This window comes from Salvia splendens, chromosome 13 (genome assembly GCF_004379255.2).
Source record: "Salvia splendens isolate huo1 chromosome 13, SspV2, whole genome shotgun sequence".
Lineage (NCBI taxonomy): Eukaryota > Viridiplantae > Streptophyta > Magnoliopsida > Lamiales > Lamiaceae > Salvia > Salvia splendens.
In genome coordinates, this window is record NC_056044.1 from 34,388,293 (window position 1) to 34,529,801 (window position 141,509).

The window sequence follows — 141,509 nt, forward strand, 5'->3', positions numbered from 1 at the left end:
GTCGCAACGGAGAACGGCCGCGACCCGCGGTGATTCGGGTATCACAAGCGGAAAAGGCTGAACGAGGCCGTCTGGGTTTGTGTTACTATTGCCCCGAGAAGTGGATTATAGGGCATGTGTGCAAGCAGAGATTGCTCTGCTACGCTGATGAGGATGAGGAGAATATTGATGACGATAATCTAGTTGAGGATGTTCCCGACAGCGTTGTTCACAATGGGGGTGCTAATCTTGTTGTACCATCTGCTTGGTAAGCAATCATTCCGTGCAAGAATATAAAGGGAGACATTCCGTTGTTCGATACGTGTTTGATCCAGGAGTAGACGCCTTGCTAAAGCTTTTGCTTTCAACTCTCGTCAATGGTTCGTGGTTCCCACCTTGAGGACAAGGTGGATTTTAACCGTTGAGGAGTTGATACGAACCTCCATTATTATTATTTAGTTTAGATATTGTAGGGATTTAGCATATCTTTTTCTATATATTTGTTTTCTTGTTAATTAAGTCAGTAGTATTATAAATAGTATAGACTGTTATCTTTTTTATTCATTCAATCAATTAATGAAATATTTTCTCTCCCAAAGATAACGTATTTTTTCCAATCCTAATTTTGGATTCCCTTCGCCGATCCTATGAAGATTAGCAGGAAAAAGGGCAGTATTGCTGGTGCAGTTGCTCTAATTATTGGGACAAGCATTGGCACTGGCATTCTTGCTCTTCCAAAGAAGACTTCCCCTGCAGTAACCCTCTCCCTCTCTCTCTCTCTAGATTTGCTTAGAAATGAAACAAGATTATATGTGGAATTGAAGTCATTAACTGTTCTATGATGAAAGTTGGGGTGTGAAAAAGATTCAATTTTGTGCATATAATTCTTGCAATTCCACTTTTTATTATTAATGTAGAATGTGTTTCTTCTTCTATTTTCTCGAGCTTTAATACGTTATCACGTTGGCATTGATGATGTCTTTTTATACACGTCGAATGAAATAATAATTTAAGAAGAATGACTGGAGAAAAAAAGGTGAGTTTTGCTTCAAGATGTGTTAAAAGAAAAAGAAAAGTTGAAACAAACAATTTATTGGGTTATGACCAAAATGAGTTTTCTTGAGAATGAAATTAATAGACTTTGTTAGAGATAGATTTTCTGAGAAATATATTAAATATAGTTCTAATAGCTAGCTAAATATTGCTTGCTTGCTTCTGATCTAATTTTTGTAGGGGATAGTTCCAAGTTCAATAACAATGACTTTGTGTTGGGCATTTCTGTTGATAGAAGCCCTCTTGCTAGTCGAGATCAACGTTGCTTTACAGAGGAAGAAGAAGGGAAAAGCACAAAGTGATGAGCTCGAGGCGATGTCTATCCGAACCATGGCTCAAGAGACTCTAGGAGAATGGGGTGGAGCTCTAGCCTCTTTGCTGTATATGTTCTTAGGCTACACTTACGTGGTAGCTAATTGTTCAAAATCGGGCGAGATCCTTCATCAGCTAACTGATTTCCCAGTGTCGTTTTGTGGATTCCTCTTCACTTTCTCGTTCACCATTCTCGTTTGCGTGGGAGGCACTCGAGCCACAGATCAAGTTAACCAGTGGCTCACTGCATCCATGATAGGTTTCTTTCGGAACTAGTACTATTGTTTGATCCTAATTGGGTGTGGTCCCCACGTTAGGGCGTTCTCACGGTAGACCACCTCTCGGTGTTGAGGCTAATCATGTTTGATTTTGTTTTTTGTTGATGTTGATATTTGCAATTGGGAAAAATAGGCCTTCTTGTGGCAATAGAGGCTTTTGCTCTTCTGTTTGGAGGGTGGTCTGGATTTAAAGCCGGGGGCGGAGATTGGGGGAAAGTTCCGGCCACTCTTCCAGTCATGGTGTTTGCTTTAGTTTACCATGACATAACTCCGGGTGGGTAATGCTCGGGGTTCCGATATCTTTTTGGCACATTATAAGATGATGATTTCTGAGTAAACTCTGTTCTTGTTTACTTTGTTTGTTTACAGTTCTATGTGCTTATCTCGAAGGGGATCTTGCACGCATCCGTGCTTCAGTCGTTCTAGGCAGCGTGGTACCATTGCTGACATTGCTCGTTTGGGATGCTATCGCGCTAGGCCTCTCCAACGGGGCAGACAACGTGTCTGATCCCGTTGAATTGCTTCTAAGGTTAGCTAATCGTTTCGTCTTCCTCTGCTTGTTCACCACTTCTATTAAAATTATCTCATCTCCAAAACAATCTACTGCATTGCATCGACTGAAACTTAACGTACCGAATTCATCCAGAGGGCTTTCGAGACTGAACTTAACAATGAATACCTCAATGAGTCTAGAATTCAATGCAAAAAGATTCACTCAAAAATTCCTAGTGGTTTGTGAGATGTACACATTTTCTCACAGTCTATCAAAACTTGACAGTTTGAGAAAGTTTGTTTCAAACAATTTGATACATATAGCAAAGGACTTCCTTAAATCCTCAAAAAATTACAGAAGGTTTATAGACTTATCATAGTTGTTTTTAAAATTGTTCTGTTTTTTACTCTGTGTTTCAATTTCTATTACAGTGTGAGATGGGAAGGAGTCCCATATATGGTCGAGGCGTTCGCTCTTCTAGCTGTCGGAACTTCCCAAATCGGCACCCTTCTGAGCTTCTCAGAGTTCTTCAAGGAGCAGTTAAACAATCTAGCCTCAGATTTTCCTCCTAAACAGCTTGTAGTTGTAGAGGTAGCCTCCATCTTCGTAGTCTAGACGTTTTCAATTCGAGGTAACTAATTCACTAACTGAGTGATTATGTGTAGAAACCGAGCTCGTTGTACTCCATTAATGGCTGGTGGGAGAAGAACAAGACAAGCATCACTGCGACAGCAATGGTAGTTGCGCCTTCACTTCTCGTGTCGAATGCACTCCCGGATGCGTTTTCTGCAGCCACAGATTTCGCTGTAAGTCTATAAAGGGTAAAATGCTTAAAAATATACGAACGTTCAAATTTTTCCTGAAAATACGCGAAGTTTACAACTTCCCCAATTTTTCCATGATTTATTTGAAATTACCTGAAACGAAACTGGCTGTCATATGCAACTATCTTTCGGCTAAAAAATTAAATGTCGCTTTATGAATACAGTACGATGCTGTTTAAACAATCGTATTGTATTCACAAAGCTACACCAAATTATTTCCAGATGCCAAGTAACGATTTGGAGAAATTCAAAGAAACTATAGAAAAATTAGATAACTTGTAAAATTTATAGTATCATTTTTGTTGGCAAATGAAATACACAAATGACTCACAACGATGTAAGGAGAGAACCGAAATCACTATATAAGTTTCATGGACTACTCTACTTATCAAATATAATAAAGGAGCTAAGTATGCAATTCTCCATAAAAAAAGTTGGGTTTCGGATTTTTTTCGAGTGAGTAGTGCTGAGCATGAGGTTGAACAGGGTGGATATTGCATGACGGTGTTGTATGGAGTTCTGCCTCCGGCAATGGCATGGGCGATGAAGCAGAAGAAACAAGGTGAGGAGACTGAGCAAACATCATTGTCTAAATCATATCCTGCCATTTTTGGTGTGGGATTGTTTTCTTGTGGGGTTGTGCTGCAACAGATCCTTCAAGATTTCTCATTTGTGCAACCGTGATACGCGCTATTTGTGGCTGTGTACAAGGTATCTCGATCTGTTCTTTTAGATGTCCGACCGAACATGAGATCTCGACTTATAAGGAGTTGGTAAGATTTATCTGTTGTTTGGTATGAATATGATATGTAGGAAGTTAGGGATTTCATGAATATGATATGTAAGAAGTTAGGGAGAGGATGATTTTAGGAATTTGATTGTGTAAATGTGTAATGTATAGTGTATAATGTATTTGGTATATGATGTAAATCTAAGTTCATATATGTAATGTGCTATTCTCTCCATAACACCTTAGTTAAGCGTTTCTTTTTAATACAAAGATTAATGTAATCTAATCACCAATTGACATATTCTAATCGAAAATCAGATGTGTCAAACTTTTCCACAATAATCTTTCCATCAATCCTCATCGTGATTTCTTTCTCTCAGACTCTAGTCTCTTGATACCAATTAATGGGCATAACACACACACAAAAGAGATGAACACAACTACATCAGAACTATTTACTCAGTTCGATAAAAAAACACACAAATAATCACAAATACAAAAGAGATGAACACAAGAATTTTCTACTCAATTCGATATGATGTGTACTACTTACGTCTCAAATTAAAGTTTTTGACTATAATATCAGGTCGGAGCTGTAGAAATCATGGTATTAAATATGCCCGGTCAATGGATTTTGACCAAATAATAAATGTGACGAGACATTTAATTTTGTGAAATTAAATGACATAGCGTCGATCTACATTTTACGTAGATAAATGTAGTATATTCACTTTCTCAAATCCGATTTCCGGTGAGTGAGAAATAGTGGATTAAAGTTGGGCATAATTAGCTTTTATTAAAGCTTGGAGTTGGAGCTTAGGGAATAATTAACTAGTGTTAATTATCCCACATTGGAGGATTAACACATCTTTTAATGTGTATAAATTAAGTGACTTTATGTTACTTAATAATTATAGTGGACCAAGATGGGTGAAAGAGCCCACACGAGCGCACAGGCGCGCGCCGCCGCCCGCCCGAGCCTGAGCCCGTGCACGCGCTCGCGGTCGCGGGCCTCGGGCCCGATCCCGATCTTGGACTTGTACTTGGATCTTGGCAATTGGTCTTTGGGCTTGGGGCTTGGCCCAAACTATTCTTTTTGGACCACCGCCGAGTCAGCAATCCAAGTGGCTTGACACGTCGTCAAGCGAGGCACAGTCACGGATGCCACGTGAGAAATCCACACGCTCCACACACGGATGGCACACTCCTGCCACACGCTCGTAACCATCGGCGGTTACAAATCTGCCATGATGAGCCTTCATGGCTGTTGACCCACAGCAGTGGACTGAGCCTATAAATAGCCACTCCATGCATTACACTACATCATTCACAAGCATTACAGCATAAGCTCTCTCCCTCTCTGCATTGTCTTTCTGTCGAAGCTCTGCCCTCTCCTACATCCAGTTCGCTGGAGCTCTACTGATTGCGGTGCTGCATCAATAGAGACGTAGCCGTTTTACCTTTGGGGACGACACGCCAAACCGAAGAGCACTACCGGGGCGTATCTCGTCTTGCGAGAAGAGGCCTCCTCGACTCGGCTCAAACATTATTCACGGTTACTGTTTCGTTTTTACATTTGTAATCTCATTCTAGTTCAGTTTCCTCTTTTGTATTCCTTCTTTTGGGTTGTATTACACCCGGCTTTTATCTCTTGTAATCCTCAGAAACCAACAGGAGCTAGGTGGAGTCGGCCGACCCCACCATCGGCTCCGAAGAGTCTCCGGGAAACGCCCTCAATCGGCTGCCGTTCTCAATATCAAGCTCTTGGCGGCGTGCAGAGAAGAAAGAAGGGTTTATAGTGTATAAAGTTAGGTGAGACACAAAAAAGCAAACCGCAGAAGGCCACTATACTCAGTGCCAGCACATAATATGTATCACAAAATTTGAAATGATGATGTTAAGATCTTGCCTTTATACGAAAATAATTGCAATTTTTGTTTACTAGTATTTGTTTTGGCGATTTTGACTGTGTCACAGCTATATCCACTTATAGAATATGCAATTAATATGCATGAGAAAAGGACTCTGAACACACTAGCTCTCTGTAAAACACACAATACCCATTTCCGTATAACAGCATAGCATACTGATACACACTCAAACATGTGAATTTACTTTGGTATGTAGGAATATAGTAAAAAACAAAGAAAGAAAGAAATTATGCACCCTCTGCCTATATTTTCAACTAACACCAAAAAGGAGTAACTATTGTATCAAAGTTCGAGAGTATGGAGTAACTATTTTCAACTAACAGTTTTTTACTTCTTATATGTGTAATGAACATGTATGGAAAATGATCAATACAAAAATAGATTTCAATACAAAATCCAGACCAAATCCTGATCATGAGATTTGACAATTTAATGGTCAATAATTAAATAAAAACACGGAGGGTCATTATAAAGTAGTTTTATGTTATATTATAAAATTCAGGTTTGAGGTCATGTTAAGATAATTTTATGTCATCATTACTATAATGACGTAAAAATAAGCTTATGATGACTTAAAAATGACATTTGTATGCTTGGTTCTGCATTTTTGTATTAAGAATGAGCTTTTCATAGATCAAAACCCGAACATGTATTGTGTATAGATTTTTTTATTTCTTTTCTTTTAAGTTTTGTAGGACAAGAAAATTGCTTAATAAAAGAGCAATAAAGTTTCGTAAATCGTAATCAGTGTATCACCAAGATGTCACGAGAGCATCCGTCAAATATAATTTTCACATCCTATTTAAATCAATACTCGCTAATTATAGGGTTGAAATTAATACCATATAGTTATATGCATGAATTTATGTCATTATTTTGTTTTTTTCCTAGGGTAAGCATATAAAAAGTTTTAGCCATATAGTATATCAATAAAATAGAATACCATAAAATAGACATTTTCATTACATACATTTCGCAATACTATTTTATGGCCTTGGCATGATAATGGCACTCAAAATAAAGCTAATGATTGGTTTAATCCAAACCCATGAAAAGGCCCATCTTTTGGGTATTACCAAAGTTTAGTTCGGTTATATTTTGATATACATGTGATGTGATATTTTTAATACTATTGAAGAAGATATACATTCGATTTTTTTTTCTAGAATATATTCGTAGCTATGATATTTCATCAAGTTCTCGTTCTAAACAAATTTCTAGTTCTAGCCTTCTAGGTACTTCAAAAATTAAAAAAAATAAAGGTATAAAAACTCATGATATGCCATACTTAATGTCCCTCCTTGTTTTCAAAACAACAAAATATAATCAAAGTGTAAATACATCAACTTTTCTGTACCTTTAAAACCATTGTTAACAAGTCTGAAATTTGAATTCGTCGCCTTGTCTCAAGCCTATCAATTTCAGAAAAGAGAGCTTCTCTCTCTCTCTCCCCCCACTCCGCCATTAATCTCCCTCAATGGCAGATGCAAGATTTTTATAGTGGGGAGTCCAAACTACGGTTAATAATTGTTGCATATTTATAGTGTCAACGTCAGCGGAAACAATTCCGATACGAACAATATAACATACTTCCTCCGTCCGCGAATAGAAGTCTCATTTATTTCTGCCACGGGTTTTAAGAAAAATGTTATGAAAAGTGGAAAATTAGTGGAATAAGGGTCCCACTTGTATAACTCACAATCCACTATAAAAACTAAGTACTATATAAAAAATTAGCCACACATTCCACTAACTTTCTCTTCTTACTTTTTTTCCACAAAGTCAAACAATTTTTTAAAACTTGTACCGAGTCAAAATGACTCTTTAAATGTTGGAGAAAGAGAGTATTAGAAAACAAAAACTTAAAATCTCATCCAAGCACTCCATAGGTAATATTCTGGAATTGGTCTGCACCCTGTGAGAAAAAAATTGTTAGTTTTATGCTGAAAATGAAGGTGGAGTAGTATTTTGTATATATGCACTATTATATTATTTTATTTTATTTTATTATTATGTTTAAAATGTCATTAATTTTGTATTGAATTCGTTGGGCCGTGTTTAAAGGTAGGTACAAAAAGATGAGAGTAGTGGGCTTGATTTTTATTTATGAAGCCCAACCTGTGGCTTGGAATATGGAGTAGTAGGAGTATAAATTAGAGAGACTTGAATGAAACAGTTGTATCAATCCATGGCCTGAGAGTTGAGTGGAAAATTATATCAAAATTCACCAACTACCTAGACAAAGACAATATCAATATGAACTAACTATTTCTGACTTTCCTTTCAAATTCAACCCAATGTATCTTCATCATTCAAATACTTGCGTCGTCGTTTCAAAGCCTTTTTTAAAACCCTCATGAAAACCGCGAAAGAATCGATCAGTGATTGTAAGATCTGGATGCTGAAGTTTCAGTGTCTTCCACTTAGAGTACGAACGCATTATAATAACCAAGACGAGTACGAACACAAAGATGCCTCCGAACCCAGCGGATACAACAGCAATAATTTGGCCAACTCTTTGTGTTTCCGCAGGATTTGTAATGGCTACGGAAGCACCATAACTCACTCCAATAGATGCCATCGCCACCAGCGTTGCATACCATATGACCACAACGAATATTTCTGCACTATTTATCGCATTTATGGTGTTGAGAAAGATTACCAAGAGAGATGAAACGAAAGCAGTGGTGTTAGCACGAGAGAAGAGTTTGTATAGTTTGGGATGAGATGATGCCATCACTGCTTTGCCGGCTCTGTGTGATGACGTGTCATCCTGCCACAAGCCGCCGGGGGGGCTGACCACCGCGCTGAATGCCATCGCAGCTATCAGGCCCACCACTACCATGGTCACGCCGCTTATCTCTTTGGCCACCGTTAAATCAAATAGCTGGATTGTGCCGTTTCCAATCAAATATTTTGTCATCTGAGATTTGATGCAATAATTCAAGCAACTAAATAGAGTTAATGTTATGAAATTGTACCATACAATATGGATGGTATAAATTAAATGTTAGTCACCGACTTATAATTTCAGAAAATTCTAAGCCAATTACCCCTAACCCTAACCATGGTTGCGTCGTTTTTTTTTGAATGTGCTATAACTTCTTTTGTAAAAAGTAACCCATTTTACCCTCCATCCACCATTAAATGTCCCATTTTTTCTTTTTGTCCGTCCGTCAATAAATATTTCATTTCATTTTTACTATATTTGGTAGGTGGACCCTACATTTCACTCATATTTTATTATAAAACAAATATATATATTTCACTAACTTTTCTATTCACTTTCCTACATAAAGTCAAACAATTTCTTAAAATCCGTGCCGGTCAAATATGTGATGTTTAATAATGGACGGATGGAGTATATGAAAAAGAATCATGGGTACCACATCCACCAAAATTAATCTTAGCTTGAAACTAACGAGTTTATACAATTTTACCCTTTACTTTTTCAAAAGAATTCAACTTCTCCATATTAATATTTTGTAAGAGAAAAGGGAATTCGAGTAAATTAGTATGTGTTTATATGTATATTAGTACAATCTACTATATCAACCAAGCAACTTTTTTTTGCCTCGATTCAATTTTTACCTATAAACCAGCCATAATATTGTCAAAACAAATGAACAAACACCTATGTGGATTGATTGTCGTTGCAACTCAAGTTGAAATGCATGACTAAAGTATTCAGAAAAAGCAAAAAAAATGGTTAGCTAATTCATGGAACTAATTAAACCATGAACTCAAACAAAAAAGAGATGGTACTTACTTCAACTTGATCGCATCTAACAGCCAAATTGTAGAGTGTCTCCCCATCATCATCCTTCACTGGTACAAGAAGTTCTAATTTCTCCACCACAAACTTCAGCGTCTGAACCTGACCATGTTTTGCGCACAAGTGCAACACAGTCTGACCGCGATGCAGTCTCTCCATAGCAGGAGATAAGTCATGTTCAAGCAGAACCTCCAAGACCCCAACATGCCCTCTCATGGCTGCAATATGAACCGGGTTCATGCCTTGATCATCGAGCCACCAACACATCTCAGGGGCTACAAAAAACAATTTATTGGCAATCTCAACGTGCCCTTGTTCAGCTGCAATGTGAAGAGATGACGACTTTTTGGAGTCGACATCTCGAGCTAGCTTTGAGTTTATCCTCAACAACTCTTCCACGATGCCCACTTGTCCGGCTATTGTTGCTATATGCAGGAGATTTCTTGAACGAGCGAATGAAACTTGATCAACAAGAAATGGATCTTGTTGCACAAGTGTTTGGAAGGTTGCTACATCGCCCATTGTTGCAGCATCATATAGTTTCTGTGTAACTGCTTCTGCTGCCATTGTTTCAGCCAAATCTATTTTCGCCTCTCTTTTTTTTACATAACAAACCTTGAAAGTTGCTAACTCATGATGTATATATAATATGACTGCCAACTTAATTTATAATCTTAATACTTCTTTAGTTAACAATTAAAATTGTCTTATTTTATCATTTTGTTACAGGAATTTTGGCCAGTATGGTTGTTACAGGAATTTCGGCACAACATTTTTGGTATTACAGGAATTTTGGCATACTTTAGTATGGTTGTTACAGGAATTTTAGTATGGTTGTTACAGGAATTAACATTTTTGGTGTTAGAAAAGTATGCACATGATCAACAGTATGAAACCATAAAAAAATGATTTAACGTCGTCAAAGATCATAGCTGGAGCCTGGAAATGTGTTTTACCGTTTCAAAAACCATAAAAATGATTTACAGTATGTATAAATACTTTAGCAGCTATAATCTTAATACTTCTTTAGTTTCCAATTAAAATTGTCTTATCTTATCATTTTGTTCCGTCTAAAAAAATTAATTTATTTTTACTTTTAAATTTTTGAAAATTTTGGTCACATTAACCATAATCCGAAGACACTACTATATCAATTACTCTTTTCTAATCCTACCCCACTTTATGAAATTTGCCTATGTTCACACTCAGAGTAGGTGAGAATTGTTTGGACCCTTTCAATGTTTAAAAAAACCCTCTAAAACAGGTTGACCTAGAGAAATGAAGAAAGAACACACTAATCTAGTTAAATATGTCAGTCTCTCTGTTACAGCTGGAAAAACTTGAGATAGACATTATAGAATTTAAAGATGACCATTAAATATAGTAATTGTTAGATGTTTTGTGCCACTACGTATATAACAAGTTCTCATTAGTAGTGGGTGCACCAAATTAAGTAAATACATTTAAAATTTTAGATAGAATAAATTATGGTTGTTACAGGAATCTAATCTAGTGCAACCTTTTAGACTGTAGTGTCTCCGTGCCAATTTATTTTATTATATGTATGTTCACACACACCTTTACATAGTAGGTGACAGCCTGAAAATATTTAACAAAGACCTGCATTAAGGTGTTGACCCATAAAAGAAGATTAACTTAGTTCAATGATTTAAATTATGAGGAATGAAAGGAAAAAAAAGCTTTTTGAATTTCCCAGCTAGGATTTCTTTATTCTACCCGTCCGATCCCCCTTTTGTGAATTTCCAACTGACTCTTTCTCACTGGCCTACAATTAGAGATGCCCAAGATTTTCGGTTCGAACTGTTAACCGTGGAACCGTAATCGACGGTTCTGGTTTCGAACCGGAATCGTGAGATTTAAATCGAACCGAAACAGTCACTTTTGGAACCGTGGTTCGGTTTATGTTCTAAAATTCCGGAACCGAAACCGTGCCGGAACCGTGAAAAACCGCCGGAAAACCGTGAAACCGAGAGCATAGTACTGAAAAGAAATAAGTCATTACAAGAGCACACTTAAGATCGTGGTTACATTTTGTTAATTTATTATAGAAAATTTGGATTTTTAAATGACATAGTTCATTTTGTAATTGTTTAGTTTTAATTTTAGTATTCAAACTTCCTATAATGAATTAAAAAAGAAGTAATATGAACTTAGAAGTCTTCTTATAATAACCTATTTTATTTGGCTTTGCGTTATGCATTTAAAAGTATCCACGATGGCGGCTAGCCGATCTCCGGCACTCGCCGGTTCGCTCGCCGAACCATTGTAACCGGCTAGCGCAATTTCGGCGAAAAATCAGCGAGCGCACGCCGATTCGCGAGCGCTGGCCGATGCGCTCGGCGGTCCGCTCGCCGCCATTGCAGGCTCCTGACCGACGAGTGAACGGCCAGCGATTTTTTTTCTTTCGAAACACTATATATACGCGCTTTGCACGTCATTTTCATTCGCACCACTTGTTTTAACAAGTAATCTCTCTATCTTAATTTCTGTACAAGATCAACAACGGGAAATGGAGAACAACAACGAAGGTACTCCAATGACGAGCGGGTCTCAAACTCCCCCGGTACCCGTGGGAGGTGGATGGGGTCCGATGCCCGGGTACTACAACATGTACCCGTGGCAGCAGATGATGCCAGGGGGGCAGCCGAGGGGAGTATGCCGGGGGGGGGTTACAGGCAATGCCGTGGTGGGCACCCGGGATGCAGATGATGCCGGGGGTACCGGCGATGTAGGGGACGCCGGGGGGGTACCGGCAACGCAAGGGACGCCGGGGGGAAAACGTCTATCGCCCCAGTTTTGATTTTTTGACTGCTTCTTCGCACACATCGACCCCAACGGAGGCGTAGTTCACGCAATATGAGACCTTCTCCTTAGAGGAGTTGAGGTTTGATCTTCTTGGTGTTCCGAAAACTCCCGTTCAAACGGGGGAGTAGGGCAGGGTTGGGCCCCCCCAAAGAAGAAGGGCAAGAGGGTCGGTGAGTCATCACAGCTGGGTGAGGACGACTGCTCGGTACGGAGGAAGTGGACGGATGCGGAGAACGTCGCACTGTCCAAGGCGTGGGTGAGTGTTTCCGATGATCCCCTCACTTCGAACAATCAGAGGATCATCAACATGTGGGCCAAAATAGTGGTAGCCTACAAGGCATTTTCCCCGGAGGGGAGGCCGCGCAACGGGGAGGAGTGCCGGAAGAGGTGGGACCGAATCAGGGTTGGGGTCTCCCGATTTTCGGGCTTGTACGCCAACGCCCTCCGCATGCAGAGCAGTGGCCAAACGGAGGATGACTGCAGGAGGATAGCGGAGAAAGCCTTCCCCAGCCCGGGTTGTATAAGGAGTTCACCTACTTAAATTGCTATAGGGTGTTGAACGACTCTTAGAAGTTCCGGGCAGGTGTCGACGCTGGCTGGCCGAAGAAGCAACGACTGAACCATACCGGTGATTACAGCGGCAGCAACGGCGGTTCCCACGACCTCCCCGAGGGTGCTCAGGAGCTCCCGTCCGCTCCATCGTTCGCTCGCCGAACTCGCCCGGTTGGTCAAAAGCGGGCGCAACGGGAGGCGAGGGGAGCGCCGGGGGGTCCCAGGAGGTCCAGTCGGCATCCCCCCTTGGCCAGTCGACAGAGGATCTCAAATTCTTCGCGCGTCAACAAATTCGTGCTCAGATGGTCAAGATCTTAGCCGATTGGAAGGCGGCAGAGGACCCCGAGGAGAAGACCTTTCTTCACGCATTGCTCGAGAGCATGCGTGACGATTTGTAGGCCACCGCGGCATGGGGGGTACCGGCGGCGACGGGGGCGACGGAGACGAAGAGTGAGGCGGATGTGTCATAAATTTAATTCCGTATTTTGTGTGATTGTCAATTATTTGTTTTATATAATTAGGAGTGATGTGGCTAGGCTATTACTGGGCTATTTGCTTGTCCAGGAGATGTGGCAGGATGATTTTTAGTGCTGATGATGTGGCAGGAGGAGTTTGTGGCTGGCTGGGCGAAAACCATTGTGGATGCTCTAAGAGATGTTCTGCCTTTAACGCGACCCATTAAATATCTACATATGTACAAAATTTGTAACAATAAAATTTAACATATTTAAAAACTAGAATAATATATTAGCCAAACATAAAACAAATTAACAAAACCAGAAACTATGAACTTACGTTCATGGAGGACACTTTTTTGCTCTTATTTACTTTTCATTTCTCAATTTAACATTTTCTTCTTCATTTCTTAAACAAATCTTTTAGAAATACTTCATTTCTTTCCCTAATGCCCAGCCCTTCCTAATCCTCGAATCTTTTACAATTTGGTATTCATCATGAATGCACGACTAAAGTATTAAGAAAAGACAAAAAATGAATGGCTACTGTTAAGAGCCTCCTGCTCGTAACGGTGAATTCCGTCCGAATTCACAACTATAACACCACAATTCCGGCGCCCTCGTTTAAGGGTCGGCGGACAAACGATATGGCTGGCGCGGAGGAGTCTCCGTCGGCAGCGTTGAGAGTTTAAATCCGTTGATTAATCCGGCGCCCAAGTCTTGGGTCGGCGGTGATCTCCGGAGATAGAGCTGGGCGCAAGAACGAATCTTGTCGGCAGCGATAGATAATTTTGGATGCTTGATACTCCACAAGTGGGCAAACGATAATGATTTTATTAATTGATTGAATAAAAAAGATAACAGTCTATCCTATTTATAATGCTACTGACTTAATGAACAAGAAAACAAAGATATAGAAAAAGATATGCTAAATCCCTATAATATCTAAACTAAATAATAATAATAGAGGTTCGTATCAATTCCCCCACGGTTAAAATCCACCTTGTCCTCAAGGTGGGAACCATGAAGCAAAAATGAGAGTTGAAAGCAGAAGCTTCGGCGAGGCAACTCCTCCTGGATCAAACACACACCGAACAGATGAACGTCTCCCTTCTTCACTTCCATAAAAAATCAACAAAGGAGACCCAACTTTGTCGGAAAAATTCCTTGCCAAATCGAAAAGCTTGTCCATGCCTCCCAGAATGCCCAAGCATGGCATGTCATTACTCGGAGGGATCAACCTTGCATCTTTGTCGAGCGATGTTGATCGATGATTCATACTTGGAACATCACCGACATTCAAATCCACATAGACACAAGCAATTACGTGCAAATCGGTGTAAGCACCATCTCCTTTCTTGCCCCAACAATTTCCAACAACATTTTTGGATGACACTTGAACAACATTGAGTGAGGCGACCATCTTCTCCACTTCACCAATAGAACTATCCTCCTCTTTATCTTCTAGCAATGTCTCCTCCTTTTCACCAATCTTCTCATCATATACCCCAACGAGCACTTGCGGTGGCTCACTGTCGTTATTGACAATCCCTTCGTTCTTGAAGAACTCTCCAGGGGACTCGTTGTTTTGAACATCAAGAGGAGCGCCATCATTGTGAACATCAGTAATGTCATGGGGAACATCATCACCGAATACTATCGTGGGAGTATTATCAGTTTTCTCTTCGGTTAAATTCTCATCTTGAATGTTCTCCTCAAACTCCTCCCCATCATCCGCATAACAGAGAATGCGTTGTTGACACACATGTCCCATCACCCATTTCTCGGGACAGTGCCAGCAGAGACCTAACCTGGACCGTTCTGACTTCTCTGCCTGGGAGACTCGTATTAGCGGCAGGCGTGGCTGCTCCGGAGTTTGACTGGTCACACGTGCGGGCTGACTGTATAGGTCCCGCGTTGGCTTTTCGGTGGAGTAGCGGGGCTGGTGGGAGGCGGGCTGGATTCGCGCTCTCACCTCCTCCCGAGGGCGAGGTCGGTCCCAGCACGTCTCCGAGCGTCGGGGACGGTCAACGGTCATGTAGCCGCGGTCCTGTTGTTGCGCCGGTGGGTCCCAGCACGTTGGGCGGTGCCGCTGCGTTGCGGTTGTCGGGTAGCGATCAAACCCTAATTAGGTCTGATGATCTCCGCTATCAGATAGGTGGCCACCCCTCTCGATGTAGCCACCGCGGTGTCGGGGCCAAGCGTCTTGCACGCGATCGAGGTACCTGATGGGCTGGTATCTCGGCCGTGGGTGACGATCAGGTGGATCCAAGTGGTGTGAGACGTAGGGTGATTCTGGATCAGGCCACGACGGCGGACGGAGTACTTCCACCCGGCTGCTCGGAGGGTCCCAACTGGTTACACGACGAGGTTGGGCCGGCTGGTAGGGACGGAATGGCTGTGTGGCCTGAGGGAAGTCGTATTGACGACGGTGATAGCTGACGTAGTCGTATGACATGTCGACGGACTGAGGCGTGACTGTGGTGGTTGATGATCGTCTGACTTCGACGCGGCAGGCGAGAATCCTTCCCGTCGGGCGTTGCAGAAGTAGTGTTGTCCTGCGGCTAGAGCTCGGCGGACAGGCGGGCCTCGACAACCAAAGCAGTTGCTGTGCGCGGAATGTTTTCCGTCGGGCAGCGGTGTAGCTTCAGTTCGAGATGGTGGGAGGGTCAACTCTCAATGAGAGCACCAGTTGTTAAGAGCCTCCTGCTCCTAACGGTGAATTCCGTCCGAATTCACAACTATAACACCACAATTCCGGCGCCCTCGTTTAAGGGTCGGCGGACAAACGATATGGCTGGCGCGGAGGAGTCTCCGTCGGCAGCGTTGAGAGTTTAAATCCGTTGATTAATCCGGCGCCCAAGTCTTGGGTCGGCGGTGATCTCCGGAGATAGAGCTGGGCGCAAGAACGAATCTTGTCGGCAGCGATAGATAATTTTGGATGCTTGATACTCCACAAGTGGGCAAACGATAATGATTTTATTAATTGATTGAATAAAAAAGATAACAGTCTATCCTATTTATAATGCTACTGACTTAATGAACAAGAAAACAAAGATATAGAAAAAGATATGCTAAATCCCTATAATATCTAAACTAAATAATAATAATAGAGGTTCGTATCAATTCCCCCACGGTTAAAATCCACCTTGTCCTCAAGGTGGGAACCATGAAGCAAAAATGAGAGTTGAAAGCAGAAGCTTCGGCGAGGCAACTCCTCCTGGATCAAACACACACCGAACAGATGAACGTCTCCCTTCTTCACTTCCATAAAAAATCAACAAAGGAGACCCAACTTTGTCGGAAAAATTCCTTGCCAAATCGAAAAGCTTGTCCATGCCTCCCAGAATGCCCAAGCATGGCATGTCATTACTCGGAGGGATCAACCTTGCATCTTTGTCGAGCGATGTTGATCGATGATTCATACTTGGAACATCACCGACATTCAAATCCACATAGACACAAGCAATTACGTGCAAATCGGTGTAAGCACCATCTCCTTTCTTGCCCCAACAATTTCCAACAACATTTTTGGATGACACTTGAACAACATTGAGTGAGGCGACCATCTTCTCCACTTCACCAATAGAACTATCCTCCTCTTTATCTTCTAGCAATGTCTCCTCCTTTTCACCAATCTTCTCATCATATACCCCAACGAGCACTTGCGGTGGCTCACTGTCGTTATTGACAATCCCTTCGTTCTTGAAGAACTCTCCAGGGGACTCGTTGTTTTGAACATCAAGAGGAGCGCCATCATTGTGAACATCAGTAATGTCATGGGGAACATCATCACCGAATACTATCGTGGGAGTATTATCAGTTTTCTCTTCGGTTAAATTCTCATCTTGAATGTTCTCCTCAAACTCCTCCCCATCATCCGCATAACAGAGAATGCGTTGTTGACACACATGTCCCATCACCCATTTCTCGGGACAGTGCCAGCAGAGACCTAACCTGGACCGTTCTGACTTCTCTGCCTGGGAGACTCGTATTAGCGGCAGGCGTGGCTGCTCCGGAGTTTGACTGGTCACACGTGCGGGCTGACTGTATAGGTCCCGCGTTGGCTTTTCGGTGGAGTAGCGGGGCTGGTGGGAGGCGGGCTGGATTCGCGCTCTCACCTCCTCCCGAGGGCGAGGTCGGTCCCAGCACGTCTCCGAGCGTCGGGGACGGTCAACGGTCATGTAGCCGCGGTCCTGTTGTTGCGCCGGTGGGTCCCAGCACGTTGGGCGGTGCCGCTGCGTTGCGGTTGTCGGGTAGCGATCAAACCCTAATTAGGTCTGATGATCTCCGCTATCAGATAGGTGGCCACCCCTCTCGATGTAGCCACCGCGGTGTCGGGGCCAAGCGTCTTGCACGCGATCGAGGTACCTGATGGGCTGGTATCTCGGCCGTGGGTGACGATCAGGTGGATCCAAGTGGTGTGAGACGTAGGGTGATTCTGGATCAGGCCACGACGGCGGACGGAGTACTTCCACCCGGCTGCTCGGAGGGTCCCAACTGGTTACACGACGAGGTTGGGCCGGCTGGTAGGGACGGAATGGCTGTGTGGCCTGAGGGAAGTCGTATTGACGACGGTGATAGCTGACGTAGTCGTATGACATGTCGACGGACTGAGGCGTGACTGTGGTGGTTGATGATCGTCTGACTTCGACGCGGCAGGCGAGAATCCTTCCCGTCGGGCGTTGCAGAAGTAGTGTTGTCCTGCGGCTAGAGCTCGGCGGACAGGCGGGCCTCGACAACCAAAGCAGTTGCTGTGCGCGGAATGTTTTCCGTCGGGCAGCGGTGTAGCTTCAGTTCGAGATGGTGGGAGGGTCAACTCTCAATGAGAGCACCAGTTGTTAAGAGCCTCCTGCTCCTAACGGTGAATTCCGTCCGAATTCACAACTATAACACCACAATTCCGGCGCCCTCGTTTAAGGGTCGGCGGACAAACGATATGGCTGGCGCGGAGGAGTCTCCGTCGGCAGCGTTGAGAGTTTAAATCCGTTGATTAATCCGGCGCCCAAGTCTTGGGTCGGCGGTGATCTCCGGAGATAGAGCTGGGCGCAAGAACGAATCTTGTCGGCAGCGATAGATAATTTTGGATGCTTGATACTCCACAAGTGGGCAAACGATAATGATTTTATTAATTGATTGAATAAAAAAGATAACAGTCTATCCTATTTATAATGCTACTGACTTAATGAACAAGAAAACAAAGATATAGAAAAAGATATGCTAAATCCCTATAATATCTAAACTAAATAATAATAATAGAGGTTCGTATCAATTCCCCCACGGTTAAAATCCACCTTGTCCTCAAGGTGGGAACCATGAAGCAAAAATGAGAGTTGAAAGCAGAAGCTTCGGCGAGGCAACTCCTCCTGGATCAAACACACACCGAACAGATGAACGTCTCCCTTCTTCACTTCCATAAAAAATCAACAAAGGAGACCCAACTTTGTCGGAAAAATTCCTTGCCAAATCGAAAAGCTTGTCCATGCCTCCCAGAATGCCCAAGCATGGCATGTCATTACTCGGAGGGATCAACCTTGCATCTTTGTCGAGCGATGTTGATCGATGATTCATACTTGGAACATCACCGACATTCAAATCCACATAGACACAAGCAATTACGTGCAAATCGGTGTAAGCACCATCTCCTTTCTTGCCCCAACAATTTCCAACAACATTTTTGGATGACACTTGAACAACATTGAGTGAGGCGACCATCTTCTCCACTTCACCAATAGAACTATCCTCCTCTTTATCTTCTAGCAATGTCTCCTCCTTTTCACCAATCTTCTCATCATATACCCCAACGAGCACTTGCGGTGGCTCACTGTCGTTATTGACAATCCCTTCGTTCTTGAAGAACTCTCCAGGGGACTCGTTGTTTTGAACATCAAGAGGAGCGCCATCATTGTGAACATCAGTAATGTCATGGGGAACATCATCACCGAATACTATCGTGGGAGTATTATCAGTTTTCTCTTCGGTTAAATTCTCATCTTGAATGTTCTCCTCAAACTCCTCCCCATCATCCGCATAACAGAGAATGCGTTGTTGACACACATGTCCCATCACCCATTTCTCGGGACAGTGCCAGCAGAGACCTAACCTGGACCGTTCTGACTTCTCTGCCTGGGAGACTCGTATTAGCGGCAGGCGTGGCTGCTCCGGAGTTTGACTGGTCACACGTGCGGGCTGACTGTATAGGTCCCGCGTTGGCTTTTCGGTGGAGTAGCGGGGCTGGTGGGAGGCGGGCTGGATTCGCGCTCTCACCTCCTCCCGAGGGCGAGGTCGGTCCCAGCACGTCTCCGAGCGTCGGGGACGGTCAACGGTCATGTAGCCGCGGTCCTGTTGTTGCGCCGGTGGGTCCCAGCACGTTGGGCGGTGCCGCTGCGTTGCGGTTGTCGGGTAGCGATCAAACCCTAATTAGGTCTGATGATCTCCGCTATCAGATAGGTGGCCACCCCTCTCGATGTAGCCACCGCGGTGTCGGGGCCAAGCGTCTTGCACGCGATCGAGGTACCTGATGGGCTGGTATCTCGGCCGTGGGTGACGATCAGGTGGATCCAAGTGGTGTGAGACGTAGGGTGATTCTGGATCAGGCCACGACGGCGGACGGAGTACTTCCACCCGGCTGCTCGGAGGGTCCCAACTGGTTACACGACGAGGTTGGGCCGGCTGGTAGGGACGGAATGGCTGTGTGGCCTGAGGGAAGTCGTATTGACGACGGTGATAGCTGACGTAGTCGTATGACATGTCGACGGACTGAGGCGTGACTGTGGTGGTTGATGATCGTCTGACTTCGACGCGGCAGGCGAGAATCCTTCCCGTCGGGCGTTGCAGAAGTAGTGTTGTCCTGCGGCTAGAGCTCGGCGGACAGGCGGGCCTCGACAACCAAAGCAGTTGCTGTGCGCGGAATGTTTTCCGTCGGGCAGCGGTGTAGCTTCAGTTCGAGATGGTGGGAGGGTCAACTCTCAATGAGAGCACCAGTTGTTAAGAGCCTCCTGCTCCTAACGGTGAATTCCGTCCGAATTCACAACTATAACACCACAATTCCGGCGCCCTCGTTTAAGGGTCGGCGGACAAACGATATGGCTGGCGCGGAGGAGTCTCCGTCGGCAGCGTTGAGAGTTTAAATCCGTTGATTAATCCGGCGCCCAAGTCTTGGGTCGGCGGTGATCTCCGGAGATAGAGCCGGGCACAAGAATGAATCTTGTCGGCAGCGATAGATAATTTTGGATGCTTGATACTCCACAAGTGGGCAAACGATAATGATTTTATTAATTGATTGAATGAATAAAAAAGATAACAGTCTATCCTATTTATAATGCTACTGACTTAATGAACAAGAAAACAAAGATATAGAAAAAGATATGCTAAATCCCTATAATATCTAAATTAAATAATAATAATAGAGGTTCGTATAAGCTACCTAATCCATCATGATGCAACCTATAACTTTTTTTTTGTTTATTTATGCATAAAAATAGAGTTGGTAGTTACCTCAAATGATTGCACCTAACATCTAAATGCAAGATTATCTCCCCATCATCATCCTTCACACACACACAAGATCACCCATTTTCTCCGCCAAAAACCTCAACGCATGTAGAATTATTGAAATATTGTTAAGGGAGAATGTAATCCATCGCATTAAAAAGAAAAAATTATCAAAAATAAAAGAAATTATTATTATAAGATAGACTAAAAATGAAAATAATATCTTTTTTTATGGGGTAAGGAAGTTAGTATTTTTCATGTATACTTTTAAAATATAGAGAGACGGTAGATGAGAGTTGTCAAATGACATGCAGTAAATGTTGACCTAGAAAAGACATCCATATGCAGACGGATGTTTATTTAATTTATTTTCAACCGCAACAGTAATAATTCTATTGAGTCAAATTAATATCGTCATCAGGTATTTTGGTCATATTAATAATTAATTTGGGCCCGATTTTAAATAATTTCGGTTATTCGATTTTTTCAGTTATGAATTGGGCACCCACTACTAATGAGAACTTGTTATATAAGTAGTAGTCTCGAAGATCTTCCACCGCTCAACTCTATCTCGATCAACTACAATAAATCATAAACCTGCATCATCACAAATCTACCTCAATTCATTACTAGTCCTAAACAGTATGGAGTATTCAGTTATGGCTGGCCAATCCATTGTAGATACTATTTATTTAATTATCTCATTTAATGCTCAAATATTTTTACATTACTACCCTTTCTTTTTTTTAAAGCAAACGTTTTTGTTTAAGTTCGAAATTTATTATGTTCTTTATCTTTTAATAATAAATTTTTTCATTGATTTATTTTTATTTGTTTCGCATTGTATAATTTCAGCAACAATTTATATAATTAAAGTGTGAGAATATAGATAAGAATGAAATATAATACTCCCTCCGTCCCGTGTTACTTGCACTTATTTCCTTTCTGAGCGTCCCAAGTTATTTGCACTCTTTCCATTTTTAGTAAAAATTATCACCTACAGCCGCAATTGTTGACTTTGCTATACACTCATTCCTTAATCTCCGTGCCGAAAAGCAAACGTGCGAGTAGCACGGGACGGAGGGAGTACTAGTTATTATCTCAATTTTTAAACAAACTGATTCAACATTCACTTTTTCATACTTAATAAATACTACTCCCTCCATCCGCAATTAGAAGTCTCATTACTTAGCGGCATGAGTTTTAAGAAATGTTAAGAAAAGTGAGTGGAAAAAAGTTAGTGGAATAAAGGTCCTACTTGTATATATTAGTTTTAAATGAAATGAGAGTGGAATGAGTTAGTGGAAGGTGAGACCCTATTACAATTTAAGGTAAAAGTGAACCGGGACTCCTATTCGCGGACGGACTAAAATGGAAAAACGGGATTCTGTAGGGATCGGACTACTTTGGATTCACTATTTACCGAGACCTCTTTGGTCTTGTACAAGATAGCTCAGTCAAACTATCAACCAAGTGACTGATATTACAAAGAAATACAAGCTATTACAACAGTAACTAGCTAAGATCTCGAACACAACACTCCTGGACCAGAAGCTCCAAGAACCACCGAGAATCCTGCACACTAGAAACCCTAGTTAGTAGCAAAATACAAGATCCTCTCGGATCTAAACCAAAAAATGCAGGAAAAAGAGAGAAATCAAAGGAATCGCATAGATCTTGTAGCTATGGTTCAGCCACCCGCTAATAGTACAGATCTATTCACCAAAACCACGATCCAAGGGAGCAACGTTGAATCCACCGTGAAAACACTTCACAAACCACAGATTCCAACCTCAAACCACTCCACTACACTTGATCTATTTACTCTCAGAACCTCACTTCACAAGAAACCTCTCAACAAGAAACCCTAACTTCTCTGGAACCCAAGCAATCGAAGCAGTTGTTTATCTCCCACCCACACACACGTTTAATCACTCAAACACTCGTGATAAACCATCGTGTAACACTCAGTGAATCATCAGAGAAGAAAAACACCAGGGAAACTAAATCGCCAGAAAGCGAAGAAAGAGAGAGAGAAGTGAGAGACAGAAGATGAGGCGGTGGAGGGGAGAGAGAAGTGTATATCATCCAAGTAAACAGGCTAGGGCAAAATAGAAGCCCAAACAATCTGGGCCAGAAATAATCCCAGGCCCAAATAATAGTCCACCAACATAACAGCCCATTTAATCAACATACTCCACCTTGGACATTATTTTGGGAAACCGATTGCACTATTAGCTAACGTTTTAACACTATTAGCTAAGGTTTTAATTCATCATTGCCTACAAGGCAGTCCCCACAGCTCCAAAGAACCAAGTTCACTTGCTTAGGGAAACCACCAGGTTTGCCTACTAGGCTCCAGAGGGGCTGACACCCATTAGCCTATAGGACTTAGTGCCTCCAGCCACCACACACCCTTACCACAGTAGTAAGGTGGCTGGAGGCACTAAGTCACCTTACCACATGCAGCTATCCTAGATCAAAATGAAAATACTTAATGCAGAAAAGAAGTTTTTCAAGTGATAAGCATATAGTCCCCATGTCAGCTGGGTTTTTATCAGTGTGCACTTTCAAAAGAGAAACCTCATTCTTTTCTACAATGTCCCTAATGTAATGGAATCTCACATCAATATGCTTAGTTCTATCATGGAAAACTGGATTTTTGCACAATTGAATGGCAGACTGTGAATCTGAAAACACAACAGGAGGAGTTTTCACAAAATTGAGTTTAGAAAGTACTTCGTTTAACCATACAGCTTCTTTCATTGCCTCAGTAATGACAATGTACTCAGATTCAGTAGTGGACAGAGCCACAATATGCTGCAGCTGTGATTTCCAACTTATGCAAGATCTGCATACAGTAAAGACATAGGAAGTGGTGGACTTCCTCTTATCTCTATCATTAACATAATTCGAATCAACATAACCAGTCAATTTGACACCATATTCACATCTAAAATAACATAATCCATACTTAGAAGTATTTTTCAGATATCTCAGCAACCATATCAAGGCTTCCCAATGAACAGGACCAGGATTAGACATGTATCTACTCAAGCAAGACACAACATATGCAATATCAGGCCTAGTGCTAACCATCAAATACATCACAGATCCAATAGCATTAGCATAGGGAACCTTTTTCATGGCATTGATATCATATTCAGATTTAGGACACAAGTCTTTAATCAACATAAAATGAGCAGCTATCCAAGCCTCCTAGCTCAACTGGTTGAGAAGGGAGGCAAGGATACCGCCCATCCAGGAGGTCTTGAGTTCGAATCCTGGATGGTGCAACCTGGGATTAATTTCCCCTGTGGGCCTTTACAAGGCTTGTTGCCTTGGGGCTTGGCAAGCTGATGGGCCTTGACCCGTCCGGGACAGCGCTGGTCTACGGGCCGAACCCGTCGGAGGATGGCTGGTCTACGAGCCTGACCAAGGCTAGTTCACGAGATCGAATCTGGCTGGAGGGAGGCTAGTTCACGAGCCACGAGGGTTGGGAAGGGCTAGTTAACTTGCCAAATGTATCACGAACTCCGATGTATGTGTGTGTATGAAAAAAAAAACATAAAATGAGCAGCTAAGGGCACTGAAGCAGGCTTAGCATCAAACATGTTAAATTTGTTCAAAATTTTGTGCACATAGGGTTCTTGATGCAAAACAAGCACACACTCTTTTCTATTTCTGAAAATATTAATCCCTAATATTTTCTGAGAATCCCCTAAGTCTTTCATGTCAAAATTCTCACTCAAAGCAGTTTGCACAACAGTTATAGTATTCAAACAGGGACCCATAATAAGCATATCATCCACATATAACTGTAGGAAGACAAACACAGTGTTCAGGTTCTTCACATACAAGCATGCATCAAATGTACTTCTAACAAAGCCTAACTTATGCATACAAGTATTAAACTTAATGTTCAACTGCCTAGGTATCTGTTTCAAACCATACGAAGCCTTTTTAAGCAAACATACATGATTGGGAAACTTATGATCAACAAAGCCTTCAGGCTGTTTCATATAAATTGGTTTATCCAAATCACCATGCAAGAAAACAGTTTTGACATCCATTTGTTTCAATTCCCAATCAAAATGAGCACATAAAGTAAGCATTAATCTCACAGTAGTAAATTTAACAACAGAAGCAAAGATTTCAGTATAATCTACCCCTCTTGTTGAGTAAATCCCCTGGCTACTAATCTGACCTTGTACCTTAAACCCTCCACCTCATTTTTTAGCTTGTATAACCGCCTGCAGTCTACAACAGAAGCACCCAGGGGCAGAGGTACAAGTATCCAGGTAAGGTTTATTTTCAGAGAGTTCATTTCCTCTAACATAACTTTATGCCATTCATTCCAGAATTTAGACTTAGTAGCCTGCTTATAAGTTATTCAAAGCCTATTTGACTATCTCCGAAGATCCCGAGGTTGGCACGAACCAAAGTGGGGATAGGTTTTGGTGGCGCGTCTCTAGTCGGTACAATGAAAACCGACCGGATGGAACCATGTTTTGCAATGAGAGTGTGGTGCGCAATGCCATAATCAGAGCCAACGACGAAATCCAAAAATTCTAGGGGTATTACCTCTAGGAAGAGGGTCGGCGGGGAGCGGCAAGAGCAAGCTCGACATCATCAGTGCCGCTTTGGCGGCCTACCAATCCCTGAATTACAAACCGTTCAAGTACCTCTGCTGCTAGCAGGAGGTGCGCCATCATAAGAAGTATAAGGGAGGATTAATATCCTCCTCTAGCAAACGGTCGAGGTCGGTAGCCCTATCCGACGACACCTTCGATGAGGTGTGATAAGGCCTATTTCATGCATCGGTTTAGGGGTAAAATGTTATCTACTTGGTCAGTTATCGCGCAAAACAAGTGTTAATTGTGCTGGAATGCTGCTTGACCAAGGCATCAAGGCCAAGCTGATTAAGTTGGTACAAAAAGCGAAAAAGGCCAAAAAATCGGGTGAACTGATCAAAGGGGGTGATCAAGCAGTTAGGCAGGGACCACTGGTTACTAGAAGAAGGACACATGAGGCTAATGAGCTGGATGGTGATCATCATTCTGTTATCAAGGACGACGTTCTAGAAGGGGACACGTGCTGATACATAAGACGCAAGGACGAAACTGAATCACCATTCTGTTACGGAGGAACGACGTCTTTCTAGAAGGAAGACACATATCAATATGTAAGAAGTTGGGGAGAGGATGATTTTAGGAATTTGATAGTGTAAATGTGTAATGTATAGTGTCTAATGTATTTGGTATATGATGTAAATCTAAGTTCATATATGTAATGTACTATTCTCTCCACAACACCTTAGTTAAGCAATTCTTTTTAATACAAAGATTAATGTAATCTAATCACCAATTGACATCTTCTAATCGAAAATCAGACGTGTCAAACTTTTCCACAATAATTTTTCCATCAATCCTCATCGTGATTTCTTTCTCTCAAACTCTAGGCTCTTGATACCAATTAATGGGCATAAGTCATAACACACACACATAAGAGATGAACACAACTACATAAGAACTATTTACTCAGTTCGATAAAAAACACAAATAATCACAAATACAAAAGAGATGAACACAAGAATTTCCTACTCAATTCGATACGATGTGTACTTACGTCTCAAATTAAAGTTTTTGACTATAATATCAGGTCGGAGCTAGGTGGAGTCGGCCGACCCCACCATCGGCTCCGAAGAGTCGCCGGGAAACGCCCTCAATCGGCTGCCGTTCTCAATATCAAGCTCTTGACGGCGTGCAGAGAAGAAAGAAGGGTTTATAGTGTATAAAGTTAGGTGAGACACAAAAAAGCAACCCGCAGAAGGCCACTATACTCAGTGCCAGCACATAATATGTATCACAAAATTTGAAATGATGATGTTAAGATCTTGCCTTTATACGAAAATAATTGCAATTTTTGTTTACTAGTATTTGTTTTGGCGATTTTGACTGTGTCACAGCTATATCCACTTATAGAATATGCAATTAATATGCATGAGAAAAGGACTCTGAACACACTAGCTCTCTGTAAAACACACAATACCCATTTCCGTATAACAGCATAGCATACTGATACACACTCAAACATGTGAATTTACTTTGGTATGTAGGAATATAGTAAAAAACAAATAAAGAAAGAAATTATGCACCCTCTGCCTATATTTTCAACTAACACCAAAAAGGAGTAACTATTTGTATCAAAGTTCGAGAGTATGGAGTATGGAGTAACTATTTTCAACTAACAGTTTTTTACTTCTTATATGTGTAATGAACATGTATGGAAAATGATCAATACAAAAATGGATTTCAATACAAAATCCAGACCAAATCCTGATCATGAGATTTGACAATTTAATGGTCAATAATTAAATAACAACAGGGAGGGTCATTATAAAGTAGTTTTAGGTTATATTATAAAATTCGGGTTTGAGGTCATGTTAAGATAATTTTATGTCATCATTACTTATAATGTTATGAATTAGCATAGGGATCATTAACTAATATCTATATCTGTATCAATTGTTTCTTTACTTGTACGTTTCTATATCTATGATCCAACATAGTTCGAGGATTTAATGATGTGAACGTAAATAATCCTTGCTGATAATTGATACGTATTAAATTAATGAAGGATAATACGTTCTAAGCAATAGCCTTGATCTTTTCAATCTAACTTTGGTCAGACCAATATCACCATTTTAATTATTCCCCAAAATAAAAACCAAGTCATCTGCAGTACCTTGTGTATAACACTGTTTGACCTTGCTCCAATATCATATTTTTTTTGCCAGCAAGAGCTTTAACAAGTCATGTGTCTCTAACAGCAAGCTTCATGCCTTTATTATTTTTCTTTAATTTTTAATCCAAGCTATCGAAAACTACGTTTTGAATATAAAATTGATAGAAATCCGTGGGTGGTTCCATCCTAAAACCAATTGGTTATAGGAGGAGGGGCCCTTGAGACTTATATACTAGTTTCAGTTTTATTTTGACACCGATGTAGGACAGTTATATGTTATATTTTTAGTTTCAATTGCCAACACCCTCCCTCAAACCCTTCAAGGTGAACCTTGGAGGGGTTGGACTTTTTTCTAATCGATTGGACAATCGGCCCAATTTTTTTTCGATCGGTTGGACCACTTGGCCCAAATTTTTAAGTCCAGATATACTGTTGGGTCAGTCATTTTTTCGGTTTCAGCCCAGATATACTGCTGGGTCAGTTAAATTTGACCCATAGTCGGCGACCCGCTCTGATACCATGATAGAAATCCGTGGGTTCTATCCTATCACCAATCTGGCTACCTTGACACAAATCCCCGCAGCCTTATCCCTTCCACCCAAAATTTTTGGTTGCATCGTCTACGTACACATTCCAAAATAAGAAAGAACCAAATTTTCTCCGTGTGCGATTAAGTGTGTATTTATGGGGTATGGGATCACTCAGAAGGGCTATCGATGCTACGACCCTAAAACCAAGAAAATTATCGTTACTATGAATTGCAACTTCCTCGAAACAGAATTCTTTTACCACCTTGGGACTCAGGGGGAGAGTGAGAGACAGGGGAGACCCAAGAGAGCGACTCCCTTCGGTGGCATGTGCTAAGTCACTTTGATATGGGCCCACCAGAGCAAGTTGGTACCATCCATGAGACGAATTTGTCTACAGAAACAAGCCCTTCAGCGCTTCCGCCACGTTCGTCTAATCCAACCGTACCAGAATCCGAGGTAATCTCTGACACACCTTCTGAAGATACGACTGTTATTTCTAATCCCCCTGATACAGAGGAAGATACCACTATTGATCAAGACACAGGACAGTATGTACTTCCGCCACGCAGTACAAGGGGAATTCCTCCCAAGAGATATTCACCAGAGAGGATAGGAAGGAGAAATAGATACTCAATAGCAAGCTTTGCTGAAGCTAATATCTCCAAAATGGCTAGGGCATTCCAGACTGCACTATACGAGGAGGAGATACCTCGAACGTTTGAAGAAGCCATAAAAATCAAGCATTGGAAGGAAGCAATGCTGGTTGAGATGAAAGTCTTGCAGAGAAATCACACATGGGAGATCAGCCCACTACCCGAAGGGAAGCATACCGTAGGGTGCAGATGGGTCTTCACCATCAAGAGGAGACCAGATGGAAGTATTGAACGGTATAAAGCTCAATTGGTGGCGAAAGGGTACACTCAAACTCAAGGTATTGACTATTCTGAGACTTTCTCTCCAGTTGCCAAAATGAACACTGTAAGAGTACTTCTATCTATAGTGGCAAATAAAGACTGACCTCTCCATCAGTATGATGTCACTAATGCTTTCCTTCATGGAGAATTGAAAGACCCAATTTACATGGAGGCCCCACCAGGTTTTTCAGAGGAGTTCGGGCGAGAGATGGTATGTAAGTTGAAGAAAACCCTATACGGGTTAAAACAATCCCCAAGAGCATGGTTCGGCAGATTCACGGAAGTAATGAAGAAGTATGGGTATCAACAAAGCAGCTCTAACCACACACTCTTCATCAAACGAGAAGGTGAGAAAATCACTTGCTTGATAATTTATGTGGATGATATGATTATCACAGGGGATAATGAAGCCGAGATAGAACGACTAAAGGGACATCTGGCAGCGGAATTTGAAATGAAGAATCTGGGTGACCTCAAGTACTTTCTCGGGATTGAAGTACTTAGGTCTGGAAAAGGGATCTTTATTAGTCAACGCAAGTACATACTGGACCTCTTGGCAGAGATAGGAATGTTGGACTGTAGGCCCGCAGACACTCTTATAGTTCAGAATCATGGGCTCCAAATCACAAAAGGTGCGAACTCTACGGATCGAGGAAGATACCAGAGACTCGTTGGGAAACTCATCTACTTATCCCATACGAGACCAGACATTGCCTATGCTTTAGGAGTCCTCAGTCAATTTATACACAGTCCTCAAGAAGAGCATTGGGAGGCAGCGCTTAGGGTGGTACGATACTTGAAAGGAACTGCCGGACATGGAGTGCTATTTCGGAAAAATGGGCACCTAGACATCCACGGATATACTGATGCAAACTGGGCAGGGAACTTGATGGACATACGATCCACTGGAGGATACTTCACATTTGTTGGTGGAAACTTGGTAACGTGGAGAAGTAAAAAGCAAAAGGTAGTGGCACTCTCAAGCGCCGAAGCTGAATTTCGAGGTATTCGAAGTGGCTTAACCGAAATACTGTGGCTTAGAAGATTGATGAGAGAGTTGGACTTGGAGTCACAGAAGACTTGCAAGCTGCTATGCGATAATAAAGCTGCAATCAGCATTTCAGAGAATCCAGTGCAGCATGACAGAACAAAACACGTCGAAATTGATCGACATTTCATAAAGGAAAATCTTGAAGAGAAGATAGTGGAGATCCCGTACGTGAAATCTGAAGACCAGCTAGCCGACATCTTGACTAAGGCCGTCTCCGCAAAGAATTTCCAAGAAGTACTGGGCAAGTTAAGTTTTGGAGATCCCGTCACTTAACTTGAGGGGGAGTGTTGGAAGGAGATCCGGAGCACCTACAAAATCAAGGAGAATATTATGCATTGAATGAGAAGATTACGGAGTATCTCTACCGCTAATTAGGAAGATTTAATTAGGGCAATATCTTAGCTTGTATAGACATATTCTAGCCTATATATCTTGTACTATACCATTGTGAATAATTAAGAGATACAATTACCGATTTTTAACAAAAATATCTGGTGTGGCTGCTCTGACATTGAGATTGAATTTTATAAAACCATACTTGCAATCTATATCTACTGATTCTGAAACTCTCGTTCCTTGTTCGATGTTAACTAGGAATAATATTTTAAGTATCAATAGTGTGTTATAAATAGTGTGTTATTCTTTATTGAGATGGGAAGTTTTGTATGATTTCATATTACGTACTGAATGAGAGAACTTATCACAAAAGTAAGATTCGACCCTCTTAAGAGCCAATGTACTTGTTGGTCACGACCACCAGTCCAAGTCGGGTCCAAATGTTCTTATTTGTTACGGCCATATTGATAACGACTGATTCATTTATTATCATCGAATCCACCATAAATTTCTGTTGTTTTTGGTGATTTCCATATTGAAATGAGTAGCTAATTTTTTTCATTAAAAAATCAACCACTATTTGTTCATAATGAATTAAACAAACAACTTCAAATTTTCGTTCGAAATTTCTTCAATAATTTGTCAAAAGAAATCTTGTGTTCGCATTAGAAAGCACGGAGGAACTGATAAACAACTGAACAACAAATCCCAAGAACAATTGGAACACAGTTTTCATAAATTGAATCCAGTCAATGAAAGAATCATAAATAAACGAATTATCATTCGCTCCAACATGCATTGGCTCTGATACCAATTGTTGGAATCAAATTAATGATTCACATAAATCATACATGTTGAATACGATTGATAAACATAAAGTGGAAGCGTACATAGATTCAGATTCATAGTGCTTGATTTTCTTGATGACTCTAAAGTATGAAAATTAGTCTTCAAAGTGTCAGCACATTCACAGATTCTCTGTAATATGTGAAGTAGTATTACACGCCTGATCAATAAGAATGTGATTTTATTGATCTATTTATAGGTTGCACTTTGGGACCATAATCATGTACTCCCTCCGTCCCGCACTACTCGCACATTTCCTTTTGGACACGGAGATTAAGGAATGAGTGATAGACAAAGTCAACAATTACGGCTGTAGGTATAAATTGTTACTAAAAATGGAAAGAGTGCAAATAACTTGGGATGTCCAGAAAGGAAATAAGTGCAAGTAGTGCGGGACGGAGGGAGTATTAAATACAATTATCATTGCCTACCAATAGAAAGACATTTCGTCGAACAGTTTGAGAGCAAATGTTCTTGAAACATTTCGTCAAATATTTGGCAAGCATCTGTTCCTGATAACGTGTCATCGAACAGTTGGAAATTATAACTACAAGCCCTGGATATAGTATGCAATGGAGGACTTCTTATTACACGAATATAGAAAGACTAATTCAAACTCAATTAGCTACTTTCATTGCTCTTAATCTAATCCCCAAGGATTTGAGTACATCTCCGCACTCTTTTATTGCATCTTCACTAATCCGAAAAAAATAGCGAAAGATTCGATCCGTGATTGTAAGATCTCCATCCTGCAGTTTCAGTCTCTTCCACCTGAAATGCGACTTCTTTGTAACAATCCAGACGAGTACTAATACAAGGATGCTCCCGAATCCAAAGGCTACAATGTACACAATTTTGTCAGGTGTTTGTGTTTCCATAGGATTCGTCATGAATAAAGAAGCTCCATAACTCATTCCAATAGATGCCATCGACACGAATGTTGCATAATAGATGACCGTCACAAAAAAAAATGCATGCTTCTGCGCTCGCGTGGCGACGAGGATGAGTACGAGGAGAGACGAAATGAAAGCGGTGGTGTTAGCACGAGAGAATAGTTTGTATAGACTGGGATGAGTGGATGCCATCACCGCTTTTCCGGCTTTGTGTGATGACGTTTCATCCTGCCACAAGCCGCCAGGGGGGCTGACAGCCGCCTGGAACGCCATCGCGGCTATCAGGCCCACCACCACCATTGTCATGTCGGTTATATCGTTGATGATGGAATTCTCTATTGTATTTGTCTCCATCAAATATTGTATCATCTGAGATTTTGATGCAATAATTAATTCACGTAGCAAATAGAGTTAAATGTCAATCACCAACTTAATTTCAACAAAAATTAGCCGACTTTGATATGTAGAGACTTAAATGTTGGGCGCCATCTTGTTAGGATATTAGCATAGATAATATCATGAATATAAAAGTCGAACCAGTTCGATACGATGTATATCTACGTTTCGGAGTGATGTTAAGACAATGATTTTCACAACAAAATTTGGATACGTGATAAAATGTAAGATTATATATAGGGGTGTGTTCAAAAAATTGTTCTATCTTTACTCCTCCCACCGTCCCAATTAAATTGAATCGTATTCTTTTTTGGGAACTAAGTTGAATCATTTTCTTTTTTTAACAAAAAAACAAAACATCCAATCACTCTTACTTTATTCCACTATTTAGTTTACTATCTCTTTATCTTTCCTACTTTATTTCTCTCTCCTACTTTTCAACACGATTTCTTAATTTTCGTGCCCAAAAGTTATGTCTCAACTTAGTTGAGATGAAGAGAGTATTATACATATAGTACTAGTTATAATATTAACGCACCCCTATGTGTATATATGCAAAAATAATGAAACCTAATTCTAGTTATGATAAAGATTCGAATTGGGCCTAAAATATAATTGTACAACAACCAAATACTCAACAAAAATTGTACTAGGTAAATTTCCTTGCAAGGGATTATTTAACTTCCTTTCAGATTCCAAACTCCACAATCTGTACTAAATAAATTTTATTGCATCTTTTTCCAACTTTTCTTATCCTATTTACTCCTGATAAATTGACAACCAAAGAAAAAGTGCCCTTACCTCATCTCGATTGCACCTAACAGCCAAATGGAAGGCCTTCTCCCCATCATCGTCCTTCAAAGGCACAAGAATGTCCAACTTCTTCACCAAAAACTTCAATGTCTCAAGCTGACGATGTTTCACGCACAAATGCAGCACAGTCTGGCCTCGATGCAGTCTCTCCATAGCAGGAGACAAGTCATTTTCAAGCAGAACCTTCAATATCTCAACATGCCCTTTCATGGCAGCAATATGAACCGGGTTCATGCCTTGATCATCGATCCACCAGCACATCTCATCGGGGGCTACGGTTAACAGCATTCTGGCAATCTCAACGTGCCCACTTGCAGCTGCAATGTGAAGGAGATTTCTTGAACGTGCAAATGAAACTTGATCAACAAGAGACGGATCTTGTTGCACAAGTGTTTGGAATGCTGCTATATCGCCCGTTGTTGCAGCATCATATAGTTTCTTTTTCCGTGATATCGTAACCATTGTTTCGCCGAACTCCATTTTCGCCTTTTTTTACAGATAAGGTTGTGATTTCCAAACTCAAGATGTATATATATTATTTTTATTTGTATATTTCACGCACACACAAAATAGTTAAGACAACCTGCCGTAAAGAAGACAAAAAATTCATACTCTTCATTGGGGAATTTGTCTATAAGCCGACAATTATAGGATAAAAGCAAAGAGAAGATTCAAAGAGAAATAGGTGATTCTTTGCGTGAATACTTTGGTTGTTGTGCTATATTATTCTTTTTGTTGAGATAAAAAGTTTTCTATGATAGTATCATATTACGTTACCGAACATATGAGAACTTATCCCAAAAGTAACAATAGGCTTCTCTCTCAAGAGCCAGTGTACTTGTTAGACACAAGTCACAACTAGTTCTTATTGGTTACAATGAATAGGTCAGCTATTTCACACAAGTGGACATGAGAATCGTAAATTGAGTTTTTAAAAGCTACTAGTTGTATACATAAATGTTTAGGGATTTGAATTTTCAATACCTGGCCATTCACAATTTAATCCATTAGTGTCAATTTTTAGGGGAAATTGTTTTTATTAATTGGCGAAATTTTTACTCCCTCCGTGTTATAGTAGTGGAGGAATGCGCGGAGATTAAAAAAAAAAGTGTATAATGTATTAAATAAAAAGATACTCCCTAAGTCCCTGAAATCTTGTCACATTTTTCCATTTTCGTGCGTCCCACAAAATATGTCACATTTCACTTTTTATCATTTTTAGTAGTGGATCCTACATTCCACAAACCTAATTCCCTCTCATATTTCATTACTCCCTCCGTCCGCGAATAGGAGCCCCGGTTCACTTTTACCATAAGTGGTAATAGGGTCTCACATTCCACTAATTCATTCCACTCACATTTCATTTAAAACTAAGTATATACAAGTGAGACCCATATTCCACTAACTTTTTTCCACCCACTTTTCTTAAAACCTGTGCCGCCATGAAATGAGACTTCTAATGGCGGACGGAGGGAGTAAATGGTAATGTGCAATTAATAAAGTAAGAGAGAGATGAGAAAAAATAAGAGAGAAGGAAAAGGTAGTGAAAGTAGTGTTAATGGACGGTGGGGTCCACATTATTAATAGTGTGTAATTGGTTTATTATAAACTTAGTCTAATTTTGGGGACCACTCAAAACTATAAAACTAGTTTATTAGATTTTCCATGGACTTCCATACAAGAGAATGCACCCTAGAAGAAAAATTATGTTGGTTTTTAATTAGTGATGAAGGGGGATATTATTTTTGCTATAATTTTATCAAATATATTTTGTATATATGCATATATAAAATAATATTTTGTACATATTTATTTATTATCTCTAAGATATGCGCTTCTCAAATTTTTTGCATTGACTGTGTTGGAGCTCGTACCTAAACACCAAGATTCTCCTAGTCCTATCAGTCCAGACTCTTTTCAATCAAGTATACTCCCTTCATCCCATAGAAGTAGACCATATTTCTTTTTTCTGTCCGTCCCATAAAAATAGTCCATATCCATTTATGACAATTTTTTTCTCCTTCTCTTTTACTTTACCATTTGGGCCCACCATCCACTGTACAATTTCAACTACCTTTTCTCATTCTCTCTTACTTTACCAAACTAAGCATTAAAACCCGTGCCAACCCTAGGAGGCCTATTTCTATGGACGGAGGGAGTATATCTTTTTCATTCAATTAATCGGCGTGCTTTCAACATCGCGTTGAATATGATAAAAGCAGCTTGTAATCAGATGAATGATTGCGAGATCTCCACGCTGCAGTCTCCGTCTCTTCCACGTAAAATACGACTTCTCAATATAAATACACACGATTACTAATACATAGATGCCCACAAACACAGACACTACCATAGCAACAATCTTCCCAACCGTTTCCGTTTCCACCGGATCCGTCATGATCAAGGCAGCTCCAATATGAACCGGGTTCATGCCTTGATCATCGAGCCACCAACACATCTCAGGGGCTACAAAAAACAATTTATTGACAATCTCAACGTGCCCTTGTTCAGCTGCAATGTGAAGAGATGACGACTTTTTGGAGTCGACATCTCGAGCTAGCTTTGAGTTTATCCTCAACAACTCTTCTACGATGCCCACTTGTCCGGCTATTGTTGCTATATGCAGGAGATTTCTTGAACGAGCGAATTAAACTTGATCAACAAGAAATGGATCTTGTTGCACAAGTGTTTGGAAGGTTGCTACATCGCCCATTGTTGCAGCATCATATAGTTTCTTTGTAACTGCTTCTGCTGCCATTGTTTCAGCCAAATCTATTTTCGCCTCTTTTTTTTACATAACAAACCTTGAAAGTTGCTGACTCGTGATGTATATACATTGGGTTTATATGTATATTCACACACACACACATTAGGTGAGACATGTTCAGACAGCCTAGGAATGTTTAAATAAAACCTGGTTGACTTAGAAAATAAGATGAGCGGATCCAGCTACATATGCTTGATTAATTTTTACTTTTAAATTTTTAAAAATTTGGGTCACGTTATCCATAATCCATAGACACTACTATATCAATTACTCTTTTCTAATCCTACTCCACTTTATGAAATTTGCCTATGTTCACACTCAGAGTAGGTGAGAGTTGTTTGGACCCTTTCAATGTTTTAAAAAAACCCTCTAAAAGAGGTAGACCTAGAGAAATGAAAGAAAAAAAACTAATCTAGTTAAATATGTCAGCCTCTCTGTTACAGCTGGAAAAACTTGAGATAGACATTATAGAATTTAAAGATGACCATTAAATATAGTAATTGTTAGATGTTTAGTGCCACTACTTATATAACAAGTTCTCAATAGTAGTGGGTGCACCAAATTAAGTAAATACATTAAAAATTTTAAATATTTTCCGTTCATAATTGACTTGATTTTTTTTGAAATTAAGTTGGTGGATAAAATTTGATTTCCGATATCTGTTTTGCATATATAGAGACATTTTAGATGATGTCCTACTACTGCTATAGAGACATTTTAGATGATGTCCTACTACTACTATCATCATCATCATCATCATGCTAACTGATAAATCGTAATTAGATAGAATAAATTATGGTTGTTACAGGAATCTAATCTAGTGCAACCTTTAAGACTGTAGTGTCCATAAAGTAGTCACCTAATCTAACCATGTGAAACCATAAAATAATATATATTCTTGTTTATCGTTTCAATGTATTATATTGTAGACAGATCATAAAAATAAAATAGTAGTAGTAGACTAGTATGTATTTTTAATACTATGGCCTCTGTGCCAATTTATTTTATTATATGTATGTTCACACACCCCTTTACATAGTAGGTGACAGCCTGAAAATGTTGAACAAAGACCTGCATTAAGGTGTTGACCCATAAAAGAAGATGAATGCTTAGTTCAATAATTTAAATTATGAGAAATGAAAGAAAAAAAATGAATGGCAACCTAATCATGAATGCTTAGTAGGTATTCATCATGAATGCACGACTAAAGTATTAAGAAAAGAAAAGAAAAGAAAAAAAAAATGAATGGCTACCTAATCCATCATGATGCAACCTAATGATGAATGCCATCATGACTGTCCGACTAAAGTATAGCATGCACTTTGTAAAATTCATCCATATACTCAACTGATAGAGTTTTGGAAAAAAAATCTTTTATTCTTGATTAAGCAATAAGAACAAGAATCCCTGTACTCCCACCGTCTGTTAAGAATGCGATTCTCAACATCGAATTCCGGTTACAATCAAGAAATGAGTGCCGAAGGTATCGAGCGCCCAACGCGTTGGGTCGGCGATTGCTCCGGCGGAGGGCGGCTGAGCGCGAGAATGATCTCGTCGGCAGCCTGAGAGAGTGTTTCTTGATGCAAAAGCAATTGAGCCAAATATACGTTTATTTCATATATGATTGAATAATTGTAACAACCTATCCTTATTTATAATACTAGAATACTAGCTTATGGAACAAGAAACAAATATAAGAAAAGATATGCAAATCCCTAATATATCTAAACTAATTAATAATAATAGAATACTCGTATCAACTCCCCCACTGTTAAAATCCATCTTGTCCTCAAGGTGGAAACTACGAACCAAGGACGAGAGTCAAACGCAGAAGCTTTGGCGAGGTATCTCCTCCTGGATCAAACGTCCACCGAATAGGCGAACGTCTCCCATCATCTCCATAAAAAATCAACAAAGGAGACCCAATGTGGTCGGCAAAATTCCCCGCCTCAACGACAAGCCTGTCCACGCCTCCAAGAATGTTCGAATCCAGCATGTCATTGCGCGGAGGGATCAACCTTGCATCGGTATCGAGCGATGTTGATCGATGATTCATACTTGTAACATCACTGATATTCAAATCCACATAGGCACCGACAATTATGCGTTAAACGGTGTAAGCACCATCTCCTTTCTTGCCCCAACAATTCTCAATAATAGATTTTGATTGCACTTGAACAACAGGGAATGAGGCGATGACCTTCGGCACTTCCTCAATGGAATCGTCCTCCTCTACATCGTCTAATGATGCCTCTTTCTCATTCTCTTTACTCATGTCGGGGCTGCGCGGTAGGTAGATTTCCAAAAAGATAAAACTGGTTGGTCGTCGGGGCTGGTATCTCTACGTTCCCTAGATCCCTGTTTCTCACTAGGCAATCTAATGGCAACATTTGATACAGATCCTATATCCGAACTGTCAGCATCACGATCCCCGGTCCTCTTTGCTGCTGTCTCTATTATGGAGTCCTCGAAATCACCAAGCTCCTCTTCGCCCGTACCACGATCACCAATGCAGTCGAAAATTCTGGCTTCAACAAATGAATTTGCAATCTGCTCATCTAAAATCGAGGAATCAGATGTTTCATCTCCTTCTTGCTCCCTTATGCCAACACTAACTTGGTAATCTGATTCACATCGACTCCCAAGCGAACGAAGACTAGGAGTAGCTTTATTCTCCGTCACTAGACTTGGCATTGAGCACTCCATATACCTAGTATGAGAGAGATACGATCTTATCTCCCAACATAGATCACCACTTCCAAATCTCTCAAAAGATATGTCATCTGCCGGGTATCTCTGCTGCGTACGGAATCCCGACGAGTCCCAACAGGTAGGCAATCCCGGAGGCTGGTCGGCGGTGTGGTAGGGCTGGTGACAGGCAGACTGGCCTCGTGGAGCTTGCACCTCTTCCTGATGGTGAGGTCGGTCCCAACACGTCTCCATGCGTCGGGACCGGTGATCAAAGGTCGGATAACCGCGGTCCTACTGCTGCGTCGGTGGGTCCTGGCACGCCGAGCGGTGTGGCTGCGTTGCGTGGATCGGGTGGCGATCGAACCCTAATTGGATTCGTTGATCCCCGCGATCAAATAGGTGGCCCCTCTCGGCGTAGCCACTGCGGTGTCGAGGCAGCGCATCCTGCACGCGATCGTGGTACCCGATGGACGGGTATCCCGTCCGTGGGCGACGATCAGGTGGATCCAAGCGGCGTAAGACGTAGGGTGGTTTTGGCTCGGGATGAGTGGTTGGACGGAGGTTGTCAATGCGCCGCTTTGCTGCGTCCAGACGATATTCCATCATGTCCAATAGGCGACCGAGTTTTGCAATAATAGGGTGTATCTGGTGCGGGGGCTGATATTGTTGGTGAGTACGCATAATGGCGGCGGTGAAGCTCGGCGGTGGGAGGTGATCGGTGGTACCCTTTTTTTTCTTTTTTTTTTGGTGAAGAAGATATCTTCTTCTTCTTCTTCTTCTTCTTCTTCTTTTTTTTGATTGATGAGATTTGGGTTATGGATGAACAAAGACGGAGGATGAGCTCTGGATGAAAGCACCAGTTGTTAAGAATGCAATTCTCAACATCGAATTCCGGTTACAATCAAGAAACGAGTGCCGAAGGTATCAAGCGCCCAACGCGTTGGGTCGGCGATTGCTCTGGCGGAGGGCGGCTGAGCGCGAGAATGATCTCGTCGGCAGCCTGAGAGAGTGTTTCTTGATGCAAAAGCAATTGAGCCAAATATACATTTATTTAATAGATGATTGAATAATTGAATGAATAAAATGATAACAACCTATCCCTATTTATAATACTAGAATAATAGCTTATGGAACAAGAAACAAATATAAGAAAAGCTATGCAAATCCCTAATATATCTAAACTAATTAATAATGATAGAATACTCGTATCACCTTCCTAAAAAAAATAAGTGCTATTTCCATTTTCGTCCGTTCTATATACGCCTATGGAAAGTTATCTCCAATTCATTACTCATATGCATCTATTTATTTACAACTTATAACATTATAATCTTTCTATTTATTTACAACTTATAACATTATAATCCATCTTTACAATTCAAATTATTCTAATTGTGTATTAATTCTCGTGTCATTTCATATGCACATATTTTGATGGGACGAAAGAAGCGATAAATAAAATCCTAACCGAACTTAAATATAGCATGAGTGAGTTAAAATAAATAAAGAAAAGAACACAGGTATCCTAAAAAAAAGGTGAAATAATACTAACTATGCAACAACGGTTGGGTATCAGCGATTCTTCAGAATCGATTATAAAAACACACATGAAAGGTATTTTATTAAACTCTTGATAACGGTGTACGCAACACCAACACACGACAACGGTGGTGCACACAACACCAACACAATACTACAATATATTTTAGAACACACCCCAAAATACACTCTTTGAGAACACACTGACAAATTAACTCTCGTACACACTCGCACACTTGGCTCTCTAATTGTGCACACTATTTTGAATAACAACATGATGAAACAGCTTCTCAAACCGCTCCATATGCTCGCTGTAGAGGGAGATCGCAAGCATAATGCAGCCTTCGTTTCCGAGATCAGCAAACAGATAACTCCTCCCTTCAATCACCGCAGCGCCCGGGCCGGTATAAACCGGCTTCCCCCACCCGAAATCCATTTTATTAAACGGCAGTCTAATCCAGTTGGTTATGCCCAAATTAGGGCAATTCAGATTCCCCTTCCTAAGCAAAACGCCCTTGCCAATGCGTTGATGCAACTCCATGTAATCCAGAGCTGACCCCATGTAGTCGTTGTCTATCCGGTCGATCGCCTCCCTCACTTTTCCCACCGCGAACTTCAGTGGATTCGATTTCAGTTGGCCGCACAGAGCTGAGGCTACGGTGTAGAAGATTCCGTTGCCAAGATAGCTCTCTGGGAGGGGCGGCCGTAGCTTCTGCCGCCCGTCCACGGAGAACCGCAGCCTCGTTTCCTGGTCTTCGGCCAGCCCACGTGCTATGCTGGCGCAGCGCCAGACATGGCCTGTGAGCACCTGATACACATAAAATACACAATGGAGAAAGAGAGGATTAGAGAGATTTAATGTTAGGGAAAAATAACCTAATAGATACAGATACTTGAATTAACAATACTCTCTTCGTCTCCTATTTAAAGACACTTTTGATTTTATAAATAAAATGAATGAAAAAAATAATGGAATGTGCATCGCCTTTATATATATTTATTTTATGGTAGAATGTGAGTGTAGTACTAAAAATGGAAAAAAAAGGTAAATATGTCTTTAAATTGGGACATGATATGTTTTAAATTTATGCATAAAATTAGCTGTGATGAAATAGATATCCGTATCAACACCTGGAAGGTGGAGTATCTAATTTTGTCGTCTACACATTGTTGCTTGAGGGCGTTGATCTGATGGGGGGACAGACGAAATGTTGAGAATGTGGTGTCGCCGGAGACACTGAGAGGGATTTTGAGCGATTGAGGGGGTTGGTGCTCGATATGGGGGAATGTCGGCTGTGGAGGGTTGCGGGCGGACAGGACACGGCGGTCCAACAAAGGAGGGGCGGTAGGGGCGGTGATTCGGCCACGGATGATTTCCGACCACACGTTGACGAAATGGTGAGAGGCAATGCCGTCGGATAGATGATGCTCGTTTGAAAAACTAAAGCTCACTCCACCGCATTTAAACCGAGTTAACTGTCAATGAGAAACTATTATTGATCGTTCTCATAAAAATGAAAAAAAGAAAAGAAAAAGCATTAACATTCTTGAAATGACGACCTTTTCCTTTATAATCTCCATACACACTCCTTTCCCTTTCTATTTTTGTTGTTTTAATTAAATTGCAGTAATAATTTTTGTTTTATTCACAAATCTTTAGTGTAACAAACAATCAATAAAAAGGGAAAATTAATAAATAAGAATAGAATAAGTATTTATGATTTAAGTACTTGTATTTATGTTTGTACTGAGCTTTTGGTAGTGAAGAAAAATACATGAATAGTAATCCATTCGTCCACCATTAAATGTCTCATTTTTTCTTTTTTGTCTGTTCACCCATAAATGTCCAATTTCACTTTTAATATATTTGGTTAGTGGACATTACATTTCACTGACTCATTCCACTCATATTTTATTATAAAATCAATATATAAAAGTAGGCCTCACATTCTACTGACTTTTCTACCCACTTTACTACATAAAGTCAAACAATTTCTTAAAACCCTTACCAGTCAAATATGAGACATTTAATCATGGACGGAGGGAGTACTACGAAAACTTAAATTAAGTGATTTTGGGTGACACTATATATTGTGGTTGATCTAAACTATAGTTATGACAAAAACTATTTCATTAAAATTAAAATAGCTATTAGTCCCTAAATTCACAAATTTCGAAGTAAACTCAAATAAGGCACAAATTGCTAGTAAATTCAATTAACGCACAAAACAATACTGCATTTTATACTACCTGCAATAGAAAAAGCGGGATAGTTGAAATATCCTTAGAGTAATCGACAGCGGGGACGAGGCTGATGTCGGGGCTCGGGCTGAAACTACACAGCTCATCCATGGCGCCATCGCACTCCGCTTCCACGAACTGCACTCCTTCCCCGTTGCAGTTGATCACAATGTGGCCGTCGTCTCCCCTTTCCAACCTCCCCGCAATCGGGTAGAACTCGACCAGGGCCTTGCTCAGGGCCGCCTTCATCACCGCCGCATCGAAGAAGTCGGCGGCGCCGGCGTCGTTGCGGTAGAAGTTCACCAAACGGCTGTGGTAATTCGGAGTATAAATTAAGTCTAAGTTGGATAGCCACAGAGTTTCAGTCGGCGTTTCTTTCATTGGCTTAACCATCGTAGATTCCTTCACTGTGATCTTCATGCTTTCAAAGTGTTTGTGTGTTTGTGTGTGTGAGAAAGAGGGACGGAATTGTGCTTTTTGAATATATTGGTTTCGTATGTTTCAAGCTTTATTTATAAGATCGGATGCTCGTGTTTTAAGAAATGTAATGAAAAGCGAGTTATTGATTGAACATGCTCAACGGAAGCTAACTCTTGGCTAGTTGAACACTTAGCCTAAGCTCATTTTCATAATCTCGAGATCCTATGGAAGCATATGAATCTAAAAGATTATTACTATAAGTTCATCCCATAAATGTTGTGTTGTCAGCGGATTATATGGCACAACATAACTCGTGCTCAAGCACATGCAGGCGTGTGAGCACCGCACCGTGTGCTCATCACCATGCTCAGCCATTGAGCACTCGTATTCACTCTGAAAAGCACAGCGCTGCTGCGGATGCTCTACTAGTCGTGGTACAAGTTATCCTATAGTTTATACAAATTAAGTTGTTGGTCAATCTTTTAAATTTTCACTATGTAGAGTAACTATCTTAGATTTGTAAAGTTTTTTTAATCAAATGAGACGGAGATGCCACATCACTTATTCAGATTAAATTAAGAGTAAGAGAGAATCACATATGTGAATAGATTAGTTTTTTTTTCTCTTTCATTTCTCATAATTTAAATCATTGAACTAAGCATTCACCTTTTTTTATGGGTCAACACCTTAATGCAGGTCTTTGTTAAACATTTTCAGTCTGTCACCTACTATGTAAAGGTGTGTGTGAACATACATATAATAAAATAAATTGGCACAGAGGCCATAGTATTAAAAATACATACTACTACTATTTTATTTTTATGATCTGTCTACAATATAATGCATTGAAACGATAAACAAGAATAAATATTATTTTATGGTTTCACATGGTTCGATCATGTGACTACTTTATGGACACTACAGTCTAAAAGGTTGCACTAGATTAGATTTAACAGTTAGCATGTTACATCTGATAATAATAATAGGAAGACATCATCTAAAATGTCTCTATATATGCAAAACAGATATCGGAAATCAAATTTTATCCGCCAACTTAATTTCAAAAAAATTCAAGTCAATTACGAACGGAAAATATTTATATGTATTTACTTAATTTGGTGCACCCACTACTAATGAGAACTTGTTATATAAGTAGTGGACAATACATCTAACAAGTACTATATTTAGCGGTAAAAAAGTGAAATGAGATAAATTTTATGAAACGAACGGAAATGAAAAAATTGGACAAACTTTCAGGACGGAAGAGTGTCTGAGAATATTAATTGCTAATATGGGTCGGTTGGCCCTACAATTTTAATGAATGACAAATGACATTTAATTAATCTTAAAAATTGGTCTTAATTATCATACTTTTGAGGTTTGTTTGTGAGAAATTTGTCAGTTTATTAAAGATATTAAAATATATTTATGTCAAAATAAAAGAATTTATTGAAATTAAGATGCTGTATCTTTAACCATTTAAAAGAAATATTTGTGGAGTAGTGTGTATTTTAAATATTAATTCTATTGAGTCAAATTAATGTTGTTATCACATATTTTGACCATATTAGTTAACAATGTAGTCTACTATTATAGAATTCTAATTATTTATAGAATTCTTAACCCTAAAAACTTATCTATTAAAATATATAATTACATAAAAACTTATAAAACAAATAAAAAATAAATTAAGATAACTAAAAGATATGCTAGATAAAAAGATATGCTAAATAGAAAAAGATATGCGGCGTCGATTGTTGAGGAGATATATATGGCTGTAGATATTTGGTGACGGCCATCCGCAATGCGGTCTCTTATCCGTCTCTAAACTTCTCATCTGTCAACTATTTATGGGCCTCACTGTACTTTTTACTCCATTTCTTAACTAAAAGACAGCACCTGCAACCCTCCATCTCTTATCCGTCTCTTAACCATCTCATCCCTTAACTATTCATTCAATTTTATTTTTTATTTCCAACAAATTCAATTAATAAAAACACACTTCATTAAATAAAATAAAATTGCAACTTAAAATTCTAAAAAAATTCAAAAACCTCATTAATAAAACCCTAAAAAAATTAAAAATACATAATTTAAATAAAAAAACATATTTTTTATGGTGGATTAATTTGTGGGAATGATTTGATATTTATAGAAGTGATTGGAGGCTTTAAAAAATATAAAAAATAAAAAAATTGCAAAAAATGCCTATAAACGGCTAGTATATTTTTTGGGATTTTTAAAAATTTTTTGAATTTTTCCTGAATTTTTTAAAAAAACAAAAAAAAAACATTTTTTTGGATAAAAACGACGCCCACTCGCGGGCTGGCGAGTGGGCGTCACGGACGAACCGGAGCTCGCCACGTCGCCAACGCGTGTGGCGAGACGTCTCGCGAGCTGTCCCTCCGTGACGGGATGGAGACGGAAGGCTGCAACGTCGTCTCTTATCCATCTCGTCTCTCCGGGATGAGATAAGAGACGGTTAAGGGATGCGTTGCGGATGGTCTTAGGCAAAACACTGTCTTGGAACTTGGAACACATATATAATATTGGTCCAAATTGCAGGACATGCTGGATAATAATGGCAGTATGACACACCGTTTTAAAATTAAATTGCTTGAGAATTGCTAATATGGGTTGGTTGGCCATACAATTTTAGTGAATGACAAATGACATTTAATTAATAGTACTAAAAATTGGTCTTATCATACTTTTGAGGTGTGTTCGTGAGAAATTTGTTAGTTTATTAAAGACATTAAAATATATTTATGTCAAAATAAAAGAATTTATTGAAATTAAGATGTTGCATCTTTAACCATTTAAAAGAAATATTTGTGGAGTAGGTGTGTAGTAGTTTCGAAGATCTTCCACCGCTCAACTCTATCTCGATCAACTACAATAAATCATAAACCTGCATGCATCATCACAAATCTACCTCAATTTATTACTAGTCCTGCGCAGTATGGAGTATTCAGTTATGGCTGGCCATTCCATTGTAGATACTATTTATTTAATTATCTCATTTAATGCTTAAATATTTTTACATTATTATCCTTTCTTTTTTTTAAAGCAAACGCTTTTTGTTTCAGTTCTTTACTTGAATTTTATTATGTTCTTTATCTTTTAATAATAAATTTTTTCACTGATTTATTTTTATTTGTTTCGCATTGTATAATTTCAGTAACAATTTATATAATTAAAGTGTGAGAATATAGATAAGAATGGAATATAATAATAGTTATTATCTCATTTTTAAATAAACTGATTCAACATTCACTTTTCCATACTTAATAAATACTACTCCATCCATCCGTAATTAGAAGTCACATTACTTAGCGACACGGGTTTTAAGAAATGCTAAGAAAAGTGAGTGGAAAAAAGTTAGTAGAATAGATGTCCTACTTGTATATATTAGTTTTAAATGAAATGAGAGTGGAATGAGTTGGTGGAAGGTGGGACCCTATTACCATTTATGGTAAAAGTGAACCGAGACTCCTATTTACGGACGGACTAAAATGGAAAACCGGGACTCCTATTTGCGGACGGAGGAAGTACTATTACTATAACTTAGATTGATCAAATTTCCGAGTCATCCATTGAATTCATATTTATTTCCCTTTTACAATTAATCGATTGAACATCAAATACACTTTAATTAATTAAATGAACCTCCATTTGATAATTGGGAATTCTATTCAACTAATGATGGTAATTACGCATTATTTGAATCTTTTTTACTCCATAAAATAACATATACTCCATGACATTATGAGTCATGACAGTCATGTAACTATTCTATTCAATTAATGATGGTAATTGGGAGTACTATATGTTATTACATGACATTCTGACAGTCATGTAACTATTCTTCATATTAAATTGTGACACAACGTTATATAAATTCCATAATACCTGAATATAGATTTAAATATATCATACTATTATTTAAATAATTTGAAATACTAAAATTCAACTGATATATTTGTGTATAGATCAACTCCTTAATTTAAATATATCATACTATTATAATTTTTCCAAAACAAGTGATCAAAAATAAACGTTGCATATTTAATGGGACAGAGGGACATTGTTATATTATGGCATCACTATATATTTAGCTACTTAATACTCCAATTGTCTCACTATAAGTGACTCATAACAATTGAAATTTCCAATTCAAATATTAAATTATTCAACTACATATGGATTTAAAACTAATTCAAAATACTAAGCTATTTAATTAAATCTAAAATTTATTTAAATTTCTGACTATTCAATGAATATACAATTAAATTAAATCTCCATTTATGAAATTGAATCATACTATATCAATTAACCATACAATTGTAGAATTATCAGTGAAGTGTATGCTAATTTGTTATGATATAAAAATATAGAATTGATATGCTACATATCTTATATGACCATCATCTTTGAAAGTATATCATTATAGTCCTATATTTTAGGCAGAACCCATGTAGAGATTCTTATTTTTAATCATAAATAGGATGGGTCTTTGTTGTTGGAAGTTTATTTAATGGTATTCATTTCACATATACAAAAAAAAAGTAAATTTCGTTATATTAAAAACCAATTGCCCTTATAAAATATTCAATTTTCGTTAAGAGTATTGAGACTACCTCTTGTAAGCATTTCATCGAATATTAGCCATGCAATTGAAAAAGTAGCAGTGATGTTGTGAAAAACTAAAAACCACCATTATGTTGGTTAAGAAGATGTGATTGGAAGCTAGTCATCTATTTCCATCTGCAGTTTGTAAGATTAAAGTTTGGGAAAAAAGATCGATGGTAAAATTTTAATATTGTTTAATTGCTGAAGTTCAAAAACTGTTCGATGAAATGCTTGAAATATCAGCAATTTGAGATTTTTGTTTCGAAGATCTTCCACCGTTCAACTCTGTCTTGATCAACCTCAATATATCATTAACCTGCATCATCACAGATCTGCCTCAGTCAATCACAATTAAATACAAAATGTTGCAGATCGAATCTAGCTGAACTAATTTAACAAACTAAACTAAAAAGAATACTACGTATTAGAAAAGCTCCTAACATTTTTTTCTGAATATGCCACAAGCTTAATGTAGCTTAATTACCTCAAAATAGCTCGATAAAACCCTAGCGTTCCGGCTCAGCACCCGATATATTTTCTCGAGCAGAGAAAGTAGGGTTTCCACCTGATCTCCCAGTAAATCAACCTACAAACAATGCACATATTCAATGCTTTATTAAATTCAATACAATGTGTGTTTGTGTGCTTTTTTTCTAAAATCTTACATACCTCAGTTTCAGCTAATTTAAGGCTCCGGCATCTTGAAATAAAAGCCTTCTCATACAACAATTTTCTGGTCTTAATCCAAGCCAGTGGTTGGTTTAGTGCATCAACTTGATGCTTCAATGCTTCCACCCTAAATATAAATACCATAATTCATTTACTTTTACTACTATATTTGTTCCAATAATTTCTACAAAATCTCCTTCAAATTTCTTAAAGCTCATACCAAAGCCAAAGTGGGACAAAATGTTACCAGAAAATGTAATAATAATTGCACTATTTTTGAAGTAATGCCAAAATTTAAAGGAGGGGTAGTGATATATATACATAATTGAACTTTTTAACATTTTACATTGAAAATCAATTTATAAACATTAATTGATTTAAAATAAATTTTAACTAATCATTTTGCAAGACTTAGAAATTTTTTTAAAAATTTGAACTTAAATATTTGTAAATTTAAGAAAAACAAATATTTGTAAATTTAAGAAAAAAATATTATTTTACTAAATATTATATAATTAATTCGAATTAAGCTCAAAATTACGGTACGATTGACATAAAAGTTCTATATCACTTCTTTCTTATTGCTACATACTCCCACCGTCAGCGAATAGGAGTCCCATTTTTTCCATTTAGTCCGTCCGTGAATAGGAGTCTCGGTTCACTTTTACCATAAATGGTAACAGGGTCCCACCTTCTACTAACTCATTCCACTCACATTTCATTTAAAACTAATATATACAAGTGGGACCCCTGTTCCACTAACTTTTTTCCATCCACTTTTTTTAACATTGCATAAAACTCGTGTCGCCATGAATGGGACTCCTGATGGCGAACGGAGGGAGGAAGTATAATACATTAAATAACAAAATTAATTTTTAATAAATTCAATTAAATATAAAAATTTAAGGATATTATGTACATGATATACATTTATATGTTCTTTTGAGGCACATTCTGGTGCGTCCGTCCTAATTGGAACGGAGGCACCGTACATCCAGATGCAGACAATTTTAAGCCAAAAATGCAATAAATAAATTACTACTTACTTACCTCAAGCATTTTCCATCGATATTCTCATACAACTCGACTACCATATATTGAAATCTCTTGACCGTCTCCAACACACTCTCCGACCAATCTGTCTCACCAACGTCTTGTGAATCGAGGCACGGACTCGTGCTTTCGCCTTGGGGGCGAAGTATGTTGTTGAATTCCGAGTTTTCATAATGCTCTCTGCCGTCATCAGAAACTTCTAGACTCTGTCGGAGCTCCACTAGCAGCTCCTTGGTCGTATAGTGCTGCTGCAGAGCCCTCTCAAGCTTCTCGCTCACAGTGCAGAGCGTGCCCTCGTCGTCTGTTATCAGCCACTCGATTGCTGTCACGAGACTGTTGCTGACGGAGTGCTGTTTGATCAAAGAGCTCGCCGTTAGCATCATAGTCTCCTCTAGTTCCAGTGACTTTAGCAGAGAGTCGAGCTTTTGAATCAAGCTCGACTCTCTGCCTCCTCCCTTGGGAGTGGCAGAGCGGGGCGTGTCTGCCTGGCACGCCTGTGCCCGCCTAGATTGAAGCATTTCTGTTAAGTAAGTCTTGTAGACTTCTTCCCTCAAGAGGCATTCTGTGCATTCCTGTGCAGGACTGCAACGGAAGTCCTCTTGAGAGGTTTCAGAAGTCCGGGTAGAGCCAGAATGACTCGTTTTCAACTGCTTTGGAATCCTCCCCCTTCTCTCCTGAGCCCTGCTTTTCCTTTGAATGAAATTTTCAATCCTTACAATGGCATCATGTATTAGTCTTTCCATTGCATTGATGTCCTCGTTCCTCTTGATCCAAGACGACACACCCTCTCTCTGGAGTGCGTCTCTTGTCCTCTGGGCGCACTGCCTCTGTATGATTGACTCGTGGCTCTTGACGATCTCCCAAACGTGGTGGCTTCCACCAACTTCATTACAATTGTATTCACACAGAATTTGTGTGAAATCAACCTCTAGATTAGGTACACTAGTAGTGCGGTGTGGTCTTGAAAAGAAATCTTTGAGCTCATGAAACAAACTCTTTATCTCATCAATGAAATCAAACCAAGAACCCTTCACTATCCCGTCTCTCTTCTTCACCTCAATGTCGAACTTAGTTTGAAGATCGCGCATGAAACCCTTCAACAAAATCAAGTCCACCTCCCTCTTTATACCCTTCCTTACTTTCTTCTCTAGTGGGACCTCCTCCTCAAGTTGCACTCTCCTGAACACCAGATCTAGGGTTTGTTTCAAAACATTGATGCCTGAACTCATAAATTGATCTTCTTCCATCGATACTATTCCACATTCCAAGGAATTAAGGTTGAGATTAGGGCTAGGAGCACGCGATCTTCTGGACCTAATCTCAGTATTCAAGATCGTCTTCTCATCGTCCAGCATTACCAATCCCAACTCCTTGAATAGTTTCTTATTCAAGAAACTAGGACTGAGATTAGGGCTAGAAGCCCACGATCTTCTAGCCCTACTCTCACTATTTGAAATCATGTTCTCTTCGTCCAACATTACTAGTCCTAGTTCCTTGAATAGTTTCTTATTCAAAAAACCAGGGCTGGGATTAGGGCTAGCAGCACGTGACCTCTTAGCCCTTCTCCCGTCATTCAAGATCATCTTGGAACTCAGATTAGGGTTAGAATGCGACCTTCTAGCCCTTATCTCACCATCCAAGAAATCGGAGCTCAGATTAGGGCTAGAAAACGACCTTCTAACCCTTTTCTCGGCATTCAAGATCACTTTCTCATTCTCCAATACTACTAATCCCCGTCCGAGATTAGGGCTAGAACGTTGCGTAATTCTAGTCCTAATCTCACTATCCAAGATCATCCTCTCATCCTCCAGTTTCTGCTTGATGTCCAAAACTTGCTCATCATCTGAGTCCATCATCTTCATTATCACCGGCCCAATCTTATCGTATAGTTGAACCGATTCTCTCTCAGTCAGATCTAGGGCTTCGCGCAGCCTTATCTCATTGTCCAACCTCTCACAAAACTCCCTGTCTCTCTCCGTTATAAGCCGTTTCATGTCTCGGATTCGCCCCTCCAACCGCTCTCTAATATCGATCAAGTCTAAGACCATCTTGCTGCAGCTGCTTTCAAGAATCTCAGTCCCGTCTTCTTCTTCTTCGAGGATCTTCACACTGCCTTCGACCAAGATTGCTGCCAGTTGGTAGAACGTTGTTTGTTCGTGTAGGAATTCGATTGGGCGTCTCTCCTTGAACTGGAGCTTTTCTTGAGCTCTGTCCATTGCAGATCTCAAGATTTTCATCATGATTGAATCTGGCTTTGATCTGAAGATCATATCTTCCATGATTAAGGCGACAAGGCTTTTTTAGGTCGAGACTATTGCACAGATTTTGCTTGTGTTGGAAATGAGATAGAGAAATGGATTAATAATCTCTATCTTGAGCATAATTTGGAGTTGTGGATTTCAGTCATGACTCAGATCTGTAGACCAGTTCTAATTTATGAGAGATCCGAAAATTTGGTATAGTTTTGATCTAATGTTCATGGTCTTCGACTTTTACCTTTCGAAAAATGTTGTAGTATAGTTTAAGTTTAATGTGTCTCACAGTCTCACTCTATGCATCCCACTATTAAATTACTAATGTATACTCTTTTTTTGTCCACTATCAATAATCTTAGTAGTGATCGACGCAGATTTTAATGTGAAATCGGTAAACTACGAGATCTATAGATCGAGAAATAAAATAGTTGGAGTATTCTTAGTGTTATATAAACATATCAGAAATAGAATTATGACTAATTTTTGTGAACGACACTAATTATCATTTTTAATTAAAATTTGAAGTTTATATTATAAACTCTATTTTAGGGATAATCATAGTAATAAATATTATGAGCTCTATTTCTTAGTTATGTTATTAATTTGTCTCTAGGTGATTCTATAAAGAAAATGCGAGATTTCAGGCATGCCTTTCTCTTCAATGGTTCCTAATATCTCTCAACTAACATAATTTCCCAGATTTAGGAAGTAAACAAAAAGCATCAAGAAATCATTTTCTTCTTCTTTTCATTACCAAAAACAAGAAAATGCCCCACAAGACTTGAAAGGCAAGATTTACGCAAAACAAATTAGGGCAAATATAGAAGGAGGGGGTTGGGGAAAATGTGGCTTTCAAGTGGAAAAAACAATAACAATATTGCAAGAAAAAATGGGAAAAATGGGATTGTTGCAATAGCTATAGACAAAGATAAAAGAAGTCAAGATGCTCTTAAATGGGCAACTGAGAATCTCGTCAACAAAGGCCAAACCATCATTCTCATCCACGTCGTTGCCAAGCCGCCAGCCACGGGTATGTAGCAACTACACCATATCCATCCTTCTATTGATATGTGCCTAAACATAACCCGCCATGATCAAATCTGTAATTTTGGTCAGGGCGAGTCATATCTTTATTAGGTCAAAATGTTCTGGGCCGACCCAAATAGCCCTCAATTTTGATGGTCATTTTTTGGGATGGGCTAGATTTCCCCTATTAGTATGGTGGACTCAGGCTAGGTCAGGCCTATTGGCTATGAGTTGACACCCTCACATATGTATGTCAATGCTTTGACTCATGATTTTTTTTTGCCTAATAATTCCCGTGTCCCACAAAGATTGTCTCACTTTGATCGGATACGGGTCTTAAAATGTAATGAAAAGTGAGTTGAAAAAGTTAGTGGAATGTGGTTCCTACTTTTATATATTAGTTTTATAATAAAATATGAGTATGAATGACTTAGTGGAATATGATGTCCACTGTCGAAAATGGTAAAAAAGTGAAATTGGACAAATTTTGTGGGACGGACGAAAATGGAAAAATGGGATAATCTTTGTGAGACGGATGGAGTATTTCCTAAATAAGAGTTGTTTTTCCTCTTCTAAAGAGATGATCACTCATGATTTGAACCTCTAATGTATTGATTGGAGGAGAAATGACTTATCAACTGAGTGTGGTGCTTCATCATTCAGTCCCTAAGTTGTTAAAAACTTTAATGTCTCACATTGGTTATGAAGGCAACAGATGTAGTGTTTATAGACAAAACGAACTCTCTATTCTAATATTCTAGTATTTTGGATTAGTTATTATGTTTAGTCTGCTTAACATAAGCACTATTTGTGAACATAAAAATTACTAACTGGTATCCATATTTTTCTACTATGCTTAACAAGTTCTCATCTTTTATTTAATGTATTTTTTAGAACTTATCAACGATATGCATATGCAAAAACTTCATATTTCTTGCACTAAAACAACCTTTTCTTGCAGTCGGGAAAGGTTACGCCATTTACGAACCAAATGGAGCTGCACAAGCACGCAGGAAAGTACTTGAGAAACAACACAAAGAGCTATTCCTCAGCTTCCATTGCTTCTGCTCTCGCAAAGATGTAAGCTAATGAATCCGTCATGAAGCATGACGGATTCATATTAATCGAGCCCTATAACCACAAACTCATTCTGAAAATCGGGGAACTTTACCGTAGATTTTCACAACCTTATACTTGAATTTTCCTAATTAAACATTTCCAACAGATAAATTGCTTCGATGTGCTGTTGGAGGAGACGGACATAGCAAGAGGCATAGCCGAATACGCTGCGTATGCAGCCGTCGAAAGCTTGGTTCTTGGCTCCTCCCGCCATGGCTTTATCAAGTGAAGCTTCTATGCTTTTGCCAAATTAAATGATCTTGAATTCTCATAAATTAATACTCCCTCCGTCCAATAGTAGTTGTCACACTTGGGGATTGACACGTGATTTTAGGAGGTGTTGTTTTGTGTGTTAAGTGGAAAGATAAAATAATATATTTATATTAATGTGAGAGAGAACTTTTTCTAAAAAAGAAAATGTGATATCTTTTGTGGGACAAACTAAAAAGGAAAGTGTGACATCTATTATGGGACGGAGGGAGTACTATAGTTTTATATTTTTTTAATCTATTGTACATTAGTATTAATATTGGTTTATGATTAGTGCTACTAGCTGAGTTTTTATTTTTCATAAAAATTTATACTCCCTTGTCCCATAATAGATAACATAGTTGGACAATGGCACGGGATTTTAGGATATGTTGTTTTGTGTGTTAGACGAGGAGAGAAATTAGTATATTTATATTAATGTGGGGGAGAACTTTTTCTAAAAGAGGAAATGTGACATCTTTTGTGGGACAAACTAAAAAGGAAAGTGATATATCTATTATGGGATAGGAGGGAGTATTCATTTTGAAAAAAATTATGCATGTTTTATGATGTCTTATTATTGACTCTTTATTAGTGCATTTTGTAATGTTAGAGTGGTGTGAGGTTTTATAGGAGAATTATGATAACTATAGTTGCAATTAGTTAACCAAATAGACCAAATGTCAAGATTCTGGCTCAGTCACTGATATAACGACACACTTCGTTTGTGTGACTCCAAATTGAAAATTTATAGTACTATGTTTTACATCTAGTCAATGATAAGAAGTGTATTTGTCTATTGCAAGATTGAAGACGACGGACGTACCTAGTAGCGTATCAAAAATGGCGCCAGATTTTTGCACTGTTTATGTCATATCCAAAGCAAAGATCTCATCCGTGAAGAACGCGTCGCGTTCAACGCCTCTCGTCTCTCCTGTCATCTCCCATCTTCAAAAGATGGAAGACCAATCTAGTTGTAGTGGTGATTCTTTCCCCGGTGATGGTTCCCACAGGTCGAAACGAAGTACGGGAAGTGTTCACATTTTTCTCTGCAAAATTATTATACATTTTATAAAGGTTCCGACCTTCGATATTTGGAAGCAAAGAAAAAAAAATATTTTCCTGTACCAAAATGTCACCTGACCAAAATTCCAAGACCAAAATTTTGATCAGATGACATTAATTATTTGACCTGATCAAATTTTCAACCAAAAATAAAATTGTCAAAATTTTTCTCTTTCTTTTATAAATCTCAAAGGTCGGGACATTTTTATATTTTATTCTCTAAAAAGTTATCATTATCAACTTATGTCGGGAACTTAAAGCACATTTTATAAAACCCCAACCTTCAAGATTAAAAAAGGAAAAAAATATTTCCTTCATCAAATGTCACCGGATCAAAATTTTGATCCGATGACATTTATTGACCTGGTGATTAGAATTTTTTTCTCTTTCTCCCATAAATCTTGAAGGTCGGGCCAATTTTTTAAAACGTCAAAGTTCAAAATATAAGTTATTATCACATGCGCGGCGAGACTAATCTGCGCCACCACCGTGTTTTTTCCTTTCCACCGAGCAGGTGGAGGAGGAGAGAGGACGCCGCCACCAAAAGCCGCAGTGGACGACAGTGAGTTGTGCAAGTAAAACCCCATAGCCATGAAATGAAATGTTTCACCTTAATTTTTTGAAGTCAAAATGACAAAAAAATATTGAAATCTCCACCTTTTTCTTCTCTAGTAGGTCGCCATTCTCAAGAGGGAGAGGCTTCAACGGCAGAATGTTTCCCGAAATGGGAGAAAACGAGACGGATTACTCCTTCACCGGATCAGACCGCCTCTCCGGAGTGCTCTTCGACAGCCAAGCCTCTAGCCGGACGTCGCGAGTGTCTACATCCTCGGATAGCAGCTTCGCCTCGTTGCCGAGGGGGGGCGAGGGAAGCAGCTTCACCACTGATTTATCGTCGTCTTCGGTGGATGCAGTAAGGGGAAATTAATGAACATTGATAGGAATTAGGGTTTGATGAGAATTTGTTGTTTGGGAAAATGCAGGATGATATTGATGCGGAGATGAGAAGGCTGAAGCAAGAGCTGCAGAGGACTATGGAGATGTATAGCACGGCTTGTAAGCAAGCTCAGACGACGAAGCAACAGAAGGTGAGTGATGAGTATTTAGGGTTAGTTATTCGGTTAATTCGGTTGGTTTTAGTGTAGAACCAAAATGTCTTCTTATTAATTAAACCGAATCAAACCAACCCGAATTTTATTAATTTTAGTAAAAAAAATATTATTGTGGTCGAAAATCAAATCTTTGATAAAATTCGAATTTGACCTACACAAGTCTTTTTAAATTCGGTTTGGTTCGATTGAGCTTTTAATCTTTTTAGGATTTGCTCACATATTGTAGTTATTCGGTTAATTCGGTCGGTTTGGTTAGAATCAAAATGCCAAAATTGTCTTATAAATTGAATAAATTCACATTTTGTTACATTTAATTTTTGCTAGATGTTTTAAATTTATATATCTCACATATTTTTTAATTCTGATTCGATTGAAGAAAAATAATACTCCCTGCATGATAAAAAAATCTTTGATAAAACTCGAATTGGACTGAGACAAATCATTTAACTAAAATGTTTTCGATTTGGCTCGGTTCGGTTTTCATTTTCATTACTCTACTCACTTATGGAATTATGGTAGTTATTTGGTTAATCCAGTCGTTTTGGCTATAACCAAAATAATCGAATTGAATTAAACCGAACCGACCACCGAAAGAGTAATTTCGAATTTCCTTTCAAAATTTCAATAAACTTAAATAATTTTTACTTAACAACTTCTTAAAATTCAAGGATGCGGAGCTTAGCCAGTGGCGCGCGGACGAAGAGAAGAGGCTGGAGGAGGCGCGGCTGGGGGAGGAGTCGGCCCGGCTTAGGGCCGAGCAAGAGAGAGCCAAGTACAGAGCGGCAATGGAGAACGTGGGAGCAGCTCAAAGGATCGCAGACATGGAGTCACGGCGGAGAGTGAGCGCTGAGATGAAAGCCATTCAGAATGAGAGTGATGAGAAAGAAGAGATGGCATCCACCACTGCCTCACTCAACTATCGAAGATACACCATTGAAGAGATCGAAGAGGCCACGCAGTACTTCTCCAAGTCCCTCAAGGTCGGAGAGGGCGGCTACGGGCCTGTGTTCAAGTGCCGCCTTGACCACACGCCTGTCGCGGTTAAGGTCTTGCGCCCGGACGCGGCGCAAGGAAGGTCGCAGTTCCAGCAAGAGGTATGGACAAGCTTGGTTTGTTTCTTTTAAAGTAATTTGTTTACAAAAAAACAATTACGGATATTGGTCTTAAAAATCGTAAACTTTGGGCGAATTCTGGTATTTGTCGTGAACTTTAAAGTGGTCTTAAAAACCTCATACTTTAAGATTTACGTCAATCTCCTAGGGCAGGGGCATTCTTCAAACCCGGAATTCAACATCGATTTCAATAATTAGGATGTCAAGACAACGTCGTTTCATTCATAATTCAGACTAAGTCGCATATACTTCAAGGCTAGACGCCTAAGATCAAAATCTACCGAAGAAAATTTTATTTGGGTTAGGTTGGGATAATTACACACTTTCAAAAATTAATGTTTTTTAAGAAGAATTACCTGAATTTGCCCAAAGTTTATAATTTTTTGGGCCAATATCCCAAAAATTATATACTTGCTCCTCCCACAACCAATGTTCCTATATTTCCAATTTTTTGTCCTCACACAAAATTAGTACTCTTCCAATTTTTGGTAATATGTAACCATATGTAACAATCCTTCCCTAAAGATTAACCATTCTGTCTTCACACACATGCAGCTCCAAGTCTTGAGCTGCATGAGGCACCCAAACATGGTCCTACTCGTCGGCGCCTGCCCGGAGTACGGCTGCCTCGTCTACGAGTACATGGCCAACGGTAGCCTCGAGGACTGCCTCAACCGCAAGGACAACAAACGAGCCCTCTCCTGGCAGCTCCGCTTTCGCATCGCGGCAGAGATCGCCACGGGCCTCAACTTCCTCCACCAAATGAAGCCGGAGCCTCTCGTCCACCGCGACCTCAAGCCGGGCAACATCCTCCTCGACCAGAACTATGTGAGTAAGATCAGCGACGTTGGGCTGGCGAGGCTTGTCCCGCCCTCCGTGGCCGACGACGCCACGCAGTACCTCATGACTTCGACGGCGGGGACGTTTTGCTACATCGACCCGGAATATCAGCAGACGGGAATGCTTGGGGTGAAGTCGGACGTGTATTCGTTTGGGGTGCTGCTGCTGCAGCTGCTCACGGCGAAGTCTCCGATGGGGCTGACGCACACGGTGGGGCGCGCCATTGAGATGGGGAAGCTCGAGGAGATGCTGGACCCAGCTGTGCCGAACTGGCCGGTGGAGGAGGCCGGGGTGCTGGCGAGCCTGGCAGTGCAGTGTGCAGAGATGAGGAGGAAGGACCGGCCGGATCTTGGGAAGGTTGTCTTGCCAGAGTTTAATCGGCTTAGGGATTTTGCGAATGAGAGGATGGAGCGCTTCTTGGTGTAAGGTTAGTAGATGAGGTATTTGAGAAGGGTTTCTCTATTGGTATGGTTTTGAAAAAATGTTCTAAACCTTGATACCTGCTACAGTTATATATAGTAAAGAGAATGATGTTATGTCATGCTGCATAGGTTGAATGTGTTCATGCATATGAAACTCCACAAAAATTAGAAGAAAGATTAAAAGATGAGATTCAACAAATGGATATGAATAAACCACTCCAATAAATAAAAAGTGTTTTCTGTGAACATCCTCAACACACTGTAATCCACATCACTGGCTTCACATTCTGCAAATCTGGCCCCTTTGATTTGGCAAAGCATAACACACACAGCAAAAGTCGTATGTTCGGCGCAATATGTTCAGCAAATAAAAGAGTAAAAGATGTCTTGAGAATGAAGGGGAAAGTGATGTAGAGAAGGAACTCATTAAGAGGTCTATGCTTTTTGGTTCTTTCTTGAAACTATCTTCTCCTTGAGGGCATCCCAGAAAGCAGGTATTGCAATATCATCGGGGACTTCCTTGAACGAGGGCAGGTAATTCACATCAACAATGACATGGTCGCCACTCCCTTCTTGGATCTGTCATTTATGAAAAAGATGGCGTTAGTGAAACATCGAAGAGAGATGCACTAATGGTGGTGGAAATAGTTCGGGGTTAGAACTTCAGCTCGTGATTTTCCCGATGCTCCTATTACATTATTTGCCTTAAATATGTAACTTCATGGAAGAATGTCCGAACCCACCCCTCCCCTCACAAAGAAAGATTCAGCTACGGTGGTTTTTCTACCAGCGTTTTTGTGAAAAGCTAAGGCTTTGATGTTATTGCAAATTCGGCAATTTCAAATCATAAATAAGAATATGAACATTTACTCACAACGACATCAAAACCGAATATGGTAAGGTCTAGTGTTCTCCTGAGCCAATCTGCAGCATCCTTAACAAGCTCAAGATCAAGCTTATGATTGTCAACGTTGAGCTGTTCCTTAGAAACAGGGAGGGATTTTAGGCTGCAAAAAAGAATTCCATCCATCAAATAGGAGAGAAACAACTTTATGTGTGGTGCAAAATCGAGGAGTTAGGAGAACATGTTATGCCTGTCAAAATGTAAAGGCTTCAGTCCCTTCTCTGCAGCTAAGTTCATTAAGGTATCTGCATTCGGAATAGATTTCTTGACCGCGTGAAAGACCTTCCCTCCCAAAGCATAGAATTTGTATATCAAAGATGAATGGTCGACATATTCCTGCAGATGATTCCAATTCCACAATTCATTTCTTACCAAAAATAAAACAATACAGCACGCAAAAGAACAGCCACTTGAACAAGCCTAGCTAGTTATCTTGAGCCCTCACCTGCACCACCGCTGGAAGGGGAACATTTAGATTCTTGTAATGATCCACCTTAAAAACAATTGCCTGCAATCGAATATTTCATTACTTATTTAGAAAAGTCAATCTGCACTTCTAAACTGGTACCACAAATCTACCGAATATAAAAAAATTACTGTATTTTATAGCACGGATGTATAAAATGGAAAAAAATTAGCATAAAACAGCTGTATTTTGGTAATGCCCCAATAAAAGAAACTAAAGATTTATATTCGGGTTTTTTCTTTTTTTGTTCTAGAATAGAACTTAGATTCCTCGTTTGTTCTAGAGTTTTTTTTGTTCCGGGTTTGGGAGAGACGCATGACCCTCATGCGTCTCTTTTTAATGAGACGCATGACCCTTATGCGTCTTTCATAGAGACGCATGAGGGTCATGCGTCTCTCTTTTTTTTCATTTTTTTATTAGACGACGCATGTGGCTCATGCGTTTTAGGGAGAGACGCATGAGCCTCATGCGTCTTTGTATTGATCATAAGTCCACGTTTATTCCAAAATTTATACTCAAAACGGAATGAGTAGTTAAAAAAAGAGTATTGAGAAATGGGAAAATTGAGGGAGAGAGAACGCGTGGAAAGTGGGAAGGGAGGGGACAAAAACTTTTTGGACAGAGACATGCAGCGTGGAAAGTTGTATTGGAAAGTGGGAAGGGAGTTGTATTGATCATAAGTCCACGTTTTGGACAGAGACATGCAGCGGTGGGCTCGAGACATCGATTTTCTCTTATAATAATAAATATAAGATAGGCCACTAGCCTCATGCACTAGAGACGCATGAATGTGATGATTTAAGCAACGTAGAGACGCATGAGGCTCATGCGTCTCTCCCTAAGACGCATGAGCCACATGCGTCGTCTAATAAAAAAACGAAAAAAAAGAGAGACGCATGACCCTCATGCGTCTCTATAAAAGACGCATAAGGGTCATGCGTCTCATTAAAAAGAAACGCATGAGGGTCATGCGTCTCTCCCAAACCCGGAACAAAAAAAAACTCTAGAACAAACGAGGAATTATAACTCTATTCTAGTACAAAAATAGAAAAAACCCTTTATATTCACATCGCTCCTTCATCAATCTAAGAGTGAGAGTTAGAAATATGCAACAGCAAGGATTCAACCTCCTATGCTAGGAGCAACCAGTGCCACACATGCAAAAAATGTGCGAGCCATAAAATTTGTTTCTCAGAAATAAAATAGTATCCAAACAACTTGATTGTAAGTTCAAACATTGTTGAAGGGATACATACCATACTGTGAGCATCCGATACACCACATGCAACTTGAGGTTTCACAATACTTGGCAACCGCAATTTTGCTTCCGCTAGCCTTTGTTCCAAATTGGGATCATCAAAGCTATCAACCTGCATTCTGAGATTCAAAACTTTGACTGAAATGCTTACTCACTTCTATTGTGAAAGAAAAAACTAGACCATAAGTTCATTGTTGTATTAGCAACGACACATGTTACTTCTTCAACCACAAAAAGATGCCTAACTTGAAATCCCATAGTAGGAAATGAAACAGTAATAGACTATTTCTGTATCACTGTATTTTCACAATAATGATGTAATATATGATTGACCTTGATGAAAGAGGGTGCCCTGATTCTACAACGGCCATTTATGTTGAGAGTTTCCAGGCCCATTAGGATCTGCTGGATCTTCATACGGTCCAATATAGGGAAAATGTTATTAAATGGATCGATTACACAGCAATCTGCCAGGCATTCAACGTACCTGCAGAGCATGGTTCAGATTTTGAGAGAATATTTTATCATAAAAAAATGGTGATTCAACAAAAAATCATGAATCTGATCAGATGCAGACAAGGATGGTGGGAGCGAGGGAAGCATATGGGATAGCAGAAGAGCTAGCAAAATTTTATGGTCACCAGGAGAACTCATGCTGAGCAAAAACTTATATTACATCAAAGATAGGGATGCAAGCATCAGAGTCTTGTCTTCAATTTGCTTAAAAGAAAACTAGTAATTGGTCCAATTCAAAGAAACTCATAGGACCACCGAATTTCATATTGCATACACTGAGTTAGATGCTAGCATATTCAAGAAAATATATTCATGAAAATTTCCAGTAATGAAAAGACGACCCAATTGTTCAACTTTACCTTTGTAATTCCTGCAAATTTCTTGTAAATGTCACCTTGTCACTGTTTTCTGAAGGAGAAGCCATGTCAACAGCCAAAATCTCATCAGTTGCCTTATGAAGAATAGCGTCAACTAGTTGCAACTGGGATGATATGGGTAGGTCATAGTTAAGTGGCAAAAAGATCAGTCCATTTTGAGTTGGACACAATGGAAAGGAGCCTCTCTGCATAACACGAGCTATTGTAAGAATCTTTGGTATATACCGCAGCCATATGAGTTAGCAACATAAAAGAATGTTCATGCTGACAAAATCAGCAACCAACAAGTTTGCTCAATATGCCCTAAGGTTTATAACTAATGTCCTCAGAGACGCCCACTACCGTACTGAACATGATTAAGAGAACATGCATGTGTCCAGTAAAAATTAAATTCACCAATAGCAGGATATTTGAAGGTATGATATCATGGCCCATGGGTGCATCTACAGCTAAATGGTTTCTCTCATTAGGAAGCTGATTATCCTGGAGTCCTACACTGTTGCAGTGAAAATAATGCATGATCACAGAAAACTAATAATACTAACATTTGTTTTAAGACACAGTCTGATAAGTATGATTCGCCTGTCAACCAAAATAAGGTACAGATTACCTAGGTAAAAACCAATATTGAGGCTGTTACATTTGTGAGTGGTGGAATATTGTACCATTTGTCACTCCTACAATATTTGCTGTAGTTATTTTCCAGATAAAATTACCTTGGCAAAATCTTCTTCACGAGAAGGCTTCATCACATAGCCAACTGCCAAGGCCTCTTCACCTGCTGCCTGTGACAAATATACAAACTTACTGAGTGTAACAACTCACAAACAGTGATTCATATATCATCAGGTGTAGGGAAATGAGAAAAAATATTTAAATGAAGTCTATCGTGCTACAGAGGATTCACTCAGAAGATGTAAAACTCCAAATAAACAAAACTGATACAAATGTTAAACCAATATTGAAAAGGAACTACCAAAAATACCTTTGTATTCATACTGCAAACCAACAAAGGTAGCTCTTGGAGTTTGTTTATAGATATGCTCAACATCTCTGCAGTAACTGCATAGCCAGAATCTGAGATGGAAGGACAACTTAATTAGCATAATATTAAAATTTTACAGTTTGATGAAGCCAAGATTTCAACCAGACTTTTGAAGCATACAGCACAACAAGGACATATATAATCTTTAGAATGATGAGAGCATAAAAAGTATTATCACAAATTTGGAAGGTGGAAACTGGTAAGCCTTACCATTGGATGCTTCTCTTTCAGCAGATCCTGTAGAAGAGAACGGAACATATATAAGATGGCAAATCACCAAGAGAAAGTGTATGCTTATTTATATGGTACAGTTATTATCTCATTCTATAAACTTCAACCAATTCAAGGATACATCAACCTTCGGTTTCATTTTTTGGAAGTAATAGAATCTTATGCTTATAGCTTAGAATATACATAAATGAATAGCTTAGGGGAAAAAAACCATGTTGCAGCGTGCACAAGGAAATGGAATTCAAAATAATTATCTAATAATTAGCTCAATTTTACAAATCAAACATACATACTTGCAACTTAAGAGCAAGGAGATGGTCTCAAATGGAAACAAATATCCTTTCTTATTAAAACTTTCCTTGTCTATCAGATAAGATGACTAACTACCAAAGCTTACCAACTATAACCTTCACCACATGAGAACCATTCTTTTTCTGAAAGATGTCTTCTCTACACCAGGAAACAACATGAATAAGCCTTCCATCTTTGCCCTCCCAAATTTGGGAAACCTTGCTTGAAATATCATCTTCTGGCGATAAGCAAAAGATTGTACACAAGTAGGTTTTGGCTACCTCTTTGAGAAGACATTCCTGAAACCATTAAAAAAGATTTGCACTTCATTCAACTAATCAGCTATAATTACAGCACAAGTATTTCAAAGAATGGGGATGGCTTCAATCATAAATCCAATGTAGATACCACATGAGAAACAAATGCAGTCTAAATGTATGGATGCCATCATAGTCAACCTTGACAGCATGAGCTAACAATCACAAATTAACTGCACTGAGAATTGAGATGGAGCATAAGAAACGTGATCAGTGGACCAGCATTGGTTTTGGATAATTAGGAACTGTTCCATACAAATTTACCAAGACAAGCATCTAAGGGCTGATTGCATATTAATTCTACAAACTTATAAGGTATCAGACATACAGCATCAAGAAGGGTGTTCGTTTTTCCACTAAATGCCATTATTCAGTAATAACAAAGACATATCCCTGCGCAATTAAATACTCCATCTGCTCTGCCATTGACCACCACAAAAGTTTTGGCTACAGAAGAAAGGACAAGTATTCATTTTTCCTCATTCTGTTCTACGACCAAAAGATTAAAAGAGTGAAAAGTATTCCTAAAACATACTTTATGGGAAAATGAACATTCGAAAGTGAGTGATCTACAGTTTAGAGAATGCTTAGGTAACTAAAAAATTGAAAATTTAATCTTTCCAATGGCTAGCATGTACCACAAACAAACTGCTAATTCCAAGGCATATAAGGTAGCTCTTATAGGAAATATTCCTTTCAAAGCTAGCTCCCTAACAATAAAATCTTCTTGTAATAGGGCCTCTGGCCTCCATAAATATAATGAAATCACCTTTCTTTTAAACTTCTACTAGCATGAATTTTCACAATTGATTAACTTCATAATTAAAAGAAGATAAATTCAGCACATAAAAAAAACTAACCTTCGATCTTGAAAGACCCTGTTCATGAGATATTCCCTGCATAATATGTAGACAATTTGGATTAGCAAACTTAACAAACAAAGATAACAAAAATACAAAGAATGATAAGCTAAATTGTTAGCAAAATATGAAAGAAAGCCTGTAAACTTTTCATGGCAGCCCATAAATGCTAGCGTGAATGATATTTAAAATTCTACATGTACCTCCTACTTCAGATAACTATAAACAACCAGAAATGGCTTAAAAACTCTGCATTTTGTGATCTGAGAAGCTTAAATTTCACCTCCCTGCTCAAGTAATCACTCAATTTTTCCGCATTAAAGCACATACTACGATGCCCATCTCAGCATGAGATTTGAAGTCTCAAATTTTGAACCCCCTTTTTTACATGCTCTATCAAATGTCTCATACATAATGTTACACAAAAAATTGAAGAGGAAAAACAACTATTACAAAAACATGAAAGGCATGGAAATCCGCGGATTGTACTAATCCCAATCAACAAATCAAAATCAACAAACACATACATATCGCAGGCACAGAAAATTTTCGCGCACAACTAACAATTAGAAGCATGCAGTAATGAAATATTATCGGTAATTAAAAAGAAATGACGGTTGATCTCAATAATTGGGGGAAATTTTACAATTGGGATACTGGAGTAGCGTAGCTTGCGAAGCAGAAATTCGGCGCCGGAGCTGAGGCCAGCATCTCCGATTACTTCATCATCAGCCGACGGAAATAGTACAGACGAATCCAACACAATCCCTCTCACTCCACCCATCCTCTCTCTCTCAATTTTTTGTTGGTGAGATATAATGCATGCAGAGCTTGAGCTTCTCAGTGGCGACAGTTTCTGAGAGAGTATAAAAAGTGCGTAGTTCTGAAGCAGCGAAGTCGGGTCGGGTGTACGGGTTTTAGCCGGGCCCATTTAACATTTTGTTGTATTTCTGTAAAATAGAGATGTAAATATGGGCCCAGTTTGATATGCCCGTTGGGCCGTCCGATTTGACACCTTTGAAACTAAGCAATTTAGTTTTTAAGGGCATTGTTTTGTATTGGGTATTTTATTTTATTTTTATCGTCCAAAATATGAAAAAAAAAGTGAATATATTGAAATCAATATCGGGTATTCGGGTTTAGAAAACGAAACATGGATTGGATGCAAATGAAGAAGGTCGATGACATGTTTTCGAAATGTTTACTATCTGAATATGGAGCCAAAAATGTTAATTGAATGGAATCAATTTATGATTAAAAAATGGAACTCGTGAAATCAGACACGGTGTATAAGAAATTATCGACAGATGATGCGAAGACCTTCACTCGTTGGATAGCGGACACATAAGTGAACCCCACCCCAGAGGTTTGGGTTAAGCTGTCGCACCATAGATTGCATATTAATATATATATATATATATGTATATATATATATATATATATGTATATATATATAGGGGAACGTTATTCTCCTATTCATTCCTTAGATCCTTTATTCTTCTTAATATGAGCCGTTAGATCTCATTCATCAACGGTCCAGATGATCTGCATTATTACACTATAATGGTGCATTATTAGTCGGTGTGCATTATTCAAATGAAAATCTGCATTATTACACTATAATGGTGCATTATTAGTCGGTGTGCATTATTCAACAGAAAATCTGCATTATTAAATGACACGTGGCACCAATCTAACCGTCGGATGAAAAAATCGGGATGTATTCATTTTCTTTTTGCATATTTTCTCCTTTTTCCTTCTTGATCTCAGCCTCACGATTTTGTCATCCGACGGTTAGATTGGTGCCACGTGTCATTTAATAATGCAGATTTTCAGTTGAATAATGCACAACGACTAATAATGCATCATTATAGTGTAATAATGCAGATTTTCAGTTGAATAATGCACACCGACTAATAATGCACCATTGTAGTGTAATAATGCAGATCATCTGGACCGTTGATGAATGAGATCTAACGGCCCATATTAAGAAGAATAAAGGATCTAAGGGATGAATAGGAGAATATATAGGGGAGCGTTATTCTCCTATTCATCCCTTAGATCCTTTATTCTTCTTAATATGTGCCGTTAGATCTCATTCATCAACGGTCCAGATGATCTGCATTATTACACTATAATGGTGCATTATTAGTCGTTGTGCATTATTCAACTGAAAATCTGCATTATTAAATGACACGTGGCACCAATCTAACCGTCGGATGACAAAATCGTGGGGCTGAGATCAAGAAGGAAAAAGGAGAAAATATGTAAAAAAAGGAAATGAATACATCCCTATATATATATATATATATATATATATATATATATAGGGTAGTGATCAATGTATAACTAATCTTAAGTGTATAACTAGAGAACAAATCTCAGCCACACATCTTAATGAAACAAATATTATTTATTTTAATAATAGAAAATATGTTGAGGGTATTTTTGGAAATTACATTATGAAATTCATTAGCTCATACGTGATTCATTTTCTTCCAGATTGAGATTGTCGATGTTCTGCTCCAGAACAGAAAAAACAAGATGCTGAGATCGTTCTTCTTCATCTTCTCCGCGGCACCGAAGTGGAGGCGTTTCACGGCGGTGATCACGCTCTGGAGAGCCAAGAGAGCTGGATTCGTCGGCGGTTTGAAGAAGTCGGCGCGAGCTTTCTGGCGGCGGCGGAATCTGAGGGCCGAAAAAGGTTAATGAAATGGTACCATCCGAGTTGGGATCTAACAGAGAGTCCTTCGACTTTGGACTATCCAACCGGGAGGATCGGGTGCTTGATCGGAGATGGATTGAATTTTGTTTTCTCGGCGGCCGCGAGGGAGGAGGGTTGGAAAACGGTGAGGGACAATGGAATGGGAATTGAAGGAGTTGTTGAGTTGAATTATGAATTGATTAATGGAGGTTTAATTAAAGTTGAGGAATCATTGTTTCATTCAAATTGGGATGAAATTAGTCGTAGCAATATTGATGTTAGTAGTTTAGAATATATTTTTTTTCCCTATAAATCTCTTGGTTAGATTCATTGTAAGATAAAGAAGAATAGATGTATATTAATATGAGCACAGTATGTGTTTGATGAAATGGCACAGTGAGTTCATTATTTGTTGCTCAACATATTAATACTGTTCTTTACTTCACTCTTGTTTACAAAACACATCACTCTTATTATGATTTTACTTCACTCTTGTTTACAAAACACATCACTCTTATTATGATTTTACTTCACTGTTATTTACAGAACACGTCACTGTTAGCATGATTTTACTTCACTCTTGTTTACAAAACACGTCACTCTTAGCATGATTTTACTTCACTCTTGTTTACAAATAACATCACTCTTGTTTACAAAACACATCACTCTTAACATGATTTTACTTCACTCTTGTTTACAAAACATAAGAGTGATGTGTTTTGTGAACAAGAGTGAAGTGTTTTCTGAACAAGAGTGAAGTGTTTTGTGAACAAGAGTGAAGTAAAATCAGAATAAGAGTGATGTGTTTTGTGAATAAGAGTGATGTGTTTTGTGAACAAGAGTGAAGTAAAATCAGAATAAGAGTGATGTGTTTTGTGAACAAGAGTGAAGTGTTTTCTGAACAAGAGTGAAGTAAAATCAGAATAAGAGTGATGTGTTTTGTGAACAAGAGTGAAGTAAAATCAGAATAAGAGTGATGTGTTTTGTGAACAAGAGTGAAGTGTTTTCTGAACAAGAGTGAAGTAAAATCAGAATAAAAGTGATGTGTTTTGTGAACAAGAGTGAAGTAAAATCAGAATAAGAGTGATGTGTTTTGTGAACAATAGTGAAGTGTTTTCTGAACAAGAGTGAAGTGTTTTATGAACAAGAGTGAAGTAAAATCAGAATAAGAGTGATGTGTTTTGTGAACAAGAGTGAAGCGTTTTCTGAACAAGAGTGAAGTAAAATCAGAATAAGAGTGATGTGTTTTGTGAACAAGAGTGAAGTAAAATCAGAATAAGAGTGATGTGTTTTGTGAACAAGAGTGAAGTGTTTTGTGAACAAGAGTGAAGTGTTTTGTGAACAAGAGTGAAGTAAAATCAGAATAAGAGTGATGTGTTTTGCGAACAAGAGTGAAGTGTTTTCTGAACAAGAGTGAAGTGTTTTGTGAACAAGAGTGAAGTAAAATCAGAATAAGAGTGATGTGTTTTGTGAACAAGAGTGAAGTAAAATCAGAATAAGAGTGATGTGTTTTGTGAACAAGAGTGAAGCGTTTTCTAAACAAGAATGAAGTAAAATCATATTGATCAAACACCTTCTAGCATCAGCATTTACAAATTTCTCTCTGATCAAATAAATAATTAAGAATGAAAATTTAGCCGAATTAGAAGAGGATGAACTTCAATTACTATTATTACAAGAATTTCTGTAGCTCAATTCGCCGTATTTATAGCTGAAACCGATCGCCGCCTTTGCTCGGGCAAATTCTAGCTTTGATGAACAGAGCTCCGAATTCTTCAATAATTCTTGAATTCACATACAACATTCAGCAACCTAAGAGTAATTAAACTCAATTTCGAGCCGGAATTCCCATACCGGATGATGATTCCGGCGAGCAGCGACTTGTCGATCACCGTCTTCAGCTTCACATTCTTCGACCCGGTCAGCTTCTGCGCGCGCTTCGCGATCTCCGCCAGATGCTGCGGCTCCAGCTCCACCACCGACGCCACTGTCGCCACCTCCGTCTCCGACAGCCGGTTCGCGATCAGCTCGAACTCCGCCGCGATCTCCTTGATCAGATCCACTCGCTTCATGTCCGTGAAGTTAACCTTCAAATGAAGTAAAAATTTACATAATCTAATTTTTTTGTGCAATGACCATTATACCCCACATTGTTATTGTAAAGTAAATTTGTGATAGAGGGAACTAATTTCTCCTTAAATTAGAAAATTAACCCTAGCCCTTGATTTTGTTGATCTTGTGGTTGTGATTTGTTCTCTAGTTATTTGGTTAATGGGTGTTTGCCATAGATCACTACCCTATATATATATATATATATATATATATATATAGATATGCATATTGCATGTGTTGAAAGTTGCAGGTGCTATCCAGATACTCTTAAATAATCTAATTATCTAGCTCTATCTAAAACTAAAGGTGTTGAAAGTTTCGACTTGATTTTATTCATTCTCAATCATGCAAAAATTCTTCCCAATTTTGACATAGTTTGTGTTCCTGTCTTACAAATTCAACATTTTCTCATGACAAATACCTATCAACATCAGGCATATCTTTATCATACACAATAACTAATCACATAAACTTTAAGGTGTGATATTAGTTTAATAAGTCTTCAATAGTTGACCCTATATCATGACCAAAATGCTTAAGCCTTCAAATATTATTTGACTTATCTGCATAATTTGTAGAATATCATGTACTCCTTTTTTTATACTCCTTCAATTTAGTAGAGTGGCAAAGTCTATTTTATATCATTATGGCATTAACATAGTATTTAATACTCCAATTCAATATAAAGTAGAATTACATCGACACTGTCGTAATACATTTGACCAGTAAAAATTATGTGTAGTTGTTTAAAATATTGTTTTTAAAAAAGACAAACTATTAGTAGAAGTCAACGGAATAGCTTACTTCTAAAAACTACTCCACTTACTAAATGATGGTATGATCATAAATATATTCCTACTCTTTTAATATTCTGTTTTATATATTCTACAAGATAAATTACAAAGTCGTACGGATACATGTAATATATCTTTAACAAATGTGCAGTCGTCATTAATTTGTACTATACATTTTATATAACTATATTTTATGATGAACAATGCTAATCATAGGATAGATGATTCAATGAGATTTTTATTCTCATTAAATACGAAAGAAATTACCGAGGGAAAGAATAGATGAGGAGAATTGCACAAAAGAGTGCTTTACTTCAAATACTTTGTGTGGTGTTAGAGGTAATTATGTTTTATATATTTCCAATTTTTAGTGAGAGAAAAATGTCTTCAACTTATGTTTCCGCTTCAAAATTTTGTAAATTTATGAAAACTTCGATTCATATATCGCTTGATATATATTTAAGGGATGTAGCAATGAATTAGCTTTGTTGGATTTTTAGGAATTATAACATAATTAAAATGAATTATTTTTGAATGAATTACTCGTCGTTTCGATGCATAATCATGTCAAGTGAGAATAAAATCAATTTTTTACAAAAATAAGAATTTTCGAAGAGAAAACGCAAGTTAGTGTATTTCTCCAAATATATTAAAATTTGAGACTCAAAATATGATTAATTTATTTTTTTTATATTCGTGCGAAGACAGTGCGAGTGACGAGGAGGATAAATATAACGGCAACTGCAGTTCATTCTTGGGTGTAAAAATAAATTTCCACATTTAAGAGGGGTCAGAGTGAAATGAATTTGATCTCAAAGGTGCAAAGAGTAATTAAAAAAAATATTGAGGAACTGCTATAAGAGCATCTCCAATGGCGGACGTCCGGTCGGACATCCGCGACAGGCGACCGGGACGTCCGCCATTGTAACGAAGCAACTCGGATACGGACGTCCCGTAAGGACGTCGGATGTCCTCCAACGTCCGGGCGACGGGCGGGCGGACGTCCGCCATTGTGGCGTGGGTCGGACGTCCGGTATTAATTTTTTTTAAAACTCTATATATACGGCTCGTTGAACTTCATTTCATTCGCATCACTTGTGTTAACAAGTTTCTCTCTTCTTTTACTACAAATTTCATTTCTACTTAATGGAGAACGACAGGAACTCCCCCGCCACGAGCGAGTCGCAGACTCCGACGTTTCCCGCCGAACTGGAGGGAAACTCTAGCGGAAATGCGACAACGGTTCCGGCAATGTCGGGGCTGCAGTCCCAAATGGCGTGTGGGATGGGTGGAATGGGTGGGATGGGTGGAATGGGTAGGATGGGTGGTATGATGTCCCCGTACTTCAATATGTACAATTGGATGGGTGGTATGATGCCCAGGGCAGCGGGGATGGGGGGCATGACCCCAAATATGATGAGGATGGGTGGGATGATGCCGGAGATGATGCAGACCATGCCTGGGGAGGGGGTGGCAGGGGCCCTGAACCACTTGCGGAGAATGTCTATCGCCCATTTATCGATATGCTGTCTACTAATTCCCCCTCCAGTTTTGTTCCGGAGACTCAGTTGACCGGTGTGGAAACTCTCTCTTTTGAGGAATTGGGGCTATCTCCAGTCAGGGAGACTCCCGATGATGTGGGGACAGCGGCAAGGGGCGGGGGCAGGGGCAAGGGCCGTGGCAGGGGCAAGGGCAAGGGGAAAGCCACGGGCTCTTCTTCGCGAACGGTGGCAGAGGAGGAGACGGGAAAGAGGACGGTCTGGAGCGTGTGGGAAAACGTCGCGCTTGCGAAGGCTTGGGTTTCAATAGTCGAGGATCCCTATGTCGGTGCTAACCAGCATATTGACAGACTGTGGCATCGCATCGCTGAAGCCTACCTCACACACAAACCGGCTGGGGCGAAAAGTCGCATTCCCGAACAATGCCGGAAACAGTGGAATCGGTTGAGGCCTAAGCTTAGTCGATTTGCCGGCCTCTACCAAAACAATTTCCGCCAGGCAACCAGCGGTATGTCCGAGGAGGATGTGAAGAACCGTGCCTTTGCGCAGTACCCCGACAGATCCTTGAAGTTCAAAGATTTCGACCAGTGGAAGGCCTATCTCGTGGTGAAGGATTCCCAAAAGTTTTGTGGGGGTGTCGAATCAGGCTGGCCGAAGCGGACGAAGATCAACGCTTCCGGTGAATACAGCAGCAGTGCTGGTTCGCACGAGCACCCAGAAGCCGAGGAAGTGGCCCCGCTACCTCAATCAGACTCCCGCCGTCGTCGTCGCCCGATTGGGCAAAAGGCTGCACAGCGGAAGGCTAGGGGAAGCAGCAGCGGTAGCGGGTCGTTCGAGGTCCAATCGGAGGCCCCTACTCCCCCAGAAGAGTACGACCGTCTCGCCCGCGTGCAGATAACGACTAGCTTGGTACAGACCATGCATAGGTGGCATAGCACGACCGATCCGGTGTACAAAAGGATGTTGAAGGATGTCATCGATGGATGTCGGCGTGATTTGGGGATGTCACCCATTGGAGATGATGGCGCCGAGATTAGCGGCATGGGCGACGAGGACAACACGGAGTGAGCCGAGAATGTATGACTATGTATTTTTTCTTTTTTATTATGTAATTTTCCCGTATTCCGTGTCAAAATTACAATTCTGTTACGTAATTAAATAATTGTGATTTTTTTTATTGCGGGAAGTCCTAGTGGGAAGGGCGGATTGTGCAGGGGAAGTCACAGTGACGTGGCAGTGGGATGAGAAGTCCTAATGACGTGGCAGGAGGTGTTTTTGGGAAGTCCTAGTGGATGTCCGAGTGGGACATCCGTGCATTGGAGATGCTCTAAATACCACTAAAACCAAATGGCTAAACAGAAAGCACCCTGCCATTGAAAGTTGGTTACACAAACCGCTGCTTAGTTTCTTGTAATCCACTTTCTCTCTCTTGATCAATCCATTTTTCCACATTACTATCATGCGAAGCAAGAAGGAAGAAGGCGCAGTCTCTTTCCCTCTCTTTATTGAAGGGGGAAAGCCGTGGCATCCGCATCCAATTCAACGCTGAGCGTCTCTGATTCTAGGTACATTTCTGCAATTTTCGATCGCTATTGCCGCTGATGAAATGTGCTTCTTCTAATCCGTAGGTTACATGCATTTCGATTTATATTTGTTTAATGCAGTTTTAATAGATCCAACTGTTTGTTGTTTTGCTCATGTGTTTTCTTTTGGATTGCGATGGTTTTGGGAGGAAATTCAATTAGATAATGTGTTTTTCTTTTAGAGAGTAAAACTTTTGAATGGAAAACAGATTGGTGATTCTCTGCATTTTTGGATATTGATAATGCATTGCTTCTTCAGCTGATTTTTTTTGTATTATGTGACTTTTTTTAGTGGATTGTGATGGTTTTGGGAGAAAAACCTCAATTAGGTGTACGTATTTTCCTTCGATGGAATACAGATTGGTGATTTACTGTATTTTCTTTGGATGCCTTATTAACTTTTTTGTATCAACTGATTCTTGTTTGCTAATGTTTTTTTTTAATTTGGATTGTGATGGTTTTGAGAGGAAATTCAATTAGATTATGTATTTTCCTGAAACAATTATATTTGGATGGAATACAGTTTGGTGACTTGATGCATATTGTGATGTAGTTGTGGGTTTAGGGAGGATAACGATGTTGCCCAACTGGTGCAAGCCGACCAACTGGTTTCAAACAAACGGTGGACAAAAATCACTATTCTGAAATTCCGTTGAAGATGCATCAATGGGGGAGATCTCTACGGCGACGGTTAAATAAAAAACTATAGCAGGAGGCTACAGCAAGTCTGAATCAGGGTTGGGAACGCATCAATTCGGCCCTTATGGCACATTCATGGACATTAATGATGGTCATGGTAGTCCTCAGGCTGCCGAGTTTGCTAAAAACAATCTTTACAAAATTATGAAAAGTAAGTTGTTCTTGTTTTAGCATCTGTATAATCATGTTACTCTCTTATATAAGATTATGTTTTATTGAAATAGTTCAAGACAGGAAATGATTTAAGTCTTTTTTAAAACATTATAAAAGGAACAAGTGGTTTGACTGTGAATTACTAGTCGATTCCGTGTGAATTAAGATACAATCATAGAAATTTTAATCTCAACCATCATTTTTTTACTTACATCAAGTTCAATTTCGAAAGTTAGAGAAATGTCAGCAAACGTTCTGGGTGAATCCCTGTTGCAGCAAAAGTTAGATAAGAAGTACCGCATGCAAGATAAGGATGAGTCGGCAGCCAGAGCAGAGTCCTGCTATATGGTGGCCCTCATCATCTTAAGATGGATCTACATTGCAAACACCGGAGATGCTAAGGCGGTCTTGGGGCGACTCATCAGGCCCAAAGGATACGTTCGATTGATCATGGAACGATGGGCTAGGCTCACATCGCACATCCAAGCCATCCCATTACTGGCGGACGAACACCCCATCCTTTGGGAGGATAACGATGTTGCCCAACTGGTGCAAGCCGACCAACTGGTTTCAAACAAACGGTGGACAAAAATCACTATTCTGAAATTCCGTTGAAGAAGCATCAATGGGGGAGATCTCTACGGCGACGGTTAAATAAAAAACTATAGCAGGAGGCTACAGCCAGTCTGAGTCAGGGTTAATGGGAATGCATCAATTCGGCCCTTACGGAACATTCATAGGCATTTATGATGGTCATGGTGGTCCTCAGGCTGCCGAGTTTGCTAAACAATCTTTACAAAATTATGAAAAGTAAGTTACTCTTGTTTTAGCATCTGTATAATCCGGTTACTCTCTTATATATGAGTATGTTTTATTGGTATAGTTCAAGACTGGAAATGATTTCAGTTTTTTTTAAAAATTTTATAAAATGAAAAGATGGTTTGACTGTGAATTACTAGTCAATTCCGTATGAATTAAGATACAATCATAGAAGTGCTAATCCCAACCATCATTTTTTTACTTACATCAGGTCCAATGTTGAAAGTTAGAGAAATGTGAGCAAACGTTCTGGGTGAAACCCTGTTGCAGTTAGATAAGGAGTACCGCATGCAAGATAAGGATGAGTCGGCAGCCAGAGCAGAGTCCTATTGTATGGTGGCCCTCATCATCTTAGGACGGATCTACATTGCAAACACCGGAGATGCTAAGGCAGTTTTGGGGCGACTCGTCAGGCCCAAAGGCCACGTTTGATTGATCTTGGAAAGATGGGCTAGGCTCACACCGCACATCCAAGCCACCCCATTACTAGCGGACGAACACCCCATTTCGTCCGCTAGTAATGGGGTGGCTTGGATGTGCGGTGTGAGCCTAGCCCATCTTTCCAGGATCAATCAAACGTGGCCTTTGGGCCTGACGAGTCGCCCCAAAACTGCCTTAGCATCTCCGGTGTTTGCAATGTAGATCCGTCCTAAGATGATGAGGGCCACCATACAATAGGACTCAGCTCTGGCTGCCGACTCATCCTTATCTTGCATGTGGTACTCCTTATCTAACTGCAACAGGGATTCATCCAGAACGTTTGCTGACATTTCTATAACTTTCGACATTGAACCTGATGCAAGTAAAAAATGATGGTTGGGATTAGCATTTGTATGGTATCTTAATTCACACAGAATCGACTAATAATTCCCAATCAAACCACCTGTTCCTTTTATAAAGTTTTAAAAAAGACTTAAATCATTTACAGTCTTGAACTATTCCAATAAAACATACTCCTATATAAGAGAGTAACATGATTATACAGATGCTAAAACAAGAACAACTTACTTTTCATAATTTTGTAAAGATTGTTTTTAGCAAACTCGGCAGCCTGGGGACCACCATGACCATCATAGATGCCCACGAATGTGCCATAAGAGCCGAATTGATGCGTTCCCGTTAACCCTGACTCAGACTGGCGGTAGCCTTCTGCTATAATTTTGGATTTAACCGCCGCAGTAGAGATCTCCCCCATTGATGCTTCTTCAACGGAATTTCAGAATAGTAATTGTTCTCCACCGTTTGCTTGAACCAGTTAGTCGACTTTGACCAGTTGGGCGACATCGTTATCCTCCCTAAGCTCACAACTACATCACAATATGCATTAAGTCAGCAAACCACATTCAATCCAAAGAAACATATAATATTATTTGAGTTTTCTCCCAAAACATCACAATCCAAAACGCAAAAAGTTTCAGCTGAATAAGTAAAATGCAGAAAATTACCAATATATATTTCATCCAAGAGAAAAAAACACTACATATTCTAATCAAGTTTCCTCCCAAAACCAAAAAAAATCAGCTGCGAAAGTAGCCATTCCCCTCATCCCGGAACTAGTAATAAACCAAAAACGCGAAAGTAGCCATTATGCAATTGGGTAGACCCCCCTTTTTACTTTGATACAATCAATCTAGGACTCTACATCTACAACAAATTCCACGACAAAAGGTGGATATAGATTCTTTAAGAGCAAGGAAAACAAAGACTCAGCAATTCTAGATAGTAATTATTCCACAGGCCATAGCATGATGGATGACCTTGTGAAATTGAGTAAATCATCTCCAACGCAGAGGGAAGTTTGATCTGGATTCAATATTAAGCTTTAACTAAATGGACAGTGCAGTTCTGGAGGATGCAAAAGAATAACCAAGAGGGATGGGGTGTAAATACATGCTCCAACACTTACCAACTGTGCAATTCCCCACCTTAAAATATCTTAATCCGAAGGTCCAATCGTACTTGAAATTATAGCATAAGGATTAAGGATCTCAGCCAATCAGCTGAAATAGCAATTAAGAAAACATATATTCGAGATGTTACCTCTCTACAGATTATGGCAGTTGCAGGCACAGTCAATAGCCATGGTCCATGGCCAAATATACCAGCATCAAGGGGCTTAGTGCACAACAAGATCAAGGTAGTAGCAACCATGAGCTGCATACATTGAAAATGACAACTCTATAAGGCTCCCTCGCATTAGCTTCACGGCAATTTTTAAAAGGTTTTTTTTGGAGGAAAAAAATAAAACAAAGAAGAAGTTTGACATCAGTTCACCCTTCATATGAAGTTCCATTTTTGGAGGTCAGAGATGTATAGACTATAGAGTATCCTACAACTCAAGTTTTTTGCTTGATTACCCCAACATATATCACCCAAAAAAAAGTTTTTGTCCTCCACGCCACCACCTCTTCACGTTATAAATCCTCACTTCTTTTGTACAAACACTGAACTAAAAGCATCATTCTAGCATTTATACTCAGGCAAATACATGGAGTATGGGTTGTCACCTTTTCAGCCACCGGATCCAAAATTGCCCCAAACGGAGTACCCAATTTCACCTGTTACACCAAAATTGCCGCAATGTAATTCAGGAAATAAAAAAAATAGAGATACAACTTAAAGGTTGAAAAGTCAGCACCTTTCGAGCGAGAAATCCATCAAGCCAATCCGTAGTGGCAGCTGCTACAAAAAATTCCTACAGTTGCTGATGGTCCCCACCAACTTTTGACATAAAAAGCTAGCAAAATAGAAGCTAACATGTCAATTTAGTGAACACTACATATAAAAATGGCGGTACCAAATAGTGGTAATTATACAGAACAGATGCAGCTGTAAAGAAGCCATATGCATAAGCACAAGTGCATTGATCTCTTTTCTCGGTAAAGTAGAGCAATTTCAATCGATTTTTTTCCTTTTCATGCACTTATCACACATCATAAAACATTTACCACAGATTTGAATACAATCCAAATTCAAAACCAGCTCTCAACATTGAAGGCTACTGAAAAGAGATTTTCAATAAGTCGACTAACATGAAATTCTACCTCAACAGTAAATAGGCAGAACTGTGAATCATATCAAATTTGGAATAGCTGTAACAGCAAAAAATGCACAGATCTCTCATGTAAACATACATACATAATGAATGCACAAATTTGAGCTGGCGCTCCTCTTCAATGTCTTCATGCATCAATGTGCAAAAATTAAACATTTAACATCAAATGCAACAGTTTGCAAGGCAATAATCAAGGTCAAAGGTACAACTGCCGAAACCGAACGCACAACATCACCAATTTTGCTCAATTTTCCGCCCGCATAAAAATTCTACCTTCATCTTCAGAAACATTTGCAATCAAAATCATAAATTTAAGCACATACTGTAAACGAGAATCGGTATGGCGGCGACGCGGCCGATCGTCAGGATCGTAGGCAACGTGAGCAATTTCGATGACTTTCGCGGCGGCGTCGGCAAATCTGATTCTTCGCGAGTTTCGGTCTCCATCTTTCCATCAACAGCGCCCCCCATTGGAGTCCCCAAATTATCGCTCCTGCCGCGATCAAAATGGCCTTATTTCCCGGAATCGGATGTGTAGAAGCAGAGATTCTGGCCGTGGGAGAATTTGGAGGCGGGGCTAACGCGCGAGGGGGTGTGGAATTGGGTTGTTGTCCTGGACCGCCAGCTGGAGAGATAGCTGAGCCGCGGGATATTCCCTGAATCGACGGCGGCGGCGGCGGCGGCGTGGGAGGGAGAGGATAAATTGGCGAATTTCAATATGTAGGGTTTATGGGCGTGGAGAATGAAGAAATTTGTGAGTTTGAGAGCGCTTGGCATGATTTGATGATGGTGGTTTGGTGGGTATGGATTAAAATGCGCGCGGGCGGCTCAAGTTAGCGTGGAGGGTGCTTATTTTAGAGCCTCCGCAATGGCGCTAGTCCCGGCGGACGTCCGATCGGCGTGCCGGACGTCCTAGCTGGATGTCCGCCATTGTGCAAAGGTGACACGGATACGGACGTCCGCTGCGGACACCAGAGTTCCGCGGCGTTCCAGGACGTCCTTGCTGACGTCCCCCATTGCGTTGACCACACGGACGTCCGTGCGGACGTCCCGATTATTTTATTATTTTTATTATTATTGTGGGAAGTCCGTCAAGATGTCCTTGGGGGATGTCAGTCACTGTGCAGTGTAATGTTCTTATGACGTGGCAGTACAGTGGGAAGCTCTTATGATATGGTACGAGGTGTTTTTGGAAAGTTCGCGGGGATGTCCGCCGGGACATCCGCACCACTGCGGATGGCCCTAGCATCGCAGGCCAGGTGGAGAAGGAGATTAGGCAATCATGCTTCCGTTTTAACTTTTATTATTTGCATTTTGGCGCTTAATTATTAGGAAATTGATGAATGACTGCTTTTAACCAAAATTTAAATATGGTAACAATGATCAAATTTCAAAATTACATATTTTTTGTAATAATAATGTGATTTAGGATATAGTTGAAATTCTCGATTATGTATATTAATTTGCAAATTCCAAATTACACATAGATTGTATGTCATAAATATAACTCCATTCAAACTTAGAGGAAATTCAATGTTTCGACTCATTTTATTTCTCAAAAGTTAAATAAACTATAAACAAACCATGCTTATTTTAAAACAAACCATTCAATGGAGTAAAATAGTCTAGCCTAAATTGAAATGACATTAATAATTTTGGATAGTATAAAATTAATAAACGAAATTTAAACCAAATACCATTTCAAGCAAAATGGAGTAGACTATATATCCAAGAACATAACCACTTATATTTTCACAGTTCGAAGCAATGAACAAATTGCCCAAATTCAGATCTCTGACTCCATTTCTGCCTGCAAATTCACTCTTCCTCCTCTGCTAATCCCGCGAAAGTCGTGCTAAAGCAATCGGCAATCGCCATTTTTTACTCATGCGACGGTAATCTCGCGCCTTTCCATGTGATGATTATGGGCCCCACGAACCCATCATGCCATTATTAATTTCCGCGATTTTTCACACCGCACACACACACACACTAATTCCCCCTACTCCATAGCTAGCTAGATATACTATGTTAGAGTTTGAGAGCCTTGGACTCACTTTCAAATTTGTTTTGACTGTTTTAATTTGGTTTACTCTGCTGCAGCAATTATTGATTGCATAGATCGAGCTCGTCAAAATAGGGAGACCCATTTGTTTTTGACGATAAAAGCAACGATCTCTGCGGTTGAAATAGGTTTTGTTTTTTTCCGATGAAGGCCAAAGGGGCGGCGGCGGCGGCGGCGGCGGCGGTGCTGAATCCTGTTTCTCTTGAGCATAAGAGGTATTGTGTTTTTTTAAGCATGTAGCTCATTTTATGATTTTTTTTTGTTTTATGTTTTTTGCAAAGCTGTGTTGTTTTGTTTTGTTCAGTTGCTTTAGTGTCAATCTCTAGTTCACATTTTTCTGCAGCATTTTTTAATTTTTTTTATTGTTTTGTTGCTTTGATTCTGCCGACAATTAGATGTACATGGGATTTGGGTGTTTTCTTGAATGATTGCTTTTTTTTCAAGGAGGGCTGAATCTGCCCACATTTTCTTAGCAATAAATCCTGATGCTTTTAACCAGATTTAGGGCCTTTACTGAGATTAAAAAGCAACCATAGTAATATTAATATCTGCTTAGTTGCAAATTTGAATGCAGGAAAGGAAAAATGGAGTCTTGTTTTGGGGTTGTATATGAACTGAGCATGTGGAGAAGTAATGGTTGCTGATTCAAAACTGTTGAATATTTGTCATTTGGATTAGATTCTTTCTTTATTGTATATCCAAGAAAGAATTTATATGCTGTGTGGGAGATACTCCCCAAGTCTGTTTGTTCGAAACATAATTTATGTTGAAGGGCGATGGAGGCCAGATATCTGGATAAATCTTGATAACTTTTTGTTGTTCAGTGTTTGATTTTGGAAAATTGCATATACAGGGATGCTTATGGGTTTGCAGTGAGACCTCAGCACTTGCAAAGATATCGGGAATATGCTAATATATACAAGGTTTGGTTTTCCTATCTTCGTTGTTAAATCATTGGTTTGTAGCTTAAATTCATCCTTTTGTGTTATCTTTGAAGCATACCAATCGGAGTTGGCATTAATTCATATATTTTTTATTTAGGAAGAAGAGGAGGAGAGGTCGGATAGGTGGAAGGACTTTTTGGAAAGGCAATCAGGGTCTGGTCAGTTGCCTGTAAATAAATCGACCGACATAGACGCTGATGATAGTCAAAATAATGTGGATGATTCTGATGGCAACCAGACTAAGCCAAATATTTTGAATGAGGCAAATTCGGAAGTGCAATCTGAAAAGGATGGAAAAGTTCATAGAGTACAAACATGGACCGAGATTAGATCATCTCTATGTGCCATAGAGGACTTCATGAGCTCTCGTGTGAAAAAGAAAGTGAGTTTCAATAAAAGCCAGTCTGATCTTGCTGCAAAGAAGCCACTTCATTCCATTGATGAGACTATGCCTGGAAAAGGAGCACCTGAAGAAGACTCTGAGGAAGAATTCTATGATGTGGAGAGATCAGGATCAGAATCAGATTCGGCTCCAGAGATTCCCGGTCATACCTCTCATTCAGAAACTCCACCTCCTTGGAAGGAAGAGCTTGAATGTCTCGTTCAAGGGGGCGTTCCGATGGCTTTAAGGGGAGAGGTAACAAAAAGCTGACATTTTTAATTTTTGATCTTTTGATTTGTACATTTTAAAATCTTTAATAATTTGTTTTCACTCAAAATTACAGCTGTGGCAAGCCTTTGTTGGTGTAAGAGCACGGCGGGTGGAGAATTACTATCAAAATCTGCTTGCTTCGGGCAGTCGACTAAAGGACAAAATTCACGACTCAAATCTAGAGAATGTAGTAATATCTGAAAAATGGAGAGGCCAGATTGAAAAGGTCATTCATTTTTCTTGAGTTCTGATGGCAGTCATTCATTTTTCTTGAGTTCTGATGGCAGTTTACTTCTATAGGCCTATATTCCTTAAATTAAATTCCATCTAGTAATCCAACTTTATGCACGCAGGATTTACCTCGAACTTTTCCTGGTCACCCTGCTCTAGACGAGGATGGTAGAAATGCTTTAAGGCGTTTACTCACAGCATATGCCCGCCATAATCCCTCTGTTGGTTACTGCCAGGTACACCTATTATAAAGAGTTCTTTTTTATGCCATTTACATGACAACTAATAATGCCAAAGTACATGCAAACGCGCAGCTCAATCATATTTTAACCTTATTGCATTGATATCTGTTGTATGCAGGCAATGAATTTTTTCGCGGGCTTGTTATTGCTTTTAATGTCGGAGGAAAATGCCTTTTGGTGGGTTGAAATCCTGTTACAGTTCTGTTGTATTTCAAACCCTTGTGGAATGCTATGTTTTGACTATGCAAATTATTGTATTATGTAATTAAATTTGGCCGCACAAAAACGTATTTGTTCCTGCTAACAATGCATAGGATATCAGATTGTTTGAGAAACCGAATAAATTGCTTATTCCAGGGCCTTAGTGGGACTTCTAGATGATTATTTTGACGGCTATTACTCTGAAGAAATGGTAGAATCTCAGGTTGATCAGCTTGTTCTTGAGGAGTTGGTCCGTGAAAAGTTCCCGAAATTGGGTTGGTTTCTTTGACAACGTTTCTAATACACGACCTTTCCTAACAAGACTTCTAGTGGCCGTCAATTTCTCTTCTTGTTATTAACTTTGTATTTAACACAGTAAACCATCTGGATTACCTGGGAGTGCAGGTGGCGTGGGTGACTGCCCCGTGGTTCCTCACAATATATATGAATATGCTTCCATGGGAAAGTGGTGAGAATCTTGACAAAACTTTCCCAATGTTCAAAGCAATGTGCTATAACTCTAGTTCTAGCCATTTGTTTATTCAGATTCTAACTCGATAAAACTGATTAACTCAATCTGCTTCTCAGTTCTTAGAGTCTGGGATGTGATCCTCTTCCAAGGAAACCGTGTAATGCTATTCCGCACAGCACTTGCGTTGATGGAGCTATATGGTACTGGCCAGCAATGTCATTTTTAATATATATCCGATACGAACATAATATCTGCCCTTTGAATCTCATATGTAATAGTACATCAAGATGCTGTGCTTTTGGGCTTATGAACCAAACTTATCTTTAGCTTTCTGCAGGACCTGCATTAGTTACAACAAAGGATGCCGGAGACGCAGTCACGCTTCTTCAGTCACTAGCTGGCTCCACTTTCGACAGCAGTCAACTTGTCTTGACAGCTTGCTCGGGTTACCAAAACGTTATTGAGGAAAGACTACAAGAACTAAGAGATAAGCATCGTCCAACCGTTATAGCTGCGTTGGAAGAAAGGTCGAAGGGCATGAGAGTTTGGAGGGATTCTCAGTGTCTGTCGTCAAAGTTGTATAGTTTCAAGCAGGACGCGGGTTCAATCATAAGAACTGATAAACCCGAAGGACCGAACGGTGATGTGTCGCACTTGGATGGTTCACCTGCTGACCGGGATGAGCTTTTCGTGAACGGTGATGTGGAGATGGATCCTGCTAAAGATCTTCAGGAGCAGGTAGCTATATTTTGTTCGCCTATCTTTCCATAAGTTTCTTTAACGCATTTTAGTATTTCTTTAGGTGTTTCTCACTTTAGTTGTATTTTTAGCTTATGATCGATAAAACCACAATTTCAGGAACATTTTATACTTGCTTTGTTCAATAGGGATCTGTCCTAATTAAATCCTAATCATGCTTACTAAACCCTTATTGAGGATAATAAATCCTAATTGTAGACTGTAGACATGATGAACCTGATTGGGGATCTCGAACACGCTGAAATAAAGCTTAGTTTCTTTACCTCCTTTTGATTTTTTGTTGTTTTATTAGTTCCAACATTTTGAAAGTTATGAAGTCGTTTTTACGAGCTTAGAGACAAGTGTATACTGTATGCCATATCAAACAGCTCGTGTAACTTTCTATGAAATTGTTCAGGTAGTATGGCTCAAGGTCGAGCAGTGCAAGTTGATTGAGGAAAAACGGTCAGCTGAACTCAGGTGCACCCTACTCTGTAGCTTTTAAAGTCCCAATCCCTTGTCGATACAGAAACTTTGCTTTAGACCAGCCCCCTCTATGACCGTGCACATTCTTCCAACCTAGGCAGCTCACCTTTAATTTTCAGGGGCTACAATGTCTTTGAATATTGAGACCGGACTACACTTCTCTTCTCGGATATTTGTCTTTTCTGAACTGCGTTCGTGTGTTTTGTATCTCGACCACATCTTTTCATTTAATTAAAGAACGTGTGTGTGTTTAACTATAGATTCGTGCCAATGTATGTCAGCCGTGATTAAGTTTGATTAAAGCATAATTTCTTAAAATATGGGATTTCTTAGTTCACTAAAAGAGATAAAAACGTGCACACGCTATTTTCTCATGTTTCCCTTTTCTATATACAGAGCAGAAGAGCTCGAAATAGCACTGATGGAGATGGTTAAGCAGGATAATCGTCGACAATTGAGTGCTAAGGTACTACGAAGCTTGATGTGCTATGCTGTTAACTTGAAAGAATAAATATATAATTATATATGTATGTGTGTGTGCGTGTGCGCCAATTTTCCCACTTAAAAAACCTTTCTTTAAGCCAACATCTTATTCTTGAAATTTTCTTAAACAACTCAACCTATTTGGCTGAGTATCTGTGTTGGGGTTTTAGGTTGAAAAGATGCAGCGAGAGTTGTCTGAGCTGCGGAGCGCCCTAGTTGAAAAGCACGAACAAGAGAACGCCATGCTTCAGGTAAGACATATCGATATATTTAGCATAATTTCCCACAGCACTTGATAGGTATGGTTTCTTCTCCACAGGAATTGATGTATCCATTTCTGTTTTCTGTTCACAGATTTTAATGAGGGTCGAACAAGCGCAGAAGGTGACAGAAGATGCTCGAATATATGCTGAGCAAGACGCAGCTGCCCAGAGATACGCAGCTCAAGTGCTTGAGGTTAGTGATAAGTCAGATTTGCAGCATGCCGATTTTCTTCTCATCCATGACAACATGCCACATGTGTCAAACGCGCATATAACTCACAATATTTTATTTTTTTCACATCACTGTAATAATTTGTGTTGTTTTTTTCTCTAATTTAACTCTAATTTTCTTGTTCTATCGAGTTTCTGCTGTACTAATGCAATGAGTACGTGCAGGCGAAGTGCGAACAGGCGGCTCTCGCCTTGGCCGAGATGGAAAAGAGGGCAGTTATGGCAGAGTCCATGCTGGAAGCTACTTTGCAGTACCAGTCTGGGCAAACCAAAGCGATGTCTTCCCCTCGGTAACGAAAATTTTCTTGCAACGTATTTGATCATATTTTTCTTGCCAATCTCTCTCTAGTCTGGTATGTTTGCATTCTTGGCGTCTAATACTTTTGCCTGTCCCCCCTTTCGTGGTGGCCTACCATTAATTCCCGAGCCTAATCTGCATTCGTTTACATGTTCTGATTAAGATCGACCCAGCAAAGTAATCAAGAACCTTCACAAGATGTGCCGGCAAGAAATATCAGTTTGCTAGCCAGACCATTCGGACTAGGATGGCGAGACAAGAACAAGGTTAGTGGATTCTGATTTGTCTCTTGCGAGAAATCCTAGCAATCCTAAGACGAGAACTTCCTGCTATGGACCCGTGTGCTCGTTGCCTGTAGGCGCAGTCATGTTTGCTTGCATTAATCATATTTGTTCTTGAAATCCCAACTCAAAATTGACATATCTTTGATAAGAAATAGATTAGTATGCTCTGCCAAAACAAATTTGGATGAAGAATGCTTTGTTGGTTTTCTTGAAAGTAAAGGTTGAATGAAACAGGAGAAACTGGTGAGTCTTGAGGAGCAAAACGATGTGAAGCTCCCGAACAAGGAGAAGAGTGTGAGTGACGTGCAGGCGGAGGTCCCGGTATAGGAGACGTGTAGTTGGAAGGCGGAGGAGATGACAGAGTGTTGTGGCTCGAAAAGAAATGGAACCAAATTCCCCTCTTTGGCTGTGTAGTTATGTTGTGCTATTTGAGTATATGTTCTTTTAAGTAAAGAGAATGAGGAAATATTTTTGAAGTTTTTGTCTGTTATTTCATTGATAATATTGATTTCAGTGAGAGAGAAGTATAAGTAGCATTTGATGTGCAATTTAGCATGTTCTTATTTAGGCTACATTAGCATTATTTGTTTACTTTTTATTCATTTATTTAACTCAAATACTTCAAGTTAGTGTTGAAATTATTAAATTACATAACTATTAAAATATGATCTGTTCATTTTTTATAATTTTAAATGAATAAATAACATTGAGCTTTGATTTTACGTAATTTACAAAGTAATGATGTCAATAATAATTTTTGACGTATTAGAATCAACTACGTGGGTGTTCGGTTGGCAAGATTAAATCTCATGATTAAATATGTATCACGTTTGGTTCATACGATTGAACCCTTCAACTTAATCCTAGATGGATAGTCTCATGATAATTAGTCATATAGCCTCTCCCCTCCAACTAAAATAATCCCACAACTTAATCCAGATGCATAGTCTCATGATATTAGTCATGGCAACCGAACACCAAACAATGTTTATATGAACTAAACGAGAGTAGTGTTTGGACGGTAAATTAAATTTCATGACATAACACATCTTATCTTAATTGATAAAAACACCACTTCCAATCAATAAGTCGAAAGTCTGAGTCACCTAGTGCTTATGTGGGGTGTGCGTTTTGCAACTCAAAAAATAGATATATCAAATTGTATAAAACAAATTATCTAACCACACCACAACATATCTTCCGTTGATCGAATTCTATAGTCGCATACACAAACATGAAACAACTCTTAAAGAAACAGAGGTAGTATCTTCAGCAGTGCAAACAACCAAATATAATCTAGACTTTCAAAATAATGTTAAGTTGTCAAATCTTTACAACCCTATAGGCTATCCGTTTTCGGGCTAGGGTATGATACAACGGGAGAATGGCGAAAAGTAGAGATGAACCAAGATAAAGGCGTGAACAGGAACGAGGAGAATACATGAGAAGCCTTAGCTTAATTGTTCGAATGTGAAATGCATAGGGGCAGATTTGACCTTACATGAACCAGTGGCGTTGCAAGGCTGAAATGAACGTGGATCAACGAATCCACACAAACTACGTCTATCCAGTGCTATTGTCTTCGGACATATCATCTCCTCCACGCCTGCAATTCAGTAAATAGTCTTAAAAAGCAGCAATTTGTAAAAACAAAATGTAAACTGAATTCTTTTCACTTCTAACGAAACGAACCTCCAAGATGAGGTCCCACGACGAGCATTTCTCTCCAATTGCAGATTCTCTAACGCAGCAGAAGCACGGATGACATCTTCAGAATGTCCATCATTTTCATACCTCCGATTGTATTCATCTCTTCGGTAGCCTGACGCAGACGATCCAGCTCTTCGATCTGAAATGTAGACTGATTAGATAGGAGGAAAACAGCTACAATTGGCATTGTCAAACCAACATTAAATTATTTACTATTTACCAGATGATTGTGAAGCAGCACTATGCCTGCAAGGAGCCATTTTACAAAAAATTACAGACCAGCAACAAAAAAATCGAAGATAAAAGGAAGAAAGTGGAATTGAAACTGATCATTAACCTTCCTAGTTGAGGTATACCCACAGCAACTGCTGGTGGTGAAGGTCTCCTAGCGTTGCGTGCTTCCAAGTTTGATAGAGATTCAGAATCTGAAGCGGTCGATCTCCTATTCGCACCTCTTCCTTGAGACAGATTCTACATGGAGATGCACTAAACAATAGCTAATTCATTCCAAGGAGAGAAGGAAAGCAAAAGAAACAGATATCCATAAACTCGCGGTGGAGCAAATCCAACCAGGTCACTTGGTTCGTATTTTGAGTATCATATTTGGCCTACACATTTTCAGTACCCGAGAAGCCATAGATTTGAATACCAGTTTAATCCTATTTGACACATGCTGCCAAAACCGGCATAGCACATTTTCTGGATGCATAAACTGTGTGTATTCGTTTAACTCTAAATTCAACCACCCTACCTCGAACTTCAAGAAGCCCTCAAGAACGTCCAAAAGCAAAGGCCCACTATCTCCATGCCGGTTCAAGTCGTAGCCATTCTTGCTGCTGAAATCTTTTAGCTCGGATTTCCAGGAATCTTTTGGCTGAAATCAAAATCAAAAGGCCAACAAACTGCAATCGTAAACGAATAAACCCCACGGTGAAGTATCAGGTAACAAAAGTAACGAGAAAATACCATATTACTCTCTGGCAAGTAAACTTTTAACGTGTGGTTTAACTGAGACCAATCGAGATATTCACATATCAAAGCAGTTAGAAGCCTCCCTGAAAATGAAAACATATTACATGGAAGTTATTATCCTATAGATTTGTAAACCACGAGAATCCACAGATCAATCGTGAAGAAAGAAAAATCCAACAGTCACAACAAAAACTACCTGAAGGAGAGTTATGCAGCTGCTTAGCACGATCATTGCAGCTACCCAATAGTGCAGGAGGCAATCCATCTTCTTTCTCAATTACTTTATCTTCCTCTTCGATCGCTTCAAACACACTAGCTCTAAGCTCAGCCTACAAGAAAACTATTTCAGCATACCTTATCGAGCCATACATAAAGACGAATCCCTTCATATTAGGCATGGGCACACACACACGCACACATATATAGGCACATATTTACTTGTTAGGCCGAGTGAAAACATATTAGGCACGAGCACAACACACACACAGGTGCGTATATACTTGTTCGGTAGATTGAAAACATATTAGCCCGAGAAAACATGTTATACAAGAGCACACACACCCATACAAGCATAGGTTCGTATTTCCTTCTTAGGTAGACTCGAGAAAACATATCAGGCACAAGCACACACACACATAGACACGTATTTACTTATTAGGCAGATCGATAACTCCAAAAATTCTTCTGATAAATATCATTACAATTCATCAAACTCCAACCCATCAACGTTGAATCATAACATACTAAATCCAAGAACCTTTACATAAACAAGCTAGCTACGAAACACCTATCCAGCATTGTAAACATAGGCTTATTCTCTCACAACCAAATTCACACAGCAACCGATTGTCCATCAATGGAAGTCGAAAGCTACGACAAAGTAACATTTCTACAACAAGCTGATAAAAAGTCTCAATTGCAATTACCACAAAAACTACTAAAGAAAGCCATATCTTCAGTTCTCCAATCAGCTCAAATCTGGAGCTAACCAACAACAAATCCCAATTAAACACAGATTAATCTAAAAAACACTCTTAACTCATCTTATCTACAAACTGCAAATCGAAAATCACGCGATCCCATTAGCCCATTCACGCAACAATTGAACACAGACACAAACAAACAAATCAATTGAAAAAAGCACCCAAACACATCACGATTGAGAAACATTATCGCAGCAAATGGGAATACAATCAACGAGGGCATCGATGCTAACACGGATCTTGGCGAGAACGCCCTTCTTCTCCAATGTACGAGTAACCAGGGTTTTTAAATCCATCATTTCTCTCGTATAATCGTCCATTCTAAAATTTTCAAATTTTCCCCAAAATTTTCAAGAATTTATTCCTCAGCTACCGAAAAATTTCAGGGACCTATATAGATTCTTGAATGTTGTCGGAAATTTAATGACGCTAGATTTTTGAAATTGCTTTAGTTGGAATTTCGTATAACCTTCAATAGCGTTGTCGAGAATTATTCACTCAAACCAATTATAGAAATTTTAAAAGTTGTTTTCCTATGTATAAATCGCGTCTCAGGTGTGCGACTTCAGAAGCCAAAAAGAAAATTATTGACTTCGTCACTACTTATATCATTTTTCATGTGTTTCAGCATATAATTTTATATTTGTAGTAATATTTATAAAACCCATTTACTCCATATGATAGCTCTTGATTGAATAAACTATATATCACATGAATGATTTTATGAACATGCGTATCATGCATTGTTCCTCAACAAGTTATAATGTGTGATTTTGTATTTTATTTTATGAAATCATTCTAATGTTTAAAAGAATATATAATGCACTATATTTATGACTTTATAAAATGCTATAGTTGAGTGGTTAGGTTGTCATAGATAAAGTTTGCAAACTGTAATTGGTTTGGGTTGAATATAAAGAGAAAACTTGATTAGATGTCAATTAGGGTAGGACAATTGAGTGGTTGGTATTCCTTTCGTCCTATTATAATTACGGTATTCGTTTTAAGGACAAGATTTAAGGAAAAAAGTGTTTACCAAGTTAAGAAGAGAATTTTTATAAAAAATTAATATTAAAAAGAAATAATAAAGCCAAATAGATTAAAAATGTTATTTTTTATTAAAAAAATAATTCAATTATTATAGAATAATAATAAAAAAAAGAATACGATCTAACTACATTCAAACAGAAAAAATATTGCTTTCATATTAAAAATACTTAATTTATTTTTGTCATTTTAATATGTGAAATAAATTAATCACTCTTTCATTTCATTACTACTCCCTCCGTCTATGATTTATAGAACCATTTATTTTATTCCATTTTTAGTATACGGATCACACATCCCACCAACTTTTGACACCCACAATTCAATATAAAACTAATATTTTAAATGGTTTCACATTGCACTCACTTTTTTCCTTTACTTTTCTTCTTTTCAGAATGTATCAAGTCAAAATGACTCTTTAAATAGTGGACGGAGGGAGTACTTTTTTTTCTTCAAAATATGATATTTTTCCCCCCTAATCATTAGGTACATTTTTTGAATATGAGGGTATATAGTCTATAGTGGTACAAGGGATTAACTACTTCATTCCAATTTTTGTCTTCATTTCCAAATTCTTGTCTCCCTCCAAATATTTAAACCTTAACAACCTCTCATCATCAAATTCTCTTCTCCCATTTCCTCCTTCAACCACTTCCCGTCACTCTCATCACAATGGCTCCAATCGACCCCCACTCCTACACCCAGTGGCGGATCTAGGCGGGGTCGGGCGGGGTCGGCCGACCCCACTGCCAGCCGTGGAGAATCGACGGGAGACGCCCTCCATCGCCCGCCGACCCCATAGTCTCCGCACCTTCGACCCCATCCTCAACACCCATCCGACGACGGCCTGCTTCTTGCTGTGAACTGGAGTTTAATTTCCTATTAATTTTCTATTAGTTGGGCTTTATAAACTGGATCATCTTATTTTATTACTGATTAAGTTATAGCCTAACCCATTTTTCACCTTGTATTTTAACAGAAATTCCAACATTAATTCAAGGTTTCATAATAATTGAAGTTGAACAAAAACGGTGTATAAGTTTCAAGTTTCAACACTAATATTGATAACCTTTAACTCACTTTTCTATAATGAGACTATTATTATTTTCATTCTTTTCACTTTGGGGGTTTCGGTTTGCTAGATTGCATTCGGGATTAAATTTAGTGTGTTTGGTTCAAGAGATTCAATCTCATAACTCAATTCTGGATGAATAATCATGGAATAATTAGTTTTAGCTAACCCCATATGACTAAAATAATCTCACAACTCGATCCTATATTATATCTTAGTAGTATTTTATCTTGGAAACCAAACACCACCGTTGTGGACTAATCAATAATTATTATAATCCGTATTCCATATTTTGTTCTCTTATTCATAATTTTTTCTCTAATTTAATTACTTTTGCTTTTGATTATTTATTTTATTATACTCCCTCCGTCTCCTAAAAATAGAAACTTTTGAAACGACATGATAGTCTTAATGCAAAATTGATAAAGTAAGAAAAGATAAAAAGAAAAGTGTGTTAAAAATTATAAAAAGTTATATTTTTAGGGGATGTAGGAAGTAGTAATATTTATCCTATAGACCACATTAATAAGTTATATATGAAAAGATTGAATATATCTCGACTATTAGTAATTTTGTTAAATCTATTCAAACTATCGCGAATAATTTTTAATGAAATAATTTCAAGTAATTTTGTTGGAGTCAACTTTCGTGTACAATATAACATAGTTTTATTTAAAATTTAATATTTTTATTAATAAAATAATATTTAAATATATATTACTGTCTTGTTTGATCCGACCCCACGAATATGAATTCCTGGATCCGCCATTGCCTACACCGACTCCACCCACCCCCTCACCACCCACATCTCCCTCTCCTTCGACTTCGACTTCCCCTCCTCCACCATCTCCTCCTCCACCCTCCTCTCCCTCTCCTCCCCCCACTCCGGCCCCCTCTCCATCTCCGCCGCCATCGACCCCCTCCACCTCCTCCCCGATCCCCTTCTCCCTCTCCCCTTCCCCGGACCCCATCCTCGGCCAATCCCTCACACTCACCCTCTCCAACCAATCCCGCCTCCTCCTCCTCCTCCTCTCCAAAACGGCGTCGTCCGCCTCCGCCCTGCAGTGGCTCCCGCCGCCGCAGACGCTCAACAAGTCCCACCCCTTCGTCTTCACCCAGTGCCAGGCCGTCCATGCGCGCTCCATCTTCCCCTGCCTGGAGGGTCAGGTTCGCCGCGAGGGTCAACGTCCGGCGCGGCCTCTCCGCGGTCATGGCGGCGCGGTGGGAGCCGGCCGCCGGAGAGTGCGGCGACGCGCTGTGGTGCGCAGAGGGGAGGGAGGTGGAGGAGTTCGTGATGGAGCAGCCCGTGCCGCCCTATTTGTTCGCGTTTGCGGTTGGGGAGCTCGGGTTTCGGGAGGTTGGTCCGAGGACGAAGGTATGATAGAAACAGGGACGGGCCAGAAAATTATAGCAGAAGGGGCAAAAATATAAACATTCAAATTTTTCTTTAGAGAAGCTCTAAATTTTGTTTGTCGGCGGCTATAAATCCTTGGTTTTTTTTCTACATGTTCTATTCTCTAAGGAAAAGGAAAATATTTTATCCATCTTGGATTCTGAGTGCATTTTATCTTATTAGATGGGGCAATTATACTTTTTTATTATAATATATGGAGGGGCAATTTAGTGCTAGTTAATAAATTAATATAATTTGCTATATAAATTTACATGTACATGGAAAATTGAGGTGGGGCATTTGCCCATTCTCATTATGAATTGGATTCATCCCTGGATAGAAATCCAGTTCCACTTTAATATCAATTGATGATAAAAAGACTGACACATGAGGGTTATATGGTTTCAGTTTTACTATCTTTTTGCCATTTTTATCCGTCCCATGAAATATTTTGAAACTTTTTCACAATTAAACACTTTTCAACTAATTTTTATCTTTTTCTGTATTATTTTATAAAATTTACATTAAAACTCGTGACGCCCCAAACCCTATTTCTAGCGGACAAAAAGCATATTTATTTTTGTTTCATTAGAAACCCTTCTAGGTCAACATGATTAATTGGCTTGCGTAAAAAAACATGATTAATTGGCTGGCGTAAAAAAAAACATGATTAATTGGTACTCTCTCCGTCCCAGTCCCACTGAAGATGATCCACTTTTCTTTTTGGTTTATCCCAACCAAGTTGACTCATTACTAGATCTACTTAAATCCTCTTTCGTACTTTAATCTCCACTCCACACATAAAAAATAAAGTTATATAAATTCTCATGTCTCCCAAGGAAGTGGTCTTCTTCCTTGGGACGGAAAGAGTACATGATTAATTGGTCTTTTTTTGTGATGGGTTGAGCCAATCCACTATTGAACTAACATAAATTTAAAGGCTAATATACTATTGGGTCAATGACAAACTCATTGTTTAGGATGTTTAGATGGGTGATTAACACATGTTGTTGAATCTTTTGAGGTATAAAGTATATGTTTCACCCACTTTTTAGCTATTTTTAGAGTTAACGAGTTTGTCGGAGTTTTGATGCAAGAACAGGTCTAAAACGGGCAAAACGGAGCGAACGGGCTGATCACAGGAATTTTGCCCGACCGGGCGATTTTCATATAAAAAAATGCCCGGTCGGACAACCGAAGACAACAGAAATTTCGCCCGACCGGGCGTTTTTCATCCAACGAAACGCCCGGCCGGGCGTTTGAAGGCTTCGTCGTGATTTACCCAGAACGCCCGGCCGGGCATGTTTCCACTTACAAATCGCCCGGCCGGGCGATAGCTGCTGTTGCCCACTTTTGCCTATTTCTCACTCCAGATATAAAAGGGTTCTCACTCATTTCCAAACCCTAACTCCCACACTACGAATCTGAGCAAGAAAACAAAGTTTTGAGAGGATTGAAGTCAAGGAGCTTCCCATTTTCAAGAGATTGAAGGAAGGAGACTCCCCACCATCAATTCCACCATAGGGAGTTCTAGTTATCATTTCTATTATGTTTAGCTTTGTTTTCCTTGTTTTTGCTTTTATTTTAGCTTTGACTATGAGTAGCTAAGCTTTTAGTAGGGATTTGGTGAAGTTTGAATGGGTTGTATGGATTGAATCTATGGTTGAATGCATATCTATCTCTTTTGTTGGTTTTGTTGAGCCTTGGTCCTTTAATATCTAATTGCTTAGCTACCAATTAGATAAATCTTGTGCTTAATTGATGTTATTGAGAAATACATGATTAGGATAGATGTGTAATCAACAACTCCGTGCATTACATGTAGTCGAGAGATGCATAAGCTAGAGAGAGGGCTTGGGTCCGTTGTGCTTTGGAGTCAATCTCGAATTGTATGGACGAGACTCCTACACTAGAGATTGACCCACGTGTTAGATGCACCCGAGAGGGGGTCTAACCGATTATCCCGACTTTCCTAACCACATTTGAGGCACAATAGATCAGCATGACCCGTAGATGAAATCCTTGATCTATTCTAACGGATCCATTTCCCTATACTTTCCCAATTTGTGTGAAAACCTATCTTTATTTGTTTGTTTTTCTTAGTTAATTGTCTTACTAACTTAATTGTTCTTTGATCTTAGTTAAGAAAACCAAAAACCCCTTTTATTATTCTAGATAGTGTTCAAAGTTACATCATAGTACTCAAACCGGCTTTTAGTCTTCGTGGATCGATAATTTAGCTTGCCACGTGCTACTTAACTCGTACACTTGCGGATGACGCTTTTGAATGCTAAATTAGCACGAATCAAGTTTTTGGCGCCGTTGCCGGGGACTTATAGTGTTTTTTTTGTGATGGGTTGAGCCACAACATCCAAGCTACTCGTGTAAAAGTAGATATAAGTTAAATCCCACAACATCCAAGCTACTCGTGCCATCTAATTTTATTCAGTTATATGAGAATGAGCAATTGGTATTTCTGTTAAAAAAAAAAAGGGTTCAAATTCGGCATCATCCTATTTATAAAGGTCGGTCACACTACCACTAAGTCGTTGTAGTATAGAGGTAAGTATTCCCGCCTGTCACGCGGGTGACCCGGGTTCGATCCCCGGCAACGGCGTCACATTTTTTGAATAGGTTTATTTGACGTTTTTTCTCCTTAACAAGCTCAAATTGTACCGTTGCTGAGTAATATGCCTATTGAACTATCTTAATTATAAATGTATTACCCTGCTAATCTTACACCATTGAAACCACGCGAATTAATATTGTATGTATGAAATCTTAACTACAACTTTTAAAATTGGTCTTTTTGAATGCTACTTAACCGATTAATTGGTCTTTTTTTGTGATGGGTTGAGCCAATCCACTATTGAACTAACATAAATTTAAAGGCCAATATACTATTGGGTCAATCAATTTATTTTTGATCAAGATACTTATTGTTGAGACTTATAGTGTTTTTTTCCTCTCTCTGCTATGTGTGGGATATCTTTATATATGTTTTGTTTTATTTGCCAACAAGATGTACTCGGAGGCTGTCCCCACAGTGTTGGATGCCGCGGCTAGGGTTCCTATGTTTTCTCTATCAGTTTGATCATTCTTGTGGCATGTTTGCATCACTTCGGGTTTATGATTGAGCCTGTGTTTGCAGGGTTTCACAACCTATGCTGAGCGGCGAATAGTTGAGGTTGTGCAAGGAAAGGAAAGGGCCATACTCAACATTGGAATTGGTTGGAGAGAACTTATTAAGCAAATGGAGAGGTTGAAGAACCAAATGGAGTTCACAAAATTGAAAACCAACCAACAAGGGATGGATCCGGACGATATATCTTCTCGTGTACCCTACGAGAAGGGTTTCCAGTTTTTGTGGCGCATTGAGCGACAGGTAAACGCGTATTATGTCTGATTCGTAAAGTATGAAAGAGAATAAAGTAATCTGGACTAGATGAGTTGTTTTTTTACTAAAAAGGAAAATGACTCGACTGTAGTGAGACAGAAATATCTTCTTTGAGTTTTTGTGTTGTTTGTTACTTATGAACAGATTGGGAGGCCTGCATTTGATGAGTTTCTTCTAAAGTATATTGCCAAGTTCAAGTTCCAGTCTATCGACACCGACATGTTTCTCGACTTCTTGAAAGCAAATATTCCTGGGATTGAAGATCAAATTGATCTAGAAGTACGGAGGGACGGGGAGAAGATGTTTGCAAGGAGGATTTTCTCCGAGGCTTGCGCGGGCTATCACCCGATAGCTAAGGGTGTTGTTGAGGCCATATTTGCCCAGAATTTGTAAGTTTGCCTCTGTGTTTATATGCAGCTGAAGAATGTTCTTCTATTCTGGGATTTGATATGTCTGGAAACTGCCATTTCTGCAAATTGGTGTGTAATGTAATACTAATTTAATGTTCAAATTGTTGTATGTTTGTGAAAAATCATTGTCTTACTCTTATGTGTAGGGTGTTTGGACCATTATTTCCAACGGATTGGAAGTAACTAAGGACCTAATGAAACATTTAAAAATGGAATTTAACACCAATTTACATATATTACAAGTTAATTTAAGGGCTACTGGTTGCTAATTTTACAAATAATGATCAGTATCCGGATTTTCTCGTGAATTAAAACTTTGTCATAACATGAACTTTGATGGTATTTGAGATTTCCGTGGTTGACGCTTCAGGGAAATCGATTCATACGTAGCTCGTCGCATGATTTAGGAGGACTAATCGGACGGGAAAAACAACGTTGGCATTTTGAATATTTGCAAACGACGTCGTTAGAGACAATGTTTGCGATGAAAGTGATGAAACCTCAGCCCAAATAAAATTAGGGTTCACGCCTAAAATTAGGGTTAACACTCGACATTTAGAGTCGAGTGTTAAGTGCCCGTGTTTGTTAGTAATTTTTATCGAACATTCGATTCGATAAAGGTCATGTAATAATCCGTAAAGGTTACATATCATTTGATTTCCGGGAATCATTATTTCCAATGGATTGGATTTTAATTGTTGAAAAGTTTCAAAACTCACACATATTTTATGATAATAGTAGTAGTGACTTTAGTAGCATTCGTTAAAATCCATAATGTTAAGATGATTCTTTATCTGCTACCGATAGAAGTTCAAACACATCGAGTACTTCAATATTCTAAAATAGTAGTATCACATTCTTGAGAGATGTCTTTCAAACTCATTAATCAAATATTATGAAGTAGGTAGTTTACAATTTGAAAGCACAATTATATATGATGAAATACTAGTATAAAATTATAATGTACAAGAAAATTGAAGTCTGATTTGGAGTGGTTGACATCATGTGCATCAACGAAACCATTGCTCACAATCCTCAACTAAACTAATATAACAACTCCATTTCACTTAGGTCCATTTTATTCATTAAATCAACACTAAACAATCTATATATACCTCATTATTTCTTTCTTCCTTCGTCAACTAATCACATTCAACACCATTCCATAGTACTCCAATCTTCATTGAAATCAAGATGTCTAAACTTTTTATTCTCTCCATACTATTGCTAGCCACCACTTTGGCCACTTCAACCCGAATCCTCACCGATGTCACCCCATTACCCGACCCGATATCTCCCCCGGAGGGGGACATCCCCGCCACAGAGGCGGAGGCGACAGGTCGCCTCCGCCACCAATGCGGCGGTGACATCAATCCCCAACTTTGACGCGCCACCACTAACCACCACCTCTCCCGCCACTAACGATGTGGTCGCACCCGTCTCCGATGAACCGGCCCCGGTCATTGCACCCGTACCCGAAGTTGGGGACTCTGACGCTCCACCACTAACCACCGCCTCTCCCGCCACCAATGTTGCGGCGACACCTGTCTCCGACGAACCAGCCCCCGTCGATGCACCACCACTAACCACTAACCACCCCCACCGCCGCTCCCACCACCAATCCAGCAGTGGCGTCGGTCCCTGATGAGCCAGCCCCCATCACTGCACCCGTACCCGAACACCCCAACTCCGGCACACCACCACTAACCACCTCCTCCGCCGGAGGAGTTGCCGGTGCCGGCGCCGGTGAAGTTTCCGGCGATACTCCGACATTTTCCCTTTTCCATGCACGACATCCTCGGCGGCTCAAACCCGTCCGGCAGGGCGGTGGCCGGGATCGTGGCCAACTCCGACACCAACAACCTCCCGTTCTCGAAAAACAACCAATTCTTCCCCATCAACGGCGGCGTGCCGCTCAACACCGTCAACGGCGTGGTGAACAACAACAACCTCCCCTTCCTCGTCGGCCTCAACGGCGCCCCGTCAAGCACTGTCGTCCAGAACAACGGCAACAGCGTCGTCTCCGGACGAGGCAGCCAGCCCTTCGTGACGTCAGGGCAGCTCCTGACGGGGATGCCGTTCGGCTCCGTGACGGTGGTGGACAACGAGATCACTGCGGGGCACGAGCTGGGATCGGCCGTGCTCGGGCGGGCCCAGGGATTTTACCTGACGAGCTCCAGCGACGGCAGCAGCCACACGCTGGCGCTGACGGCGGTGTTCCACGGCGGTGAGGTCTTCGACACGGTGAGCTTCTTCGCGGTGCACGGACGGCGACGCCGATCTCTCACATCGCGGTTGTTGGTGGGACTGGGAAGTATGAGAATGCTAAAGGATTTGCGGCCATTGAAGCTCTGGCCCAGGTGGATCAGCACACTACTGATGGAGTTGAAACCATCACTCATTTCACTGTTTATCTCACTCCTTGAATCCTCTCTCCCTATCCATCTATGTTTGTTACACAAACACATACAAGATTCAGTTGTGATTCCGAGTGAATTTGGTGTAAATTAATCTTTAGTGAGAAATGAAGTTTGTGTATTATTGTTGGAGTGATTTCCATTGTATTTATCCAATTTTATCATTTAGGCATTTCAGTTTTACTATTTACTTTCCATTATCAAATTAGGTGAAGGAACTCTATATAAGAAATGGTTAAACAAGAGGTTAGGTAACTGAATAAGTAGCTATTACAACCTAAATCCAAAGTGATGATTATCTATATATCTTCCCAATTTCTTAGGAGCTCACATATTTCTTACAAAGCTACTACTCTCTTCCTTTCACATCATTAACATAGATTTTACCTTCATCCTCTCCTCCATCTGCCAAATCTCCATCACCGCCCTCGTCCTCGTCCTCCAAATCTGGAATACCGCCCCTCTCCTCTACTTCATCGGCCGAAGTTCCATCACTGTCCTTGCCCTCTCCTTCATCGGACAAATCTGGAATACCGCCCCTCTCCTCTACTTCATCGGCCGAAGTTCCATCACCGTCCCTGCCTTCTCCTTCATCGGACAAATCTGGAATACCGCCCTCTCTTCCATCGGGCAAATCTCCATTACCATCCTTGTTACTACCCTCATGAGACCCCGCCATTAAGTCCCGAGTCAAATATATAAAAAGCAAAATAAGAAAAATAAATGAATAAAAAACTTTTGGGGACCAAGCGATACTTGCCAGGAATACGATTATCAAAATCCAAAACACTTGCTCGGAGGTTGTAGAGATTGACTGTGACTGTTTTGGCTTTCTAAACAGAGGGCTGGAAAAATATAATGAAATGGGGTCTGTGTCTGGCCATTGCGTCTGTGGTTTCCCGTAACTGAAAATTCATAAACAAACATAGGGTATGAGCATGCATATTGCATAACTATTTCGAGGATAATAAACCTACAAATGAAACACATATTGGAGCAACACGTCCCTCATTCAACTTGTGAAATGGGATCCTCATTTTTAGACCAGAAGAGAATATTGTGAATGTAATAAGAATTTGGAATTCCAGTTATTCTTGAAATATATATGAAGATGGAGAAATGAATTTGTAGTTGCAGGACTAACCTTTGGAACTTGGTGGTCACCGGTTTCTCATTAAAAGTTGTAGAGGCAATAATATCAACAATGCCATCTTGACTCAGTAACAATTGCTTGGCACAATTCAAAGCGGAAGGATTGCAATCCACTAATTCAATCTTTCTGTGGCTTAAAACAGGCACTGGCGGCCAGCATATATCTTTCAGTTTATAGCAGTGTTTCATGCTTAGGTAGCTGAGCTTGGGGAAACTAATGGATCTTAAGTTCAAGAATACCAAATCACTGTCTTCAATTAGAAGAAAATCAAGTCTCGGAAAAATTACCTCTTGTGCATCCCACTTTGAACCCAGAAAAGCATAGGATCGCAATTTGAGTACTTGAAGAAATGGCAAGCTAGAGCCTATGACAGCCATGTAATCCCAAGGAAAACTCATGCCACTCAAATGTAGCTTTATCAATCCACGTGGCATCATCAATGAACTAGGAGTTGTAGGGACACCATAGCCACGCTGAATCACAGGATTTATGATACAACATTTCAGAGTCTCTAAACTTTCAAGAGTTGAAATGCTGCGAAAGCAACTAAGAAGGTCATTATTGTCATCACGAGGTCTTAGCTCGATTCGAACTCCTAGTTTCCTTACACTAGGAATTCTTCTGGAGAGTTCCAAGATAGTGCCAATATTAGCATTCACACCTACAAGTGTCAAGAGCTTTTCCAAAGAAGCAACATGATGATGTGGGGCTAAAAGGCTCTTTCCCAAGATCTCAATGTGCTCTAACTCTTGCATATCCCATATTTGTACTGGCACGTATGAGGGGTCATCAAAACGTTTGATGTTGACGTGTGGATGGACAATCAAGACTTGAAGATTGAAAAGTTTGGATATGGTTGCAGGGAGTTGTCCATTGCAAGTTAGAGCAAGGTACTTTAGGTGTACTAGAGCCAAAATTTCTGATGGGAAAGTGTAGAAACGCAGGTTAAGAGCATCTAATTCCCTAAGCAAACTGAAACCGACATCTACTGGGATTGGATATTGGTGGTAAGGACCCAAAAAAAGGACAGAACGTATATAGTTCAGTTCCACAGATTCGCGAAATCCTTTGATGCCAAATAAAATGTTATTTTCAAGACACAAGCCGCGATGACCATTTATACCTTTTTTAGAGCCATCATCACGCTTCTTTAAGACTTGGTAAAACTTGATCTTCCAAGCTTCTCTTCTACACACATGCCGCCATGTTGAATGAAGCCAACAATTTTTATACATGCAATAATAACTCGTTTTCTCATGCCAAAAGATGCTCTTTTTGTTGAATAAAACAAGATTCTTAGAAGTACAAAGCTCGTGCAAACATTCCCAAACAGACACCTCCAAATATTGCTTTTTGTTTGTGTGAAGATGCCAGCCCTCAGCGGTCAACATATTCATGATCTTGGATGGTGGGAAAGTACACTCGAGAGGAAAAACTCCCTTATATAGAAAAGGCATTTTTAGATATTGAGGTAAGTAGTCATAACTTGGGAAAAATACCTTAGTTATTTCATTGTATGCATCCGTGAAGACTGAATTTCTCCCTTCTGCAACATCATCCCAGTAGTTTGGGTCATCTCTTCTATCGGATTTTACTAGGATGTCAGCAACAGTGAGTATCGTGAGAGGAAGACCTTCACATTTCTTGGCAATTTTGGTTGCAGCTTTGTCAAGTTGATCAGGGAAAACCGGTTTACAAAACACTTTTTCGCATAGTAGATCCTTACTCTCTGCTTCATTCAAAAACCGCACCACTTTGAAAGTAGGACCACTTACGTCTGGGAGATTATAAAAACTGTTCTCTGAGGTGATATTTATAATCTCGTTTCTCTCTCGAGCAGTAACCAAGATTTGAATAAATCCATTTTCAGTGACGGGTAAGTTACTTATCAAGTAATCCAACACCTCTCTCTCCCATACATCGTCCAACACAACAAGGCATTTCTTGCCCTCCGGTCTCCTTTCACCTACTTTTGCATCCCCTTCAACGAGTTGAGCTAGAATGTGTTTTAAAAGTCGACAGGGTTTAGGCTTTCTGCCTATTGTGACCCATGCACGACATTCAAACTTGCTCACAATTTCTTGATCTTGATAAATTTGCTGAGCAAGAGCAGTCTTCCCAACACCTGGCATTCCAACAAGTACAAAAACATCCTTTCCAAAAAACTCTCGCAGAAGATTCCTCTTGACTTCTTCTAATTCATCCCATAATCCAATCATCTTCAAATTGGTTCCACCAAAACCAATTATTGAGGAACTAGCCTCGTTGTCTTCAGCCATATTATTCAATTGATAAATGTAATCCTCCTCCATATCCTTGAGCCTCTGGATCAAGGAACCAACATCACCTTGTAGGCTCTGCAGATCAATGGAGAATAACAATACATCTCTTTTATCCCCATTCCCGCAAATTCTAGATTGTGAAAGGATCTGCTCCGCAAGGAGGGATTCCAACAAGTCTTCGAATTCCCAAACCTCCTCTTTGATTTGTAGATCCAAATCATTCACCTTCTTCCGGCTCCTGCTCTTGCTTGTGCTGTCCAATCTTCCCAGAATTTCTTTAAAGGGCTGCAACCCCTGGTATGCAAGATCTACGATTTCTCGAGAGTGGCCAACAAGGTTAATGCGAGAAGAATGGATAGCATGGTAAATTGTATTCTGAAGGGAAATCAGTGCACCATAAGTTGTCATCTCTTTGATCTGATCTTTGGCGGTGGAGAGTCTGTAAATCTGTTCCTAAAGCCCTAGCCAATGAAATCCATCAGTAATGTTTTGTGCTTGAAAGTTGAAAATCAAAATTGCAGTTTTAGCTTTAAGACAATAGGAACTGAGGTTTTATGCAATCTAAGAAACAAACAACGGCACTCTTTCAAATACACATTGCTGAATTCTAAGCGTAAGTTGAAGAATAAACAAGCAATATTGGGGATATTCAACAAAGTTTCAGATACAACTTGCATTGTGCTCGGCAGAAACAAGCTAACCTCAAACTAAAATGACCAAGTACAGGGCAAATTTAAAGCTTAAAAGTAGAAATGTAGAAAGAAATTAGTGAAAATGAAACCGAAAGAAAGTTATCTCAAGAAAATGTTGAAACGAGAGAAGAAATTTGCAGTCCCTTTTCAAAATTTTTGTTCGAGTGTTTTACCCAAAATACAGTTTTTGCGTTTATTTCAAAGAAAATTTATTTATATGATAACAATCAGTGCTCTATCAAATGTCTAATAGGACACTCACGAATATCCTATTTAAGTGTTTGAGGGTGTTTGTATGATGCACACATTAGAATTCTCGCAAAACAAAAAGCATACATCTTTATTTGGATGATTATTCATGCAGTACTTCTTTTATTTCACTATAAAAAGATTCAAAAATCAAAAGGTTACCACGTGTATGCACCTCCACGCAGGGACGGACCCAGGAAAAATTGTCGTTAAGAGGTCCTATAATTGAGCCGTTTTACTTATGTTCACATCTACAGTGATGTTCGTTTTCCTACATAAGATAATACCAAAATATAATCTAGGATTGAGTTGTGAAACTATTTTAATCATAGGGGGTTAGTTATGATTAATTATCCTTGATTATCCATCTATGATTGAGTTATCTCATAAACCAAACATACTACATATTTAATCTCGGGATACAATCTTGCAAACCGAACATCCCCTATAGATAGACAGGCTAAGTTAGCATTAAAATTACTTTGTAGCATTATCTTCTTCTTCTTTCATGCCCATCCTTTGTTTTCCTTTTTTTTGTCTAATTTCAAGCAATTTTGATAAACTTCATAATAGAAAAAATAAAATAAAGAGTATAGTACACCCAAATTGTGTCTGCCACTACAATATTTATTTTTGACCTAACTATTTATTACTTCCACCTCCTATTATCTGTTTAATTTGAATCGAGTTTTAACAAGCATAAAGGAAAGTAGTGGAAAATGTAAGTTAATTTTCTATTATCCGTACATTCATGATTCATACGTGTTGAGTTACATTAACTCAACACATATGAGTTGGAGTTGAATAAACTCAAATCCTACTTATTTAGCTTCTAACCTAAGTGAAATAGTAAGCAAAATTTAATCTTTAATCAATTCACAAACCAGTATCTCTCAGGAATTTCTACAAACATTTGTGTACTCTGACAAAACCAAGCATGAAACACCTCAAATCCGAGCTCTACCACCCAGATCTGATAAGATATTGTATACCAATAGTAGGTATTATAATAATCAACAGCACTAAACATTGAATCAGAGGAAGCTAAGTAATCTTAATAGAAAAAAATGCTTGAACAAGAACGTTCACAAATATCACAATATGGAAACAAAGATAAAACCACCAACAATCAAAGAAGAAGCGAATGGGCTTACACAATCTGCAAGTTCAAGTAGAAAGCTTTGGATTGACCGAAGAGAAGAACACCCTTTCTCTCACAAGTCAACAAACAAAGAAAGCTGATAGGAGTATTTCATTTTCTCTAGTTCATTTAAGAATCTCTGTTTTTGCCATCTCACGTTTTTTTCTTCTTTTTATACTAAAAATTTAACATCAGTATCTTTTACTTCCTCCGGTCCCACTAGTTGTTTTATAATTTGACCATTTCAATTTTAAGAAAAGGGCATGAAAAAAGTTAGTAGAATACCACTAGTTTAGTTTTATAATTTAATCATTGCAATTTTAAGAAATTGTTTAACTTGGTAAAGAAAGGCGTATGAAAAAAGTTAGTGGAATATTAAGTTTAATTTTATATTAATATTAATTTTATAATAATTATGAGTAGAATTAGTGAGTGTAATATGTGGTCTATTTACTAAAAATAGTGTAAAAATAAAATGAGACATTTATTATGGACCATTCAAATAAAAAAAATAAGATATTTAATGGGAACCAGAGAAATAATTATTTTTATTCTCTTCTTTAATATATTTAACTATATTTTTCTTTAGTATAAATATTTTCTATAATAGTACTTTCTAAAATCCAGTATCACCCACCGATTATGACATGTAAAAAAGTGTTAAAAAATTTACTCCCTACGTGCATATAAAGTTAATGAAACATGTGTTCCACTTTTCTATAATATTTGTTTTGTAAATGAAATATCAATAAAATTTATTCATGTTGCCGTATATAGTAAATGTGAAAATGGACTCCTACTGTGAGTCTAATCAAAATGTCAAAAATGAACTTTAGTTGTGAAACAAATAGAGTGATAGTATATATTTTAAATTATTTTCTACAAACAAAGCGTACATTGAAGTTATATTTTGAAGATTAGTTAGTGAGTCTCATTATATGCAAATCTACTCTTTATTACAGAACCGTAGAACTCTACCAAATCAGAGTTTTTAGATCTAATTTTTTATGAATGAGATGCACAAATTTATAATTTATTTTCTCCTTCATGAGCTTATTTTACTTAAACCCGGGGCAAATAAGTCATACTAACATATTAGGAGGATTTAACTTCATTCCAGAATATATTATTCATTCCAGTAGATTTTTACTTCATTCCAATAGGATTATTACTTCATTCCAGTACGTAAAGGTGGTTTCGTCGTGACATACCGTTCTTTCTCTCTACAATGTCTATCACCGCCACCACGGCGCTGACAACAAAATGGAATGATGATAGTCTAATTGACTGGTGTAATAAGCACATAGAATGATGTAATAAATAAACTATTTGAATGAAGTATGTGTAGAAGTATTTGATGTCCTACTAGAATGAAGTAAAAACCTTGTCCAATGAAGTAATAACGTTTCTGAATGAAGTAATAAACATACTGAAATAAATTGCACTTTTTAAAGTGAATAAAGTAAAAATCCAGGTCAATGATTCAAATGAAGCATGTGTTGAATCATTTCAAAACCTACTGAAAGTAAGTAAAAACATAATGTAGTTTCAAGGTATTACGTACCGGAATGAAGTAATAAACTCAAGACAATAAAGTAAAATGAGCTTGTAATGAAGACCGAAATAATTTACACAACAGTGCATCTCAGCAAAAAAACTAGATCCAATAACCCTAATTTGATCTCTAGTTCGGTCTTTAAAATTAGTTCGACATTGATCACAACTCTTAGTTGAGTAAAGATAGATAAATATGATAGTAGTATAAAATAATTCAACATAATTGAGTAAAGATAGATAAATATGATAGTAGTATAAAATAATTCAACAAAATATTTCAATTGATAAAATAACCAATAATCTCTCTTAATAATAATAATAATAATAATAATAATAATATAAATCAATAAAAAGTAATGTCTCATTTGCATATTTTCCGCCGAATTATAACTAGATCACACCCCTAAAGAAAACCAACTCCGCCATCCATAATAGTAACTAGCAATATACTCCCTCCATGAAAAAAAATCAGTAACTTTCCGAAAAAAATAAAGCATCATAAAAATACCATAATTTAGCAAACAAGAATACGATTTTACATCATTTCTCCAAACATCAAATCCAATATTAGCATCGACCATCAAATTCAATTGCGACAAATACGAGCCGTAGGCATTGTAACACAAATAGGCGCATACTTCTTTTTAGCTTCAAGGCTTCCTCGCTTCGGCTCCTCGTCGGCCATCGCGACTTTCGCGACAGACGACGCTGCTGCGGCCACCACCGCCAACACGAGGCCCCGCCTCGTGTCACTCCTCTCCTCTGCCTTCGCCTCCGAGTCCATCGAAGCCCTCACCGCCAGAGAGCCGCGGCGAGTGGTGGCTGCGGCTGGCTTTGCGGCAAAGGCGCCACCCAAGAACGAGGCGGTCATGGTCATGGATGATGCCATTGCAAATTGATAGGTATTTGAGAATTGTGTGTGTTGATTTTGTGATTAATTGTTTGTGTTATATTTGAAAGTTGTGTGATGAGGTATCATGCAAATGTAATCCGTTTATCCTATCCGGAAATGTGAGGTGGCTCCAATGGTTTTGTGCCACGTGTGATGGTGTATCTAAGGTGGATTAAATAATTGGTGATCCTCATTTCTTATGGTGAGGCTATCTAACTTTTAGGCCATCCACGATAGTAATAGCCCAGCAATAGCCCAGTCATAGCCTAGCCACTGCCACATCAGCAGCACTAAAAATCCTCCTGTCACATCATCAAAACAAGCAAATAGCCCAGCAATAGCCCAGCCATAGCCTAGCCACATAATATCCACATCACTATTAACAAATATATACAAAATGAAATAATTAACAATCACACAATATGCGAAATTTAATTTACGAGACATATACGGGAAAAGTTTAATAATACTATTAAAATTAAAAAAAAGTACAATAATTTTTAAAAAATACATTAATTTTAAAAAAAAATACAATAATTAAATTTTTCGCGCTAGGCGGTGCGCTGGGCGATCCGGGCGCTGCAATAGCGCCGAACGGACCGCCCAGCGCCACATAACCACCCAGCGCTGCACGGTTTCTCTCTCCACTCAGCCGCTGGGCGGCTGCAATAGACCGCCCAGCGAACCGCCCAGCGCCGGCGCTCGGCTGGGCGGTCGCTGGGCGCCTATTGTGGATGGTCTTAGTGAAAATGTTTCCGCTCAATTTTTGTATGGATAAATAGACATTTTGTAACACTTTTTTCGTTACGAATAATAGGTCGAGAATTCGAGTCAAACTCATTTCTAAATTTTCACGCACTAACTAGTAGGGGTTTATTTGTGTGGAGACATGATTTGTTAGGATCGTCGACTGCAACATTAGTTTGATATTGTCCGCTTTGGGTCAAGCCCGCACGGATTTGTTTTTGGGTCACTCCCAAAAGGCCTCAAACTAATTGAGGTTGGACAGGAATTATATACACCTTCCAACTTCCATCACTCATCCGATGTGGGATGGGTTTGTACCCCAACAAACCTCCCCTCAAACCGAGACCACATCGGGAACGCAGTCGACACGAACATGGGTCGTTCCAGCCCTGGCCCCTGGGTCATCCTGGGTCCGACTCTAACCCGAGTCCTTCAGGGCGCGACCCTAACCGAGGCTCTGATACCACTTGTTAGGATCGTCGACTGCAACATTAGTTTGATATTGTCCGCTTTGGGTCAAGCCCGCACGGATTTGTTTTTGGGTCACTTCCAAAAGGCCTCAAACTAATTGGGGTTGGACAAGAATTATATACACCTTCCAACTTCCCTCACTCATCCGATGTGGGATGAGTTTGTACCCCAACATGATTTAATATAAAAGAAGTATTACTCATAAAGTATCTAGTGTCTATAATATTTTTATTATATTTTCCCTCGGTTCCGTTATAACTTAGACATCATGACGAGATGAAGAACAAAATAGATAAGTAAAAAGATAGTACTCCCTCTGTCCCCCAAAATTCGTCACCATTTGATCCGACACGGGTTTTAAGAGATATAATAGAAAGTGGGTTGAAAAAGTTAGTGGCATGTGGGTCCTACTTTTATATATTAGTTTTATAATAAAATATGAGTGTGAATGAGTTAGTGGAATGTAGGGTCCACTACCAAAAATGGTAAAAGTGAAAGGTGACAAATTTTTAGGGACGGACGAAAAAGGAAATAGGTGACAAACTTTCAGGGACGGAGGGAGTAATAAAGTAGTTGAGGAACAAAATAAAAAAATTGATAAGGATGTACAATAAAAATGAGTTTAAAACTTTAAATATGTTGAATTTTGAGATGATCTAAAAAGAAATTAATGGAGTGAAATAATATATTGACAAGAAGCAAAACTTGAATAAAAACAGGACTACTCGTCAATTAAACGGATCCAGTTTTTGCAAGACTACTTGTCAATTTGGGCTTGGGCCCAACATAACAGCCCAAAAGGCCCACATATTTGCCAATATACATTTTTTCTCGTAGCAACATATCACTATTTTTATAGTCTCATTTTTTTTCTTAGTAAAAAGACTACAATGATCACGACCTATATCCAGAGCTATAATCTTTGTATCGAGTGAGAGCAAGCCGACGATCATTAGACCGGCAAGGTGGAAAATTACGTGACCAAGTAGGAAGATAAGATCGAATCTTGCTCCATCAGCAAGATTCATCATCGAGTCTAAAATTAGGTTTAATTTCATGTTTATGTCTTCTTTGTCTCTTCTTTCCCGATTCATATCAAAAGAGTCCAACTCAAGACGCATCATACATACTAATATATATCAACACTATTGGATAAGTAAAATGCCAAGAAAAGAGGGATATTTTATTTCACACACTTTGTTAACTGATACACAATCCCAAAAGCTAGCTAGCGAGAAATTCCGACGAAGGAAGTGAGATGTAGGGATGTCGGCGCGGCCTGGTTGTATACAACGGCCTGGTAAGTGCCGGATGGGCGTAGCTCATCCCCCGCGGCGAGCAACAGCCTGTAGTTCACACCAGCCACCACCTGCTTCTCAGCCTTTAACACGGACTCGAATGTCAAGGACTTATTATTCTGTTTGTTGTATTCCGACACTGCGAATATTCCGTATAGTAAAATCTCCTGTGAGTTTGTATCGGGGATCTCCGTCCAGCCGCCGGCTAACCTAACCATCGGCAAATAAAATATTCCAATTGGTGAAATAATAAAATATGACACGAGTTTTAATATAAAATTAGTAAAAAATAAAAGAAAAAGAGAAAAACTAAATTAATAATATAGAAGAGATGAACAAAAAATATGGATAAAGTGATGGAGAGACAAAAAGTTATCCCCTCTATCCTTTACTACTAGAGATGTTTCTTTTTAGTAAGAGATTACAGAAAATAAGTTTGTTAGTTAAGTAGGAAAATAATAAAGTACTCCCTCCGTCCCTCATTAATTGCCGACTTTTGCCATTTTCATCCGTACCCCATTAATTGTCCACTTTTACTTTTACCATAAATGGTAAGTAGGCCTCACATTCCACTAACTTATTTCACTCACATCTTATTATAAAACCAATAAATAAAAAGTGGGACTCATATTCCCCTAACTTTTCAACCCACTTTTTTTACATTTCTTAAAACACGTTCCGGAACCAAAGTGGACAATTAATGGAGGACGAAGGGAGTAAGAGAGAGAGAAAAAATATAGAGGAAAAAATAATAGAGAAAATGCCAAAAAAATTGAAATGACTAACTTAACTTGGCACATCCTAAAAAGGAATATAAATCACTTAACTAGAACTAGATTTGATGGAAAAACATAATAAATTGAAAAGTAAGAGAGGTGTTATTAATAAATTGAGTGTAATTTTCATTTTTAGTATGACGAGACTAGTTTTGGTGGATAAACGTAAATGAAAAATTAGACTATTTTTAAGAATGAATGGACTAGAGCAATTCAACATTTTAATCTTTATAATAAACCACAATAAATTGTACTACTATTCGGCATTGTAACACAAATAGGCCCTTACGTGTTTTTATCGTCGGCCATCGCGACCTTCACGACGGACGACACTGCTGCTGCGCCCGCTGCAGCCAACATGAGGCCCCGTCTCGTGTTGCTCCTCTTCTCCACCGCCTTCTCCAATTCCATCGAGGCCCTTACAGCCAGTCGGCCGCAACGGGTGGTGGCCGCGGCCGGCTTCGCGGCGACGGCGCCACCAAAGAACGAGGAGGTCATGGTCAAGGGTGATGCCATTGGGAATTGATAGGTATTTTACAAGTGTATGTGTTTGTGTGTGTTGATTTTGTGTTTTAACTGTTTACTTACATATAGAAGTTGGGTTTCATGCAAATGTGATTCGTTTATTCTATCCGGAAAAAGTGAGGTGGCTCCACTTGTTTTGTGACACGTGTGATAATAAATAAATAATTGGTGTACCTCGTTTGTCTATAGTACTACATTTTTGTATGGATATACACCTTTTGTACCACGTTTTTTGTTGTGAGTTGTGACTAATGGAAACCTCTTCTGAAATGTTGTCTGCATTCTCACGTACTAACGAGGAGAGGTCTATCTGTGTGGGGTGTGGGGAAATTGTCTCCACTCAATTTTTGTACTACTATTTATTTATGACTTATAGATTGTTCATGATATTTTTATTCTATTCTCCTTTTGAACGAAAATTAAGAAATACTAGTGGGTTACTTGGAATGAATAGATTATTAAAAAATTGGAAATATAATAGCTAAGTAAAGAGATACTACTCCCTCCATCCCGGCTAAGATGAAACATTTCTTGGCCGACATAGAATTTTAGGATTTATTGGTTACAATATTTAATTGGAGAGAGAAAAAGCGAGTATAAGTATTAAAATAGAGAAAGAAAGAAAGAAGAATATTTTAATAGGGGGAAGAAAAAGTAGTTGAGTGTTAATTGGAGAGAGAAAGTTTAAAAAAAGGAAATGTTTATCTTAGCTGGGACAAACTAAAAAGAAAAACATGCCATCTTAAGAGGGACGGAGAGAATACTAAAGTGGCACATGGTTTAATAAAGGTAAAATAAGAAAGAGAATAAAGTAAATGAGATTATATGTAGTAAAATTTTCAATTGTAGTGGGGTGGAGGGAACATTTAATTTAAAATAATTGTGTGAAATAATACGCCCATCTGTTTAATCTATCCAAGAAAGTGAGTTTTATTTCATGTTTATGCGTTCTTTGATTATTCTTTCCCGATTCAAGAGAGTTTTAAACTCAAGACGTATCATACATATCCCACCACTTAGTGAAAATTGGACAAGTAAAATGCCAAGAAACCAATGAGTAAGAGAAAGAGGGAAATATCTTTTGTTGATGAAAAAGCCTTATACAGAGGCTAGGAAAGGTGTGGAGATAGTTATTTCACACACTTTGTTAACCGATACACAATCCGGGCGATCGGAAAAGCTAGCGAGAAATTCCGACGAAGGAACTGAGCTGTAGGGATGTCGGCTGTGCATACTGGTAGTAAACAACGGCCTGGTAGGTGCCGGATGGCCGTAGATTATCCCTCGCGGAGAGCAACAGCCTGTAGTTCACACCAACCACCTGCGTCTTCTCATCTTCCACCACCTGCGTCTCAGCCTTTAACATAGACTCCAAAATCAAGGATGCATTTTTCTGTTTGTTGTACTCTGACACTGCGAATGTCCCGATTAGGAAAATCTCCGGTGGGCTTAGATCCGGGATGTCCGTCCAGTCGCCGGTTGACCTAACCATCGGCAAATGAAAAAGTATATAATCAATATTAGTTTAGATGAAAAAAAATAATACTTCCTTCGTCTATGAAAAATATTAGTGAAGAATGAAAGAAAAAGAGCTAAAATTAATAAAATAGAAATAGATGAATAGAAAATATGGATAAAGTGAGAGAGATAAAAAGTTAGCCCCTTTGTCCTTCGCTAAGAGATACATTTCTTTTTAACATGAGATTAAAGAAAATGGGTTTTGTTAGTTAAGTAGGGAAATAATAAAGTAAAAGAGAGAAAAGTAAAGAGAAAAAAAAGTAAGAGAAAGAATGTCAAAAAATTAAATGACTCACTCTTGACACATCTTAAAAAGGAAGATAAATCACTTAACTAGGGACTAGTTTTGATAGACAAACATAATAAACTGAAAAGTAAGAGAGGTGGTAAGTAATAAATTGAGAGTAACTTTTTTCATTTTCGGTACTACGAGATTAGTTTTTGTGGACAAATGTAAATGAAAAATGTGACTATTTTTTATGGATAAGTGAACAGTATACACAATTCAAAATTTCAATCTTTATAATGAACCACGATAAATTGTATTCCCTCCGTTCCAGTAAAGATGACTCACTTTCCTTTTTGGTTTGTCTCAGTCAAAATGCCTCATTACTAAAAATGGAAACATTTTTCTCTCTATTTTATTTCCTCTCTTACTTTATTCTCTCCACTTCACACACAAAGTAAAGTTCCATAAATTCTCGTGCCTCCCAAGGAAGGGGTCATCTTCTTTGGGATGGAAGGAGTAATACTCTTCGGCATTGAGACACAAATAGGCGCTTACGTGTTTTTATCGTCGGCCATCGCTACCTTCGTGACGGATGACACTGCTGCTGCGCCGGCCACGGCCAACATGAGGCACCGTCTCGTGTTGCTCCTCTTCTCCACCGCCTTCTCCAATTCCATCGAGGCCCTTACAGCCAGCGGGCCATGACGGGTGGTGGCCGCAGCCGGCTTTGCGGCGACGGCGCCACCAGAGGCCGAGGCGGTCATGGTCAAGGATGATGCCATTTGGAATTGATAGGTATTTTACAACTGTATGTGTGTGTGTGTTGATTTTTTGATATTTTATGATTAACTGTTTACTACTACTAGGTTATAAGTAGAAGTTGGATTTCAAGCAATTGTGATTCGTTTATTCTATCCGGAAAAAGTGAGGTGGCTCCACTTGCGTTGTGCCACGTGTGATGGAATAAATTATTGGTGTACCTCATTTGTCTATACTAAATTTTTGTATGGATATACACATTTTGTAACACGTTTTTTGTTGTAACTAATGGACCTTTTTTGAAATTGTGTCTGTATTCTGCATTCTCACGTACTAACAAGGAGAGGTTTATCAATGTGGGCTGTGGGGAAATTGTCTCCACTCAATTTTTGTACTATTTATTTATGAATTATAGATTGTCCATGATAATTTTTTTTTTCTATTCTCCTTTTTCCTATAGTTTTTCAGAACGAAAATTAACGATTTTTAGTAGATTAGTTGGAGTGAAAATAGAATAAAAGAGGAAATGAAGAGTAGATAAGTAAGAGATACCAGTAAAGTAGCAATAATGGTAAAATAAGAAAGAGAATAAAGTAAATGAGATTACAGGTATTGAATTTTTTTATTGTAGTGGGACGGAGGGAACATTTAATTTATAAAAATGGTGTGAAATGTTATACTATTAGAACTATATGCGGTTCGACTATCTGAATATGACTTGAAAAAAAAAGCCCAACAACTAAAATAAACTTGAGAAAATAAATACTCCCTCCGTCCCTGAAAATTTGTCACCTATTTCCTTTTTCGTCCGTCCCTAAAAATTTGTCACCTTTCACTTTTACCATTTTTTGTAATGAACCCTACATTCCACCAACTCATTCACACTCACATTTTATTATAAAACTAATATATAAAAGTAGGACCCACATGCTACCAACTTTTTCAACCCACTTTCTATTATATTTCTTAAAACTCGTGCCGGGTCAAATGGTGACGAATTTTGGGGGACGGAGGGAGTATGAATTTAATCTACGTCGCAAATAATAAAAAGATTACAATGATCACAACATGTATCCAAAGCTATAATCTTTGTATCGAGTGAGAGCAATGAAATCCATGAGCCGGCATCCAAAACTTGCGATCAAGAGACCGGCAAGATGGAAAGATTACGTGACCAAGTCGGAAGATAAGATCGAATCTTGCTCCATCCGCAAGATTCATTATCGCACGAGTCTAAAATTAGGTTTAATTTCATGTTTATGTTTTCTTTGTCTGTTTTTTCCCGATTCGTATCAAAAGAGTCCAAGGCATATCATACATATCCCTACACTCTTAGCGAAAATTGGATAATTAAAATGCCAAGAAACGACTACGAACAAGAGAAAAGAGGGAAATTTTATTGATGAAAAGCCATATATAGAGGCTTGGAAAGGTGTGGAGATATTTATTTCACACACTTTGTCAACTGATACACAATCCGGCGATCGGAAAAGCTAGCGAGAAATTCCCACGAAGTCGGTGAGCTTTAGGGATGTCGGCGCGGCCTGGGAGTAAACAATTGCCTCGTAGGTGCCGTTGGGGCTTATATCACCCCGGGCCGAGAACCGCAGCCTGTAATTCACACCAGCCACCACCTGCGTCTCAGCCTTTATCACGGAGTTCAAAGTCAAGGCCTTATTATTCTGTTTGTTGTATTCCGACACCGCGAATGTCGCCAGTATTAAATACTCCGGTGCACTTGGATCTTTGACTTCCGTCCAGCCACCGGGTATCCTACTCATCACCAAATAAAAAGTCCGAGTATATTTTTAAGAAAATAAATTTTTGAAGGAACACGAGTATTAATGCATAATAATTAGTAAAAAATGATGAAAAAAGGGACTAAGTAGAGAATGGGTCCCACTTAGAAAGAAAATTTGACAAACTAAAATGGTAAACAATTCAATATTTCAATTTTAATGAAACAATAAATTGTAATAATGTTCTACATTGTAGCACAAAGAGGCGCGCTTACTGGATTTTATCGTCGGCCATCGCGACCTTTGCGACGGATGACACTGCTGCTGCGCCAGCCGCGGCCAGCATGAGGCCCCGTCTCGTGTTGCTGCTCTTCTCCACCGCCTTCTCCAAGTCCATCGAGGCCCTCACCGCCAGCTGGCTGAGACTTGTGGTGGCCGCGGCCGGCTTCGCGGCGACGGCGCCACCGAAGAATGAGGCGGTCACGGTCATGGATGATGCCATTGGGAATTGATAGGTAATTTAGAAGTGAATGTGTTTGTGTGTGTTGATTTTGTGATTAAATGTTTATGCTATATATAGAAGTTGGTTTGAATGTAAATGTTACGTTCTATCCGGAAAGGTGAGGTGGCTCCAGTTGTTTTGTGCCACGTGTGATGGGATATCTATGTTGTAGTTTTTTTTTTTTTTTTTTTTTTTTTTTAAATTAACTTCATATATTTATATCATATATATGAAGGAGGAAATTACAAATCAACTCCTATAACAAGGAGGAAAGACAAATTACGCCGCTCAGAGTTCGAACTCGAGACCTCCAGGATGGACGCGGTATCCAGCACCCTTTACCGCTAGGCCAAGGGGCTTGGATATATCTATGTTGTAGTTTTACATAATTGGTTTTCCTCATTTGTTTTGGTAGGGCTTATTAGATTTTTTTGTGAAATTATTGTCTCTATTCTACGCCTTTTGTAACACGTTTTTTTTTGTTGTCATTAATGCACCTTTTTTGAAATTGTGTCTACATTCTCATCTACTAACTTTATCTGTGTGGGAAAAATTGTCTCCACTAAATTTTTTTATATGAAAGAAGTCTTATTTATAAATTATTATTGTAAAGGATATTTTTATTGTATTCTCCTCCTGCCCATATTTCTTTTGGTCAAGAAAATTAGGAATAAATATTTAGTGGGTTAATTTCAGATTAATCACATTCCAAACGCAACTGAAAAAATCGAGATACAATCTAGTTGTTTTGGCGATACTATTGTCTACACACGTTAGCTAAATAGTGAAATTCTTACAACATGATATTAGACTATCTACCAAATCACTCCAAATACTATTAAATCTATTAATTTGAGATTAACACATATCAGAGAAATTATAAGAATAGAGAGTAGGAGAAAAGACATTTGGCAATTTTGAGGAGATGGAAGAGAACCATAGAATGATAAATTATTTTATTCATTCATTATTCTTGATAATAATCAAAGATACCACACATATTTGTAATATATGTGATACAAAATAATATGGAAATAAATCAAATGCTAACAAACTTGAGCAAATCAAAGCTTAATATATGTGGTACAAAATGATAGGGAGTATTCTAGGTTCATGAAGAAAATTAGATGATGTGAAATAAATATTTGTACCATTATATTCCTGATAGAAAAAATAGCACCCTGGAAAAGAGGCGGGAGGAAGAAAGTTGGTTGTGGCTAAATGTGGTTGAGTGGTGGCAATTATAATTGTCAGTAAATTTGGCCAGAAAATTTTATTATTCACCTATTTCCTGCAAATGTACCAAACCATTTTATTGATGGTAGCAGAAATCACATGCTATGGTTCGTCCTTACCATGTACTAGCAAGATTAATCTATTGAAGTTTTTTTAGTTGAATTTTTTTTTTCATTTCACAAAGTTTTTGTTTTATACTTGAATCATTTTTATATATGGTACTCCCTCCATTATTACAGTTAAGATGACACATTTCTTAGCCGCCACGAGATTTCAAGAGTTATTGGTTGAAGTGTTTAATTGGAGAAAAAATGGTGGGTGTAAGTCTTAAAATAGAGAGAGAAAGAAAGATGAATATTTTAATAGGATTGAAAAAAAAGGTTGAATGTATTCATTGGAGAGAGAAAGTTTTCGAAAAAGGAAATGTGTCATCTTTGACTAAGTTTATCAGCAACCACTCAACACAACCCAGCCATCCACTTTTTCAATATTTAATTCATTCAGTGGCGGACGCAGGAATTTTTTGTAGTAGGGGCTTCACTATATAATACTTTTTCCGTCCCTAAAAATGGAACTCTTTTCTTTTTTATCTGTCACCTAAAATTAAAAAAAAAATCTCTCTAATAAGGTGAGACCCATTTTATACTAAAACACTTTTTCTTTCTATATATCTTTTACTTTACTAATTTTACATTAAAACTCGTATCATTTCAAAAGTTTTTATTTTTAAGTGGACGGAGTGAGTACATAGAAAAAAAATACTACTCTCCACAGTGACTTGTTTTCCTTTTTGGATGCCCCATTTAAATTGACATGTTTTTTTTAAATATAAACATTATCATCTTTAATTTTTTCTAATTTATTGAACTCTCACACTGCTAAAATCTCACGTCTAAAACAAAACTTCACTTTAACAGGACGAAGGACGACGACTATAAAAATGCCTAAAACTAATCCAACGCTTTACCAAGCCAAACCATTAAAGCAATTCATGTTATATTTATATTTGCGTTGCTAAAGCGACGAATATTGAATTCTATATGTTTTAGTGGAATGATTTACATATTTTCCAAAAAATGTAAACTTCCAAATAATTAACTTGAACAACTTAAACTCTAACCTAGCATAAAATTTTTAACTCTAACATTTTAAAATCGAATAAATTAATCATTTTGTCAATATATCACAAAACTTTATATGAATTACTTAAAAAGGAAAATTTAGAAGAATTGAACTTACTCCATAATAAATTTTCATGGATTATATATGTTGGAGTAAGTTGGAAGCTACTAAAATATCCTACGAGTAACTTTATTGTCGACCTCAATTAATATGATTTACTAGTATAATTTTAAAGGACTTCCAATTTACTGTTTTAGTGAATAGAAACCGGGGTATTTTACTTAGAAACCGGGTAATGTCAATTGGCGCAGTAATCACAAGTTTCAAAAAAGCAATTATACATCACTTTTTAAAACAATATTTTATAATATTATAATTGTCATCTTCCTCCTCCAGACGAAGCGGCCATTTTTTCTTCTGTAAACTTTGATTTCTAGATCAAGTTCAGCCCTTTTTACCATCATTTTTTTGTTGATTTAGTCTTCAATAGTACTATTTTGGTGAGGGCTGAAGCTTATTTTTAACTGTTTCAAAAAAATTTTGGAATGGAAACCTAGATAAAAAAATTTTTGGGGGAAGGGCTTAAGCCCTCCCCTCCCTCTTACTGTGTCCGCCACTGAATTCATTTATATCTCCTTCACATCATCAATATTCATCCAACCCAACCACACATATTTTCATGGTTTATCAATGACCACCCAACCACCCTATTATATATTTATTTTTATATTATTTTTTCATAATATTATTATTACATGAAATACTTATTATTATTGTAAATATGAAATCTTATCATCAAAAGAATCTAAAAAATATGAAATTTTATCAAATAAGGATTATAGGAGGAGAAAAGATGATATTTTTTGTATATAAAACTATAGCAAATGTGGTCTCTATTTATATAGGAAGAAAAAATTATGAATTTTGGTATAATTTTAAAAAATTTTTAATATAATATATTAAAGATATATTAATTATAAAAAAAATAATATCAACCATTTGGCACAATCTCATTGGATGAAGGAATGAAGACTAGGCGGTTGCTGGTTGGGGTGAAGGAGGCCACGGTCTTGGAGAGAGGGGGACCGCTCCATTCAGTTTTTCTTTTTTTTTTAATTCAAAATGAGGTGGCGGTCGGCCAACCATACCGATAAACATAGTCTTAATTGGGACAGACTAAAAAAGAAAACTTGTCATCTTAAGTGGGACGGAGAGAGTAATAATTACTACCTCCGTCCCCCAAAATTTGTCCCGATTTGACCGAGCACGGGTTTTAAGAAGTGGTTTGACTTTGTATTAAATGAAGGTGTGTAGTGGAGTTTGGGTCCCACATTGATTTTATTCTTTTATTCATGTCTTTTAAATGTGGTGTAAAGGGTATATTTAAAGTTTTTACATCCATTTTTTTGTGTGATTAACATCTATACCTAACCAATTTTCTGTAATTAAAATGAATATACCAAAATGACTGAAAATTGATTAAATACATTGGCTCATAATTTTGGAATAAAAAATTGCTCAATGTATGAGTACATAAATAAAAATCGGCATATGCATTTCAAAATATAGGTGCTGCCACCCTAATCCATACATTTTGAGAGGGAATTTCCCAACAACCTTCTACACTTAGGAGGGAAATTAATTCTAACTAATGGAGGGAACACCATTTCATACACACAACAATGGAGGGAAATTCAAGCTACACCTATCTATAAAAGGAATAGCTACAACTACAAATGAAGATTTTTAGAACTAGTGCCCTCAGAAAAATTTCATCACTGGGCTATGGAGGAGCCTGCTGGAAGAGACTCACGCATAATACCAAACACCACCAAAAATCTGCTAGCTCAAAGTCTGCTGCAATCGAGCCAGGCAGGAGAATTACCATATGGAGCTGTTGAAAAGACAGCAAAAGAGTTTGGAGTATGCCGGAAGACAGTCCAGAGAATATGGGCAGAAGCAAAACTTCAAATTCAGAGTGGAGTACTTGTCAACATAAGAGACATAGTTAAGGGCTACGAGCACAAAGATAAATTCCAGCTTGATAATGCCAAGGTAAGAGATCTTTCAGTCCTTGAGAGATCTAACATCCGTAAGATTGCTTCAAAACTTGATGTAAGCAAGAGCACAATTAGTAGGTTTGTGAACGAACATCATCTCAGGCCACACACAAATGCTATAAAGCCCCTACTTACTGCCTCAAACAAATTAGCAAGAATGAGATGGGTCTCAGCCATATTCAACCACTCATAGTCAATGGTATGCTAAAATATCACACAATGCACAATGTAGTGCACAAAGATGAAAAATGGTTTTACATAACTAAGACTTCAGATAGATACTACCTGCTGCCAGATGAGATTGAGCCATATAGATCATGTAAGTCAAAGCGGTTCATCACAAAGGTGGTGTTTATGTGTGCTGTGTGTAGACCTCAGATTGCAGAAGATGGAGAAGTAATTTTTGATGGAAAAATAGGCATTTTTCCATTCACAACTATGGATCCAGCAAAGAGAAAATCAAAGAACAGACCAAGGGGGGACTATGGATACAAAGCCCATTCAATCAGTGAACAAGGAAGTGATGAGAGAATGTCTAATTCAAAAGGCACACTTTTTTTTCCTTATTTATTCAATCACATATGTGTAGATCATATGTGTAACAGATCATATATGTGTAGATCATACCAGCAATCAAGGAAAAATGGCCAGAGAATATAAGCAAAGAGATATTCATTCAACAAGACAATGTCAAGCCTCATATAAACCACAATGATGCAGATTTTCTGTTAGTTGCATCCACAGATGGGTTCAAGTTCCATATCAGGTGCCAACCACCACAATCCCCAGATTGTAATGTGTTGGATTTGGGATATTTCAGAGCAATCCAATCTCTACAGGATGATAAAGTGGCTAAGGGAGTGGATGACTTGTTGAGTAATGTGCATAGCTCTTTTGATGAACTTAGTCCATACAAACTCAACAATGTTTTCCTTACTCTACAAGGTTGTCTAACCGAGATACTTAGGGTGCAAGGGGGAAATGACTACAAAACTTCACATATGAATAAAGAGAGGTTAACAAGGATGGGAACACTGCCAGATGCACTAGAGGTTGAAGAAGGAATTGTGAAGGCTGCTGTGGCATACCTCCAAATGCCAGAAAATGATGTGAGTACAAATTATGACATCTCAGGTGTCATTGAAGCTGTAGGCTTCTAGTTCAACATGTAGGAATCATACTTTTTGTCAGTTGGGTGTGTAAGCCTCAGAATTAGGTGTGGCTTATGCTATTCAACTGTTTTTTTGTCATTTTGTAAAGCCTCCAAACCTGCATATGGGTGGCTTCTAAAATCCTAATCCCTTACAAAGATTTCATCATAGGGAAACCTCTAAACCTATGTAAGGGGTGGCTTCTAAGGGTGCCTATCTCACATAACAACCTCCTAACCATGTACAGGGTGACTTGTAATGTGAAACTATTTCTATCATGAATTTGTATGGTTTTTTAAGCCTAATCCCTCAGATAGCATGGTTAAATCATGGACAAATAAGCCTCCTAACCTAAGAATAGGGGTGGCTTATTAATCATAACAACTCAACAACAAGCAACACAAACAAAATCATCATAGGGAACACAACAGTATCAACAAACCATACAAAATCATCACAGGGAACACAACAGTATCAGCAAACTATACAAAATCATCACAGGGAACAGGTCAATATGCGCAACACAATCATCATAAGGAACAACTCAACATCAACAACTATCACAACCACAACATCCAGATAAAACAACAACCAAAGCCTCCAAACCCACATCAGCCAAACCCATCCACACCCACAACCTCCAGATCAAACAACAACCATAACATCCAAACCCACAGCCTCCAAACCCATCCACACCCACATCCTCCAGATTTAATCACAACCAGAAACCGTAAATCAATCCAAACCCACAGCCTCCAAACCCACCCACACCTACAACCTCCAAACCCTTAAACAACCACAGCCTTCAATCCATCGAACACCCCCAGCCTCCAAACCCACATCATCCAAACCCGAAAGATAGGAATTTGAGGGACAACATACTTAGATTAGATCCAAAAACCCAGGCAGCAAGATCACAAACATTTTCATCTCAACATCCGAATACACGATGGGGAGGCTTGAGGTATGTCGACGGAGGTGGCTGGTGGTGGTGGACCATAAAATGGGGTGGCTGGTGGTGGTGGACCATAGTATGGGTTTTCAGAGCCAAAGTACTCAAACATCTCAGATGGAGCGAGGAATTCAGGTTCTGTTTTGGGGACAACGGTGTCGGTAAAGGTTCCAACATGATGTGTGGCGACGATGGGGGGTATGAGGGCCATAGATGCTCTGGAGTGTCAGGGACGACGAGGTCGTCCAGATCGTCAGACTAAAAACAAGGGCAGGAGTCGGGATCTCCAGGCATCGCAAACCCACAAAGTTAGGGTTTCGGTGAAAATAATGGAGGGAGACGATGTGGTGACAAAATTAGGGTTTTCGGTAGGTGATAAATGAGGTGGATGGTGGCTGAAATCAATTCATGGAGGGAGGCGTTTTACACGAACTAGGGTTTCAGTGGAATGAAGGAGGCGGTGGGTTGGAGAGGGAATGGATTTCATCCGATTAAATTAATGAAAAGGAGGAAGGTGGTGGGTGGGAGAGATTAATGGAGTGAGGCTGTGGTGGGTGGATGAATTGAATTGAAGGAGGCGGATGGGTTGGTGGAATTAATGAGGGAGGTAGTGGAAGGTTGAGGGAGGCGAGAAGATGGAAAAGAAATCAAATTGACCGAATGAGGGGAGAAATGGAAATTGGGTGTAAATACAATGAATATGGAGGGGTATTTTTAATGTCCATATTTAGTAAATTTGAAGTGAGACAAATTTTCAGGGACGAACCGAAATGGTAAACTGGGATAAATTTTCAGGGACGGAGGTAGTAACTCTTTTTTTATGACTTCATTCTCTATTCTGCTTTATTCTCTTTATTTTTTTCTCGCTTATACTCCTTCCGTTCCATAATAGTAGAGTCACTTATTTTTGGCACAGAGATTAAGAAAGAGATATTAAATATATTAAGTGAATAGATAATAAAGTAAGAAAGAGAGAAAAGTAGAAAGAATAAAATAAGAGGAGAATAAAGTAAGTGAAGGAAAAAGTTTTACTTTTTGCTGAATAGAGAAATGACTCTATTATGATGAAATATTCCGAAATAGAAAAATGATTCTATTACTGTGGAATAAAAGAAATATAATTAACTTTATTACATAATCATTCAACTGACTAAATATCTATTTTTAAACTCTCTGCTAAAAACAAATGTCTAAACTATGAAAGAATGGATGGAGTACATTGTAATAAACTTATATACAAACTACAACAATGGTAGGCTAGAGAAAGTGCTAATCTACCAAAACTCACTAATAAACTTATACACAAACTACAACAATGGTAGGCTAGAGAAAGTGCTAATCTACCAAAACTCACTAACTACAATTTTACTTTTCAATTTTAACAAGATAAACATCAATTAGAATTTGAAAACTCAAAATTCCTTTGGTCTCCATTAAATGTTTATATTTTTTATTTGGACGGTTCCAAATAAATATCATATTTCACTTTTCCTACTTTTAATAAATAAACCTCACATTCTACCAACTCATTCTACTCACAATTATTATAAAACTATTATATAAAAGTAGGGTTCACATTCCACAAACTTTTTCCATTCATTTTTCTTCACAAAGTTAAACATTTTTTTTAAAATCCGTATCGGTCAAATATGAGATATTTAATGGGGACCAAGGATTAATAATGTTGTAATGGCTTACATAATAAACCCAGTCCGACAGTTCAGACTAGATCAAATTTGGACCGGATTGGGTCCAAAGATTTAGGCTTGATGAAATTTTGGGTTGGATTCCATTTTCAGCCCGATGTATTTTCAACCCGCCTAACCTAGCCCGATTCTTAGAGCATCTCCAGTAAGACTGGACGTCAAATAGCCCTCACATAGCCTTCACACTGCCACATCATCAGCACTACAATTCTCCTGCCACATCAGCTTGCCACATCAACTGGACATCAAATAGCCCTCACATAGCCTTCACACTACATATCCACATCACTAATAACAATTATATAATTTAATTTACAATCGTATCAACATACGGAATTTAATTTACGAGACAAATACATTTAAATTGAATAATACTATTAAAATTTCAAAAAGTACAATAATTTAAAAAAAATACATTTAAAAAAATTACATAAATTTACATAAAAACTAACGCCTTGCAATCCTCCGCGCCCACAACTCTTCAACTAAATCCTTTTGGAGTCGAATATGAGCCTCCGTCTGACGCATGTCGGCATGTGCTTGGAGGAGGGCTTCTTCATCGTGAGGTACCCCACCTCGTACGTTGGCGGTGGCGACGCCGTGGCTTGGACCAGCCTCATTATCGTCGTTGGCCCAATCAGTCAGTTGTACACCTTCATCTTCGACAATCATGTTGTGCATGATAATACAGGCGTACAGTATATCAGCAATGCAGTCGACATTCCACAAACGCGTTGGTCCCTTAACTGCAGCCCATCGAGCCTGAAGCACACCAAATGCGCGCTCCACGTCCTTTCGCGCCGACTCCTGCCGCGTCGCAAAGTAGGCCTTCTTCGCATCTGATGCGCACCGGATCGTCTTCACAAAGACGGGCCACCTAGGGTATATCCCATCCGCCAAGTAGTAGCCCATATCATGCTGGTTGCCGTTGGCGACAAAACTGATGGCCGGACCGACGCCCTGGCACTGCTCGTTGAAAAGGGGCGACGAGTTGAGGACGTTTAGGTCGTTGTTCGAACCGGCTATCCCAAAATACGCATGCCAAATCCACAACCGGTAATCAGCTACGGCCTCGAGGATCATCGTGGGATTTTTTCCCTTGTAGCCGGTCGTGTAAAACCCCTTCCAGGCAGCGGGACAGGACTTCCACTCCCAATGCATACAATCTATGCTGCCTAACATTCCCGGGAACCCATGCTGATCCCCGTGCATCCGCAGCAGATTCCGGCAATCTTCGGGGGTAGGCTTTCGGAGATACTGATCACCGAATACTTCGATCACGCCCTGACAGAAATACTTCATACATTCGATGGCAGTCGTCTCACCGATGTGGAGGTATTCGTCCCACATGTCTGTCGCGGTACCGTAGGCCAACTGCCTGATTGCCGCAGTGCACTTTTGAATAGGGGTGTGGCCGGGTCTGCCAGCCGCATCGTGCCTGAAGCGGAAATACAGATATCGCTGCTCCAAAGCGTTAACAATACGCATAAACAAGTCCCGCCTCATCCTAAAACGACGCCTGAAATGGTTGGCGTTAAAACGCGGCTCCTCTGCGAAGTAATCTGTGAACAGGCGCTGATGTGCAGCTTCATGATCACGATCAACCACTTGTCGACGGTGGACAACTGGTCGTGGGCGAGGTGCCGCCGGCTGCATATAACTCTGCATCCATCGATCAACCTCACGGCTCGTATAGGCATCTAGCTCTTCGTTCAGCATACGCTCGTACTCAACCGCATCCCCACCACTACCACCGGCATTACTCATTTCTTAAATTGATCTTGTACAGAAAGTAAGGTAGAGAGAGAGTACTCGTTAAAACAAGTGGTGCGAATGAAAATGACGTTCAAAGCGCGTATATATAGTGTTTTCAAAAGAAAAAAAATAAAAAATAAAATCTGACGCCGGTTTGACGCCGATCCGGGACCCACAATGGCGCCGTGAGGATCGACGTCGGAACCGGCGTCATCGCGATTAGCCACACCGATTTTGACGCCGATTTCGCCGACGCCGGTTCCAATGGTTCGGCGTCAGAACCGGCGTCGGCGAAAAATCGGCGTCGCGATTTTGACGCCGGCATTGGAGATGCTCTTAGGAAAGCATCGGGCCGAATTTTTATTTTATCTGGGTAACAGTATTCTATCCATATATAGTAGTATTATATTAAAGATATTATAAAATATATCAATTCATTGAATATATAGTAGTATTAGAAATACATTTTCATGTCATGTCCATCCATCTAAGGCAATAAGCAAAACTTTAAAAATAAAGAAAGCAAATAAAATGGATACAGTTTTTGCAAGACTACTCGTCAATTTGGGCCTAAAAAGAGCCTATTAAATTGATCCAGTTTTTGCAGGACTACTCCTCAACTTGGGCTTGAGCCCAATGTAACCCCTAAGGCCCACATTTTGGCACATATACATTTTATTTTCTCGTAGCAATAATTTTCTTATTTTCATTTAGCTTGCTTAGTTATATTAAAACTTTTTATTTGAATAAAAGCCCTACCAAAGTTAATTGAGCTCTGTTAAGCACGCCAGCTGTTCCAATGAAATTCCCAAAGGAGATTATCGAACTCAATTATTGAGTTAGGAATAATTTAACAGAAATTTATCAAAAGAGTTCAATGGCAGGAGATGAATTTTAGAGAATATTTCAGCACATGGAAGCCAAAATACATTTCCACCTACTAACTAGGAGATCGTTTTTCTGTCTCCACTCAATTTTTGTATGTGTATATATAAAAAAATCTTATTTATAAATTATCGATTGTCTATGATATTTTTATTTGTATTCACCTTCTGCTTATATTTCTTTTGAGTATGAAGATTAAAGAATAAATGTTTAGTGGACTAATTGGAGTGAGAATAGTTAAAAGAGAAAATGAAATAGATAAGTAGCACATGATTGGATAAAGATAAAATAAAAAGGAGAAGTAAAAGAAATTGCATGTATTGAATTTTTTCAGAATTAACTAAACTGCAGTGAAATGACTCAATTGTAGTAGGACGGAGGGAACATTTAATTTAAGATAATTTTGTGAAATAATACACTCCCTCTGTTTATTCTATCCTAGAAAAAGTGAGGTGGCTCCAATTGTTTTGTGCCACGTGTGATGGTATACCTAATTAAATTGGATTAAATAATTGTTTTGTTATGGTGGGGCTTGATTGATTTTTTTTGTAAAATTGTCTCTACTCAATTTTTGTATGGAAATACACCTCGTTTTTGTTGTGATTAGTACATGACTGTTCGAGCCAACATGCAGACTCGATTTCAACATTGTCACGTACTAACTAGGAGACGTTTTATATGCGTGGGAAATGGTCTCCACTCAATTTTTGTATGTTTATCCAAAAAGAATTCATATTTATAAATTATAGATTGTCTATGATATTTTTGTTGTACGTATTCTCATTCTGCTAATAGTATTTTTTGAGTATATATGAAGATTAGGGAATAAATGTTTAGTGGGTTATTTGGAGTGGAGAGGGATAGAAATAGATAAGTACGTAAGAGATAACAAAGTATTAGATGACTGGATAAAATATAAAGTAAGAAATAATAAATCAAACTGAGATTAAATGTATGGAGATTTTGCAAGATCTAACTCAACTGCAATAGAACGACTCAATCGTAATAGGACAAAGGGAACATTTAATTTAAAGACAATTTTGTGCAAAAATATACTATTACAACCATGTGCGGTTCGACTCTTTTAGTATGACTCGGGAAAGAACCGACAAAATAATCAAAGAAAATAAATATAAATCTAATCTACGACTCAAAGCTCTATCTAGAGCCATAATCTTTGTATCGAGTGAGAGCAGTGAAATACATGATTAGCCGGCCCAAGCATGCGATCATGAGACCGGCAAGATGTAAAGATTACGTGACCATGTAGGAAGACAAGATCGAATCTTGCTCTATCCGAAAGATTCATTATCTAGTCTAGATTAGGTTTAATTTCATGAATATGAATTTTTATTGACTGTTATTTCCCAAGTCGTATTAAGAGAGTTGAATGGATTTTTATAAATCCTACAATCCTCTAGTCTGTAATTAAATCATTGAGAAATAAAGTTAGTACTTTAACGTGACTGTCGAACAAGGAAAGAGAGAAAAGTAGGAAATATCATTTATTGAATATATTGTGAAAAAATCCATCTCCAAATTACAATTAAAGGCCTTCTATAGAGGCAAGGAAAAGTATACTAAATAAACAATGGAGAGAGTTTTTTTACACACTTTAAATCCGGTTATCGGAAAAGCTAGCGAAGAATTGCCACGAAGGAAGTGAGCTGTATCGTTGTAGGCACGTTCTTGCCGTAAACAACGGCTTGGTAGTTGTTGGAGCGGCCGGTTTTACTATCCCTCGCGACAACCACGAGCCTGCAATTCACACCATTGACCACCTGCACTTCAGCCTTTAACACAGACTCCAACACCAAGGACGCATTGTTCTGTTTGTTGTATTCCGACACCGCGAATACTGCGATTAGAAAAATCTCCGATGTATCTGCTACGACCGGCCTCCAGCCGCCGATCGTCCTACCCAAACAAGAAATAAAAGAGTATATTTTTAAGATTAGTTTAGATGGATAAAAATAATACTCACTTTGCTTCGTCATCCAATAAATATCTCATTTTTAACTTGCTCGGATTTTGAGATACTATTTGACTTTATAGAAGGAAGTAGTAGAAAAAGTTAGTTTTATACTCCCTGCGTCCGCAAAATATTGTTCATGTTTTACTCGGTATGGATTTTAAGAAGTGTGAAACAAAGTGAGTAGAAAAGGTTAGTGGAATGTAGATCCCACATTTATATATTAGTTTTATAATAAAATGTGAGGGTAATGTGTTAGTGGAAAGTGTGGTCTATTTACCAAAATCGGAAGAAAAAGCAAAGTGGACAGATAATATTTTGCGGACGGATCAAAATGGAAAAATTGGACAACATTTCAAGGACATGTGAGAGTAGTAAAATATTGGGTCTACTTAAAATTGAAAAAAGGTGAAATGAGACCTTTTTATTGGTGGACGGATTAAAAAAAATGAGATAAGTATTTAATAGCAGAGTGAGAGAGTAGTATAAACAATTCAATATTTCAAATTTTATAATGAAACGCAATAAACGGTAATACTCTTAGGCTTGTAACACAAATAGGAGCACACGTGTTATTAGTTTCGTCGGCGGCAGTTGCGACTTTCGCGATGGACGACACTGCTGCTGCCCCCACGGCCCCCAACACGAGGCCCCGTCTCGTGTTGCTGCTCTCCGCCACCGACTTCTCCAAGTCCATCGAGGCCCTCACCGCCAGCGGGCCGCGACGGGTGGTGGAGGAGGCCGGCTTCGTGGCGACGGCGCCACCAAAGAACGAGGCGGTTAAGGTCATGGATGATGCCATTGGGATAGAGGAGTATTTTACAAGTGTATATTTATGTGTGTGTTTGTGATGATTTTGTGATCAACTCTTTATGCTATTTATAGAAGTTGGGGGCTGGGGTTTCATGCACATGTGGATCGTTTATTCTATCCGGAAAGTGAGGTGGCTCCAGTTGTTTTGTGCCACGTGTGATGGTATACCTAATAATTATTGCTCAAGCTTATTTGGTTTTTTTGTGAAATTGTCTCTACACAATTTATACACCTTTTGTAACACGTTTTTTCGTTGTGATTAATGCAGCTTTTTTGGGGATTGTGTCTACATTCTCACGTTTATCTGTGTGGGGAAATTGTGTCCACTCAAAATTTTTATGTTTATATATACAAAAGAATTAGTATTATTTATAATTTATATATTGTCTATGATATTTTTGTTGTATTTTCCTCTGCTCATATTTCTTTGTAGTATACGAAAATTAAGGAATCAATTTTTAGTAGGTTTGATAAGGGAAAGACCCTTATCGAGTGAAAAAGATAAAGAAAGTCGCAGAGAAACCGTGCTCTGGCGACAATCGGAAATTCTAAACGGAAAAACTAAATAAACATAAAAGACAATAATTATGATTTCATTAATTGAATAATGAGAATAACAATATATCATATTTATAATATTCCTACGAATAACCTAACTTGGTGAATAAGATAATAAAGATATGGAAAAGATATGATAATATAATAATAGAGATATATGAGATATTTTGAAGATATAATCGTATCAGGGTTGATTGGAGTGAAAATAGAATGGAGTGAAAATAGAATGAAAGAGGGAATGAAATATATAAGTAAGCAATGGTAATAAAGTAGGAGATGATTAAAAAAATGTTAAATAAGAGAGAAAACATGGTAAACCAGATTAAATATATTGAAATTTTTTATAATTGATACAATTGCAATGGAACGATTCAATTGTAATGATACGGAGGGAACATTTAATTTAAAGATAATTGTTTGAAATAATACACTCCTTCTATTTATTCTATATGGAAAAGTGAGGTGGCTCCATGTTACGGATGTCCTCCGCAACGTGACCGGATGAAGATCTTCGCGCGAGTTGTTGTGACCAAACCTTCGACGTGCTCGAAGGAAAGCTCACGATTTACCGGTTCTCAGACGTTCTCCGATGAGCAGCAATAGGGAACGATAATATGCCTGTTGCACAAGTCAAATTTAGGAAAAATATTTCATTGATTCATTGATTGATTACAATGATATAATCTCTCCTATTTATAATAATAGAATACTACTACCCTAACTTATTGACTAAGAAACACATATCTAAATATAAACTGGAAAGATATGGTAAATCAAATATGCAACTAAATAATTGGGATATGATCGTATCAACACCCCCACGGTTGAAATCCACCTTGTCCTCAAGGTGGAAACCACAAAGCAACGACGAGAGTTGAAAGCAAAAGCTTTGGCGAGGCGTCTCCTCCTGGATCAAACACATATCGAACAACTTAATATCTCCATTTATCATCTTTGTCAAAAATCAACAAAGGAGACCCAATGTTGTTGGCAAAATTCCATGCCACAACGAAAAGCTTGTTCACACCTCTCAGAATGCTCAAACATGGATCACCTCCTCTCTTAAACCAACAATTCTCAACATCCGTCGATGACATTTGAGCAACATTGAACAATGCGATTATCTTCTCCACTTCACCAATAGAACCATCATCCTCTTTATCTTCTAGCAATGACTCCTCATCTTCACTAATATCTGGGTTGTACAGCTGCAAAATTGGGGCCGGTGGGGGCGGGTCATCGTGTAACAATTCACCCTGATCTCTACTGACGTCAGGGCAGCACGACGGTGCTGGTTGAGTTGACGGCGGAACAGCAGTGACAACAGGTAGCGAGGGGCTAGATGGATCGTGACAGAGATTTAAGAGGCGTCGGGATTCCACGGCATGAGGATTTCGTGGGGCACGTCCGACGAATAGGGTAGGTGCCTTAAAGTCGAGGTCGTGTATTGCCTCGGCTGCTCGTATGAAGAATCCAAGTCGGTGTAGGGCGACTTCCGGTATAGCGGTGGTTCCGGTAGCGGAGGAGCACGAGTTTCTCCAACACGGTGACTGGAAGTTTGGAATGCCGGATCCCAGCCAATTGGACGACGTCTAGGCGCTCCCGAATCGAAATCCGCATAGGGTTGTCGTCCATACGCTGCTTTTGACGCATGCAAATTTTTCACACGGCGATCGATTTCTTCACATCGTGATTCCAGCTTGGACTCTAATTTGTCAAATCGGGCCATGATCTTCTCCAGCCCGGCGGAGAAAATCTCGCTCGATCCTGGGAAGGCGCGCAGAGGATTGCTGCCTTCCGGATTATTGCGCAGGGACAGCACCGGTTGACCATCCCCACGGCGGGTCATCGCCGACAAGCGACGCGACGGATCGGGTGGATCCAAGTGGTGTGAGACGTAGGGTGATTCTGGATCAGGCCACGACGGCGGACGAAGTACTTCCACCCGGCTGCTCGGAGGGTCCCAACAGGTTACACATCGAGGTTGGACCGGCTGGTAGGGACGAAATGGCCGTGTGGCCTGAGGGAAGTTGTATTGACGACGGCGGTAGCCGGCGTAGTCGTATGACATGTCGACGGACTGAAGCGTGGGTTTGGTAGAGATGGTGGTGATGCGGCTGACTTTTTTTTTATATTGGTGATTTGTTTGGGGGATATGGATGAACGAAGACGGAGGATGAGCACGGAATGAAAGCACCAGTTGTTACGGACGTCCTCCGCAACGTGACCGGATGGCGATCTTCGCGCGAGTTGTTGTGACCAAACCTTCGACATGCTCGAAGGAAAACTCACGATTTGCCGGTTCTCGGACGTTCTCCGATGAGCAGCAATAGGGAACGATAATATGCTCGTTGCACAAGTCAAATTTAGGGAAAATATTTCATTGATTCATTGATTGATTGATTACAATGATATAATCTCTCATATTTATAATACTAGAATACTACTACCCTAACTTATTGACTAAGAAACAAATATCTAAATATAAATTGGAAATATATGGTAAATCAAATATACAACTAAATAATTGGGATATGATCGTATCACTCCAGTTGTTTTATGCCACCTGTGATGGTAGACAAAAATTGGATTTTCTCATTTGTTATGGTGGGGGCTTATTTGATTTTCGTAAGTTTATGAAAAGAATTGTCTATGATATTTTATTGTATTTTCCTTTTGCCTATATTTCTTTTAGGTAAGATGATTACGGAAAAAATATTTAGTGGGTTAATTTGTGTGAAAATAGAATGAAATAGATAAGAAAAAGATCACAATGTGATTTGTCATAAATTATTTGACTTTGTTAAGAAAAATTAGAGGAAAAAGTTATTAGAATATGACTTATATAATAAATTTATAATCTTAAATGGTAAATGATAGTAATATGATCAGTCATAAAAATTAAAAAAATTAATAAATATTGATATATTTAATTCTAATTCATGAAAATTAATGCACCTTAAAAGCATCAAAATATGTTAGGACTATTATACCCTTCTATTTGAAATACTACATATATTTTTCAAAATATAGCACACTTGTGTGGTACTAGAATTCTTTAATTTTTTTGGCTTCTTTTATTTTTTATTTATATTTACTACACACTTTGTATTCTATATAAAATTAATAAATATGATATTATAATATAGTTCAACATATATTATTATTTTTATTATTAAATCACAAACATAATTCAATACTATAATAGTAGTAATTAATAATATCAAGTTGTGATATTATGGAATAAACCAATGCGTCCATGTGTGAGTTTTGTGGTGCAATAGCGTCTATTTAACGTAGTAGCATGAGATACGTGTGTATATGATAGGTAGGATCTTTTGACCTTTTTTTATTTCATTTCATTTCTTCTTTTTAATTAAAATGATTTTCTTTTTTCTTTGTTTATATATTCTTTTCACTATCAATTGAACAAAGATATTCATATAACCTATAACTATTACCTATTTTCAGGTCTTAGTAATTCCATTAAATTAAAAGGTAACATTCATAGCTGAGCACTTCAAAAAAATAAAAGACAGTGATTAATTTTGTATAAATATTCTACTTTCATTTAAAAAAGAATTGTGACTATCAAATTTATCTATAGGCCAAAACAATATAAATTGGTATTTACAATTTTAAGAAATTTTAAAAAGAAATTAGACAGTGAATATAAATAACTACATGTTCAATTAAAATTAGTATATGTACCTCACTATAGTGTACGAAACAATAATTAGAGAAAGCATCTAAAATAGACAAAAAACTAAATCTTTAACTTAAACTAAAAAATACTACATAATAAAAAAAATAGACTAATTTATTTAAAGCATACTTATTGATACAATAATTTATTTTAATTAATTAAATTCAGTTTTGCTTGCTTGATTTTTACACTAGTTCTAACTATGATGTCATAACTTCATTATTATATTATTGGCTATGTAGTGTAATACTAGTAATTAGTAACTTAATTATACAAACTTTCAACACCCTACTCTCGCTAAAGAAGATGAAGAAACTCGGTCAAACAAGAAAAGAGGGGAATGTTTATTGACAATATTGTGAAAAAGTATCTCCAAAATTACAATAAAAGCCTTCATTCTGGCTAGGAAATAGGGAAAATGCTAAACAAAGAGTGGAGATATTTTTGTTGCGATCGGAAAATTATTTAAGAAGTGGGTCGAAGGAAGTGAGGTGAAGAGGAGAGGCTCATGAGACTTATATAGTGGATTAAGCTCTTTGTGTACAAAGATGTGAGATATTATTATATTCATTTTTATGTTTCAATTGCCAACACCCTCCCTCAAACCCTTCAAGGTGGTGATAAGAGGAGAGACTCATGAGACTTATATAGTGTATTAAGCTATTTGTGTACACCGATGTGAGATATTATTATATTCATTTTTATGTTTCAATTGCCAACATAAGCAACGACCTCGTAGTTGTTGGAGGGCAAGCCGGGGCGATCATCCGTGGCCGTGAACGCGACTTTGTAATTCACACCAGCCACGACTTGCGTCTGAGCCTTAAACACAGACTCCAACGTCAAGGACGTATTCTTCTGTTTGTTGTATTCTGACACCGCGAATGTTGCTATTTGGAAAAACTCCCGTTCCTTTGGATCTTGGGGCGTGTAGCCGCCGACGAACCTACACATGATCACCTGTTGAATTATGGTGGACCTTCATTTGGGCCTATATTTTTTCTGGAGCCCATGTGTATCTGAATTGGGCTTGACCCAATTCACACATCTCTCACTCCAGATGCCGCCACGTGTTCCTCTCACCCGGATCCTTGTGTTCAGCCTTTGGATTGCGAGATGTGTTTGTTATGTGAGAGGTTAGTCTCTTTGGTTTATTCATTCGTTTAAAAAACACTCTCTCTCTCTTTCTCTCGAAGCTCTGAGATGCTCTCTCTTCTCTTCTCTGTTGCTTTCTTCGCCGACGGTTCTCCGGCGGTTTCCTTGTGATTTCTCACGGTTGGAAGTGTAGTAGACCTTGCTACAGTAGTTTAGCAGGCAACCACTTCGGTTGCTGATGTTTTGAGAGAGCTAGGGTTTCTGGTGTGAGGTTTTCTGTGAGAGACTATTCTTGAACGGTTTAGATCTGGTGTGTAGGAGTCGGTTAGGCCTAGAATCTGGAGTGTGAGGTGATTCACTGAGAGATTCGGCTGTGCTCCTTTGGATCGGTGTTCTGGAGAATAGGCTTGTGTCTTCGGCGGGTGTCTGAGCCGTTGACTGTTGTTCACTTGTGTTCCTTACTGTATTTCTTAATTGTTTGCACCAAGATCCGATTGGATCTGTTACCTTGTGTTACTAACTTGGGTATTGAGTGTGCAGGTACTGACATAGGATCTTGGAGCTGTCAAGCTCAAGATTGCTTCTAGGATTAGCTATTTGTTAATAACTGTAATAGCTAGTTATCTTGTAACATCAGTCGCTTGGTTGATGGTTTGACTGAGCCATCTTGTAACAAGACCAAAGAGGTCTCGGTAAATAGTGAACCCGGAATTGTCTGATCCCTACAGTGGTATCAGAGCCACGGGGGGACGATTCCGGCACGCCGAGTCGCATTAAGGAGGTGGGCAAGTGGAACCCTCCCTCGAGTGGGGGTTTGCTCTGGTAAATTGGCTGTGACTCACTCTATTTGTTGTTTTTTCTGTTTAGAGCCACCCTAGGTTTGGGGCTTTTGCTGCTGATAGTAAACCTTGGCAAGGTTTTAGGCTTATCTGTGTTGTTTTCTCTGTGTTTACCTGCTTCCGTGTTTTTTTTTTTTTGTTTTTTTTTTGATTGTTGTTGTTTCTGTCTCTCTGACCCCTTATTACCTGGCCACCAAGCACATATACTGCCTAAGTGACCCCCTGCGCCCTCCAAGAGTGAGTACTTGCGATCTGGGATAGCCTTAGCCAGTGCTGCTCGTGACAGTCAGGGATTTGGGCTTGACCTGTGTGTATGGTGTGTTTCTTTGTGTCCTTGAGAAAATTTTCTTTTTCCTGGTCAGATAAGCTGTTACTGCCCTCTGGGTACTTGACTTTGTGTTTTTTCCTGTGCTCCTTCTATGAAAATCTGTGTTAGGCCCTTTGCCTGCATGTCTCTGTCCTCTATTGTGTGCAAAGTTGTGGGTTCTTACCTTGCTCACTGTGTTCTTGCTGAACTTGTCTCAAAAATGTCACAACCTGTTGGATTGGTTCCCTTTAATGGGAAAATTGATTTTATGATTTGGAAACAAAAATTGAAGTGCATTTTGATTCAACAAAAGGTTTTCAAAGCTGTTGATGGTACTTTGCCTGATGATGTTTCTCCTGAAAAACAAGATGAAATGAATGAGTTGGCTAGAGCCACTATTATTCTTAATCTGTCTGATTCTGTGATAAGAAAAGTTGACCAAGTTGAATCTGCCTCTGAAATGTGGAAATTACTTGATACTCTTTATACAGAAACCTCTATGTCCTCCAGAATGTATCTGCTTGAAAAGTTGTTTAAATTTAAGCTGGATTTGTCTAAGGATATAGATGACAATGTGGATAGGTTTCAGAAGCTTGTTCAAGATATTAAAAGGTCTGGTGATAAGACCATTGATGAATACACTAGTATTGCTCTAATGAATGCAATTCCTGATACTTATAGTGATGTCAAGGCTGCTATAAAGTATGGTAGAGATTCAGCTCCTCTAGATTTGATTATAAGCTCTCTTAAGTCTAAGGAACTTGATTTAAGGGAAAGGGCTGGGGAAAAAGCTGCTGCTAACAAAGTTTTCAATGTCAGGGGCAGACCTAATTCTAGAGGGGGTTTTGAGTCTAATGGGGGTTCAAATACTAGATCCAATTCCAAAAAGAAGTATAACAGGTCTAGGTCTAACAGTAGGGACCCCAAACCCTTCAGAAAATGTTATAATTGTGGAGAAACAGGACATTATAAAAAGGAATGTACCAAGCCCAAGAAGAATAAGCCTTCTCACCATAATAATAACAGCTCTCAGATTGAAAACATTGCCAGTATGGTTAAGTATGAAACTGACAATGAATCTGTGTTTATGGTGCATGATTTGTTGAATATCAATGCTTCCCCTATGTGTCCTTACACTTCAAATGACTGGTTATGTGATTCTGGTTGCACCTTTCATGTAAGTCCCTTCAAGGAAGTGTTTTCTGATATGAAGCCTGTTTCAAATACTTATGTGTCAATGGCTGATGACAAGAAGTGTGAGATTCTTGGAATTGGCACTGTGTGTTTAAAATTTAATAATGGCTATGTGCTGACTTTGAAGGGTGTAAGATATGTTCCAGATCTGTGTTATAACTTGATGTCATGTAATGCTCTTGAAAGCTCTGGATTGAGTGGTAAGTGGGGGGAAGGCTGTATGAAAATCTGTAAAGGCTCTATGTGCTTGTTTAAGGCTCAAAAAAGGTGTGGGTTGTATGTCTGCAATGCTGTCCCTCTTACCTGTGATAAAGCCTCTGCCAATGTTGTAAAATCTGACAAATTATTGTTGTGGCATAATAGGCTAGGTCACATGAGTGAAAGAGGGATGAATATTCTGAAAAAACATGCTATTCTTTCTGACTCTGATGTTTGTGGTGAATTGCCTTTCTGTGATACATGTGTGCTTGGCAAACAACATAGAGTATCTTTTCCTACACCTGTCCCTGCTAATGTGAGTAAGAATGTGCTTGAATATTTGCATATGGATGTTTGGGGACCTGCTCCTGTGTCATCTCACTCTGGTTCTGTCTACTTTCTCTCTGTGATTGATGATTTTTCAAGGAAAGTGTGGTGTTTTCTGATGAAACATAAATCTGATGTGTTTGGAAAATTTACTACTTGGAAAACCTTGATTGAAAACCAAACTGGAAAGAAAATCAAAGGAATCAGAACTGATAATGGTCTTGAATTTTGTAATAACCAATTTGATGACTTATGTGCTGGGCATGGTATTAAAAGGCATAAAACTGTTCCTTATACTCCTCAACAAAATGGAGTAGCTGAAAGAATGAATAGGACTTTACTTGAAAAGGTTAGATGCATGCTTTCTAAATCTGGTTTGTCAAAAAAATTTTGGGGTGAAGCTTTGTTGACTGCTACTTATCTGGTAAATAGGTCTCCCTCTGTGCCTTAATTGGGGCAGTGCCCTGAATATGTGTTTTATGGAAAACCTTTGAACCTTTCTCACCTAAGAGTGTTTGGCTGCTCTGCTTTTGTGCATACCAAGTCTGACAAACTTGAACCTAGGTCTAGAAAAGGTGTTCTCTTGGGTTATCCTGAGGGTGTTAAAGGGTATATGATCTGGCTGAGAGATGAGCCTGGATTTAAGGTCATTATCAGCAGGGATGTTGTGTTCAATGAGCATGACTTTCCTTGTCTGAGGTTGACTGATCCTTCAGCTCTAGAGAGTGTGGACAGTGACCCTCCAAGTGAGGTGGAGTCCACAATTTTACCCACTGATGTGGAGCATCCAGTGGATGCTTCAAGTGAGGTGGAGCAACCTTTTTGGAACTCAGTGCCAGCCTATAGTCCTAGTGACACACCTAATGAGGGAAATCTACCTGAGGATAATGTTAACAATGTGGCTTTACCTGATGACAATGTGCATGCTAGTCCTATTAGGAGTAATGCTCCTGTGCCTGCTCAGAATGTGTTAAACAGTCCTCCTGGAGTTCAAAATGTCATTGATGCACCAAATTTGAATGACTATGTGCTTGCTAGGGATAGATCCAGAAGGGTGAATGTGAATAAACCTGCTAGATATGTAGGGCTAATTGCTCTCATAAACTTGGCTTTCAATGTGCATGAATCTGATGGAGATGAGCCTCAAACCTTTAAGCAGGCTACAAAATCTAAATTCTGGGCTAAGTGGCATGATGCTATGATTGAAGAGATGAATTCTCTGAAAGTTAATATGACCTGGATCCTTGTACCTCTGCCTCTTGGTGCCTCTGTTGTTGACTGTAGATGGTTGTATAAGCTAAAGAATGAGGTGGAGGGGCTAAGGTATAAGGCCAGATTGGTGGCTAAAGGTTTTACTCAACAAGAGGGGGTAGATTACACTGAAATATTTGCTCCTGTTGTTAAATTTACCACTGTGAGGTTAATGCTTTCATTGTGTGCTCATTTTGATTGGGAATTAAAACAAATGGATGTTAAAACTGCTTTCTTGCATGGTGATCTTGATAAACCTATATACATGAGACAGCCTGAAGGTTTTGTAGATCCAAAGTTTCCTAATCATGTGTGCTTGCTCAAAAAGGCCCTACATGGTTTAAAACAGTCTCCTAGACAGTGGAACATTAAGTTTAATACCTGTATGCATAATTTGGGCTTTGTGAGAAGTACTTTTGATGCTTGCTTGTATGTGAAGAACCTTGGTACTGTTCCTGTGTTTCTGTTGTTGTATGTTGATGACATGTTGATCATGGGTCCTTGTTTGAAAACCATAAGTGCTGTGCAAGCTGCTTTGAGCAAGAATTTTGACATGAAAGACTTAGGGGATGCTCAGAAAATTCTGGGAATTAATATTTTCAGGGATAGAAAGAAATATACTCTTATCTTGCATCAGGAACCCTATGTTTACAAAATTCTGAAGAAATTTAACATGCTTGAAGCTAAATCTGTTTCTGTCCCTCTTGCTGGTCATTTTGTGTTGAGTAAAGATCTCTGCCCTCAAACTGAACTTGATATCAATTCCATGAAGAAGGTTCCCTATGCTAATGCTATTGGATCTGTTATGTACTTAATGGTTAGTACTAGACCTGATATTGCTTATGCTGTTTCATGCTTGAGTAGATATATGTCTAATCCTGGTCCTGTGCATTGGGAAGCTTTGAAATGGTTGTTGAGATACCTGAAGCATACTGCAAAGTATGGTTTATGCTATTCTAAGTGTGAAGAAGGTGTTAAACTTGCTGGATATGTTGATTCTAACTATGCTAATGACAGGGATAAGAGGAAGTCCACCACTTCCTATGTTTTTACTGTGTGTAGGTCCTGCATTAGTTGGAAGTCACAACTGCAACATATTGTTGCCTTGTCTACTACTGAGTCTGAGTACATTGCTATCACTGAAGCTATGAAAGAAGCTGTGTGGCTAAAGGGAGTACTTTCTGAACTTAACTTTGTGAAAACTCCTCCTGTGGTATTCTCTGACTCTCAATCTGCTATTCAACTGTGCAAGAATCCTGTTTTCCATGATAGAACTAAGCATATTGATGTAAGATTTCATTACATTAGGGATATTGTAGAAAAAGGTGAAGTTTTTCTTTCTAAAGTACACACAGATAAGAACCCAACTGATATGGGTACTAAATGCTTACCTCTTGAAAAACTAATTTTCTGCATTAAGTTTTTGCATTTTGATTTTGGATAAGTGCATGTCCCGGGGAAAAAAAGACCTCAGTTACCTAATCTACTGTGGTAAGGGTCTTCAACCCTCTGTTACCTAATCTACTTGAGGCAACAAGTCCTCTTAGACTAATGGGTCTTCAACCCTCTGGTGTCTAGAGGCAACTTGGTGGTTCCCAAGAATGCCAGTGAACTTTGTTCTTTGGGGCTGAGGGGGCTACCATGTAGGCTGTGATGAATTTACACCTTAGCCGTGTGGTGCAAGCTGGTTTCTCAGAATGAAGTCCAAGGTGGAGTATGTTGAATTATGGTGGACCTTCATTTGGGCCTATATTTTTTCTGGAGCCCATGTGTATCTGAATTGGGCTTGACCCAATTCACACATCTCTCACTCCAGATGCCGCCACGTGTTCCTCTCACCCGGATCCTTGTGTTCAGCCTTTGGATTGCGAGATGTGTTTGTTATGTGAGAGGTTAGTCTCTTTGGTTTATTCATTCGTTTAAAAAACACTCTCTCTCTCTTTCTCTCGAAGCTCTGAGATGCTCTCTCTTCTCTTCTCTGTTGCTTTCTTCGCCGACGGTTCTCCGGCGGTTTCCTTGTGATTTCTCACGGTTGGAAGTGTAGTAGACCTTGCTACAGTAGTTTAGCAGGCAACCACTTCGGTTGCTGATGTTTTGAGAGAGCTAGGGTTTCTGGTGTGAGGTTTTCTGTGAGAGACTATTCTTGAACGGTTTAGATCTGGTGTGTAGGAGTCGGTTAGGCCTAGAATCTGGAGTGTGAGGTGATTCACTGAGAGATTCGGCTGTGCTCCTTTGGATCGGTGTTCTGGAGAATAGGCTTGTGTCTTCGGCGGGTGTCTGAGCCGTTGACTGTTGTTCACTTGTGTTCCTTACTGTATTTCTTAATTGTTTGCACCAAGATCCGATTGGATCTGTTACCTTGTGTTACTAACTTGGGTATTGAGTGTGCAGGTACTGACATAGGATCTTGGAGTTGTCAAGCTCAAGATTGCTTCTAGGATTAGCTATTTGTTAATAACTGTAATAGCTAGTTATCTTGTAACATCAGTCGCTTGGTTGATGGTTTGACTGAGCCATCTTGTAACAAGACCAAAGAGGTCTCGGTAAATAGTGAACCCGGAATTGTCTGATCCCTACATCACCAAATATAAAATTGGAGTTTGTTTTTGTTGAATTAGTTAAGTGGATACAGAGTTAATAAAGTAAGAAAGAGAAAAAAGGTCTATGTGGTCGTGGTCATGGTCATGGGTGACGCCATTGGGAATTGATAATGTAATTTAATTAGAAGTGCGTATGTG

The 141,509-nt window shown here is 38.9% G+C and overlaps 16 protein-coding genes, 1 non-coding gene and 3 pseudogenes across 23 annotated transcripts; 6 read left to right on the top strand and 14 right to left on the bottom strand.

The window, feature by feature from the left end:
- The first annotated feature begins 626 nt into the window (after window positions 1-626).
- Window positions 627-3,955, top strand: LOC121760956 (tyrosine-specific transport protein-like). The gene is made up of 7 exons (XM_042156542.1): window positions 627-734; window positions 1,213-1,603; window positions 1,756-1,896; window positions 1,992-2,151; window positions 2,547-2,706; window positions 2,781-2,921; window positions 3,426-3,955. The coding sequence occupies exons 1-7, from the start codon at window positions 627-629 to the stop codon at window positions 3,621-3,623; spliced, it is 1,299 nt and encodes a 432-aa protein (XP_042012476.1). The 3' UTR covers window positions 3,624-3,955.
- A 3,798-nt stretch (window positions 3,956-7,753) lies between these two features.
- On the bottom strand, window positions 7,754-9,984 carry LOC121761363 (ankyrin repeat-containing protein At2g01680-like). Of its 3 annotated transcripts, none has more exons than XM_042157021.1 (2): window positions 9,370-9,984; window positions 7,754-8,487 (listed from the first exon to the last, which is right to left on the bottom strand). In XM_042157021.1, the coding sequence occupies exons 1-2, from the start codon at window positions 9,940-9,942 to the stop codon at window positions 7,909-7,911; spliced, it is 1,152 nt and encodes a 383-aa protein (XP_042012955.1). In that variant the 5' UTR covers window positions 9,943-9,984; the 3' UTR covers window positions 7,754-7,908. The 3 variants fall into 3 exon arrangements, with proteins under 3 accessions (XP_042012955.1, XP_042012954.1, XP_042012956.1); XM_042157020.1 differs by having other exon boundaries at window positions 7,754-8,523; XM_042157022.1 differs by having other exon boundaries at window positions 7,754-8,551.
- A 13,187-nt stretch (window positions 9,985-23,171) lies between these two features.
- Window positions 23,172-23,849, bottom strand: LOC121760957 (secreted RxLR effector protein 161-like). The gene has a single exon (XM_042156543.1). It carries the CDS (start codon window positions 23,847-23,849, stop codon window positions 23,172-23,174), a length of 678 nt encoding a protein of 225 aa, XP_042012477.1.
- A 7,833-nt stretch (window positions 23,850-31,682) lies between these two features.
- LOC121761596 (ankyrin repeat-containing protein At5g02620-like) lies at window positions 31,683-33,714 on the bottom strand. The gene is made up of 2 exons (XM_042157233.1): window positions 33,217-33,714; window positions 31,683-32,388 (listed from the first exon to the last, which is right to left on the bottom strand). The coding sequence occupies exons 1-2, from the start codon at window positions 33,706-33,708 to the stop codon at window positions 31,744-31,746; spliced, it is 1,137 nt and encodes a 378-aa protein (XP_042013167.1). The 5' UTR covers window positions 33,709-33,714; the 3' UTR covers window positions 31,683-31,743.
- A 6,697-nt stretch (window positions 33,715-40,411) lies between these two features.
- Window positions 40,412-43,261, bottom strand: LOC121760958 (rosmarinate synthase-like). Its single transcript, XM_042156544.1, has 4 exons — window positions 43,230-43,261; window positions 42,476-42,887; window positions 41,357-41,701; window positions 40,412-41,033 (listed from the first exon to the last, which is right to left on the bottom strand). Exons 1-4 carry the CDS (start codon window positions 43,259-43,261, stop codon window positions 40,470-40,472), a joined length of 1,353 nt encoding a protein of 450 aa, XP_042012478.1. The 3' UTR covers window positions 40,412-40,469.
- A 9,077-nt stretch (window positions 43,262-52,338) lies between these two features.
- On the top strand, window positions 52,339-58,444 carry LOC121760959 (U-box domain-containing protein 52-like). Its single transcript, XM_042156546.1, has 10 exons — window positions 52,339-52,525; window positions 53,483-53,601; window positions 53,747-53,865; window positions 53,975-53,977; window positions 54,696-54,913; window positions 55,469-55,529; window positions 55,627-55,867; window positions 55,938-56,042; window positions 56,735-57,160; window positions 57,734-58,444. The coding sequence occupies exons 1-10, from the start codon at window positions 52,339-52,341 to the stop codon at window positions 58,442-58,444; spliced, it is 2,190 nt and encodes a 729-aa protein (XP_042012480.1).
- A 201-nt stretch (window positions 58,445-58,645) lies between these two features.
- LOC121762695 (inositol 1,3,4-trisphosphate 5/6-kinase 4-like) lies at window positions 58,646-65,559 on the bottom strand. 2 transcript variants are annotated; one of them, XM_042158657.1, is made up of 13 exons: window positions 65,352-65,558; window positions 64,706-64,741; window positions 63,635-63,827; window positions 63,217-63,243; window positions 62,947-63,038; window positions 62,678-62,746; window positions 61,944-62,146; window positions 61,402-61,555; window positions 61,067-61,180; window positions 59,790-59,852; window positions 59,535-59,680; window positions 59,315-59,447; window positions 58,646-59,019 (listed from the first exon to the last, which is right to left on the bottom strand). In XM_042158657.1, exons 1-13 carry the CDS (start codon window positions 65,487-65,489, stop codon window positions 58,876-58,878), a joined length of 1,512 nt encoding a protein of 503 aa, XP_042014591.1. In that variant the 5' UTR covers window positions 65,490-65,558; the 3' UTR covers window positions 58,646-58,875. The 2 variants fall into 2 exon arrangements, with proteins under 2 accessions (XP_042014591.1, XP_042014592.1); XM_042158658.1 differs by lacking the exon at window positions 61,402-61,555 and having other exon boundaries at window positions 61,067-61,187; window positions 65,352-65,559.
- A 10,081-nt stretch (window positions 65,560-75,640) lies between these two features.
- On the bottom strand, window positions 75,641-76,263 carry LOC121760960 (probable protein phosphatase 2C 46). Its single transcript, XM_042156547.1, has 2 exons — window positions 76,077-76,263; window positions 75,641-75,861 (listed from the first exon to the last, which is right to left on the bottom strand). Exons 1-2 carry the CDS (start codon window positions 76,261-76,263, stop codon window positions 75,641-75,643), a joined length of 408 nt encoding a protein of 135 aa, XP_042012481.1.
- Window positions 75,936-78,956, bottom strand: LOC121762522 (annotated as a pseudogene).
- Window positions 78,957-79,858: 902 nt separating this feature from the next.
- LOC121762100 (rab GTPase-activating protein 1-like) lies at window positions 79,859-86,261 on the top strand. The gene is made up of 18 exons (XM_042157868.1): window positions 79,859-80,018; window positions 80,227-80,403; window positions 81,042-81,111; window positions 81,230-81,769; window positions 81,858-82,010; window positions 82,138-82,251; window positions 82,376-82,434; window positions 82,615-82,733; window positions 82,835-82,927; window positions 83,047-83,130; window positions 83,268-83,668; window positions 84,087-84,148; window positions 84,551-84,620; window positions 84,808-84,888; window positions 84,992-85,093; window positions 85,297-85,421; window positions 85,593-85,695; window positions 85,948-86,261. Exons 2-18 carry the CDS (start codon window positions 80,333-80,335, stop codon window positions 86,038-86,040), a joined length of 2,340 nt encoding a protein of 779 aa, XP_042013802.1. The 5' UTR covers window positions 79,859-80,018; window positions 80,227-80,332; the 3' UTR covers window positions 86,041-86,261.
- A 630-nt stretch (window positions 86,262-86,891) lies between these two features.
- Window positions 86,892-89,855, bottom strand: LOC121762945 (protein TONNEAU 1a-like). The gene is made up of 8 exons (XM_042158973.1): window positions 89,612-89,855; window positions 88,592-88,724; window positions 88,390-88,478; window positions 88,175-88,297; window positions 87,761-87,894; window positions 87,644-87,669; window positions 87,406-87,562; window positions 86,892-87,319 (listed from the first exon to the last, which is right to left on the bottom strand). Exons 1-8 carry the CDS (start codon window positions 89,696-89,698, stop codon window positions 87,277-87,279), a joined length of 792 nt encoding a protein of 263 aa, XP_042014907.1. The 5' UTR covers window positions 89,699-89,855; the 3' UTR covers window positions 86,892-87,276.
- Window positions 89,856-91,097: 1,242 nt separating this feature from the next.
- Window positions 91,098-97,116, top strand: LOC121760961 (annotated as a pseudogene).
- TRNAD-GUC lies at window positions 95,436-95,507 on the top strand. Its single transcript has one exon. It is a non-coding gene; the product is annotated as a tRNA-Asp (tRNA).
- A 1,170-nt stretch (window positions 97,117-98,286) lies between the features above and the next one.
- On the top strand, window positions 98,287-99,134 carry LOC121760962 (annotated as a pseudogene).
- Window positions 98,948-104,788, bottom strand: LOC121762044 (putative late blight resistance protein homolog R1A-10). Of its 4 annotated transcripts, none has more exons than XM_042157795.1 (3): window positions 100,259-104,630; window positions 99,502-100,019; window positions 98,948-99,142 (listed from the first exon to the last, which is right to left on the bottom strand). In XM_042157795.1, exons 1-3 carry the CDS (start codon window positions 102,955-102,957, stop codon window positions 99,135-99,137), a joined length of 3,225 nt encoding a protein of 1,074 aa, XP_042013729.1. In that variant the 5' UTR covers window positions 102,958-104,630; the 3' UTR covers window positions 98,948-99,134. The 4 variants fall into 4 exon arrangements, with proteins under 4 accessions (XP_042013729.1, XP_042013728.1, XP_042013727.1 ...); XM_042157794.1 differs by lacking the exon at window positions 98,948-99,142 and adding an exon at window positions 104,645-104,788 and having other exon boundaries at window positions 99,340-100,019; window positions 100,259-103,002; XM_042157793.1 differs by lacking the exon at window positions 98,948-99,142 and adding an exon at window positions 104,645-104,782 and having other exon boundaries at window positions 99,340-100,019; window positions 100,259-103,010.
- Window positions 104,789-106,774: 1,986 nt separating this feature from the next.
- On the bottom strand, window positions 106,775-107,077 carry LOC121760963 (photosystem II 5 kDa protein, chloroplastic-like). The gene has a single exon (XM_042156548.1). It carries the CDS (start codon window positions 107,075-107,077, stop codon window positions 106,775-106,777), a length of 303 nt encoding a protein of 100 aa, XP_042012482.1.
- Window positions 107,078-109,460: 2,383 nt separating this feature from the next.
- On the bottom strand, window positions 109,461-110,961 carry LOC121761878 (cysteine proteinase inhibitor 1-like). Its single transcript, XM_042157583.1, has 2 exons — window positions 110,662-110,961; window positions 109,461-109,806 (listed from the first exon to the last, which is right to left on the bottom strand). The coding sequence occupies exons 1-2, from the start codon at window positions 110,886-110,888 to the stop codon at window positions 109,527-109,529; spliced, it is 507 nt and encodes a 168-aa protein (XP_042013517.1). The 5' UTR covers window positions 110,889-110,961; the 3' UTR covers window positions 109,461-109,526.
- A 994-nt stretch (window positions 110,962-111,955) lies between these two features.
- LOC121761877 (cysteine proteinase inhibitor 1-like) lies at window positions 111,956-113,497 on the bottom strand. Its single transcript, XM_042157581.1, has 2 exons — window positions 113,200-113,497; window positions 111,956-112,381 (listed from the first exon to the last, which is right to left on the bottom strand). Exons 1-2 carry the CDS (start codon window positions 113,424-113,426, stop codon window positions 112,078-112,080), a joined length of 531 nt encoding a protein of 176 aa, XP_042013515.1. The 5' UTR covers window positions 113,427-113,497; the 3' UTR covers window positions 111,956-112,077.
- A 1,284-nt stretch (window positions 113,498-114,781) lies between these two features.
- On the bottom strand, window positions 114,782-115,699 carry LOC121760316 (cysteine proteinase inhibitor 1-like). The gene is made up of 2 exons (XM_042155991.1): window positions 115,418-115,699; window positions 114,782-115,176 (listed from the first exon to the last, which is right to left on the bottom strand). The coding sequence occupies exons 1-2, from the start codon at window positions 115,642-115,644 to the stop codon at window positions 114,897-114,899; spliced, it is 507 nt and encodes a 168-aa protein (XP_042011925.1). The 5' UTR covers window positions 115,645-115,699; the 3' UTR covers window positions 114,782-114,896.
- A 12,304-nt stretch (window positions 115,700-128,003) lies between these two features.
- Window positions 128,004-129,338, bottom strand: LOC121761143 (cysteine proteinase inhibitor 1-like). Its single transcript, XM_042156744.1, has 2 exons — window positions 129,053-129,338; window positions 128,004-128,428 (listed from the first exon to the last, which is right to left on the bottom strand). Exons 1-2 carry the CDS (start codon window positions 129,283-129,285, stop codon window positions 128,149-128,151), a joined length of 513 nt encoding a protein of 170 aa, XP_042012678.1. The 5' UTR covers window positions 129,286-129,338; the 3' UTR covers window positions 128,004-128,148.
- Between the last annotated feature and the right edge of the window lie 12,171 nt (window positions 129,339-141,509).

Coding starts and splice junctions, on each gene's coding strand:
- LOC121760956 (XM_042156542.1), top strand. CDS start 627: ATGAAGATTAGCAGGAAAAAGGGCAGTATTGCTGGTGCAGTTGCTCTA. Junction 2,152..2,546: donor CCCGTTGAATTGCTTCTAAG/GTTAGCTAATCG, acceptor TTTCTATTACAG/TGTGAGATGGGAAGGAGTCC. Junction 2,707..2,780: donor AACAGCTTGTAGTTGTAGAG/GTAGCCTCCATC, acceptor GATTATGTGTAG/AAACCGAGCTCGTTGTACTC.
- LOC121761363 (XM_042157020.1), bottom strand. CDS start 9,942: ATGGCAGCAGAAGCAGTTACACAGAAACTATATGATGCTGCAACAATG. Junction 8,524..9,369: donor TTAGATGCGATCAAGTTGAA/GTAAGTACCATC, acceptor ATCAAATCTCAG/ATGACAAAATATTTGATTGG.
- LOC121760957 (XM_042156543.1), bottom strand. CDS start 23,849: ATGAAAAAGGTTCCCTATGCTAATGCTATTGGATCTGTGATGTATTTG.
- LOC121761596 (XM_042157233.1), bottom strand. CDS start 33,708: ATGGAGTTCGGCGAAACAATGGTTACGATATCACGGAAAAAGAAACTA. Junction 32,389..33,216: donor TTAGGTGCAATCGAGATGAG/GTAAGGGCACTT, acceptor TCAAAATCTCAG/ATGATACAATATTTGATGGA.
- LOC121760958 (XM_042156544.1), bottom strand. CDS start 43,261: ATGGCTGAGCATGGTGATGAGCACACGGTGCG. Junction 42,888..43,229: donor GGTGATGAGCACACGGTGCG/GTGCTCACACGC, acceptor ACACTTTGAAAG/CATGAAGATCACAGTGAAGG. Junction 41,702..42,475: donor TCCCGCTTTTTCTATTGCAG/GTAGTATAAAAT, acceptor TCTCATTGACAG/TTAACTCGGTTTAAATGCGG.
- LOC121760959 (XM_042156546.1), top strand. CDS start 52,339: ATGTGGCTTTCAAGTGGAAAAAACAATAACAATATTGCAAGAAAAAAT. Junction 54,914..55,468: donor TTCCCACAGGTCGAAACGAA/GTACGGGAAGTG, acceptor TCCACCGAGCAG/GTGGAGGAGGAGAGAGGACG. Junction 56,043..56,734: donor AGACGACGAAGCAACAGAAG/GTGAGTGATGAG, acceptor TTAAAATTCAAG/GATGCGGAGCTTAGCCAGTG.
- LOC121762695 (XM_042158657.1), bottom strand. CDS start 65,489: ATGGGTGGAGTGAGAGGGATTGTGTTGGATTCGTCTGTACTATTTCCG. Junction 64,742..65,351: donor GCTACTCCAGTATCCCAATT/GTAAAATTTCCC, acceptor CATATTATGCAG/GGAATATCTCATGAACAGGG. Junction 63,039..63,216: donor TGAAAGAGAAGCATCCAATG/GTAAGGCTTACC, acceptor CTTCCATCTCAG/ATTCTGGCTATGCAGTTACT.
- LOC121760960 (XM_042156547.1), bottom strand. CDS start 76,263: ATGGGGGAGATCTCTACTGCGGCGGTTAAATCCAAAATTATAGCAGAA. Junction 75,862..76,076: donor TCTTTACAAAATTATGAAAA/GTAAGTTGTTCT, acceptor TACTTGCATCAG/GTTCAATGTCGAAAGTTATA.
- LOC121762100 (XM_042157868.1), top strand. CDS start 80,333: ATGAAGGCCAAAGGGGCGGCGGCGGCGGCGGCGGCGGCGGTGCTGAAT. Junction 83,131..83,267: donor TGCGTTGATGGAGCTATATG/GTACTGGCCAGC, acceptor AGCTTTCTGCAG/GACCTGCATTAGTTACAACA. Junction 84,621..84,807: donor GTCGACAATTGAGTGCTAAG/GTACTACGAAGC, acceptor TTGGGGTTTTAG/GTTGAAAAGATGCAGCGAGA.
- LOC121762945 (XM_042158973.1), bottom strand. CDS start 89,698: ATGGACGATTATACGAGAGAAATGATGGATTTAAAAACCCTGGTTACT. Junction 88,479..88,591: donor GCTGCATAACTCTCCTTCAG/GTAGTTTTTGTT, acceptor TTTCATTTTCAG/GGAGGCTTCTAACTGCTTTG. Junction 88,298..88,389: donor ACTTGCCAGAGAGTAATATG/GTATTTTCTCGT, acceptor TTTTGATTTCAG/CCAAAAGATTCCTGGAAATC.
- LOC121762044 (XM_042157794.1), bottom strand. CDS start 102,957: ATGACAACTTATGGTGCACTGATTTCCCTTCAGAATACAATTTACCAT. Junction 100,020..100,258: donor GTGACCACCAAGTTCCAAAG/GTTAGTCCTGCA, acceptor ATGAATTTTCAG/TTACGGGAAACCACAGACGC.
- LOC121760963 (XM_042156548.1), bottom strand. CDS start 107,077: ATGGCATCATCCATGACCATGACCGCCTCGTTCTTGGGTGGCGCCTTT.
- LOC121761878 (XM_042157583.1), bottom strand. CDS start 110,888: ATGGCATCACCCTTGACCATGACCTCCTCGTTCTTTGGTGGCGCCGTC. Junction 109,807..110,661: donor ATGGCCGACGATAAAAACAC/GTAAGGGCCTAT, acceptor GCCGATGGTTAG/GTTAGCCGGCGGCTGGACGG.
- LOC121761877 (XM_042157581.1), bottom strand. CDS start 113,426: ATGGCATCATCCTTGACCATGACCGCCTCGGCCTCTGGTGGCGCCGTC. Junction 112,382..113,199: donor ATGGCCGACGATAAAAACAC/GTAAGCGCCTAT, acceptor GCCGATGGTTAG/GTCAACCGGCGACTGGACGG.
- LOC121760316 (XM_042155991.1), bottom strand. CDS start 115,644: ATGGCATCATCCATGACCGTGACCGCCTCATTCTTCGGTGGCGCCGTC. Junction 115,177..115,417: donor ATGGCCGACGATAAAATCCA/GTAAGCGCGCCT, acceptor GGTGATGAGTAG/GATACCCGGTGGCTGGACGG.
- LOC121761143 (XM_042156744.1), bottom strand. CDS start 129,285: ATGGCATCATCCATGACCTTAACCGCCTCGTTCTTTGGTGGCGCCGTC. Junction 128,429..129,052: donor GCCGACGAAACTAATAACAC/GTGTGCTCCTAT, acceptor TTGTTTGGGTAG/GACGATCGGCGGCTGGAGGC.